The sequence below is a fragment of the Lissotriton vulgaris genome, unplaced genomic scaffold (assembly GCF_964263255.1).
Source record: "Lissotriton vulgaris unplaced genomic scaffold, aLisVul1.2 SCAFFOLD_1089, whole genome shotgun sequence".
Taxonomy (NCBI): Eukaryota; Metazoa; Chordata; class Amphibia; order Caudata; family Salamandridae; genus Lissotriton; species Lissotriton vulgaris.
In genome coordinates this window covers 2,501-128,341 of record NW_028255123.1, presented here as the reverse complement: position 1 = coordinate 128,341, position 125,841 = coordinate 2,501, and the positions used below count along the sequence as shown (strand labels likewise).

Below are 125,841 nucleotides of genomic sequence, written 5' to 3'. Positions count from 1 at the left end.
TGGAGCGAAATTGGAAAGTGATCATCAACAAAAAGAGAAAGCCCTTGACATAGGCCTGGACGACAATGCATGCACAGCAGACCAAGGGGCCAAAGAGCATACAATCAACCTCAAAAGCATCAGATGCACAACAGAGTCTTTCCCAGGGCTGGTACTTGAAGATAAACAACTAATGGCATCTACTTTTACAGTGAGGGAAGACTCTTTGACTCTGGCTGATGAAGTTTCACCAAAAATATTTCAATCCAACATGCCAAGCCTGTCTAGATCAAGACCACTAAATGGGTGTCCCTCTATGGTGGAGAACAATTACTCAATAGGAAGGGCCAATAGGAGGGCAAATTATTTACAGAGAGCACTCATAAGGCCACCAATGGACTCCACAATATTACACAACCTACATAAGGTGAGACACAAAATCAAAGACAAACAACTCCGCAAACGTCTGGCAAATTGGAAACTGAGTTGGCAGGTATGTCCCAAATGCGGCTTCTTCCAACATCGCAGTGTCAACCTGGTATCAATTCCTGCTTGAACACATCAACCCGGTGCACAGCTGAATTATTCTAATGCTGAGGCTGACGATGCAGAGCCGTTACTAACCCAGCCAAAGCAACCAATCTGAAGTGACCAAAACCAACTTGGTGCACTGGCACCACAAATGCAGCCCAGAACAAATTGCAAAGGGGCGCAGAGAGGGGTGCCAGGCCCAAGCGGAATTCCACCTACCATCTACGAGAATGACCCAACATGCTGGGCTGCGCAGCTAACACCTCTTTTCTCTACCATTTTGCTGCTTAATCGTACCCCTCATTCAGGCAAAGGCGGTGAAAAGGGGGTCCCTGGGAACAATTGCTTAGTAACTCTAATTGACAGCGACACCAAACATTTTGCAGGGTTGTTATTGGAGTTGCTCCGCAAACACAAGGAAATGATGGACGGAGCGCTGAAACTTTTCAGACACTCACCCCTAATCACAGATCTGGGTTGAATCCATCATCATTCTTTAGGTCACTACGCCACCTCAGTTCAGACCCAGCCATATGCAAAAAATGTATTACATCAAATAAGGGCATTAAGAAGAAATGCGGGGTGTTAGGGTTTTAGGTGTTCAGGAATGGGTAGGGGTAGGGGGTAGTAAGAAGTACTGAAGGGTCTTTAAGATACATGGGTGGGTAGGACTCCTGGGTAGTAAGGAGTTTTAGGGTTCTAGGATGGATAAGGGAAGGGGTTGTACAGGTTTTAGGGCTCAGAGATGGGTAAGGTATGGAGTATTGAAGGGTTTTAAGGTTGGATGGATGGGTAAGGGGAAGCAGGTAGTAAAGAATATTTGAGGTTTTAAGGGTTGTCATCAATGGCGTCATTGAACTGGACCTGAGTGTAATATGTGATGCCAAAAGCAGCGCATGGCAGGGGCGCAAGTTACAGTTAGCTGAGTAAGCTATAACTGGTGAATTTCAGTGGTTTTTTGGATCTAAATTGTTGTAAATACCTATTGTTTTCATCTATCCATAACGTTTATTATTTTTTACAGTTTTATAAAGCGCAAACTAGACCCAAAGGTGTTGGAGCACTTATATGTGCGAGAATTACATTACACAAGTTCACATTTATTTTTTGTAGGCACAGGGAGACTCAGGGCCAGATGCAGGTCGCCAAATACTGGTCGGTAACGGCCGAAATTACCGAATTTCGGCTGTTACCGACCGGTATTGGGCTTTTTAGATGTAGGTGGCATTTTTTTTAGGATTCGGTATTTTACTGAATCGGTAATTTAAGGATTCAGTAAAATACCGAATTCTTAACATACTGATTCGGTAAATTACTGAATCCAGGATGTAGGGAGCACTCAAGTTGGTGCATTCCTCAGTTAAGGATTCATTATTTACCACCAACTACAAGTTGGTGGTAAATAATGAAAACCTTTGAAAAAACATTTTTTTTTGCTTTTCCAACAGTGCGATGTGGCAGACATACATGCCCTTATGGCATGTATGTGTGCCACATGTGTACCCATACACAATTGAGGGGTGCAACAGGGTGTCAAAGTGACACCCTGCCACCCTTCAATGTTTTCTCCCTTTTACCGAATCAGTATTTACCGATTCGGTAATTGCCATTCAGTCCCATAGGCCTCCAGGTCCATAGGAATGAATGGCAATTACCGAATCAATAAATACTGATTCGGTAATTACCGAAACTTATCGATTCAGTAATTTTTAACGAAAAATTACCTACATCCCATTTACCTTTTTTTAAATACCGAATCGGTATGATTCGGTATTTAAGAATAGGTAAATTGAGATTACCTACATCTGGCCCTTAGTGTTTTGCCCAGAATCAAAGATGCTGAGCAAACGCCAAGATTTAAACCTGGTTCCTCAATTCTAAAGTCAAATCAAATCAAATCAAAAACAACTTTATTCGGTTTTAAGATAAAAAAATAAAAGTTACACGTTTCCATGTTACAAATCAAACATGCAGTTCCAATAAAATATGTGCTCACAGTACAGTAATAATAGAAGAAGAGAGAACAGAATACCCGATGGCTAAAAATCATCTACATAGGGGGGTGATGACGGAGGGTGACTACCATCATCAAGGGGGAGCTAGCTGTCCATAGCAGTCCTGAGCTTCAATGTAGATTTCAGGAAACTTAGTAAGCAAGGTATACAATCTGGTTTTAAAAGCTGCAAGTACAAAAGGGCAGGACGAATCTGGTTGAAATTCAACCTTTTTAAAAGTGGTGTTAAAAATGTCTACGAGATACTTCATAAAATGTACAAAAAAACTTAAAGTGTAGCAAATCCTGTGGAGACAGGCCGTCACAGCCACAGGATGCTAACACCTGACCTCTACAGCTCCCTTTTGGAACAGCAAGTAATAAATGGAAGAGATCCAATCGGAACCTGGACAGTAAAAAAACGCTGTAGGTCGACAGTGGCCCCAGAAGATATGGCTCTGTAAAAGGGGCTGTATTAAGCATCACAAATTTACAGACACTCGATTTTCCAATTTCTGTCTCATCTCTTTCAAACTTTTATTAAGCTGATAAAAGTTTTCTTTAAAACTCCACGTCTTTCTGAGTAATTGAATCAGGCTTTGAGAAGAGATGCGGGCGCCCCAACTCTTGAAAACACCCCTTGATGTCCTTCAGCCATGGTATACGTAGCATGTGATCAAGATTCAAACACTCCCTTAAAATCTGATGGCTAAGAGCTAAGTCATTATTTAACCAACATTTGAGTCAAAACACCAATGGGTGCAAAGCCAGTGTGTCACATTAGTACGGCATCCCCGTTTCTTCATGAACCACCAAATTTGATGCACCGCTAGGCTCCCCTAAGAGTCGTTTTGAAAAACTGTTCTCCACCACCTGTAGTGTATCTGTAGCTTTATACCCCCAGATTTCACTCCCATAGCTGGCTGTAGCAATGCTTTTAGCCTGATATATTTTCAACATCGCTGCTATTGGGCACTTACCCATTTTGGCAGCGAAGTTAAAATTAGAGGCATTCACCCTTGTAATCTCCCCCTTTTTCTTCTGTAAGAGGGGCCCCCAATTCAAGCGATCATCCACTAAAACCCCCAAATAAGAAAAAATTGATGTCATTGGCACATTCTCCTTGCCCACTTTAAAAGGGTACTGTATCTTAGAACCGAGTCCCGACCTGCAGAATATATGATTTGAAGTTGTTAATTGCCAAATCACGTGCATTCATAAAACTCAGGAAGGTATCAAGCAGAGACTGGAGTCCCCTTGCAGTTCTCACAATGAGGATGACATCATCAGCATAAAGCAGGACGGGTAGCCCTCTTCGCCCCACACATGGGAAGTCGTCCCCAGATTTTACCAAAGTTTCATCCAAGTCATTAATAAAAAAGGGGCCATAATACATCCCTGCTGAACCCCTCTCTCAATTTTAAAATCCCTTGACATACGGAGGTCCTGGGCATATCTGATGTTAGCCTTGGTTGCCCTATACACATCCTTCAAGAAATTGACCAAATTATCCTCTACCCCCATGGCCCTCATGGGTTGCCACAGCTTCTCCCGATTGACACAGTCGAAGGCAGAAGAAAGATCCATGAAGGCAATGTAGATCGTGCCTGGACGGGCAATTGTGTACTTCCCCAAGATCAGATATAAATTAAAGCATTGGCCAGGGTCAAACGTCCTGGGCGGAACCCATATTGAATGTCGGTGATTGTCTTAAACTCCTCTGCCCAGGAAGATAATCTTTCCGATAACACCCCCCCACCACCACCTTTACCACGGAATCAAGAAGGGAGATCGGTCTATAGCACAAAGTGCAATTACGATCGCCCTATTTGAAGACCGGAACAATGTTTGAGGTGGCCCAAGAAGCCTTCCTTGGCCGGCGCGTTAAGCACGGCCAACAGCACCGAAGCCCAGACAGATGGGTTTGATTTAAAAAGGTCTGGTGAAATGCCATCTGGGCCAGGGGCCTTGTTACATGTCAACCCTAAAATACCTGCCTCAACCTCCTTCTGCTCAAAAATCACAGGGGTGGTGATGTTGGCCCTACCTTGATGATATGATTGATCATTAGGGCACATGACGATGGATTTAAAGTGTGCCACCCATTCGTCCTCAGTTATATGGACACCTAAGTCTCCATCCATGTCATTCTCAAACAATGTGCGATTAACAATACCCCAGAATCTCGAGCTGTTCCCTAGGGTGCTGGACTCCAATAGTTCTCTCCAAATCTCCTCCTTCAGTTTACCCTTGCGGGTGGCCAGTGCTGTTTATACTCAATTCGACGGGCACGAATTAGGGGTTGGTTTCTTGGGGTAGCTTTTAAGGCTTCCTTCAAATTTCTCGCAACCCTAGAGCGGGAGGGGTCGAACCATGTAGGAACAGAAGACACTGTCCTATGTGAGGAGACACTTAAAAGGTCCCCAATCTTGGTAATGATGATATCAAAAGCACTTAAAACATCCCCCGAAGAAGAGCCAGATAAAACACAAAGTGCTAATTCAGTTGCACAAGAAACTACTACATTACCACAGAAAGTGTCCGGGGATATCTGTGACCATTTTAGGCGACGCTTTCCATCCGTAGGTCTTACCAGGCCAGGTACTACCACCCTATCTTGTGCTAACAGTAACCTGCCTCCCAGGTGCACAGAAAGGGGGTTGTGGTCACTAAAAGCACTATCCACACTTGAGAAACCGCGAAATTCAGACTGGGAGCAGGAAAAAATCTAAATATAACCAATAAAGGATCCCACACCTCACCCTTTGAAAGGAGGGACAGAATGTGCCCAAAGTCATCAGCTCAGGTAGTTACGCCACATACTCTCCCATCCTTTAACCTTTAGGATTAGTTCAGTGAATTTCCCTACGTTTTAAAAAAAAAAAAAATTTAATGAGGGTTATTGTCTTTATTGTTTAACTAATTAGAACACCACTTTAACCTTTGGTTTTTCAGTGAATTGCAAGGTTGCAAGGTTTATAACATAAAGTAAAATATTATTTTCTAAATTAATAATAATGTTAATCTTTAATTTGATTTTTACGAATATTTTATAATGGTATTCAAAAGTAATGTATGTTTTGGTGTATATTTACCTTTTTCCTCTTTCCATAGTATCACAGTACTCTCGCAGAATTTCCACATATGACGGCAAGACTTCTGATTGGTTGAAAGGAATGTCTTTCATTGTTCAGAAATTAATTGTTTTTTCCGGAAACGCGAATAACACTAACCGTGCTTCACTGGGAAGCAGGGAGGACAGCATTGCGTAATCGGTACTTCCAAGCTCCACGAGTCTAGTCTAGTAGGTAAGAAGCAGTTTCATTTGTATGTGACCGAAAACAGCGAGTCAGTCCTGACTATTGTTTTTGTTTGTCCAGCGTTTCTCGTCTCGGAGCCCAGTTTAAAAGAGGGATCTTGAAGAATCAGTTGAGAATTTGCTGTTTGGTGGCCGTAGCTATAGTAGGTAAGGACTAGAGTGTAGCGAGCGTTCTAGTGTTGCACGTCACGTAGGTTACGTGACGTGCTGGCGGCCATGTTTGGGCTGCGCGCGCAGCGAGTGCAGAAGCGCGAGAGCCGGCAATAGAAAGACGTGCTCGGCGCTCTTTAGGGATCTAAGTTAAATAAACAGCAACGATCATCACTGTGGCTCCAGCGCTTTATTTGGGGGGAACCTCAACATTACAATGGCGACGAGGGTGGGATAGCAGACCCCCCAACCCTCTCACAGCACCGAAGGAACAGCAGTGCCTGCAGAGCCAGACAGAGACACAGTGCCAGTCCACCAGAAGAACAAGGGGCCAGAAGAAGTCGACGTGACCCCACACGATCACCCTAAAGAGCGTGGCAGAGCCCCTAGGAGCTCAGAAGAGCAAGAAGAATAACCTACAGTGAGCAGACCGGCTGGAACCGCGGCAGAAAGCGAACCAAAGCGAGCCACGACCCACAGGTCAAGGGGGACCGCGCTGGATACCTCACAAAAGCGGGAAGGGGCTGAGGCAGACAGTCCCCAACCCCAAGTGAACGAGGAAGAGCGAGACAACACGCCAGGAAGCCGGAGAGGTCAAGAAAGCGTGCAGCCAACGGTCAAGAGCGAGAAGATGAGCGCGCAAGCTGGATTCGCAATGGCGCCGGTTCAGTTCCTACCCAGGCCCGGAGAACCGCTTATGAAGTGGGAGGACTGGAAGGAATACATCGATAATTTCATTGGAGTCCTAGAGGACGAAAACGAAGACAAATTTAAACCCCCGAGGAAGAAACGCATCTTGCTATTGAATCTAGGCCCAGAAGGCCTGAGGATCTACAAAAGCCTGGTTCCAAAACAGAGAGCAACCACCGACGATGATTTATACGCCCATGCGATTGAAGACTTAGAGGAACATTTCAGACCAACGGTATGCGTCTCAGTGGACAGATTCAACTTCCAACAGAGGAAGCAACAGCCAGGAGAGACGGTAGAGGAATACGTGGCGGCACTGAGGAAGCTGGCATCCTCGTGCAGATACACCAACTGGGAAGATGAGTTCATAAAAGACCAGGTGGTGATACACACCATGTGCACGACCGTGCAGGACAAATTATGGACTAGTGGTGACACTACGCTTAAAGAAGTGCTAGTCATCGTCAAAAGGGCCGAACTAGCGCGCCGATGTGCAGTGGCGACTCGAAAAGAAACAGCGCCCAGTGTCATGGTGAACAAGGTGGACAATGAGGAGCACCGAAGAGACCACCAGAACAGGAAATCGTCAGAGAAGGGTCCAGGCAAATGGGAAGGCAACTCAGGCCCCCCAGGAAAACAAGCGGGAAACAACAGAAGGCCATGTTATAGATGCGGAAGCTGGTCGCATGAGGCGCACAACAGGAGGTGCCCAGCGTTTCGGGCCAAATGTATGTTTTGCGGAATAATCGGCCATTACGAGAAAGTATGTCGGAAAAAGGCCTCCAAGGGAACCGTGAAGTTCGTTGGTCAAGAAGGTGAAGAACAAGAAGATGGTGCCGAGGAGGAGGTTGTAACGGTACTCTGCATCTATGACGAGATATTGAGTGTGGAAGGCCAAGTTCTGGGGGTCGACGGCAAAAGGACAATGAAGCCGGTCCTGGAGATGTCGATAGGAGGAGTTACGATCCAAGTGGTGGCAGACACCGGCTCACCTTACACCATCGTCCAGAGAGCGGTGTGGGAGGAGAAGTTTGCACCGCAGCTGGGCCCCGAACTTGAGAAACTTGACATCCGCCCAGTCACTTACAATGGGGACGCATACCAATGGCTGGATTCAGACCGTTAAACTTTGAATTCAGAGGACGATCCGCCTATTGCAAGCTCTACGTGTCAGAGAAAGGCCCCTCAGTCCTAGGATGGCTCGACCAAGGCGACTTAGGCATCAAGTTGGACCCGGGAGGTAAGGAGCAAATCCTACTGACAGAACTGGACGCATGGCCAGACCTCAATAAATGGATGAGCGATTTTCCAAAGGTCTTCGGAGGCACGGTGGGAAAATTGGAGAAATTTGCACACAAAATCATTCTTAAAGAGGGCGCGGTCCCGGTGGCCCACAAAGTGAGAAACATTCCGTTGGCGGTAAGGGAAGAAGTGAAGATCGAACTGCAGGAATTAGAGAAGAAAGGGATCATCGAGCCCATCACGTGCGCCAAGTGGCTGGCGCCACTGGTGGTGGTTAAGAAACCCAGCGGCAAGGTCCGGCTGTGCGTCGACCTGCGCGAATTGAACAAGAACATAGTGGTAGAGAGATTCCCCCTACCCAGAATAGAGGAGATGTTGGCCAGCACCAGGGGGATCAAATGGTACTCCACCATAGACTTGACTTCCGCCTACCACCAGATCGCCCTACACCCTGAGAGCCGCAAACTCACCTCATTCATCACCCCATGTGGGTGTTATCAGTTCCGCCGCATGCCGTTCGGGCTGGCCTCAGCGGCAGCCGTGTTCCAAAAACTGATGCACCAATTGTTTAAGGACACACCCGGCGTCCAATACTTCCAGGACGACATACTGGTGATGGGGCGAGACAGACCCGACCACGACAAGAAACTCGGAGATGTACTAGGGATCCTGGAAAAGAAGGGCCTCACAGCAGAATGGGCCAAATGCCGAATTGGAATGGAGTCGGTGACCTACCTCGGACACGAAATAGGGGTGCCGAGGAGTAACTCCGAAGGCAGAAAACGTGAAGGCGATCTGTGAGGCACACCCGCCATCCAACAAGGAAGAAGTAAGATCATTCATTGGAATGGCAGAGTACTACGGAAAATTTGTACAGCACTTCGCCTCCAAGACTCACCACATGAGGTTACTCACGAGAGAAAACACAGAATTTCACTGGTAGAAGGAAGCACAAGAAGAGTTTGATATCATCAAGAAGGAAGTGGCAGGAGCAATACCGCTGCAAGGGTACGACCCCAACGGAAGAACAGTGCTGACCACCGACGCCAGTGATAAGGGGCTTGGAGCAGTTCTCATGCAAGACCGAGGCCAAGGAAGATTGGAAACACTAAGCTTCGCATCCCGTACACTGAGTGACACAGAAAAGAAGTACAGCGTGATCGAAAAGGAGATGCTGGCAGAAGTGTGGGCCACGACTCGGTTCAGACAGTTCCTATAGGGCACAAGGTTCCGATTGAGGACGGACCACAAGCCCCTGCTGAAAGTGCTTACGTCGAGTGGACATGCCGACGCAACGCCACGGATCTCAAAAATTACGCTGAAACTGCTGGAGTTCAGGTACGATGTGGAGTACATTCCAGGGAGCAAGAACAGAGTGGCAGACTATTTAAGCAGGGCAGCAGCCATGGAGCCTAGCGAGGAAGACAGATCCGGGGCAGAAGAATGGGTAGCACTCACAGAAGACCAAGAGACGGCCGTTAGTCACCAGGAGTGGAAACAGGCGTACGAGGAAGACCTGGTGCTAGAAGAAGTGAAATCACACGTCACTAGAGGATGGCCTGACAAGAAGCAGACCCGAGGGGAACTCAACCCATATTTCGAGGTCAGAGAAGAACTGTCCATAGACGACCAAGGCGTATTTGTGTTTAGGGGAGAGAAAGTCATACCCCCAACCAACATCATCCCCAAATTATTGGACATACTGCATGAGGGACACCTGGGGATCGGCAAGCTTAAATTGAGAGCCAAGCAAAATTACTGGTGGCCGGGAATGGATATAAGGGCCGAGAGGCATGTCAGGAAGTGCACACGGTGTCAAGGCGCAGACAAAACACTCAAACCACTGCGTCCGGCACTGGGTAAATTTGACCCCCCGAGGAATCCATGGGAGGAACTGTCCGTAGACATCCTAGGCCCGATCCTAGACGCATATGGAGTCCAGAAATACATCTGTGTCATAGTGGATCGATATTCCAAGTGGCCGGAGTTGAGGATAGATGAAGCGATGGACACAGAGACTATTGTAAAGTTCCTAGCCGACACGTTTGTAAGGGAAGGCATCCCAAAATGCATCCTCAGCGACAATGGCCCCCAATTCAGGTCAGAAAAATGGTCCCAATTCATGCAAAGGAATGGCATCATAGCGAATCACACTTCCATCTACCACCCGGCTGGGAACGGGTTGGTGGAACGTTTTAACAGAGTGGTGATGGGGTCGGTTCAAGCTGCCATCTCGGACAACAAAGACTGGGAAAAGGAGATATGGCACATGGTGTGGGCGTACCGGATCACCCCCACAGGGACTGGTTACAGCCCATTCCAGATACTGAGAGGTCGCGAACCATTCACCCAAGACAACAGGGTATGGAAGGAGAAAATAATCCAGAGCGAGTGGTCACCAGCAGTGGTGCGAGCCAACTTGGAGAAAGCCCAAACCGTGTACACCAGACACTACGACACACGAAGAAACGTGAAGCACACAGGATTAGAAAAAGGAGAATGGGTGCGAGTAAAACTGGCCACGCTACAAAGGAAAGGAGAGAGCAAATACAGCAAGCCCATGCAGGTGAAGGAAGTAATAGGCAGAGCGGCCTTGCTGAGCGACGGAAACGTGTGGCCAGGTGCAATAAGGTTCTATGCTGGAACAATGATGGAACAGAAGGAGGAGATAAAGTAGGAGGAAATGCCCCACAAGAACAGTGGGGGGAAGAACCTGATACAAGAGGAGAACAACAAAAAGCAAAGACTGGTGAAGCCAACCAGGAGCAGTTGATCAAAGAGGACCGGAGTGACGGAGAAGCTAGCGCGGCTGCGCTAGAGAGTAGAGACAGAAGCGAAGGATCGACCACCACAACCCCGGTGAGACTGACCAGGAGGGGCAGAGCGGTGGTCAAGCCAGCGAGATTCAGAGACTATGACATGAGTGGGGAACTGTAAGTTTAATTCTTTGCATTGGGAAAAAAGGGGAGATATGTAGCGAGCATTCTAGTGTTGCACGTCACGTAGGTTACGTGACGTGCTGGCGGCCATGTTTGGGCTGCGCGCGCAGCGAGTGCAGAAGCGCGAGAGCCGGCAATAGAAAGACGTGCTCGGCGCTCTTTAGGGATCTAAGTTAAATAAACAGCAACGATCATCACTGTGGCTCCAGCGCTTTATTTGGGGGAAACCTCAACATTACATAGAGGCTTTATTATTATTTTTAGATTGCACGGTAACAACCAGCGGCACGTAGTTTACATCAGCATTTTTATTTCTTATCGTTTTCAGTGGTGTTTTAACATTAAGGCTGATCATCTTGATGGTTGATGAGCATCACACACGTTGGTAAGAATTTTGTTCACCCACCCAGCTATCAATAATGCGCCACACATTAAGGTCACATAATAAGGGTATGTGTACTTTTTCAGATTGAGGAGTTCTAATCGGCACTTAGAGACCTCAGAGTAGTTTGAGTAAGTGGACACACAGCAGTTGATTTTTGGTGGATACAGACACAGGAGTGATTTTGTTTTGGACACAGAAGTATAGTAATTGGGACTGGCACATTTGAGCACAGGGTGTGGTCTGCCTGGGCACAGGGTCACCGGTCTTAGGGCATGCGCATGGTCTTTGGCATTGGTTTAACTTAACAATTATAATGGGTGCATGAACTCAACGACGGAAGGCAAGGGGGCAGGCCATGAACGAGGTGTTGATCTAATCGAAAGGTAGTTCCCTCGGGTTGTCTATGGTGACGGCACCCGTTGAGGAGGTCAGCGTTTACACTCATAGGACCACGCTGTTGAATGTACCAGACTGGCGTTCTTTGGTACAAAATTACATTCAATATTACATTTCTTGGTCTGCCTGATTCAAGATTCACTTTTTGTGAATTGTATTTATTTCCCTATCATCCCTCTCCAGTAACAGGAAGAGCATTACATCGAGTTTTCATTTTTTGAAACCCTAGAGCACGCCATTAATTGGTGGCTACCCTCATTCGTGGGGCGCTGTCCTTCTGCAGTATAGGTTTCCCCTGCCCCCTTGCCTTCTGTCCTGGGGAAGACCCGTAGCTGAGGTGTTGAAGCTCCCGCCACAGTGCCAGGGTCGAAACGTCGACGAACCCCCCCCCCCCCCCCCCCCCATTACTTGATGCCTGCACCCCTTCCCCTGCCCTTTTTGAAAGACTATATCCAATCCGTATGATTAATATACGTGGGGCTGGCATTAATACTATGAGAACAGAACCTTGGTCCTTGTTCAGGAATCATTTGATTTTCTTTTCTTTTGACTCACTTCTTTTCTACTTTCACTTGAGCACAAAACCTTTGCACTTCTTACTGCGCCCGGCAGAATTACCCCAAACTCTTTGGTTTTTTGTAAAATTTGTATATATGATTGTGAAATAAATTACGAATTTATATCGCTACATAAAAAAGCAGTGTCATATAATCTGTTTGTTTTTTAGAATAATTACCGCAAACGCATTTGGCTTGTTGTTTTGCTTTCTTTCTTTCCAGGATTAAGTCCTACAAAGAGCAAAAAATGAAGAATTAATTTATATGTCTTTGAAAAATTGTGTCTAGGACCACTTTGTCTTTATAACATACATACCTACAAGGAGAAATGCTGGTACAACATTGGAAACACATAGAGCGTTTGTGATGTCAGACGTTTACTTAAATGGAGCATTACAGAGCCAGCGGTTTATATAAAAGAGCATTGGGTTATATCGTCGGTTTAGGTAAAAGGGAGCTGTGATGTCATCAAGACACATGGTATAGTGTTCTCAATGTGATGTCAAAGCTGTGCCAATATCAGTCCCTCTGGTGTTTTTTTTTTCTTTATGTGCATTATTACCTGTAAGAAAAGTAAGTGTTAAAGTAAAAAGAAATAGAGGTTACATCTAATTGCTTAAAAATACACGTTCTTGGTTTACATTCAAGTAAGGCTAAACATTCAAATGGACCATTCTCAAAAATCTACACACCACAGCCCTATACAACACTATTTCACCTTGAATAAAGGCACGGCCAGCTTTTCATTGAACGAAACCCATTATGATAAAACAATGTTTTCAAGCAATAACTGAAGATAATTTCAAGGTTAACGAATCGCGCCGCTTTAAACATCACTTTGTCAGTTAAAGGCCAACATCTCTGAAGATGCAGTCCTCAAAAATACACACATTAGCTTCAGGAGTAAACAACCTCGAACAAATGCAACAGCGAACAGAAGTGACTTGTGAATATATAAACTGGGGAAGGCATCCATTTACAATCCAAATTTAAATGTTTAAAATATTTGTTTACTATGTGCTAAAATAAAGTCCAGAAAAGGAGAGGAAAGGTCATACCACTCAAATCAAAAAGCTGCTCAGGCAGGATTTGCATGCAGGAAACTGCCTTTACATGGGCAGGGGCAGGCCGCATGGGCCCTTTCCCGGAAGCGCCACCATGCATGCCTTATCCATTCATATGCCTGGTTAAGGCAGTATGCGGTCAACTTGCATAGATGGTCGGGCACAGGAAGAGGAAGGATCGGGCGAGCACAAGGACAGTAAGAGGGGTTGGGGCCAGGTTTGGTGGTGGGGTAGTTTTAGGGGCATGGTTGTTATTAGGACTCAGGGGAGGGTCCGGATTGTTTATAGGGCAGGGGCCAGGGTTTTGGGTCTCAGGACGTGGATTTCGTGGTACTGTTAGGTTTGAGGGGTTGGAGTAGTTTTTAGGGTTTAAGGGGGTTGGGCTGTTTACAGGGCAGGGGCCAGGGTTTTAGGGCTCAGGGTGGAGAGGCTGGGGTGTGATCTTAACCACACTTCCCTTTACCATGAAATTGCATGGGAGGGCATGCTGGATAAAGACATGCATGGTAATGGAATGCGTCATTCAGGTGAATTCATTGTTCGGGCTGCATTGCAGAGGCACACATGGTTTATCCATGAGTTCCTCTGTCGTGCAACCTTTGTATGCAATTCTGCCACGATTTGCAGCATTCATGGAAAGAGAAAAACCAATCAAATCAAAACTGATGGATGAGAGAGGAAGTGGGAAATACTGCTGAGCGGCAAATGAACCATTTCTTCTGATGCTTTTGCTGGTCTTCTGGTGATCTGTATCTTCCTTTCTAGCTATTCTGTGCAGCTCTCACCCCTATCTATTCACCAAGCCATCACTACACAAAGACAGTCCACACCACACAATTCCACCGTACACATTTCCACAACTAACAAAGTCCAATCCAACACACATAATTCCACTCCACACATATATCTTCCATCCACTTCGAACAACACACATTGCTTGAGACCTATTGCATTGACAATGCTTGTTTCTGCTTTCTCTGTGAGCTACATTCTGCAGTAAACATGGAAAGAGGCAAATGCCTCCATTGATTGTTTTTGTGCAGGAAGGTGTCTCTTCCAGCACAAGAACAATCATTCCAACAATGCAGGCCCCCTTGCACCATAGTTCAGGGGTGCCTGCACTTGCTCAAGGCAGCCATTTGTGCACCAGCGCTGTAAAAGAGGACAGGAATGTGCCGTATCTCATCGATATGGTGCAGTCCTGCCCTTTTCTTGTGATGCAGGGCAGTGCAGAAAAGTAACTTACTGAGCTGCCCTGTTCCAAAATCTTGGAAATGAAGCCCTACGATTGGCTCATTCTTGTTCACTCTGAGTGTAACTTTTTACTGAAGTTCCAGCAAAAATGGGAAATACCTTCACACAATGAATTTCTGTTAAATTTTAGACTCTCCTTTCTCGGTAAATGAAATAGTGAGATACATCTCTCTAGCTAATAAATAATTGAAGAATGAATTCAATCATAGTCAGCTTTCGGGAATGGAGTATCTGTTTGAACAAGGGTGAAATCAACAGAAAATATGCCAAAGTATACACTGAATTGGAGTAGTGACATATCTGTGTCCTGAAATGGCAGTGGAAAGGAACAAAACCAAAGTGCAAACACAGGACTAACTTCAAGGTTCCTACTACACCCTCATGGGTTTGGGAATGCCCACATTAACCAACCACCAGCCATATTAAGCAAAGGAAAATGGACTCCCTCGAGAAGAAGTAACATCTATGAGTCCACGAAGAGAAGTAAATCGACAATATTTCCACAGCCCAGGAGAAGCTTGTAGAAAAGCTGGCCTCCTTGAATAAACAAGGGAATGCTCACAATGAACAGAAAGCAAAGGAGGGAGTAGTATAAAAAAACTTACAGGAGGAGGAAAAAGATTGCTGCAATGCACATACTCACATAGAGACCTAACAGGTACCTCAAAACCTAATCTAAAGACAACAAATTGTGCATCTGTAGGCCCAGGGCCCACTGCCCACCCTCAACACGGATTTAGAGGTTAGAGGCAGCCCTACTCGCTATGAGGGAATGAGCATTCAACCTAAGCCAAATATAGTGCAAAATTAACCCAATTCATCCTTATTAGATAAGGTTCCCTTCTGGATAAAGAAACAATCTGGCTGCTCAAGTAACTTATTTAATGAAATTATTACTGCAAGCTGCGTGTCGTGGGTCGGCCCCTTTACAAAGACATCCCAGGAAGAGTGTATTATCACTACCTTTAGAGATACAGGCTTAGTTGGAACCTTACTGAGTCAACTCCATAATACATCTTCTAATGTGGAGGGCATTAGAGCTCAGCCCTTAGGATTCCTATATAAACCAAGTTGTTTTATGCCATTAGTCCTCCAAGAAGGACACTCGCAGTTACCCCGCGAACCAGATGAAGGAACATCTCAACACCAACCACACTATCCCTGTACTTTCAATAGATTTGAGGCACTGTCCTCATTAGGAAGTCAAGACTGATATCTACAGCCACAGCCAGGAGAAGAAGCTGTACCAATTCCAAATCTCTTCGTGATCTTAACATGTACCCAAGATGTTACGAACATCCGAGCAAGTCAGGCTAAGATCTTAGGGCCCGATTCACTGAACGAACTTAAGACAAAATCCTAAACTTACTACTTTTGGTATTCACAGAAGTTAGGATTTTGTCTTAAGTTTGTCTTAAGACAGACTTAAGACAAACTCCTAACTTAAGTCTGTCTTAACACAAACTTAAGACAAAATCCTAACTTCTGTGAATACCAAAAGTATTAAGTTTAGGATTTTGTCTTAAGTTGTTAAGTGAATCTGGCCCTTAAGCTTCATCTCATGGAATGTGGTGGGGCTGCGTACCAAGTTTGGAAACCCAGACTGTAGAACACTAGTAGAAGAACACCCCCTACATTAATGGATATGCCTCTTACTCAGTCCTAGCCCTCCCCTCTAAGTCAGGCAGGGCAAAAGGAGGACGGACTACTTTTATCTCTGTATCGCTAGTAGACATATGGACACAAGAACTTATTTCAACACCTTATTATCATTTGTAGTTAATAATCCTTCCAAAGTCATATTATTTACGGCTGATTAATTTTTATTACAACATATTTGATCATACAGCAACTGAAGTGATAGAGGGTTTGGAGGATGCCATAAACGAAACACAACATGGCCATGGTAAAGAACTGCTAAATATTTGGGTGGGGGATTATAACATAGAAGTTTGTGAGTCCAATGTATCAATGGCCTGTGGAATTAATGACACAATTGATCAGCCCCCTACACAGTTTAAGCATAGCCTCTACGATGACTCCTGTTTCAGCGCGATATTCAGAATGGCTTCTTTAACGGAGTAAGTAAGAAAATTAACCAAAACTTTTCTGGGTTTTGTTCTCTGAGGGTTCTTTCGGAAAGGCTCTCTATGAATGCGTTGGATATCCCTAGCTATTTCTTGCTCAGATATGTCTAGTCTTAACGCTTCTTTTAACAGGGAGACCACAAATTGTTTAATATCAGAACCCTCTTTCTCCTCCGGTATATTCAAAATCCGTAAGTTGTTCCTCCGTGCATGGTTTTCCAAAGTCTCCATCCTATCGGACAAGCTCTGGTTTTCTTGTCTGAGGTTTATTATTTCAGCTTTTGTGGCACTTAGATTAATGTTCACTTCTGTGACGGCATCTTCAAGAGTTTCTGTCCTAGTAGTAAGAGCCCCTAACTTACTATCAAGGGATTGACAAAAACCCCGAATATCAGCTTGATTTGATGCAGAGGTCTCAAAGCCCTTTTTGATGTCTGACGCCAAGGTTGCAAACATTGCCTGAAAAGAAGCCTGCAATGTGGATACCAGATCAGTATTCAAGACTTGAGTGGTGTCATTGGCAAAGCTGGAATCTTCCCGACCCCTAGTAGCTGCTGTTGAGCCGGCTTCTTGAAAAACCGACTGCAAACTCAGCCCTGACGCTATACTCGGAGGAGCAAGAGGTAACGGTGGAGCTAAAGGGTTAAACAGGACCAAAGAAGGTGCAGACTGTTCCAGATTGATGGGGACGTGACAGTCCGCTATGTCTCCTCGACCAGTTTCTCCTAACGTAGAGGAGAACAGTTGGTCTAAATTGCCGTCGTTAACTCCCTTGCCCTTGCCCTCGTCACTGTTATTGTATATCATCAGCTTATTGACTTCGATGGGGTTGGCAGTTGCAGATGTATTAATATCATTTTGTCGTTCATTTTGCGGTTCTGGACCTTCTAGATTGAGGTCTGGAAAGAGATCAGGAGTGGGGACGCTTGCGCCTGCCGTAGCCTCCATGTCCTCGGTAGAAGATCCTACCACCTCTTCAGAAGCTTTCCGTATTTCAGAAACAGTAACTCCTTCCTGCCGCCCTCGCAGGGGGGAGGGGGGCTATTACCTAACAGCACCACTTGAGGGACCACTTTAAAATAGGAACGCAATGAGGGAGTTATTTTGGAGGTCGTGACCAAGTTCTTTGGTTTGTTTTTTGCTGACTTGGGAGTATATGAACGTTTCGCCTTAACCTGACCAGTTAGGTAGGTCGACAGTTTTTTATTGTCAGTTCTGACAGTAGTATCAGTATCAGCAAAAGTGTTATTAGTGGCGCTAGTATGAGATTTTAGCCCCTTTAAATCTGCGTCACAGCCTCCATTACTTAAGTTATTTAACTCCTCCAAATCGATTATATTAGTAGCTGTGTCTGCTTTAAGAGCGGGGGGGCTACTTTTTGGTTCAGGTTTTTGAAAAAAAGGTACTTTATTTGATTCTTTTAGTGTTTTTAGTTCTTTTCTTACTTTAGAATCATGTTTCTTCTTTAAGCGCCTTATCACCTTCCTTTTTCCTCCTTTGGTGGGTTCCACAGTACCGGCCGATGCCCCCTCAGAATACAAGCACTCTGACTCACCACCACTGCTCCCTTCCCCACTGTTACCGCTAAGACGATTTTTACTCTGCCGACGTCTATGCTGACGTCGTTGCTTGGCTTGGGGCAGCTTCCCCTCCAGTATCTCCTCCTCACAGCAGTCTGCCTGCACTCGAGACTCTAGATTGAATCCATACCGCCTTGGGATAACATTGCGTATTCGGCGGCCCCTCCTGAGCTCCAGGGCGGCTCGGAACCAGATCAATCCCCCCGTGGGCCAACGTGGGGGTTCTTTCAACTGCACCGGCTGTTCAAAATCTCCGGGAGCCTGCTCACTCGCCGGTAATGGGAGCGCTACCGAGGATCCTGTGAGCTCCGCGATCTCCGCGTATTCCGCTGCAGCTGCAGACGCTGCTATAATCTCCTCCCCCAAACACATAGGAGGCAGCGTTATGGCGGAGGGACGCCACTGTTTGTCGAAGGTAAGCTGCGGGGCTGCGAGGCACAAACGATCGGTAATCCACCGAGCACAAGTCAGCAGAGGAGCCCCAGGCTGATTCCCAAAGAAAGCATAGTAGGCGATGCAGTAAAAAGGCACAGTCTAAACCTCCTTTTCCACGGTATTGCAGGAGTCCATAGGCGGAGTACTGCCGCGGCTCAACCTGCCGCCGCCATGTTTCCCACCCATCCACCAAGCCATTCTGAATATCGCGCTGAAACAGAAGGTGGTAAATGCTAAGGGGTTCAACTTCCAGATTAGATCAGACCTGTCTAGGATTACGCTTGACAGACAGTGGGAGCTTGGCAAGAGGTTGGAAGCCTTCAGGAGTCAGGGAGCCGTTGCTCGGTTGGTCTTCCCTGCGGCACTAAGAGTTATGTATAAGAACACTATGCATAACATAAGAACAGTGCAGGCCGCTGACAAATTCCTCCTAAGTATGGGAAGGAGGACGGAGTCTCCTAAGTAATATGGCTCTATACTATCTGTTTTTTGAGCTTATACTAGTTATTTTTCTCCTTCTTCTGCCCCTGCCTGGTTTCGGGTGAGTCTACTTTTGGCTTGCTAAAGCCGATCTTGACTTCACTAAATAAATATTAAAAGGCTTAGACTTTTCGTCTATATTGATATAAAGTGATTAAAATACTCTAAATAGAACATTTATGAGTTACATAGTACGTACTGAAACGATCTTGGGCAGGCTGAGAAGAAGGAAAAAAAAAATGGGGGGGGGGGTGAAAAGGAAAAAAGGGGGGGGGGAAAGGGGGAATAAATAAATAAATAAATAAATAAATAAAAATATATAGGTGGAACACTTTTAGTATCGGTCAGCATTTTTTTGATAAAGTGGGTAATAAGATATACAGTAACTTAGGGCCTAATTTCTCACTCTCTTTCACTTAGGTCTTTCCTTCTAATTTTTGGTACATGGTTGTGGTGGCAGGGGTCCATAGCGGTGTGCTATCTCTCTGGTGAGACCAGATAGATAGAGAGGGGGTTTCCCGTGGGTGGGGAGCTTGGGGGGGAGGGGGTCTAGGGGGGGGGGAAAGTAAAAACTGTCCTCTTAAACGTCCTTTAAAGCATTTTTTGGAGGGGAAAGACATGAACCTATACAGCTCATTTACGTTTGTCTGGCAGTATTGGCCCTCGGTCCTGGTAATTTTCTTCCAATATAATGCATAACTTACGCATTTTATCCTGGAACACTAATGGTCTTCGGACTACGCCAAGAAGAAACATCATCATGCAATATCTTAGAGATTCTGCTGCGCAAGTACTAGTGCTCCAGGAGACACACTTGGCAGAAAACGAAATGCAAAATCTGTTGCGTAAGAACAAATGGATAGATTTTGGGGTCATTACATCACAAACTTCACATATTAGGGGGGTGGCAATTCTCTTTAAAAAATCTATTAGGGCAAGGCTAATCTCTAAACAGGTAGACCCTTATGGTCGATGGGCAATAGCTTCTGTTATTATCTTGGGTGCATCGTTTACGATAGTAGGATATTATGGCCCAAACCAGGACGATCCATCAGTTTTGACTACACTTTTTTCACAACTATATTTATTTCCAGAGCCCGTTATCTTAGCAGGCGACTATAACATAGTTCTGGATCCAGTATTGGACAAATCGTCCTCCAATAGGGCTAAAACTCTTTCTAAAACTAGGATGTTTTTGTTAAATAATATGAAAGCATTGAATTATATTGACATCTGGAGGGCACTTCATGGGTCTCAAAGGGGGTACACATTTAAGAACTATAAATTTCATCATCAGTCTCGGATAGACTTCATTTTGATCAGTCATATTTTGGTTAAACAGGTAAAATCAATCGCATATTTACCTTTTCACCTTTCTGACCACACAGCCATCCTTCTTGAACTTGAGGTTGCTTCTAGGCCCTCTTTAAGAAATTGGTCCTTTGATAGATCAATTCTTGCTTCACCCAATATCATAGAAGCATTAAATCAGGAAATTAAGTTTTTTTGGGAGACTAATCAGGGTTCTGCCTTACCTGGGATTACCTGGGATGCTTTCAAAGCCACACTAAGGGGTTATTTCTATCGGCATATAAAAACAAAACCTATAGGGAAGCAGTAGCCGCTCTTGAACTAGAGATCGCAGGGCTTCAAGAAGAGATTGATTCAAGCCCGCTAGCATCAGGGACTCCCTTAGTGGAGCTGCAAGACAGACTAACGGTCTTGAAAGGAGATCTCTCCTCAGTTCTGAATGCTCGGGTTTTAGAGAGATAGGAGGTTAGCAAGCTGGCCCATTTTGAATATGGGGAAAGTGCCGGAAAGCTCCTAGCCTGGAAGTCTAAAACAGATAGGGCCCGAAACAATGTTAGTTCCATCTGTAAGGATGGAGTATTATACTCTACAGATGAGGAAATAAGTGAAGCCTTTAGAAGCTTCTTCACTGAAATATATCAAGAGGATAAGAGGGTAGAATCGAGCCAAGCAAGGGACTGGTTATCTGTTATCTCTCTTCCGATCTTAAATTTAGAACAAAGGGATGCCTTAGATCGCCCCATTACACAGGAGGAAGTAAGCTCCGCCATCTCTAAAAGTAAAAAAGGTAAGGCTGCAGGACCCGATGGGCTACCCTCCGAAATTTATAAACTAATTTGCCCAACAACTCTCTCCCACTTAACGGACCTGTTTAACAGTATCCTATTGGATGGCGCCTTACCTCCAGCATCTTGGGATAGGGCCTCCATAACTTTGATTTTAAAACCGGGTAAACCTGCAACTAGCTGTGGGTCATACAGGCCAATCTCAATCCTTAGCACAGATTACAAGATCTTTGCATCAGTGCTTGCAAATAGACTGGGGGGAGTTGCAAATAACATCTTGCATGTGGACCAGAAAGGATTCGTAAAGGGAAGGCAACTTTACGAATTGACCTATGATCTTATCGGTGCAATAGACATGGCCACATTAGCATCTCTTCCCTTAGCTGTTTTTACTCTGGATGCTACAAAAGCTTTTGACAGGGTAAACTGGATATATTTAGAGGAAGTCCTGCAAAAGATCAATCTAGGTGATAATTTTAGGAGAGCAGTTAAGCTACTATACAAAAATCCTTCTGCCTCATTATTGGTTAACGGTGAACTTACTGAGTCATTTAACATCACTCGAGGAACCCGTCAAGGGTATCCTCTCTCACCACTTCTGTTTGATTTATATATTGAACCTTTTGCTCAATTAATTCGGGATAACATTAATATAAAACCTTTTATTTTCGAAGGATGGGAGAAGAAGGTTGCATTGTATGCGGATGATGTTCTTATTTTTTCATCCGAGTTGGGCTCGTCCTTTCCTACCGTTATATACCCGTACCGGTCGCAGGGGTACAGCCTAGTACTACTCTCAGGTATCTTGGGTTAAACATTTATACTGACATCAATAAGATTGCCCCCTTAAATTTTGCTCAGGTGGCTAAGGAGGCTCGAAGATCGATGAGATTATGGTCTGCTCTACCTATTTCCCTGATAGGCAGGTCTAACTTTGTCAAAATGTCTATTTTACCGAAGATTATGTTTTTGTTTAATAGTATCCCTCTTTTTTTTGATCCATCTCTGATTGCCAAACTCCAAACCGAAATAAATAGATTCATTTGGAATAGTCATACGCCTAGATTATCTTGGAAGAAGATAAGACGTTGTCGAGAAAAAGGGGGCCTCGCAGCACCAGATCTGCAATTCTATGGATGGGCCTTTCAACTTTCTCATATCAGGATGCTCTTAAAGACCCCTAATATTACTGGGTGCGGGAAATTATTTTCAGCACTTCTTAAGGGCGAAAAAATTGGGCCGACATACTTTTTGTTAAAGTTTGGCGACCCTAAATACTTTAAAAAAGTAAAGCTAAAGGTTTTGAGAGACCTTGCCAGAATATGGGCGAGTCTAAGACGAACACTCAAATTGGATTACCATCTTGGTAGGGCCCCACTATGGGACTCCCCAGGAGCGCCGTCTTGGCTTTTAGATAGCTTAGCTCTCCCAGTCAGAGAGGCCGGATTCACATCATGGGGAGAATTGTTTGTTGATGGAATCTTACTCTCATGGGAGACCCTGAGTTCAATAATAGGAACTCGTTTCTCACGATTTAAGTTCCTCCAAATCCAGAGTTGATCGCAGGCCTATAGTCAAGGCTGGGGTAGGTTTAAAATAGGCATCGATAGTAATATAGTAACCCATCTGATGGATAAACCACCTTTCAAAAAAGAGATTACATTTTGGTACAACCTTATTCTGGATGAGATTGATGGCGATTTTCTGCTACCCCTCTCGCTATGGGAATCATACATCACCAATACTGATGTGGAGGGTCTGTGGCTAAAATCATTTAAGATACTGGGAGAGACTGTCAAACCATCTTGGCTCCGCCGTAATCACTTGTTCACATTGCATAGAGTGTATTACTCTCCATTGCGTCTATCAAAGTTCCCCAATAATGATCAGGTGGCATGCCCTAGATGTGGCTTGGTAGCAGCATCAGATGTTCATATGTTTTTTGAGTGTCCGTTTATATCACTATTTTGGAATGAAATTTGTTCTTCCCTCTCGATAGCAATAGGTTCGCAAGTTAGCCCTAGCCCCATGTTAGTTTTCCTTGGTATTATACCAGAGCTTGACGGGATGTGTAAAAAATTAGTATTCTATAGCTGTTGGCCAGAAGAGAAATATGCAGACGGTGGAAAGATAAGACACCTCCTCTCTTTACTGACTGGCGTGCAGCAATGCTACAGATGTCCAAACTAGACATGGCTAGAGTAGGTAATTAACACAAGAGAAGATTTTGGCTACTTTTGAACTGGTAATCATAGACTATAATACTAAGGGTTTTTTTTTTTCCCCCCATGTCCTATGATTTTGCTACTTGCTGGGTCGTTTTTCTCGATCCTCTTTTGTTATACATACCCAACAAGGGAGATGTCGGTTACAATTTGGGTTGTATTGAGCAGTATGCTAGTCCAGTTGGTGCCACCTGACGATCATTGAGGTATGGCTGTTTGGCACTGTGGGATACTCCGGTAGGAACCACTAAAATCCCCCCCAGTAAATCTGGGTCAGTGTCTCAGTCATCTCCTCTAAATATTCGTTATTATATGGTCACCAAGGGCGAATATGAGGAAAAAAAAAATAGCCTCTACGATGACTCATTAAATACAGTTGTTACAGGTGAAGACCTGATATTTGCACAGGAGCGTGATCAAACTAGAGACTTGCAAATTCCTACTTATGTGGGCCCGCGTTCAAACTAAAAAAAATACTATATACTGATTACTATAGATCTCCTATCCCTCTGTAAAGGGTGCAAGGTGCTGATTAGATGTCTAAGCGATCAGAACCCAATTTGAATGTCACTTGACATAACTTTGTGGAAACAGCCTGGGATTAAACAACAATACAAGGCCCAATACAACAAAAATAGAAGTACAAACATCAAGTGGCGGAAAATCGACATATAGGCTTTTCTGAGAGATCTTATGATAAACAAACTTGCACAAATTGAGGTGGTCCTAAAATAAGATGCAGAACCAGAGGATATTGTACGGGTCTTCACATCTTTAAATAAATATATAGAAATTGAACAAAACCCCCAGAAAAACAACTGAAGCCCCAAGATGGTTTAATAGTGCTTGTTCTGCAGCGCATAGATCATGAAAGCACGCTTGAAGCATACGCCCGAGAGACAAAGGAGGAATGGTAAAGGCTAGGGAATTCTATAAAGAAATCAAGTCAAAAAGGAAGCAGGAATTAAGAGAAAAGGACTGGGAAGATCTAAAAAATACTTGCATGGCAAGAGGTCCACAAGCTTACTTGGAGGATGAATTGTCCAAGCTAGAAACAAACATACCAGAAGCGGACTAGGTAAACTAATATGTTGTCATGACATGCAAACTCCCAGTCCTGACAAGGAAGTTCCACTTGATATGAATGTAGCTTTGACTCCTAGCCACTCAATTGAGATAGAAGATGATGTCTCAGCCATAGAGTGCAGCCTCTCTGAGAAAGCTCTGAGACCTGGTAAAGTACCAACGGACCTTTATAAACATCTCCCACAATTCTGGGCATCAACAATAGCCAATCTCATCAGATGGGCAATAGTAGGAACCCTAATCAAGACCTGGCAGGAGGCCATTATCGTGTCAATCTTCAAAGAGGGGGACAGGAGTCAACCACACTGCTATCGCACCATCGCCCTTCCTGACAGTATAGTGAAATTATTGGGCAGGGTGATTCTGGCAAAACTGAAACTGTGGGCCAGAGATACCCAATTACTGTCAGATTTTCAATTTGGGTTTTGCCCGAGGCTAGGTAAAGTAGAACAGACCTAAAACCTGTCCTTAATAATTCATAAGTATACAAAGAGACAAAAAGGCTGTGTCCAGCTAGCATTTATGGATTTAACATATGCCTTTGATACAGTGGATCGCTCTAAACTATGGGCACTGATGTCAAAGATGGGGGTTGAAGGAGCCATTGCCACATTACTTACCAGAATTCAGGACCAAACATCAGTAAGAGTCCATTATAGCAGGACCGGCGACCTCACTGAAGTATTGTCCTCTACCGTTGGGGTTAGACAGGGTTGTGCGATGGCATCATTCGTCTTCCTGCTCTATATTAATGGGCTGGGTGAATATTTGTGCAGGAAGGGGAAGGACACGCCGAGGGCAAATTAATGCAAAATAGCGGTTCTCCTATACGCGGACGACGCTGTCCTGATGGCGAGAATAGCAAACAAACATCCCTCCTAGATGCTTTTAACGTATCCATGCCTGATTTGGGACTCACAACTAATCATTTGTCATGAAGTGTGGACCCCAAAAAGCTAAAACAAGGACGTTTATGCTTTGAGAAATTAGAAGGTCTTCCACCCCCCCACTTTTCGTGCCGTTAGTGCCTTTTGATACAAATCTTAACTGAAACAGTTTAATGAGCATCAAGGCAATGCAATTTCAGTGGTCCATATAAGCTGTTTTTAGATTTTCTAAAAGACTTGGGCACAAGCCAATTAAGGAATTGCTTCATGTGCTTAAAAGTAAATGTCTGTCTGTTGTTTCTTTCAGCGCTGGCGTCTGGAGATATATAAATTGTAAAGCATTGCAAAAAATAGAAAACAAATTTATTAGGAGACTGCTGGCAGTGCCACAATGTACATTGGTATTGATTTGTCAAAAGGAAGTCGGGCTGGGGTATTTAGAAGAATATTTAAAACTGCAAACTTTGTTGCTGTGGGCAAGAATTTGGATAAAATCCCGGAGCCCGGCTGTGTAGAGGAATTGCACACATTATAGACATCTACCTGGAGATCCCTCGGTCAGGTATATCAAATCCACCTTCTTAAAGATGGGTACCCCTGATGATTATTTTTTTTTATCCAGATACCCTTACTAATAGTGCTCTCAAAAGTATTTTTAATCTTTATTAGCACCATCAGATGCACTCTTCAGATGATGTTATCTCCGATCGGGTAGAGATATTTGGCCAACCCAAAGCACAGCCTGCACTTTATTTACAGCTAAGTTTAAATGAAAGCCAAGCATTTCTGCTGACCAGGCTACCCTTAAAACGGTACACTTTTAAGCAGCCTTTCCCATCCAAGGCACATGGTTTTCTTCATTATCACTCTGCCTGTGATGGTATAACAAATCAAAGCCCTAGGGACCTTATTTTGTTTTGCACTTTTTACACTCCCCAGAAAAGGCAATTCTTCGGCCATTACTATTAGCAGAGAAAGATAGGAATCATCACAGCTTTGGCCTATTTATTATACCCACATAACAAGGACATTATATATGCTGTTTTAAAATATGTTTTAACTGTTCTTAGGGTACAAAGCAAATACTAAGTATTTATTATGGTCATTTTCTTTTTTAATGGAAGTAGTATGTATATATTTATGAATTTTATATGGCAATGGAAGTAAATGGACTAGTTTGTGTACACTGTTATGGCTCAAATAGAGCCGAATGAAGTATTTTTGATGACGATGAATGCACAAACCTGCCAGAGAATCCCAAACACAACATTCCGCACTTACATGTCTTCAAAATAAGGCATGACAAAAACATGCTTGTCCAAGCCAATAGGTCTGTCTTCAGTTTGCTAATTCACACATAGGCATCTGATTCCACAAACCTGCCAGAGAACCCCAGACACATATTCACGTCAATTTCTTCAAAACAAGGAAAGACAAAAATCCATTGGAAAAGCCAGTAGGCCTGGCTTCAATTTGCTAGCACACACAGCACACACAGCACACACAAACAGCATTTGTGAATGTTTGCTGACATCCATTATCACATTGAGCCCAGGCATATTGGCTTCACCAATACTTGTTTGTAATTGTATAGAGAGGCCTTCCACAGAAAGCAGGAAGCGGACAACCCCAATGGAGTGAGATATTTGGGTAGAAATTCATGACTAATGACTCGTAGTGACTGGCAATGCCTTCTGATGGCCTTGGTCATGTTCTCAAAAGAAATAAAACTATAATAGAACAAGTTTTTGAAATTCTACAAAAAAGCAGTGGAAATCCTGGAATAATCTGGATGGGGAATCAAGGAAATCTTGAGCTCTATTAGAGAAACAATTGCAAGCACACCTCTAAAACTATCTAAACCAGCTCTACCAGGGAAACGTGAGCGATTGGAAGGATTTTCCAACAAACGGTATATTATTTTAATAAATGTTGTTTGAATTTCAGCAAATCAACAGTTCAGTGGTGAAGGAGGCAGATTAATTGAAGTTGGACATTACGAATTGTCAACACAAATACAGAGGATTGAGTTAACGAAAACACCTGAGAAGCTAGGTAAAATCTCAATATATAAGAAAGGCATCTAAAAAAGCAAACTTCAGAAATTTAAAAGAGATGCGTAGAATTACAAGAGTGATAAAGTGTATAATTGGTTGATATATGAGTCAAAACATTTACAAAAAATATGAGGAAACAACCATTGAGTGAAAACTCAAGCAGTACTGTGGAAAGCTAAGAAAACTTTTGAGAAACACAAGAATAAAGCGTAGAATGTCGAAAGCAGAAAAAAAGCCTGAAAGGTGTCTTTTTTTAAGAGAGAGGCCATGTAGAAACACCAGACAGGCACTTTCTTGTTGGTGTATTTGTGGCCCCACTGCCCAGGACTACAGGCCCCAGAGTGCTGCGGGGCTAAGGAAAGGGTGAAGTTCTCTATAATACAAGCGCTCTCCCACAGCTCAGGATGTGTGTGCGGGCGGTCCCTGGGCAAAGTCTGGGACAAGACAGGACTCTCTGCACTTGTCTGAGGCTGTACGACGCTGGGCCAGGGCACACCTCTTTGCCTACCTCGGGTCATCTGCTAAAGATGGGGAAATGTAAGTCTACTGACACCTTACAGAACGCAATGCCACACCTTTAACACCTGTAACACCTTTTCAGGGATATTTCCTAGAGAAAGTGGAGAACATCATCTCGGAAATAAAAAGTAATACAGTGAATGGACTTGCCCCATACCCTGACCCCCATAATCCCACTGATTGTATCATTGTGGAGTTCCCAGAGATAGATGCGCTGAGTTTGGAGCAATAGATGGGTAGAACTAAATCCGTCTCCCCAGCGGACCCGTGCCCCCCTAGTGTATCTCGAGTGACACGTCCCATTTTGGAGGAGCGTATTATCTCTCTCCTTAACAGATCACTAGAAACGGGGTACCTACCTGTTGAATTTAAGGAAGCGCGAGTTAGGCCCCAGTTGAAGAAACCCGGTGCGGACCCTGTGGTCTTGAAGAACTATAGACCAATCTCCCAGCTGCCCTTTCTTTCTAAGATTCTAGAACAGCATGCCCTGAAGTCCCTATCCCTTCACTTGGAGTCTCATTGTCTACTCCACGAGCGACAGGCAGGGTTTCGAGCACATCACAGCACCGAGTTGGTGATGCTCTCGGTGCTGGATGAATTGAGAGGCATGGCTGACACTAAGAAACCGAGCGCCCTGATTCTTTACGATCTGTCAGCGGCGTTCGATACTGTCAGCCATGCCCTGCACCTGGAAAGACTGGACGACTTTGGGGTCAAAGGCTTGGCTTTTAATTGGCTGCAATCCTTTCTTTTGGGAAGGACACAGAGGATACAACTGGGGGATTTGATATCAGATGTGGGGACTTTAGAGTGTGGGGTGCCACAGGGCTCCGCATTGTCCCCACTACTGTTTAATCTTTACCTACAACCTCTGATTGCATCCCTGGCCAATATGGGCTGCAGAGTTTTTAACTACGCTGATGACACTCAGCTTGTGCTGAGTATCGATAACACAGGGGCTGCGCAGTCCCAAGCGCAGAATATCTTGAGGTATACGGTTGGGTGGATGACTGAAAATCTGCTGAAGATAAACCCGGCCAAGCGCAAATGTAAAGAGCTTGGGGATTAAGCTGGACTGTGACTTGTCAATGGGCAGCCAAATCTCCTCTGTTGTTGGGAGCTGCACGAATATCATCAGGCAGTTACGCAAGCTAGCTCCCGTTCTTTCTCAGTCCATGCTGCGCTCAATTGTAGCGGCAACAATTATCTCAAGAATAGATTATGGGAATGCCCTTCATCTAGGTCTCCCCAAAACTCTGACTAATAGACTACAGGTCGTGATGAACAACGCGGCGCAACTGATTTTTAGACTCCCCAGAAGGACCAAGGCCTCTCCCCTACTACAGAGCCTGCACTGGCTCCCCATAAAAGAGAGGGTAGAGTTTAAGAGTCTCTGCACGGCCCATAAGGCAATTTATGGCCATGCACCTGCCTACATCAGAGACCGTCTGGAAGTGTATAGCCCAAAAAGAACACTCAGATCTTCTGATTCTCAGCTGCTGGTCTGCCCTCGGTACAAACTGGTAACCAAGGGAGGGAGAACCTTCTCAGTGTTGGTCCCTCAGCTATGGAATAAGCTGCCTGAGGGGCTATGCAGAGAAGTGAATCTCCTGCGGTTCAGAAAGTCCTTAAAAACATTGCTGTTTGGAAAGGTTCTGGGTGCAATGTAAGTTGGCTGCTGCACTACCTCTTTGTGTTGCATGAAGTTATTGTGTAAATTCCATCGATTTCCGAGCGCCTAGAGACACGTAGGTGATTTGGCGCGATATAAATCTAATATAACAATAACAAGTAAAAGCTTATCTCTGTAAACCTCTGCTATGTGCTTTTTATGTCTCTGGAGATGTGTTTAATCTGTGGGTTTCAGCCCACCCACAGCTTCCCATTTGCTCACTCGGTCTGCCTTATTTTCTATGTTACCATTTGTCCCTGGCATGCATGGTCATGCCTCCTCTTGTGCAGGGCCGGACTGGGAGCCAAAACCGGCCCCGGCAAAGTGCTCGGCCGCCCCCCTCCGTACTCGGGGACGGGGGGGGGGCGGGTTCAGACGACTTTGCTACAGGGCCGATTTTGCAGAAACGGCCCTCTGTAACAAGATCAGCCCCCAGGGGCCCAAAACCGGCCCCCACCCGTGCGGCGCATCGGGGGATTGCCCGGTGCCCGCTATGGTCAGTCCGGGCCTGCTCTTGTGGTTAGCCCTTCCCCGGAGCTTCAACCAAATATTTGTGAACATTCACTGCTTCAGTTTTTATGACCATTTTAGAACCTACTTTTTTCTTCTTTTTTAGCACTCTACATAATCTTGTGCTTTTACCAGCTCCATCTCCTCCCACCCACTCCCATGTTCCTTCCACAGATCAGCCTCTCCCCGTCACTGCTTTTCTCTTCATTTCTGCTTTCCATTTACTCCACCTCCTCCTCCTTCGCTTTGCTTGCTCCCTCACACCTCCTGGTGCTTGCCTCGTCCACAAACCACCCCCTCCCCAACCCCTTCACTGCTTTAAACCCCCACTGTAGTCTGTTTCACTCTAGCGAGTGGTGGTGTTCTGCCTTTTAATGTCCTGTTAGTTTATAGCCGACGTGTTGATTGGAGCATGAGTGCATCGCTGCTATTACTTGCCACACATGTAGTCTCTGTTTATTTTCGACACGTGTGGGTACTAGGTGTGTGTGAGTGTTTGAACCATATGTGGCCATGCTGCGATGTTGTTTATAGCTGGAAAATGAGTCCTGAAGTGAATCTGGTATGCGTTATCACGGGGCATGTCAGAGCTTCTAAACTACCTGCGTCTTCTGCTAGAATTTCACATCCATGTTTCTCCTGTTCGTAATGATTCAACTAATCATTTCTCACCTTGTTGCTTCACATTTCTTAGGGTGGGGCTCTATTTCTCCAAATTTCTCCCATCAGGACACTTTCTTATGTTTACCACATTCACCAGTGAAGTGTTTCCATGTGCCATTGTTGCTTAACTTGAATTCTTATCAAAGGATAATTCACTTAATCTTCTCATTTCTAAACAGAACAAGCATTGGCAAAGCTAGTAGGTTTCACCTCCATGAAATCTATTGTTTTTTTGTCTTGACTAGACAGCAGATGCGCTGTTCAGCAAGACAGCGCAGTCGCTGTTTTGAAGAGACACGCTGTCTCAGTAAACTTCAATGTCGCACTGATTTTCTTTGATGCCTTTCATCATGGCACGCGGTTGTGGTGCCCTCTTTTTGTGTTGGGCCCTCCCATAGTGCATGGATCAAGTACAGGTCTCCTTACAATGCTCCCGGTTTGCTCAATTATTTTTCTGTTTTCAAACAATCAATCGGAGTACTTGTATTTTGAGGCTTCTCCCTTTTACACATATATATATACATACAACTAAAATGCATGAACATGTACTTTAACAAATGCATTTCTTAAAAAGTTGTTAAAAATGAATAGCACTTGTGTATTTGTTTGCATGATCCAATGGTGTTGGAGCATTCGCTTTGTCCTCTGTCTTGCCATAGGGCGAACACGAGCAAATGGTATTGAAGCACCTTAAGTGCTCACCAGTTACATTCCACGATGACACATTAATTTTTGTAACTTATACTGCTCCAATGAAGGAATGTATTTGATCCCTTCATTGTTGCTTCCTCCTGTCTCTCTTTCGCTGCTTGCTCATCTCTCCATCCCCTCCTGCTTCCCTGCTCGACCCATCCCCCAGTACCTCCCTCGTTGCTGCTGCTTTGATTTTTATTTGTACGATCCAATGGTATTGGAGCGCCTGTTCTGTCCTCCATCTTGCCATCGTGCTACCGCAACTGATGGTATTTGAACACTTCAAGTGTTCACCCGTTACATTACACATTGACACATTCTTTGTAGTACGCAGAGATGTGTAAGTGATTTGCCCAGAATCACAAGCTGTTCATACGACCCCGAGAATCGAACCTGGTTCACCAGCTACCCTGTCGGCAGCTCTGGCCTTGACACCACATCCTTCCTTCACTTCAAAGCTCCTCAACTGTTCTCACTATCGCTTCGACATTTGTTTAGCAAGACCCCGTCAACACCAAAGAAGCATTGGCAAATCCAATAGATTGCAGCAATTCTTGAGCTATTGGCCGTGTCAATGTACATTTCTTTTAGCCATGTTGACTAGCAGCATATGGCTGTTTGGCATGGCTGAAAGTCACTGACAAAATAACTATGGTGCAGCCAGCACAGGCCACGTCCTAGCGCTTTTATGTGTTAGGAGGGGCAGAACAATAAACTTAAAATGTGGGGCAAAGGAAGAAACTCGACATCAGCTCAACATCCTGTGATTCTGGGCTTTCAGTGAGTTTAAGCTGTGCCGAACAGCAGATGGGCTACTAGGTAACATGGCTAAAAGACAGTCAGATTGACAAGGCCAATAGCTTGAACATTGCCAAGATCTATTAGCTTTGCAGATGGTTGTTCGGTGTCACGGATCACAGAAGTTCCTTAGGGACACATATTCCACCTAATATTTGGCTGAACATTTTGAATCTTGATAAATTCTTACAATAAACTACAAAATGACAAGAAATTGAAATCATAATAAAACCGCTGATTAGGGAGCAAATACCCAACGAAAATGAGTATATTTAACCAGCACTTAGAATTCAGAAAAACAATAGAAACATTTTTCCACCCCAAAATGTGACTCAAATAATTTGTTTCAGATATGTGGTCTACACAACATGATCCTATGTTAAGCGGGTGTGATTTCGGTATCTCTACTCAAGGAACTGAGGACACTGTCCACTCAAAGATAATAATCACCTTATTGGAATTCATTACAGCTGCATCTATCCTTACTCTCTCCTCAACATCCGATGCCTGAATGCAGCAAGCTTCAACATACCTAGTTTAACCACATCTTCAGACCTCATGCAGCTCATTCAACTCTCCCCACATTTGCCGGCAAGACGAGGCAACAACTGCAGTGCTGGGATGCAGTGGAAGTAGCTACAGTAGGTTCTTGGTTCAGCAAAAGCCATCTAGTGGCCGAGAAGCTGTTCAGTTGAACATTGAAGGACAGGGAGAGAAGCTTTCGTTTGCTTTTAGCCAAGTGTTTAGCGACTTAAAAACATTGATTGGTTGAGATTGGACATGAGCAGAGCAATGGTTGAACATATTTTTAGGAAGCATGGTTTTCAGCTTAGAGTGAGCTACTGGGTTTCTTTTTTGCTTACACAAAAGGCTACAGAAGTTGTCATCAAAGATTCAGTAGATAGAAAGTGGCAAAGATGGATTAGTCCCTGTGACTGGGAGAGGTGAGTAAATGTAATACTTCCGCACTTTGAGGTGTCAACTTCAGAAGTACGCAGTTACTCTTGCTGTGTCAAGTCTACCATACTCCAGTGTTCCTAAATAAATAAAAGAAATCCATGGCAATCGTCAGCGAGCCCTCGATGTGGGGAAGGAGGGCTCTTGGATGCATATGATTTGGCAATGTAATGTATTAAAGAACTATTAGCACTGGCCCCCGGTCATCAAGAGGATTTAATTTAAGACACTTATTATTGCTTTTAGAGACTTTACTCACAATGGCATTCTCTATCTAAGATCCAGATTAAAGTACTGTTTGCAAACCAGGTCCTTAAGATCAAATACGTTGAAATTGCGTCAAGTTCCATGCATCTACAAAGGAAGAAGAGGGAGGAGTTCCTTCTCTTTATCTGGCTCCCAAACTTTGGAATGCACTGCCTCTTGGTTTGTGTTCCTGCCGTTCTCAACCCTGTTTCAGACAGAGTCTCAAGACCTGATAGGCTAATTGGCCTTTTTCTGTTTTTAGACTTCCTCTGCCTGAATTTGCTGCTAGTACCGGGACGCATCCCCAGAGGCAGCTGCACACAGAAATGCAGTGAATTGTATTACATTGAATGGGCAGATGATTTTAACAATATTGCATTGCTGTATTCCTTAATTTACATCTCCTGATAGGGGTGGGGGTAAGGCACCTAGAGCTAGGATCAAAGGGGGCTAGGGAGGCTTGTTTCATTGCTAGCCTGATAGCCAGGTCCATCATTACAACCTATTGGCGATCAACCACACCCTCACATTTTCATTATTTGAAAGAGAATATGAGTTTTGTGTATAGAAAGGAGAGAATCTATGCTAAACTAGCTGGTTTGCTGAACAAATTTAGTAAAGCATGGAGCGTGTTTTGCTAAACTGGTGTAAAAGAGGCAATGCAGTGGAAAGGCTTTTGTTCTTTACCAAGTTTTTAGCTGTGGAAGTCTATGAACAATTAATTTGCCTGCATAATGATATAATTTGCTAATGAAGATATTACAATAAATTAATTGTGCCATTATTCTGAATTAGTTTTTGTATTATGCAATTTTTGAGCTGAATGAAAACATTTTTTAAGTGTTCCCAAATTGGTCCAACTACTACCAACAACAGTGCTTAATTTATGCCAGTAGTGCTAGTACTTGGCACTGTCACTTAATACTAGGACCACTGGAATTATGTGATTCTGCCGTCACCACTTTTTTTGCATAAATATGGATTGTCCGCATTTGCTACATAATCTATCATCTGCTGCATTAAAAATGTTGTTTCTACCACAAATGAATCAAAAGTTACTAAAAACATGGCAACATGTTTGCACGCGGTGGAAGCCCCCTTGCCAAGGAAAACTGGTCATCTTTCTTGTACCTTTTTTTTAAATGTAGTTGTTCAACTGACACTAATGAGGTGTAATCTTTGTCCAGACAGTATTACCATGGGTAAAACAGACAAATTAAGGGAGTTTGGCCAGACCACCTGCAAGATGGCTGCTGGCTTTACAGTCTTCTGGAGGCACAGAGAATTTTGATGAAACCTTGCATAGCAGCCCTCATTCACCACTGAGGTAAGCCAATGCGACACAGGAACATGGGAGAAGCGGGTAGATGTCTTTTCAGACCATTTCATGGTCTGTAACCCTAGATTTCTACTCTGCTCCTCATGAGGGTCCGCCGCGACTGCCATTTTAGGCAATGCCTCAACCGATACAGCACACCCAACGGTTGCGCATGCTAAATAATGAGGATGCGGTTTGAGGGCACACCAGAAGTTTTTCAAATGTTTTTTTCTCAAGGATATTATTTTATTTATTTGTCCTTGTTTATTTATGAGAAGTGAGGGAAAGGAATTCTGCTAAATGTGTATATTAGAGGTACAATTGAGGAATTTGAACTCTCCTATGTTCACATCACATTAACTGTGTATACTGCTGTCAGTAGTTCATTTTGGAGAAATTCACTGACAGACCAGACTGCAAATAAAACCTCTTTAGGATCATTTTCTGTAGAGTTTTTCAGTGGTCGCCCTAAGTTTGGTCTGCTATTTAAAATATCTGGATCACTCTTTTGAAACTTTACAAGAGCTTTTTTCCATCAAATTGTTGTGAATAGGTTCAATTTTCTTTGGTTATTTCCAGATTACCTTTAAGTTTTCAAATATGGACTCTGCTGCGTCTTACAATTTAAAGCCTTCACCCTCGCCTGCAGCAATACCTCATTCACACAAAGATCCTCCCAGTAATAATAACAAGAGGCAAAAGAAAGACCTTACCTCAATGACAAAATCTTCTTTACCCCTGACACTTGAGAACTTGATGGATGAAATAAGACACTTAAAGCCTTTTGTAATGGAAACAAACACATATCTTCAGAGGATTGAAGAGAGATAGTTAAACCTTGAATCTAGGGTAACTGAGGTGGAACAGCAAATAAGTGATGTCCGGGATATGACAAATAAGGTATAGGTGATGTCCAATGACATTTCTCTTCTCAAACAATAAACAGACAATTTAGAAAATTGCATTAGATGCTATAATATATGAATCTATAAAATTCCTGAAGATGCAGACGGTTCAGACATGCTATCTTTAAAATAAAAAACATGTCTAAAATTCTTGGGCTTAAGGATAGCGTCAATCTCAATGTACAAAGAGCTCACCACGTCGGCCCTAAGTCTTTGGCAGTATCTACGTCGACTCTACCCAGAGGAATTATAATTATTTTTCTACAATCCTCTCTCTGATCTGATGAAGGTTATGTAAGACACCAAGTAGAGAAAGCAAATGTTGTGATCAGGTAAGAAAGACTTTTTTACACAGGATGTGGCCAGTGTGACAGCTAAGAGATGAAAAAAGTTTGTTTTGCTACATCTTGCATTAAGGTCCATGAATGCCTGGTATGGCCTTGTGCATTTTTGTGTGTTTAAGTTTACATACAAAGATAACCTGTGCCCATTGAATCCCCAGATGAGCTAAGGAGATTAATCTATCTTCATAAGGAGAAGAGATGGACCTCGGGAAAACTTGATGTTTTTCGGATTTGTTACATTTGTTTTAATTGTTGTGGATATTGTTTGTATTAATGATCCTTCTGATTCACTGTCTTTTTCTCATATTCTTGTTTTTTACAGGGGCCCTTCTTTTCTCATTTGGATCCCCATCAAGGAAGATTCCCATGTCCATGTCATTTTTTACTTTGTTCCCTCCATGTTGGTAAGTGCTCCAGGTATCCTTATGGATTCATTCCAGTGACCGTTCTTTTGTTTTTTTTTCCTTTAATGTTTTTGTGCTATCGCATATATCACTCTGGGGGCATCCTCGCCAGAAGTCTATCTTCTTTGCATTTTCCCACCCAATCATTGCCTCTCTGGCTTCTCATCATCCTCCCTTCTCTTATCATGTTTTGTTCACTCTTCTACTCCTTACCTATGCTATATGATCCTCTCAACAATACTGCTACTTCCCATATTATCTTTTTCAAATGTCTCACTCTGCTATTGCTTCAATGGTTGTATTGCTGGCTTTGATTTGTTCTCCTATAAGTTGCATGCCGCTGTTTAATATATTTTCTTTTTTTCACATAGATGACAAATACCCTTCACATTGTTTCCTGGAATGTCGTAGATTTGTGTAATCTATTAAAAAGCGAAGGGTACTCATATATTTATCCAGATTAAAATTTTAAATTGCCCTATTATAAGAAACCCATCTCTCAGACAAGAATATTAGTACTCTAAGAAAGAACTAAGTGGGACATCTAGTTTGCCCACTTGCTAAAAAAACTAAGAATGGGATTGCTATTTTGTTCCACAAGTCACTTCATCTGGTAGTTGAGAAAGAAGTAAAAGATAAAGAGGGTAGATGGCTTCTTCTTCATCTTACTACACACAATTCTCGAATATCCATTCTTAATTCATGGTCCCATCAGCATAGATGTTCAATTTTGGGAGCAGGTGTCTAATACATTATTGTCAAGCTCATACACTTATTTCATTGTTGGTGTTGATTGTCATCAACTCATGGATCCCTTAATTGACAGATATTTCTGTGTCAAATATGTTCCCAATAAAACTGAAAAACACTCAGAAGTTGTATTAATTCTAGAGGGCTTGCTGATGCATAGAGGACCAACAACTCAGGTGCTTTGGCATATGCTTTTTATCCTTGTGTTCACCAATCTAAGCCAAGTATCGATTACATCTTTCTATTTTAAGAGCATGCACAAGTTCTAGTCAATCTGGATCTGTTGCCTGAAATCTCTTGGTCCAATAAATGGCATTTCAATAACAGTTTATTGAAAGATAACATTTTGTAGAACAATTTCCGCAAAGATTTCTTTGATTCTAATATCAATCTAAATACCCCTTTTCATTTTGTTTGGGATGCCTTTAAAATAATTGCTAGGTGATGTATTATTGATTATGTTGCGAAAAGAAAGAGAAAAACACTCTTAAAGAATCCTTACTTTCATTTACCTCTATTAAATTGCTCAAGCAAGAATATTATACCTCCAACAGACACACTACATTAATACATCTTATTCAGGCCAAGTTAGATTTTAATAAACGATTGGCTGAAGACCCATCTGGTGTACTTCTAAAAATAAATGTGAAATATTATGGTGGCCACAATAAATCTAAAATCGATACCATCACAGATTAAAAAAAAACTAAATATTTTAAAAACCATGAAATCCTAGCATGCTTTAAAGACTTTCATTAGACACTAGCAGCCCGTCCCGACGTCTGGGTATGAATTGCTGCCGGCCAGTAGTATATTGTTTTGTAGGATTTCGTTTTGATACCATTTCTTATCTGTGACAGGCCTGTGAAACGTTCCGATTCACAGTGCACTGCTGATGCACTTAAGAGTGCGTGTTCAGTAGTGTGTGAACTCGAGTTTCCCTACTTTATTTTTCCTTTCAATATTATATAGCACGAACTCGACAACATGGCATGAGCACAATTTACATTACAGAAGAACATATGGGCCGGATTGCCCGCCACCCCCTCCCAACACCAATTCCCCATGGGAGGAGACAGACACAGGTTTGAGGTTTTGGAAGGCGGGGGGGAGTTACCCCCCGGCCGTATTTATTAAAATATGAAACAAAATTTAAAACTTTAAATTAAACGTTTCATGAATCATGTACAATTTTATCTTCCATTACATTTTGATGAAGACAAGTTCTTTGGCTAACCTTAACAAATCTCTAATACAAAGGTTTCCTAGCCGAGTCTAGCATCCTGAAAATGCATAACATTCTAAAATAAAATTGTACATCCTAGCATTAAGGGCCAACGGCAAGGTCTTAACCGGTGTCAGATCCCTGTACCAAATTCCCGCCCTCACAGTGTGAGTGGCGCATGCGCAGAGGGCTTTATCCTTGCTGCCAACTGTAACTTCCCTTGTCGTGGGGGCCCCCTTTCACTCGACGCCATCTTAAAGGTCATCCGAGTTCTCGTGCGAGGTATCCGTAAGAAGGACAGCGTGGACTCCCCCCCTTCCCCACACTCTCTTCCGCCGGAGCGGATATCCGGCCCCCGGGAAATTCATAGGAGGGGCATATAGCCGTCACCCCCTGGGAGGGGCCTATGGCCGTCTCCCCCTGGGCGACCCATCCGTAGTGGGTGCCGCCCCCCCCGTGGGAGGGGCCAATGGCCGCATCCCCCCGGGCGCTCCCATCCGTACTGGGTGGCGCCCCCCCTAGGGACCTTGACATCACTGCTCACCGATCATGACCTTACCGCCCGACCAAAATAAATACGACAGTTGTTTTACCTACTAAGGAAAGAAAAAATACGCCTAATCTGCAACAGCTTAATAATTCACCAACTTAGACATTACTACAAAGGGAAAAAGTCCTAAAACACAAGACAATTTATTTGATCCATTCCTTTACGTTTCTACAAAGGAAAAAAAGGCCTACAAACATCTATTAAATCAAAGGCATACGTTCATGATGCAAAAAATGACTGTATCTTTTTAATACATTCGAAATAATCACCAACAATTACTTTATTCAAAAACATTGCAAAAAGGGGCTGGTGGGTGGGTCTAAATTGCCGCTTGTTCCTTCGAGGGCTCACGAGCGACGAGTGGTGCAGCCTTCAGAGCACTGGAACAAGAGGACACTTTGTTGGATTCCTTCTCTATTTATCCATCTGTGGGAGGGCGGGGGCCCACCTCGGGTACGCCCATCCGTGCGCGGACTTCCGGGCGGGTGTTTAGGACAACCCCTTCTGGGCGGGAAGGGCGTGCTCCGGCTACGCCGCTTTGGGCATACCAGCCGAGACACGCCCCCCGCCCACAACGGTTTCCCGGGGGGATCGGGGCACCCATCCATACGTTCGGGGGGACCGAGTGGTCTCCCTTTCCATATGGGCCGGGATGCCCGCCATCCCCTCCCAACACCAATTCCCCATGGCAGGAGACAGACACAGGTTTGAGCTTTTGGAAGGCGGGGGGGAGTTACCCCCCTGGCCGTATTTATTAAAATATGAAACAAAATGTAAAACTTTAAATTAAACGTTTCATGAATCATGTACAATTTTATCTTCCATTACATTTTGATGAAGACAAGTTCTTTGGCTAACCTTAACAAATCTCTAATACAAAGGTTTCCTAGCCGAGTCTAGCATCCTGAAAATGCATAACATTCTAAGATAAAATTGTACATCCTAGCATTAAGGGCCAACGGCAAGGTCTTAACCGGTGTCAGATCCCTGTACCAAATTCCCGCCCTCACGGTGTGAGTGGCGCATGCGTAGAGGGCTTTACCCTTGCTGCCAACTGTAACTTCCCTTGTCGTGGGGGCCCCCTTTCACTCGACGCCATCTTAAAGGTCGTCCGAGTTCTCGTGCGAGGTATCCGTAAGAAGGACAGCGTGGACTCCCCCCCCTTCCCCACACTCTCCTCCGCCGGAGCGGATATCCGGCCCCCGGGAAATTCATAGGAGGGGCATATAGCCGTCTCCCCCTGGGAGGGGCCTATGGCCGTCTCCCCCTGGGCAACCCATCCGTAGTGGGTGCCGCCCCCCGTGGGAGGGGCCAATGGCCTCCTCCCCCCGGCGCTCTCATCCGTACTGGGTGGCGCCCCCCTTAGGGACCTTGAAATCACTGCTCACCGATCATGACCTTACCGCCACAGGCCGGATAGTTGACCGACTATCCGGCCCCCCCACACCTCCTAAAGGTCATGTCTCCTCAATGCTCTTAGCCATGCTACGAAGTCTCCTATGAGTAATTCGTTCCCAGCCCTGGACAGGTGCACCCCATCATTCAAATAATAGTGATCACCCCGGATACACCCGTGAGGAATGCTTTGTAAGTGCGTAGAGCGAAACAGTTTCTCGATCTTGTTGTTGACCCTCTTTACCGAGTGGTTCAACGCCGACACAGACAGCCCCCCCGCCAAACTTTTCTGGGAATCATGTGGGACCAAGCAATCGTACACCCCGGAAGCCTCCTGGACAACCAACTGACTGCTGACAATATGTGCTCCAGCAATACCCTTCTTCCCAGCCTTACTAAGTCGTTGCCTCCCAGATGCACTATGATTACAGATGGCAGTGACCTCTGCCGCCCTAACAGTTCCTCCATATAACTCTGAAACTGGTCAAAATAGAGGCCTCCCTTCCCATGGAAGGACACTCTGAACCCATACTCTTCAGGTGCGTGGATCGCGTCACCTGCCTTGAATATGACCCCGGCACGCCTCACGTATGAGTGGCCCACGACCCATACCACTCGATCTCCAATCGGTGATCCTTTCCTGCTGGTCCTCTGGTGTTGGGCCGATCCCAATTTTTGCCCCGCGTTACAGGCTTGCAAAACTGTAATCCAAACAAAAAGACAACAAGCGTGAGTGCATTTCATCAGTCTTTTACAACATGTGCAGTCGCACATACCTCTTGAAACAGTTCGAGGACCAACGGCCTAACTGTTTCACTTCCTCCGTACCCAGACCCCAAGCCGTAGCCTCAGTAGCGGCCCCTATTCTGAATGAGTGGGTCCCAAAATTGCACGGGTTCAAGCCTGCCGCAGCAATTGTAATTGCCAGCAACCTCTGAAACTGAAATTTCGTCAACGGGGCACCGTCCTGGTGTCTAAGCAGGGCCCCCCCCCATGTTGTCGATCTCTGTGCCATGTAGTCCTCTAAACACCTTATGGGACAACTGGGGCTCCCTCGGGCGCGCTGCAGAACCACACTACTCCCCAAAGCTTCCTGGTCAGTTTTGGACCTGGCTATCGAGATCAACAGAGAATCACCCCGTAATTGAACATGATCCCTGCATAGACCTCCTTCCACATCCTTCTTGTTCCTTGCTACGAGTTCACTTACCCGCATGGCCCCATGGAATGCCAATGCGAACGCCGCTCGGAACAGAATTACCTCGGTGGGCGATGAGCATGTCTCATCCAGTTTAGCTAGTAGTAAGGACAATCTGTCTAGCCCAATCGGGTGTCTTTTATCTTGTTTGCGCCCTTCCAGGCGCTGCCAACCACGGAGGGCCTTCTTGATTAAGAAGGAACCCGTCGGGTCCCGTATCCCGTGGAGCTGTGCCATGAAAGATATGGCCGCCCTATATCTGTTGGCGGTTGCCGCCGATCGGCCTTCCTTATGAAGCGCCACCAAAAACCCGAGGAAGGACTCCTCCCGCCCCCAGCTATGTCCCCCTACCGGCCCTAAAAAGGCGCAGTATGAACGGAACGCTCCTTCATAAGCTTTCCTCGTCCTGGGCGCTAAACTGGCTGCCACGAGGTCTTGTAATCCGGGGCACCGATCTGCCATACTGCTTTGGGGAACGGTGCCGCCACTAGGTCCGCTGTAGGAAGATAACCCCTGAAGGCCTGCATGTGTGAACGAGAGAGTGCATCAGCTGCATTATTCAGGACACCCGGCACATGCCTTGCCCTGAATTGTACATTCAATTTCATGCATCGCAATACAATTTCTTTCAACAGTCTCAAGATCCACTTGCATCGTGCAGCCTGGTGATTAATACACTCGACCACCGTCATGTTATCTGACCAAAACACCACTGAGCGGTTCCTAAAGTCTTCCGGCCATGCCAACAGAGCCACCCAAATGAGGAATAATTCCAGGAACCCAATGTTACCTGTTAGACCACTTGAATGCCACCACGCCGGCCATGTTTGCGCCGACCATCGGTTACCAAAGATCGCCCCAAATCCCACACTCCCAGCCGAGTCGGTCCACAAGCCCAGTTCCTCAGACGATGATGGGGGTTTGTTCCACGCTACTCGACCGTTGAAATCTGCCAGGAATGCCAACCAAATGTGCATGTCCTGGCGAACCTCTGCCGACAGTCTAGTGCGGTGGTGTCCTTCTTTGAGGCCTACCATAGCTTGTGCTATGGAACGTGAGAAGGGGCGAGCCATCGGTATCACTTTTAAGGCAAAATTAAGCTGACCCACTGTCTGTTGCAACTGGTGTAGGGACACCTTGTCCTTACGGAGACATTGTATCAAGGAAGCCCTGAACTTGGCCACCTTCTCAATTGGCAGACGGAAACACCCCTCCACTGAGTCGAGCTCAATCCCCAGAAACTCCAGTGAAGTAAATGGCCCCACCGTCTTACCTGGCGCCAATGGGACCCCAAACTCCCGCATGAGTGTGCAGAAGTCCTGCAGTGTTTGTGCACATTCCGTAGTGTCCGCCGGACCTAGAAAAAGGAAGTCATCCAAATAGTGCATCACCTGTCTATGCCCTGTGGCCTCGGTGAACGCCCATTCCAAAAAGGAGCTGAACATTTCAAAATAGGCACATGAAATTGAACAACCCATGGGCATACATTTATCCATGTAATATTTTCCTTGGAACGTGAATCCCAGCAAGCGCTGGTCCTGAGGGTGTACCGGGAGCAACCTGAATGCCGATTCGATGTTTGATTTTGCCAACAGTGCACCGGGGCCCAGGCGATTCAGCAGAACGACGGCATCATCGAACGATGCGTATCAAACTGAGCTCACCTCAGGGTCAATATCCTCATTTACCGAGGCCCCCTTAGGGGCCGACAAATTGTGGATGAGTCTATACTCCCCCGGGTCCTTCTTCGGAACAACTCCTAAAGGTGAACACACAAATTTCGTAACTGGCGGGCAGGCAAATGGCCCCGCTACCCGTCCCAAGCTGACCTCTTTCGCAATTTTCTTGGTGGCCACCGCCGGGTTATGCTGAATAGACAGTTGGTTCTTACAGAAGGGGCTTCCCTGAAAATTTCCCGCCGGGATTTCGAAGCCATACAGAAAGCCATTCCTCAAAATCCCGGCGGATACATGATCTGGGTATCGGTTCAGCCAGGGGGTCAAAGCCAAGATATCAATGGGCGAAGATGTTTGCCTCCAAGGCACCACCTCAATCCTGCTTGGATCCCCCCTTTCCTCCCGCACCATTGGACTTGGATCGACAGCTAATTTCTGGGTGTGAGGAATTCCCACAGCCCGAACAAGCATGCCGGAACCTACACGTTCCCTGAGGCCTGTTACAGGTTCCCTTGTTGAAACCCCAACAAACCCCTCGCTAGCCTCCATTCCCGCCGGATCTGGGATGTGACTCCCCTCCGGCGCTCGCCCGAAAGGGTTGTGCCGGCTTCTGTTGAAATGTCCCAGAAACGCTCGTGCTTGGCACCGACGTACCAGCCGGTCCCGGCAAAAGCTGATTATGCCACGACACCGTGTCCAGACAATCCCATGTTAAAGCCTCGTTAAACTCTTTTGCTTTGTTGCATTGTTTTCCCATGTTATCAAGCCTCCCCCAGTGTATATTTTACATTTTCCAGCCTCCTCTATTTTTTTTTTTTTTTTTTTCTTTTTCCCCCTGCATTCACTGTCTTAGGATATTTATTGTGATGCCCTAGTTTATTAATCTTTTTGATGACGATGTATTTCTCTCTGCTTTTTGTATTGACAATTTTGTCTATCTTAATAAAATTTTCTTGAACTAAAACTCTTTTGCTTTTCTAAAGTTAACGTCATAACCCTTCCATTCATTTCCCCCGTACATTGCATAGAAATTCATGATCCTGTTCTGGTAACATGATAAGTCGGGCAACACTTCAGGTTTACGCTCACCCATTACTGCCGTAAAAATAGAAAAGGCCCTGACCCAGTTCACCGTGGTCTCATCGACCCTGAATTCTGCCATCTTGGCTCGCCATACGCTGGGGTGCCACAAATCTTTCTGGGTCTTTGCATATTCTACCTCACGATGGTCAGTCAACTGTGAAAACATGTTGATGTATTTGTCTCCCCATATCATTTCTTTCGTAGCCGCAGGAATGTGCTGTGACAAACTTTCCCGCCTTGAAGGTACTGAACCCTCCCCCACCAATGGCAATGGTCTCTTACCGGGTTCAGCCGCCGTGTCCGTTGTCTTCGCTCGACCATCCGTCGTGACCCCCGTCGCTACCTGTGGGGGAATATAAGGTACATTCGCTGTCCCGGCATCCCTTGACTGCCGCAACTGCTCAATAATTAGTCTGGCTTCCTCAGCCGGATCGCCCGCAGCCACTGATCCCCCTGCTCTCTTCTTTAGCCAAGGTAATACTGCAGCTAACTGAAGGGCCAGTTCCGGGGGCATTTGGTCATCCCCAACTGGCGTTATCACTATGGGGATTGGTAAACCCACATCCGGACCTGGTACCGGGCTATCTACCGGCGCGACTGGGTTGTCTGCGCCCGGGCTCGATGGAGGCACTTCTGGGACTGGGACCTCCCTGGAACCCGCCCTCCCCTTATTCCTCTTACCCTTACCCTCTGGGGCGACATCCGGCAAGGCCGGCCCTATGACTTTTTTAGGCCACCCGAGGGGGTGTTCTGGGCTGCCATCTGCTTCTTGATGGCCGCTAAGCCCTGACCGATTGCATCCACTTTACCCATTTTTCGGTCCATCACCGCTACTCGGTTCACCAAGGTGCGTAGCATCTTCTCCATCTCGGAGCTCTTTCCCGCTTTCTTGCCAGACATGCCTTCGGTTACTCCGTCCGACTTGATCCACAAGGTACTATATCTTCCACACGCCTGACACTGAAAGAGAAGCAACAAAGATTACAAGTTCTCAAAATTGCTGCTTGTTCCTTCGAGGACTCACGAGCGACGAGTGGTGCAGCCTTCAGAGCTCTGGAACAAGAGGACGCTTCGTTGGATTCCTTCTCTATTTATCCATCTGTGGGGGGGCGGGGGCCCACCTCGGGTACGCCCATCCGTGCGTGGACTTCCGGGCGGGTGTTTAGGACAACCCCTTCTGGGCGGGAAGGGCGTGCTTCGGCTACGCCGCTTTGGGCCTACCAGCCGAGACACGCCCCCCGCCCACAACGGTTTCCCGGGGGGATCGGGGCACCCATCCATACGTTCGAGGGGACCGAGTGGTCTTCCCTTTCCACATTCATTTGTGGTAGGCACGGGGAGACAAAGTGATTTGCCTGGAATCACAGGATGTTGAGCTGATGCCGAGATTCGAACGTAGCTCCCCAGCTCTAAAGTTTGCAATTCTAGAACTTGTGGCGGGAGGTGTGTCTAAAAGTGTATGTCGGTGCTGGCCATCAATGAGCGAGACCTGTGTATTTTTCACATGGGTGGTGAAAAAATATGAGTCTGTTGCTGGAGATGTGGGCCGCCGTGCCACCAATGTACTTACCGGGGGAGGGTAAACAATCATTATTCCACAACTTTCCTTCCGCATACCATCACTCCGCATACTTTCATTACGAAAGTACCATGACTACGCAATGCCATTATAACGCATGGCATTACATTTTATATGCTTTTACCAACCATACATTTACAACAAACTTCGTTGTAAATGTATGAATGGTAAACACATGTTTTTTTTAAATGTTTGGATAAGGTAAGTATGTGTATAGGGGTATATGTTTTGGGGTACTGAGGTATATGTTTTGGGGTGTTTGGGTATTTTAAGGGTTCAGGTATAGTTTTGGGTTATGGGGTACAGGGGTCGTTTTAGGGTTTAGGGAAAGGTATGGGCTTTGGGGTACAGGGCTTTTTTAAGGGTTCAGGGCTATGTTTGGGTTTTGGGGTATAGGGGTATTTTAGGGTTCAGGGGTAGGTTTGAGGGTACAGGGGTATTTTAAGTGTTCAGGGCTAGGTTTGGGTTTTGAGGTACAGGGGTATTTTTAGGGTTCAGGGCTAGGTTTGGGTTTTGGGGTACAGGGGTATTTTAGGGTTCAGGGGTAGGTTTGGGTTTTGGTGTACAGGGTTATTTTTAGGGTTCAGGGCTAGGTTTGGGTTTTGGAGTACAGGGGTTTTTTTAGGGTTCAGGGGTAGGTTAGGTTTTTGGGGTACAGGGGTATTTTAAGGGTTCAGGGCTAGGTTTGGGTTTTGGGGTACAGGGGTATTTTAGGGTTCAGGGGTAGGTTTGGGTTTTGGGGTGCAGGGTTATTTTTAGGGTTCAGGGCTAGGTTTGGGTCTTGGGGTACAGGGGTATTTTTAGGGTTCAGGGGTAGGTTTGGGTTTTGAGGTACAGGGGTATTTATAAGGTTCAGGGCTAGGTTTGGGTTTTGGGGTACAGGGGTATTTTTAGGGTTTAGGGATAGGTTTGGGTTTTGGGGTACATGGTATATTTATATGGTTAAGATGGGTTAGTGTTTAAGGGTGTTGGGGTATTTTAAGGAGTAAAGGTGGGTTATGATTAAAAGGGTGCAGGGGTATTTAATGAGACAAGGGAGGGATTCGTGTAAAGGGTAATAAAATAAAATAATAAATAAAAATAATATAAATAATGCAATTTAAAAGAATAAATGTTTTAATTAAATAAAAAAATGTGTATATATATATATATATATTCCCAACTCCTTTCTACAGAGTACGCCGTCGCCTACCAAACCAGCGGGTGTATCGTCGTGGGAGGACTTCCGTAGTCAAGTCCTTAACATCAATTTTCAAACGCGCAGCGAAACACCACGCTAGACGATACTGTGTGCTGGCCAAAATTCTTTTATTCAAGTCAGCCCCTTGGACGCGTTTCGCCTGTCCCGCAGGCTTGATCACCGAAGGCTAATGTTTTTAGCGGCCATTATAACATCAGTGCAAGTTACAAACCCGATCACGTGACAGTAAACTACAAGATAGACATAAATAAAAGACTCGTAGTTCAAACAGGCTAGTGCATTATTAGCAAAAACATTTCACAAGCAGCTCATAAATTATATGAGCTGCCCGGGTTAAATACCATATTGAAGATGCAACAATTTATATACACATTCGCGCAAGCTTTTCGGCATAATTGTAATTACAATCATATGTTTGAACTGGAAGGAGCCGGGATGCTCAACTACCATAAATCAAAGCTTTTCTGAATGCCACATTATTAAACTCGCGAGTTGTCATGTATTTTTACATATCGCCCCAGTGGGCATGTATTCATATGCACAACAAGAAAAAGTATTATTCACACTTCTGTTTTAAATTGAGCCTCTAGTGGGCTTATTAAGTCTCATGTCTATCTTTGAAAAATCTGTGAAACCCCAAATATCCCCAATTGCAAATTCAGTGTATTAAAAAAGATTAGAGGGAGCTTTACTTGTAGGACTGATTATGCCATCTACGTTCTTCAGTGCCCATGTGGCCTGAGATACGTGGGTAGCACTATCAATCCCGTCCACCTGAGAATTCTACAGCACATGAGAGCCATAAGAAGTGCTGACAAAGCATACCCTGTGGCTCGACATTTTGAGCTTGAACATAACAAAGACGACACAGGATTAACTTACTTTGTTATTGATAATGTGCCACTCAGTGCCCGAGGTGGGGATAGACTTAAAAAACTGAGACGGTTGGAATCTCGTTATATAGTTGAATTAAACACCAAGGCACCAATGGGTCTGAATGTGGAAGAGGATCTGATCACACATTTATGAATATATGAACAGTACCGCATTATTTTATATGATATGATATGAATAAAAAATTAGGAAATGAGATGTAGGAGCAGCAACCTAACCAAGCGTAACAAAAAGGTTTTAATGTATGGTTTTAATACACTGAATTTGCAATTGGGGATATTTGGGGTTTCACTGATTTTTCAGAGATAGACATGAGACTTAATAAGCCCACTAGAGGCTCAATTTAAAACAGAAGTGTGAATAATACTTTTTCTTGTTGTGCATATGAATACATGCCCACTGGGGCGATATGTAAAAATACATGACAACGCGCGAGTTTAATAATGTGGCATTCAGAAAAGCTTTGATTTATGGTAGTTGAGCATCCCGGCTCCTTCCAGTTCAAACATATGATTGTAATTAAAATTATGCCGAAAAGCTTGCGCGAATGTGTATATAAATTGTTGCATCTTCAATATGGTATTTAACCCGGGCAGCTCATATAATTTATGAGCTGCTTGTGAAATGTTTTTGCTAAACATGCACTAGCCTGTTTGAACTACGAGTCTTTTATTTATGTCTATCTTGTAGTTTACTGTCACGTGATCGGGTTTGTAACTTGCACTGATGTTATAATGGCCGCTAAAAACATTAGCCTTCGGTGATCAAGCCTGCGGGACAGGCGAAACGCGTCCGAGGGGCTGACTTGAATAAAAGAATTTTGGCCAGCACACGGTATCGTCTAGCGTGGTGTTTCGCTGCGCGTTTGAAAATTGATATATATATATATATATATATATATTTCGCTCAGTCCCCTGTTGCGAATTTTGAAATAAACAACATCGGAGAACTACCCCCGGAGTACGTGGTTTCTTGGGCAAATCTGGTGGAAACCTTGAGCTGCATTTATATATATATATATATATATATATATATATATATATATATATATATATATATATATATACACAAATATACAAACATATATTTGATGTTTTAATAATGTACTTTTACAATGTATATGACTTTACCACACATGCATTTGCGTTATAATGGCATGCGTGATAAAGTCATATGCGTTGTAAAAGTTTTAGAAATTATGTCTTTGCGGAGTAATAGTCCAGCGTTATAAAAATTGTGAAGTGATATTATGCGGGATGTTGGTTTGCGGAATATCATCACATATTCCCGGGGGAGGGATAGTCCCTTTCTTGCTATTTCCGTGGAGGCGGGCCTTGTGTCCGGATGTGCGTGGCGCGAGGCCTCCAGTGTGTGCTTCAGGCGTCACCAGAAGTTAAGGCGAGATTACATTTCCTGCACAATGGCCCCTGTTTGCGCTCCTTCTGGCCTTTGAGAATAGCGCCATTCCTGACCTCCATACAGTAAAGCAGGTGCACATCACTGGGAGCGCGGGGCAAGCACACCCGGAGCTGGAATGTACAGAACCTGGGAAGAAAAAACAATGAAATATTGGGCACAAAGCTTGCTTTTTTTCCCCGTAATCCTGCGCCCCGCACACGCCCACGCCCCCAGCACACGATATGAGACATGGCATGAAGGTCGGAACGTACCACACGCCCCCGGCATTTGTCACGCCCCCAGCACACGTCCACAGCACAACGCAGGTCCGCGCACAAGGTACTACTTTGCTGGCACGGTTCTTTTACCTTTTAAATGTATATGGTGGGCGTCTGCATAGCCTATGTCCTTCTGCTGCAACTGCCCTTTCCAACGCTGATATGGGTGTTGTGATTGGTGCTGTGGTTCCTGAGATTCCCCGCCTCAAAGGTTTGGGCTCTCCCTTTATTATATTAGTATAGATAATTTGCTCCAGAACATTCCCCATCTGATGACACTATAAACACATTATTTGACTCTTGTCCAAAACACCAGGATCAGTTAGTTGATCTTTCTTCATTAGATGATTACATCGCTATCCTTGAAATATGACCAGCCCTTAGCAGGTACAGTGGGTAGGAGGGGGGGGGTGCGTAGCGGACGGCACACCTGACACACTGACTGGTGCACAACATGAAATTGCGGAGAGGAAGCAGAAGAAATGGAGGCATGCGCGCTTAGGGGGTGAGGGTGGGACAGAATAAGAGGGGGGCGGGCCTAGGGGATGGGAATGGGGACGAATTGTACTGTATCCCGGTGACAGTGCCGCAGTTTGATGTTCCTGTTTTATTGCAAATGCTTTTTTTTGCAGTTGTGCTGCACATGTAAGACTTGTCTCTCCACACAGAAATGGGACGCATTGACTCTTTTATACTGCGGGCATGCCTGGGCGCCCAAGATTCACCTGCATGCTATTTTTGTGTAACTTCTGTAGCGCCTCATTGATATGCTGCATTGTCAACCAGGCAAGGTTGAAGAGCTGTCTTAATTATAATGATGCACCCAATGTAATGTTGAAATATATAAATGCCAATAAATAGATTTGACAAAAAGAAATATGAGCAGCCCTTGTCAAATTACCTAAAGACAAAGCCCACATTCCTGATGGTTTTTCGTAGGGCTTAATCATACTTTTTTCATATTTGGCTACCACACTAACTATCTTTATTTCATTATTTTTTTCCAATAATGAAGCTTGTGGTACTTTTTTTGTAGCTATGCTTTGCCTAATTCCCAGAAAATGAAAAGCTTAATAGCTTCATCCTTGACTTGAATGTAATAGAACAATTAGATTTTATCAAGGTAGATATATGGCAGAAAACTCCAAAGTGTTTTTGGACATTATGCATCTCGTATCAAAAGGTAACACACCTGTTGCTGCCATCACAGTGGATGCGGAAAAAACCTTTGACCATGTCAATTGGAGCTTCATGATACACGCATTCAAATGTCATGGCTTCGGTCCAGGAATATAAGGTATATGAGCCTGCTTTACTCTTCAGATAAAACATCTATTTATGTTAACGGACTCCAATCTTCATCTTTTCCACTAGTTAGGGGCACATGACAAAGTTGCCCCCTGGCACTGTCATTGTTCATAATGTCACTGGAAACGTTTCTAGAGATTTTTCATCAGTCATCTTCTTTTAATGGTTTTAAGCATAAAGAAACAGAATTAAAAATTCACTGCAAATGCAGATTATGTTATTCTTTTTGTATTGGATCCAAAAACGTCTATTCGTGTTATTGTTTATTTATTAACACATTATTAAACTCTATTTAGTTATAATCTAAATATTGATAAGTCGGAGGTTCTGCCTTTTGCTAAGTATTGTTTAAAGGAAATATTTAAAGACACTGGATTCACGTGGAAATGTAATAAATGTTTAGGAATTAAATATTCCACCTCTATTACTTAAACAATTCAGATTAATTTAGCTGATGCAAATTGCAAACTCCTTAAAATGTCAGAGAAGTGGCCACCTTTGTATTTATCTAGTGGGACATCACATAATAGATACAAACAAAATTATGAAGCTACCTGGCATTAATTTCTATTTATCAATGCTACCAGTGAATCTCCCTCAGAAGTTTTTTTAAACTCTTAATAGTTTGGTTGGAACATTTTAGTGGATTGGTCGGAAAGCACATTTCTCATTACATTCATTGTGTAAATCTAAATATTTTGCCAGGGTAAACATTCCCACATTTCAGAAGTATCCCGCTGCTTTTATTTTGAAGTAAAGTTTGCTTCATTTGGACAGGGATGAGGAAACTTCATTCACTGCATGACATTAATTGGAAGAATTAATGATTTTACCTTTCTCTTTTCATTCTGTGGACGATATTTCCCACCCTCCTAAGTCTTTTACTTCTCCCACTAGTCAGAACTCAATACATCTTACACATCCCATTGTCACCCACTCAAAGTCACCCCTGCAGGTGTTTCTAGAATCCTGTATATGGTACAATACAAATATTAAACTATTGAACTGGATAATCTTTTGGAACGATTGGATGGTGACAGATATCATCTGAATTAAACAGTTAATGCAGGGCACTGTTTTGCTCTCCTCATTTGAAATTCAATGTAGGTACGGTCTACCCACCATATCCACACATAAATATGAGGTGTTGAAGAAGGCTATTTTACAATACATGTTTACTCTTTCAAGTATGCTTTCTTCAATACCCAGTACATGTTATGCAACATTTAATTTTTCCCCTGCTGTCAAGGCTTCCTATACAGATAAACATCTTGAATACATACTTCCTACCCACTCAAAATCTAAAGTAGTACTACAGTGGGAATCAGATTTAAACTGTTCCTTTTCATTACAAACTTGGAATATAATCTGATCTAAAATTCATCACACTTCTTGTATGGCTAGTAGTCAACAAACCTTGTATTATTTCTATAACACGCTATTTTAACCCCTACTTCCCTTCACAAATACAATCACAACATAGATCATGCATGCTGAACAGAAACAGGTACTCTAAGGCATATGTATTTTCACTGTCCATCAATTAAAATTTTTTGGTTGAAAGTCTGGACTATAATTTCAAAATTGGTTCTATTACTTTTTCTTTTGATAGTCTTCCTATTTTATTGGGTTAGTTCTTCTCAAATATGGATTGGCAATTGTAAAGTGGGTACATTTGTGGACTTAGTCGATGCCATCGCTTTACAAATTATTACATCTAGTTGGAAGGATCCTGACATTGTCACTGTAACAAGATGGTGGAATTTATAATTTCACCAACACGGTCTTGAGAGAGCGAACACCGCCTCTACACAACAACTTATTATGAAGGACTTATTTTGGCTATCTCTTTCTACCTATTTGAACTGTATGCCCGTTCAGTTATTGGACATGACTACTACTTTTCAACCTTCATGAACTATGGATTTTATTTAGTATTCTGAAACTGCACATAGGATTTATCTAATTCATTATTCTGTTGATGATCAGCTATATATTTTTTCTTCAGTCAGGCTGTATACAATTTTATCACTCTTTCCTTTCCCTCTTTTTCTCTTTTGTTTATTCTCTGTGTTTTCTATTTTCTTTTCACCCAACCCACAAAATATAAAATACAAAGTGTTAAGTTATTAGGCATTGTGTTGCATATTTTTTAATCAGTTTTCTATAGCTGTTGAGTTCTAATTCACTTACTGCTCTTTACTACATTCTAAAATAGTGTTTGTTTATGTTGAATATATTGACTACATTAGATATGTTTACTATGTACTTTTGTTGAAATAATTCAAATAAAGCTTTTACAAACTGAAAAAAGAGACACAATTATGAATCCTATCAAACAATGTGCAGCATTGTGCCACATAATTTTCCTTTTCCCGTCGCATAATTTAGTCAAACCTGGTGTATAATTTGGTGTTCCTCTGCCACATGGCTCTGGATATTGCTAAACACAGATACTTGTTTATGACAGCCCGCCACGTGGAGGTGCGGTTTCTCTATTTTAGAGCAGAGCTCATCAATAAAGTTTTCAATATACTTTATATGGTTAGAATATGGCTGTCCAGAAAGGGACAATGAGTAGTCTCACCACCACATAACTTCTTGAGAAATACCTTGGGACTAGTATTAGTGAAATTTAGCAATGGCCAACACTCTTTTAGCCACAACTCAAATGGTGCCCTGGATTGTACCACAGCCTGGTCAGATGTCTGTAGTACCACAGGAATGATACACACTGAACAGTTACATATTCTTCAATCATAAATGTTCTTAGGGGCTAGCAAGTGCTAAGCATGTTTTGTTACTTATTCTTGGGTCTCTTCCTCCAGCAGCATCATGAGAGTGAAATCACCCAACACCATGATGCATCTCCAACCTATTTCTGCAGAACATGTTATCCATGCTCTCCAGCTGTAAAGCCCTGCCCAGATGGACCATCGTTTGGCTTCTCTCTACTGTTCCATCTACCAGTGACACACAGGGGTTGGTGCTGTAATACCAGTGGTACATTCACAATACAAATTCTCAATCATAGGATAGTGTAGAACACTTAGGGCCTCCTTTATGAGGCCCTATCGGCACTTTTGCGCCACCAGAATGTCACTGTTTTTATGCTATTGTGGCGCAATGTGCCGTCGCATATTTAGAAGGTCACGCAAAACAACTTTACGTGGCTTTTCATGACCTTATAAATGTGTGCCCCTTTCAAGCAGAAAACTGCGTGAAGGGGCGTTCAATGGGTGTTTCTGTGGGTTTTCCCATGCAACACCAATGGAACCTGGCACATTCCCAGATTTACGAGTCATTGTAAACCTGGGAGTTCGTCAGAACCTAATGCCACCCCAGGGGTGGCGTTAGGGAGGCGCAGCAAAGAGAACGAAAACATTTCTCCTTGTGCTTTAATTTTTCTATGTGTGCTGCATTTTGCAGCACATGTAGGCAAGGAAAATGCCTGAAATGATTGATTTTGTGCAGGAAGGATCCCTTCCTGCACAAAATCTATCATCCCTGCAACGCAGGCACCCTTGCCCCATGGTGCAAAGGTGCCAGCGTTGGCGCACAGCAACCAATTGTATGCCGGCGCAGGGAAAAAGGACAGGAACGTGCATATCATATAGACACAGCACTTTCCTGCCCTTTCCTCTTGCCGTAGGGGAGCACAGCAGGGAGGCCTGCGGCGAAGCCCTACAGCAAAATCCCACAAGTAAGGCCCTCAATGAATTAATATCCTTACGGAGTTCAATGCTGAATATTGAATCCACTGTAGACAATTCTGGACTGACAAGTGGTATAAATACATACATATCTGTACTACTATAATAAAGCAGAAACTTTCAGGCTTTGAGGCGGGTAAACTCGGGAACAACTGCGCCAATCTACACACCCGATACACCGTTGCAATCGGCAGAGTGTGTAGATGGTTATAGGCTAAATAAATTTAAAAAATAAACGTTATTTAAAATTTTAGATTAAAAAAAAAAGTAGTCCCTCAAAAGTAGCACCGGCCACGACGTGCGTGGTCACGTTAGGAGCACGAGGAGGAGCGGCGTCAGAGGAGTGGAGGACATGGCACGGGGGAGGAGCGGTGACGTCAGGAGCAGAGGACCGGCGGCGGAGGAGGAGCGGTGGACATGGCACAGGGGAGGAGCGGTGGTGCGAGCGGACAGGCGGGAGCAGCACCGGCAGAGGAAAGGGCACTCATGTAGGGGCAGGCGGGGGACGGGACAGGCCGGGCCAGGCGGGGGGCGGGACAGGCCGGGTGGGGCGGAGAACGGGACGGGACGGGCAGGGCGGGGGACGGGACAGGCGGGCGGCGGTCGGGGAAGCCTGAGGACAAGAAAGAGGACGCAAACGGTGCACTACAAATGTCACACAAACGGTGCATTACAGGAGGAAAAGGAGGAAAAAGTGACGTGTAGCCAGAGGGGTTTAACCTGCATCCCTTGGGTGGAGTGGAGGGAAGGGGGTGGATAACGTGTGCACAAGGAAAAAGAGACGTGTGCAAGTTACAAAAGTGGGGCGGGCGGGGGCCCTGAAGCAAAGTAAATTACAGGAGGAAAAAGTGACGTCCGCAGGTTACAAAAGCGGGGCGGGAGGAGGCCCTGAATCCTAATTGCTCCCGCGCAACGTCGGGACGGGCTGCTAGTTGTTTTACATGAAACAGCAAATGGTTATTTCCAAGGTGGAGCTTTAGAGATAGAAGCAGTCCTGAGCAAAGCAGTGTCTCCTCCTTGTGGATGTCCCAACGTCTTAGGCAACCAAGGAGAGGACCAGGTCTGGAACTAGGCAAGGTCTGAGCTACCAGCAGACAGACTTCAAACAAATATACATGTATGAGCCATCAGAACCAACATGATTAGGGTGTAGGCAGTAAGTGGGTGATGTGGTGCGAGCCACCACAGTTCGGCTCTCAACCTATCCAGATGCGTTTGGAATAGTGCAATTCTGTACTTGCTGCCAAGAGAGTAAGAACAGCTAATGACGTTGACCCACAGAAATTAACCAGGACACATACCTTCAAGCTAGGAATTAAAAGAATTTTGAAGGACTGACCCCCCCCCTCTTTTTTGCATGTACTTGGTGCACCTCACCACAAACTGTGCTGAACCCCAGAGTAGGGGTGAAACACTTTTAGGCATTTATCTTCTAGCAGGGAGTAATTGTCTCTCCCAATAGTGAAGAAAATTCAGTAACCTTACCTCACATCTGTGTGTAGACGTGAGCTCTACAAGAACTTATATTTGCAATGTACCATATACAACTTTCTCAGAACTGCAGACTGTACACCAGCCCAGGATGTGGGCCCTCTCCTGTTAATTGTATGTACTGTGATAACAGGGCTACAAGTATCTGGGGCCTGCTTTCTGGTAAAAGATTTCATCAACACCCCAACCACTCAGTGGCATATACCATAGGGGGTCCTGTATATTACTGAATGCATTAGCCATTGTGCTACCAGTGGCTGTTGGTGCGATTTAAAAGTGGTGAGGCATAAATGCCTGTCTGGAATGCCATGTGGAGAGCGAGTCCAATTCTGGAGTTCAAATAATGATGTTTGCAGCAGGAACAGTAACCCACTGAACTACCTTAATAAAAAGCAATAAGGCTTAAATACAAAATTTCTGAAAGGGACTATATATTTTGTACCCAGTAGACAAAAAGACAAATAACTAAGGGGCATATTATCAATAACGGCTTTAAAATTATCGCCGCTTTGGCGGCGATAATGGTCTTGATAATATGCCCTTGCGAATTCCCATAGCAGCCCAGGTTCTGGTGTTAACCTGGGCTTCTATGGGAATTCACAAGGGCATATTATCAAGCCCATTATCGCCGATTTATTGGCAGTTTCCTGCCGCTAAAGCGGCAATAATTTTAACCCTATTTCTTGATGATATGCCCCAAGGTTTTCTGTCATTGTTCAACCAATAAGAGTGGTGGATAACACAAAACTCAAACTTAACATTTTAAAAATCCAAATCTGGATTTTTTTATGTAAGGCAAAAGAGATTCTCGGATTCCAACCTTACTTCTAATTAGTGAAAGCGGAAACCTTCACTTTGACTTTATTTAGAGTTTAATGTAGTTATTGTGAAAATAAAAACATTTTGTTCAGTGTGTTTTGCCATTTCCCGTTTACAAAAGGGGGCGACAGAAAGAGAGATAATAATGTTTTGCGGGATTCGTTAGAATCATTACAATCTGTAACTCCTGAACAGGAGGGGAAGCAACACCAATAAGTAAGAATAAAAAGAATATATATATATATATATATATATATATATATATATATATATATATATATATATATATATATATATATATATATATATATATATATATATATATATATACACATATACATATATATATATAATATCACGACCCAAATTCCCTCCAGCCGAAAGGAAAAGAGCCCACACGGGTATCAGGAGCACTGCACTTGCTTTAATTTTGCTTTAATATGTATAACATTGCCTGAAAACTTAATAAAATAATGCTATACTGTAAAATCAAATGCATTGGGAGGACAATATTAATGAGTAGGTTGTTCCTCCACAAACACCCCCCCCTTCACTAGTGGCTTGAGTGAGCCGTGCTCTGCCGAGAGATCAACGTCGAGATCCTGGATGTAGAATTCCCATTCCTTGGGGGTGATGTTGGTAACAGATCTGGCCATTTAAGTTGGAGCATTTGTAGATCCATAGCCAGAATTTCCTCTGATTCTTGGATTTTATTACCTCCTGGGAGTCGATTCAACTGTGTGCTTCCTTTTACCTCCTTTGGGCAGAAAGGGCTTTTCTCTATTCTAGGGTTGCTATTTGATGTCGGCTGCAGAGCTGGTGTTCAAGGAAGACTTGCTATGTTCTAGTTCTCCAAAGTTGATTACCTTAGATGGTCATCTAGGGTCTCCCAGAGGTTTGCTATCGTAGATTCTCTGCTTGCTCTCGGAGTCGTATTCAGGAAGCTGTCCACAATCGCCCCGTCCCTGTCATGATTTTCCAAGGACCATTTTGTTTTCTTAGTGGGCTCAAGGTCTTCTTGGTTGCCAAATGGTCGTGTTTTAGGGCAGGTGGGCCATGGAGCCTGGAATTCCCAAGTTAGTATTGCGTGGTTGCTGTCCAAGGAGGGGGGCACATCATACTTGGATATGCACTGGAAAGGAGCCAGAGACACCCAGATATAATTGAGAGTGGCCATCCTGAAGCAGGAGGTATGCATGTAGGCTGCAGGTGGTGAAGCTGTGCTGTTTCATGAGCGCAGGCTTAAATTGTTTAGGAAGGAGGCTGAGATGTTGCCCTGTTTATCAGATCTTTGGAATTGCTTGTTGATAGGGGTATTCTCAATATTTGATCATCCAGGGCCACAAATGGGCTAGTCAACTCTGCGGATATAAGGTTCACATTAAAGTCTCTCGTTATCACCCACATATCATCCGGTGGTAGAGCAGATAGTTCTTTGGTCTTTCCGAGTAGGGAGCAGTGAGACCGTAGTTGCCTCTCTTCTTGTTTTTGAAGGGGGAAGACAGACTCATCCTAAGATGAGATCAGCCTGAGCCTTGTGTTACTGGTCTTCACCAGGGAAAGTTTGAGAAAGATGTAGTCATCGTTCCCTGTGCGGAGTACCATGGCAATTACCGCCAGATCTTTTTTCACATAAAGTGGCGCCCCTCCGGAGGCGTGGCCCCCAGTCCATGAGGCTGCTGCTGGTGCTCCATAAATAGGTAAAATTGAGCCAGGCAGATAAGTGGAGAGCCCAAGTTTCCTGCGATGATGTCTCATTTCTTTAATTCATTGACAGCTGCCTTCTTGGCTTGAAGGTCAACAACAGGATCCTAGAAAAACCTGGATAGATTTAATGCTCAATGAGGCCTACTGAGACATAGTAACAGACAAGCATCTGTAAATTTTAAATGGAAGGGCTGATGCTTCAAGACAAAAAGAAACAAACTGTAAAATATGTAAAAGTCAACCAAATTATGGCTTTTGATAAAGCGTCAACACAGCGGCAGCCTGTTAATCATTGTTACCTTTCATCTAGTAAAGAATATTCCGAAATTGATTTATAGATCCACAGTCAATCATGCACAGCTGCTCTGTTCACCCAGGTCCACCTGTGATCCCATTGCCCATGCTACAATGATGTGAATCTGGCTCTGAAACTTCCCCTTCTCAGAGCTCCAAGGGCCACATGTTTTTCTACCAGCCTTGTGCTGCATGTTATTTAGTTAGGTAAATTTGCTTACATCAGCCCATTGCAGCCCATCCAATCCCAAAGCTGCTATTTAAAATATTTTAGTATTAGAATTTCATTACTCTGTATGAAAGCAGTGTTGGAATTGGCTTGAGCATGGCCACTGAGCATCCCAACAGAGATCAGAGACCTGCCATCTCTGCCACCCGGGCTCTCTAACACCGTGCAGTATCAGAGGCCTTTGAAGTGCGCATGTCAGATTGGGCTCACATGAGCAGTTGTCCAGTCTGACTTGTGCACTTTAATTTATGGCAGCCCTTTGATCTATAAAAGACATTACGAGAGGAGGCCCACACCTCCTGCACTACACAGCTCTACAATTGCGGCAATGGCCACTGCCACATAACATTTTACAAATGTTTTTACTGAGAACACAATTGGAGACAACACTGTGCAGTACAGCCATCAGGCAACGAACGGTCCCTGAATGATTACGCTGCCCATTGGAGACTCCTGAAAACATTTCCTAGTTTCAGAATGAAGACCAACGACGTACAAAGCACACAGAATTAAGTGGGTCCTTTAAACATAAATGCATCTCAATTGGAATAAGTCTACGCATACGTTTTCGCAACATCAAAATTCTACTGAAGAAAAGACATTCAAGTCTGACAGATTGAGTCTTCATGTGGTCCTGGTGAGAATCCCACCATTATATGGGATTCGAAACGCGTCCCCTTCTTTTTCTTATTCTAGGCTAATCACTTGCAAGCTATTTTGATTATAAAGAACTGTATGATGGCCTATTGTTTTGAAAATTAAATATACACAAAAAATCAGTCTGTGATAGGTGCCCCACCTCATAAAAATAGAGATAACAGAGTAGGGACGTTTATACACAGCATCTTCCATTTATCTTTCTCTGTATCTTATTTCTTTGTTATATGTATGAAGTATGGCTGTTTTGAATGTGACACAGTATGCCAGTGGTTGTTGAGATTGTCACTAAATGAATGTCTGACTTTTTTTGTACAAAAACTTTATTCTCACTACTCTTGTACATACTCGCACTTAAGATTTTAGGAATAGGAGCTCCCCCTTTTTGAATATTATGGTTCTGTTTGACTAGAAATAATTGTCAAACCTTTATGATTTTTGTGAAAAACAAAAAATAAAATATATGGAAACTTACATAATAATAAAAAAAAGTTTTGAGATTAAGTCTGGACTGAAAGAGTGGTCCATGCAGATCAGCTGTTTGTTTCTGGCTCTGCTAAACCAGTGAAAATATTGAGCAGTATTGGCACTTCGTTTTGTTGAACTTCAGGCATTGGGTGGCCGCTCCTAAGTGGAGGGGCAATGCTTATTTGCCCCTATGGAGGAGGCGTGAGGCGCCGCTGTGTGTTATGGTTTCCATTCATTAGGCTTTTCCCCATGACAGTATTCCTTGGCTACAGAAAGGCACTTCATGTTTGTATTCTTATGGCTTTGATATCAGATTGACAGGTAGCTATCTAAAGTATTTACTCTTTAATCCCCATGCATGTTGTGCAGCCCAATTTCCATGTTTATTCAGAATCACAATAATATTTTAAGAAAGAAGGGAAACTCTACCCTCACCTTGTTTCAGTGAAAAATCATATGGAGTCCATATTGGTAGACTAATGTCTGCCATGGCTAAGAGGACCTTCCAGCAATTGTGTTTTATGTCACATTTGCACACGGGATTAGACAGCATGCATTAAGAACCCATAAGTTTACAGGCTGGTATATTGCTGAAGATCTCCTTTTAAGGCTTTGTACAAACATGTGCAAGTGATGTGTGCAGAGCAGTATTGTGGTGCACAAGATTTCCTGCAATTAAACAAAAGTGACGGGTGCACGCTGATGGAGAAGTAACAGACAGGGACCTTTTATGCAGCATTTGTTTCAGCTTTGTGAATATTTCCGCTACTTTGTGTGGATGATAAGGCTTTTTCCCTACACCAGTAGACAATTGCCATCAACTTTAGAGAGTCACAACTACTTGTGGCTGTTCCTGCGAGTTCCAGAAAAATGATGTGTATTGTGGTTAGTTGTAGATGGACAGTTTATATGATCTCCATTGTGAGATTCGACATTCGCAGAGTCGGCATATTGAGCCTTCCCTCAAGAATATGTTGTTTGGTGCTTGGACATTTGGCCTGCAACATCACCACTAGTTGTGAGAACCACTGTTGGTGGTCACATGTTGACACTAGGCATTTCAAAGTCATATTGAAGTTGTGTACCTTGTACTGCACTTATGGGCCATGTGCATGAGTGCGAAGGGAAAGTCAAACAGCCTCGATCAACCCGGACGCGGAACATTTCCGCATGGTCTTTTTTCAAGATTCCTAGATACACAGTTGTGGGTGGGGATCGGTCAAACTGGATATCTTAATTCAGCCTAACCACTATATAGTGCAATTATGTACAGCATAGGAATCTATAAAGTACTCTTGCCTCAAAACTCAACACAACATCAAAACCACCAATGGCAGAGAACCATGACTCAAGTAACTCTTCATTTCTTTACCACCAACAAACACAGAATTTCACAACTGATATAATTCTTCACAGCTTCACCACCATTCATGGTAGAGAACAATGACGCACCTAAGGGGCATATTTAAGGTTTGGTGGGCTTTACTCTGCTCTCCCAGATTAGAGACGGGAAATACTCTGCTGCCCTATTAGAATACACCCCATAGTTTAGAGATCTCTGTGCCTACAGAAGAGCAATTACCATGGGGCTCCGCAGAAGGTGCTGCATCTTTGTTGTGTGAGATCGCCCAAACAGAAAAGTGTTTTGTTTTCACAAACAACAAAAATAACATAACCATGATAAGGAATTCTTTTCTCAGCTTGTCAGAGGAAGGGGCATGCTTTCCATGGCAGTCCAGAACAAGAGTACAAATCTAAGTTAGAGGTAATGAGGGAAATGATACAAAGGTCCCTTGACTGACGGCCAAAGATCCAAGCGACTGTCAGTTACAAAGGCTTACACTAGCAGAACCTATGCTAGCTCTAGCATTGGCAACATGGCAATGTCCACAACAAGACAGTGGAGGGGGGAGGAGCCAAGATGGCGGACGGGACAGACGCTTGAGCTCCCGGCTCCGTAAGCCGCCTGGCTTCTTTTAGTAATCCTGATCACTTATCCTGACCTGCGCCGTCCTACCACCGTGAAATACTGGCACTGAAGTGACTGGCGTTCTCCTGGTACCTTTACCGGCTGATTTGGCGGCAGACTCGGTGTTTTCTCCGACCTCCGGCGCTTCCCCTGGACCCTGCGTTGATGGCCGCCGCTGGACGCCGAGGGACGTGGACGGGGAGACGAGCTGGGGTAACGCTGATGACCACGGGGGAGTAGAGCGCTGCCCGGGCGACCGGAGTCGGACCCTTCCATCCGGGTCGGACTCCCTCTCGTGCTGATGGTGGCGTGGACGACGCTGAAGCCCCCCACGAGTAGCTCTCCTCTGCCACTCCGAAGAGAAACGGGCGGACTCCATTTTGGTGCGTCTTTCCTGCGGTGGACGGCCGGTGTTCACAGGAAACGAGGAGGGCTCTCACCCTGTGCCGCCTCCGAGTTGTAAACAGAGTTTCCCCGGCGGCTGCACCATTGCTTCTTTGGCTACCGTGGTCACCCCCGTTTCGCCACTAATTGCTTGCTGCAGAGATGGACATGGCGCCTGTTCTTCCTGCCGAGACGCTGGCTGATCCCAGGTCTACAGTGACTGTGGGCCCATATGCCCCTGTGCCGATGACCGTATCAAGGGAGCAGCGGGATAGTGCGGACCGGCTTTTGACACGGAGTGACCCGACCTGCGGCGATATCCTGGCCGCCCTCGTGGATTTGAAAGCGGCAATGCGGAGCTCTGCCCGGGCACTGGTCCGGAAAATTGATGAGGCAATGTCTGACACGGGGCGATCCCGGCTGGATGATCCCCCGCCGCCCCTGTTTCATCCTGGAGGGGATACAATGTTGCTGAATGAAGAGACGGAGGTGAGGCGTTCTCCTGGCTACAATGTAGTGTGTTTACCCATCGACGATGCTACAGTTGCAGAGGCACCCTCTACTTCGGACGCTATGACTTTGCCTACAAGCTATCTATCGTGGCCCGGCTGCTCACTTTCCTTGTCAAATGTCCCCCTCGCTGCATCTATCACTGGAGCCCCTGTGTTATGTTACTGCTGTGTTGGGGACCCTGCGGCACAAGGAGTCTTCGTTGTTCCCTTTCCTCGTAAGCGGCCATCTTGCTTCTTTGTCCTGGTTGAAGGTGGCTCGCAGCAATGGACAGGCCTGGAGAAATTCTGTCGGTCCGGACAGGGTTGATGGATTGCCTGTTGTCGCTTTGGTTGGATCGGCTGGCGGGGACCTGGACTGAAACACATTTTATAACGCTGGCTGAGTTGTCTTTAATGTCCTGTTTTTCTGCTGCACGTCACTGTCGGTTTCTCCTGATGTCTATTTCTGCTGCTGGGGGGCAGACTTGTGCTGGACTGAGGTACTGGGTGTTCCTGATTCTGGTCTACCGGGTTTACAGTTTTTTGACACTGTGTTGTGCATGGCGCAGGGGACACTGACGGCGAGGGAGGCCGGGAGTTCGGTTGTTGGATGGGCTCCTCCCCGCTTTTCCTTTTCCTGGGAGTAGTAGAGTAGTGTATTCCTCTCTCTCTCCCTATGTTCAAACGTGATTTTATGGACTTTTTCTTTTCTTTCTTTACTTGTTTCTACATTTCGGGTTCTCTTTTTGGGGCGACAGACACACTGCTAGGGGGGGGGTAGGCCATAGCCTCGGCATGCGTGTAGGGTGGGGGGTCTTCCTCGGTTCGTTTTTTTGTTTCTATGGGCCTTCTTTTTCTCTTTTTCTGTTCTTCTTTCTTACGTGCTTTTTCCTGGGTCAGTGGGTGGGACTGGTGTTAGGAGAGTAGCGGCTGGGGGGCACACCTCGCTACGTTTCATCATCCTGTGATTCTAGCTTTGTGCCGCCATTTTAGATACGTTTACTGTTAGTGGAATCTCCTGATGGACGTTGCCCATTTATTACTTGGATGTATGTTCTGTACACTGATCCGTTCTAGCTTCTGTATCTCCTTATATAAAAAATTATTTTAAAATTAACCTTACTATCTCCTGACACTTGGTGCACGTGGATTTACTGTAACACATGTTGTATGCTTCTACGTGCTGACGTGCTACCGAGTGGACGTATAATTTGCTACCAAGCTTAAGAAGTGTCGAGGCCGGCCGGATGGTTGTAGGCCCGTATTTGTCTTATGAACAGTGCTAAATAAAGGTTTTCAAAAATTTAAAAAAAAAAAAAAAAAAAGACAGTGGAGGATCCTGAGTTTGGAGGAGCTCTTCTACACTCTTCTGCCAAACTCTATTCAAGCGCCCAATTCATCATCTGTTTAATGCCAATGGCTGCAAACAATGAGACATCAAACACTTCTCTTCGCAGCTATCAATGGCAGAAAATCATGACCCATGTAACTCTTCATTTCTTTACATCCATCTTGACCCATGGCTTTACCAACATCATCAGCAGAAAAACTCAGTGGATTTAACTCCCCATCTCTCTTCACTACCAGTGACAAAGAACAATAAACCACCTGACTGTTCTTTACAACATCAATGGCAGAGGATCATGATCCATCTAACTATTAATCTCTTTACCAAAAAAAACCATGATGCATTTCACTCTCCAACTCTGTAGCACCTGAATTGGCAGCAAACAGTGACAGAACAAACTCTTCACTAACCATGGCAGAGTACAAAGATCAATCTACCCATTAATGTCTCTACCAACATCAGTGGCTGAGAATCCTGAACCTCTAACTCTTCATCTGTGCAGTCATAAAGGAAGAGGAAAGATTTTCAAGGTACCTGGTGATGTGTCTAACATTGATGTCTGAGGACTATCTAACTCTTCATGCGTTCAGTACCAGTACTGACAGACAATCATGATCAATACAATTTTTCATGGCACATTACCAATATTAGTTAGTCATAATCCAATTACCTTTTCATCCCTTCATTTCTGGTTTTAGGTGAGACTTTGCAATGCATTAAACATTAATAATATCAAGAGGAAATAATTGACACTGTTTTTATCACTTATTTAGGTAAAAAAATCTAGTAATTTATTCTGGGAAATGCACAAACATTATTCAGCCACCAAATTACAACTGAAGTGAGGGTGGAAAAGGGTCATAATTGCATTAAAAATACAAAGAAAACATGTCCGTAAACAACTCAGCAGCCGAACATCTTGCTTTTTTGTCAGAGATTTATGGAGCTTCTGAAAGTGATTCTTCGCCTCCTGTGGGTGTGGTTGTATTGCCAGCATCTCATGCATTTGTCGGGTGTTCCACTTGTGGATCCCCCATATTGAATACATAGCATCAGTGATGGGTCTCCTTCACATGATCTAGAGAAAAAACAGGGATGTAAAGAAGGGTGAGTTTTATAATGGAGATGGTGGTCCTGTTTGTGACATATTCTATGTTTTTGGCAGTTTGTAAGTGCCAGCTACTTCTGTTTATGAGAGAAAACCATCAGCAGACTGCAGAGTGCCATGAGTTGTGTAGCATGCCTAATCTTGAATCTCTGCCACTCTGGACATATCACCACTGCACTTCATGACCTTCACTGGTTACGACTAAACAAAAACACAAACTCGGTTCTAGATCTGGGACCAGATCTCAAAACCCTTCCTAGGAGGAATCAAGCCCGCTAACCAAGATCTACAATCATCCATCGGGCAGATGCCCTGAGGGCGGCCTTTCAGAATAGGCTAGTCATCAGACCTGTCGGATATATACATTTTAGTAGAAGAGTATTGCCCTCTCATGACTCCGACATCTAGAAACCCTTCACCTCCACCTTAGCGTGCAGGAGGTCTTTACATCTATTACAAGATTAAAACCCCTTTCATAGGTACATTTTGAGTCAACTTCATTTCTCACTTTTGCTAGAGCAGTGGACACCCTGAGCATTTCTTCCCAGGCCCTCTCTAAGGGTTTCTCATCCCACAGTTTAAAGACCTCTCAATTAAAAAGCCTCTGAGGCATCATCAAGGTATTATACACTAACCAGAGCATTATGCTCTCATTGTCTATTTCAGGCTTTAACCAATGGAATACCTGTATTGCAGGGGGCGCTGTAATCCTCCACAGCAAACTCATCTGAAAGATTGAGCAAACAAAGAGAAGCAGGTCATAAAATTTAACAAAGAAGCATAGTTTTGTCTCCTGCTTTAGCGAGTTGGTCATCTGTACAAAAGATATTTTCAGCAATAGATTTAACAATCACATGCACTACTTCTAAACACCTTAGAACTGCAACAAACACGATACAGTTCTACCATTTCCTCCTACTAGTGGTTGGATAGTATATTATCTATTTCAGCATGTAAATATTATGAACTTTATAGAGTTATACATCCCACATTCCATTTAGCTTTGGTGGGCTCACACATTTACCACTAGATAGCAAATAATGCCTTATTCTTTAGTTCTATTGGATAATGACTCTGATTTATTCTACCAGCGTGCAGAAAATTAGCCTTAGCACAAAAAAATGAATTTTATGAGGTGCCACCTTTCAGGTCAGAGGGCTTTATCAAAAATCGGGGGGGGGAATCCAACAGTCCTTTAAAGCTGTAGGGTGTAGGGTAGTGCTTCCCTTGTAGCTTAGGGAGGCCCTTAACCTGCCAGGTCCTCCCAGCCTTTGAGGGGGAACCCAATTCAGCCCATGACCAATTACTATTTTTGAAATATCATCATTTTGTGTTATGTCAAAGCAGATACATTTGAGATCAGCCATCTTACCTTCCTACATATGTCTAGAAATGCTGGATATTTGGATGCTTTATTGTGTGACTGGGTTATGAAACAATCTCAGTCCTCTCAGGTGATCTTCCATAAAGATCCCCTTAGCAAATAAACAAAATACCACTCACTCCACAGTTCATCAATGAACGCTTAACAGGTACTTCATATATTTTAATGATTGAACAACAAAGGAGGGATAATTACAAAAAGAAAATCATGTTCATAGAAGATAAAAGAGGTCTCCTTTCCAGATACTGGGCTCCACACTTGAGAAAGCACCTATTACCAGAGAAGCCCTCCCAAGCAGGAGAACTCTCCACTTATCGCTATTGTGTGATGACGACTCCTGGGGTATCTGATGATCATAACTAGAGTCTTGTGAGGATATTGTAACTTGTATACAGGACAACAAGACTGTGAGTGGTGGGATTCATGGAAATGATGCCCCATGCATGCAACTGGTAACTTTGCTTGAAGTTTCTTTGAAATTAAAACATTCTTCAAACAAAATCACAACCAGCCTTCAGAAGGTTCCTAGACTAAGGGCCTTGCATTCAGGTAAACTAGCATTGTGTTTGTAAAAGTCAACCAACCCTGCATCTGGCAATATCATTCAACCTTCTGCTTGAAGTCATTAGCATAAATCAAACTTTTGATGCATTCCGCGTCTTGCTTCCCACTCAAGCAGATTAATGGCACCCTAAGGCCTGAGCCAGTGAAATAATTGAAAAATCTACCTGTTTCATAGTAATCAGTTACTGTGACCATAGCCGGTTTCCTGTGTCTCACTTCAAAGTCCTGCTCAACTGAGAACCAAAAGGAGATGGTAGCATTGGAGACCTAAAGAAGAAAAAATGGACACCAGAAAAGGATCACTGCTTTTGGATTAAGTTTGTTTCATTTTCATTTTGTAAAGCAAGGGCTACCAGTGACGCTGTTCTTGATGCTCATAAAGCCAGAATTCACTGTGGTTATTACTTACATATGTTCTGCAACTAAATGAATATGAAACTATTCTGACTCACAGAGGGTCACTCCTTTCTTGCCCGTAATAACTCTTGCATAAGATTTCAAGGGATATTTATCTTGTAATATAAAGTTTTGGTAACATCTAATTGAGTAGTGGTCTAATGATGGTATGGTAATATTTAATATATGCTTAGTTAATAAAAACCATTGCATAAAAAAGAATCATTAAAAATAAAACAAACAATATGTATTTAACGAAATAAAACAGTTCCTCACTCTGGATCTATCAGATCAAGTTTCTTATAGCAGTTCTGTGTACCTAAAAGCACAGTCTCTGGTGGCATTATTCTTCCCTTGAGCGTAATTACCAAGTATTACCATACTAATGATGGAACCTGTCCATGATAAATAGTGTGCATGTGACAGATGCACAGGAGCAGTGTGTTATGTTTTCCAAAAGTAATTTACCAGTGACAAATGAGTACATGAAAAATAAATAAAAATACCTGAAGTTCAAATTTATGAATAATACAAACTGTTAGGACATTTTTTAGAGTTTGATGACCATCCTGTAACCACCCAAAAAATGACAGATGCTCCATCTGCAAAAACATCTACTTCCCCATCCAATTTAGAGGTTCCGAAAATGTTGAGTGTTTGGTGCCAGTACCTCATGTGGCTTTGGCATTTAAAACAGGTAGGAATTAGTCATATCTGCTCCACCCTAGGAGAGCATACAGTCACTATATTGCCCTGCCTGAGTCTGCCATGTTGGAAATCTATTAATGGCCCCAATCTTTAGATACACATTTCCATGTGCATCTAGACCAATGATATATTTGTTTTGAGAAACAATCCCCCACCTTTTTGAGTGGTCAAAACAAATATGACCCTTCTTCAGCAAAGTTCTCTGCGTTCAGTGCAACTACAGTGCAACCGGCTGTACTGATGGGATTAGAGATCCCTAACGAGCAGGCCGGGATCACTAAATATGGTGACTGATCCTCCACCAGGGAAATTTAGCCATATCTATGGCGGAACTGGTGGCTCAGCGAACCGCCTGTCAGGGCCTCACGATACTGCTATTCTGTTTTTCTTCTAGTTTCATGAGTGTTGTTTACATCAATGCTTTTGTAAAATAGTATTCATAAAGATAAAGGCAACAGGGTTTGGTGGCTATCTTCTCATGTGCCTTCTTGACAGTAAAATATGAATAAATACTCTTAGTTGCCCACAGTTAAGTCACAGAACTGAAAAATGCTTACCTGTTCCAGGTAAATAATGGCGTTGTTAGGGTGGACCTCTGTCCGTCCAAAGCCATGCCGGGTGTTCAGCTAGAAGCAAATAGGACAGAAGGAACATTGGTGACAAAAATGAACTCCAAATCTGTAACAAGAAAAAACATGACTACCCATCGCATACCACAGACTTATGAGATTGTTTAGGTACTTATAATTATTATGACTAACTTTGGGGTATGCGCACTGGATTTGATTACTGATCATATGTTAAATGTAGATGGTTAGTTTTCGTTAATGTCACCCAACTTTTGAATAACTAGAATCTGAGGATCTCAGAGTCAGAAGGATGTGTCAAGATCACCACTTTTGATGAATTTGGAAATCCAGCATTCAAATTCAGATTTGGAGGTTCTATGGTCTGTAAATAATATTTCAGTGCCCACATGTATCATAGGAAAGCATAGAGAGAGACCTAAAACGATTCACCATTCCCCATGGCCCACTTTCAAATTGCATGCTTTTTAAAGGAAGATGTGACACTTGGGTCAAAGCCATTCAGCTTATATTATCTTAGGCACAGGCATAACAGCACTGTTGAAAATAAGACATCACCATCTAAAAAAGGACAAAAACATTATCATCCATATCTTACTTGCAAAACAAGAACAATTATAGAGCACATAAGCAATCAGAAAGGAATGCAAAGAAAGACATAATGTGTGACAGGGAAAGTGACACACTAATAAATTGAAGACGAGATATTGACTTATCTTGCTCTTCTAGTGCCTGCACAGCTACCTGCCTCTTAAAAGCTCCAAATGAAGAACCATCAGGCACTCTATTAAGTCTGTGTGATGCCCAGTTCATTATGGCCCTCCATGAAGATCTAAGCATCACATAGAGCATCTTCTCGACTCAGTGAAGCTGTAATGAATCAACTATGTTGTCACCCCTAGCCCTTGCCACTAAGGCTCTTAATATTTAGATGATGTGTACACTCAGGGGGTCACATATTTAATCTGTCTGCCCCGGATATGGACCACTATGTATAATGTTGTTTCTTTCTCCAGCTTACATTTTCCGATTGCTTGCTACCCCAGCGAGCCTTGTTCTACTATACTCCGAATACCTTGCAAGACAATTTTAACTCATCTTACTTTCTTACTCCAGAGTGACCCTCTTCTTGCCTTCTCTGCATTCCTTCTAATTCTGAGTCCAGCCTCCTGTCAGTCTCATGCCTGCTGCCTCAATCCTTCTTATTATAATTCTGCAACTGGCTAATACTTGATTTCATAGATCAATGACCACTCCTCTTTAAAGCCTTCTACCTTTAATCTGACATTAGAAAATCACCAATAATTTACCTGAAACCAGATTGCCCATCTAATGATCACACTTACCGGGAATTAATACATCACAAAGAAACTGGAGTAAATGCATGTAATAATTTTCTTGTGAGCCCATGACTAATTACGATAACAAACAATAACCACTAGATTAACCACTAACTTTGTGTTCTGGATCAGCGGGCTTCTCGCCATAAAGCCCTTCAATGCCTTGTCAAGGGCAATTTATAACATCCAAATACTATTACCACTGTTGTATATCTGAGGTTAGAGTACCCCCACTCAGTGGTTTAAGCATTACCTTTATATTGGATCCATATCAGTATTCTCAGGGCGTTCATCCTTAAGAGTGATGAAGTAAAAAATACTTTGCCTAAATTATGTGAAAATCAAACTCCTGAGCTTGGGTTCTGCTGTGGATCTCATCAATTTCTGCACATCCCTGCCCCGTTCAAGCGATCTTGTAATGCAACATTTTCCCCTGAACTAAGGATAAAAGAATTGGATCGATCCTCACTTGCGCGTGCCATTTCCCTGAGTCACGCATCAATTCTATGGGCCCGATTCACAGAACTAACTTAAGACAAAATCCTAAACTTACTACTTTTGGTATTCACAGAAGTTAGGATTTTGTCTTAAGTTTGTCTTAAGACAGACTTAAGTTAGGATTTTGTCTTAAGCCTGTCTTAAATTTGTCTTAAGACAAACTTAAGACAAAATTCCTAACTTCTGCGAATACCAAAAGTAGTAAGTTAAGGATTTTGTCTTAAGTAAGTTCTGTGAATCGGGCCCTGTCTTTTTATATGGAAACTTCATATTAAAGTGGTTTTGCAAGATAAAGGACCGCACTTATGATTATGATATTTGCATCATCGACCAGTCAGTCTTGATCCTAAACCATGCTCAAGATCATCAATTCTTCCCTTGTCAAGAAACTTCAAACACTTTAGAATTTTGCAGCTCAAAAGTTACGGCTGGAGTGCTGTTTACTTGTTTTGAAGGCGCTTCATTGACATACAGCCAGAGAAAGATACCAAATTAAAGTCCAGGTGTTAATCCTTAGAACATTCCACACAACCTCCAATGTACCCCTCTGAGCTCTAATTAAACTTACTGTACCCTCTGTCCTTTTCCAGCCATCTCTTCTGGTGCCCTGATGCTGTCAGCAATATTTCAGGCCCAACAAATATGCCAAATTATCTAATAAATAAACAAGATTCTCAAACGGTTGAGGAATGTTAGATTAATAACAGAGGGGGGATACAAAGCTAAATGATCAAATTAAGAACCACAAATTAATAGGAGTGACTGACACTTTCAGGTTTAAATGCAGGAACATGGAAGAACTAGAAAGTTGTTCACATAACATGAAGGGAAACAGGAACCCTTGTATAATAACGCAGCACCTTTCCAAGAAAAGTGTGGATATGTAAACACTGCATCGGCCCCTGGCACCATCAGATAATGATGCCAACTTAAAAAAGACTCCCTATCCATTCATGTGTTTGAATGCAGTGATGCTGCACTCACAACCAGAAATGACTCTACTAACCATTATTTGAAAAAGTGAACATTAAACTGGTATTGAAAGGTTACCTTTTTCACTGTCGACTTTACAGGGATGAAGCCAGAGGGCATTTTCACATCTACGACAGCCATATTTGAGGATGGACGTCTACCGATGTAACTGGAAGGAACATTGAAAGTGAGAGGGGTTTTACTGCAGAAGGGAAATCAACATCACAGCAGACAGATCAGGCATCTCATACAGTGGAAAAGAAGAGGCGTGTCTATTGCTCTGACAGCAAATAACCAAGAACTGTATTGAACAGAATCCTATCCAATCACTGACACATGTACATTTACTGGTCATGTTTTGTAAAAGACTATTGAAGCCCCTAACACTTGAACCTCAGGTTTAGTTCATTAGATTTCACAGTATGATATTGCTTCTCTCCTCTAGTGTATTTACAGTTGCTAGATACTCCAGTGTGTTATAAAACTAAATATAATCACATTTTAATATACATGGGGTAAAGAGTGAGGTCATACGCTCTGCTAAGATGTGCGAGGGGTGTCGCTCTCCTCTTTTGTCTATGACATCCTACCCTAGAGAGGAACAGAGTGGTCACACTGTGTGCAAAGCGATACCAGGGGGGTGCCTCTCTCATTCTTTGTCTATGGTATGCTACCATAGAGAGGGACACAGTGGCCACACTGTCCTCAAAGAGATGCCAGTGGTGTGTCTCTCTCATTCTGTGTCTATGACATGCTACCATAGAGAGGGACAGAGTGGCCACACTGTGTGCAAAGCGATACCAGGGGGGGTGCCTCTTTCATTCTTTGTCTATGACATGCCACCATAGAGAGGGACAGGGTGGCCACACTGTCTGTAAAGAGATGCCAGCAGGGTGCCTCTCCCAGTGGCAGAGTGGCCTCAGCGTCTGCTAGGATATTCCAGCAGAAGGTCAGACCTCAATTCTTCTGCACTCATGGGGTCTTACCATAGAAAAAGGCCACAGGTGCCATGCTCATGCTAGAAAAAGTGAATCAGAACATAACTCTCCTATGATATTAGAAGACTGGAATGTTGAGAGCTCCTTTAAAGATAATGGAGCAAGGGCAATCTATAAACACTGGTACAGGCCAACTGCTTCCCACATTACAATGTCCTAATCCACAGCCTCCAACTCTCTCTGTTCCCTGTCCCTTCAGGATGTGTGGATGGACAGGGAAAAGATGGAGGAAGAGGCTGTGTACCGGGGCACATAGGAACCTTCCCATGTCCTCTTCCCGTATCTCATGGTTCCTCTGGAGCCTTGAGGGGGGCGGGGGGGGGGGGGGGGGGAGGGGATTCTGCTAAGTGCCCGGGTCACCAAGGCTCAGCTAAACAAAGAAATACAGCATGACCGAGCCCAGGAAGCACCAAGCACTGACCGCTGCTGCCTTCCACAGCTGTTGCTGTGTTTGTTTAACAGTTAATAGAAATAGCCCTGTAAGCCACCATAATCGTTGAATGTTTACATCATTATACCTACGTCTAACCTTGGATGTAAATCTAACATACCTGCCACATTTAGAGCAGATTACGACCATAATATCTAGAGTTGTTGCATGCTTTGCACATCTGTTTGAGGGAGGAGCTACGGGCCCCACAGTAACGGTTCTAACGATGAACATGTGTCCAATTTTAGTATTTGGGGCCATAGTTTCAATTAAACAAATGATTGAGACCTTAAGTACCATTTTTATTAAAATTGTTTGGAAAACATTTAATTTAAGTTCTTTAACCCCGCATGTTTTGGTTAGACTAAAATTTGGTCTTCCTCATTTAGAAGAAAATTTGGTCTTACTCAGTTATGCAGTTTTATACTATATATTGCAGTCAATTATTTACACGGGCCATATTATTAAGAAAGAGCAATACATTATTGCCACTTTTATCGGCAGGTTAACACCAGAACCTGGGCTTCTATGGGAATTCACAAGTACATATTATCAAGCCCATTATCCCCGCTTTAGCAGCAGTTTCTCGCCGATAAAAGCGGCAATAATGTATCGCCCTTTCTTGATAATATGGCCCCACATCCCTTGAAACCAAGGACCATACCCTTCGTCTATGTTCTTCTTTACAGGACTTGAGAAACAAGTATTTTAGACCACTCTTTCGAGAAGCAGGCAGAAGCAGTTGTGGCTGCCAAAACACGAAGGTGGGGGTACGGTAAAAGGATGTGCAGACAGTTTTGGAAAAATAATAATTTAAAACTAAGTACCTTTTCCCCTGCAGCTTCTGAATGCTACCAGCAGCCGGTCCCCACCTCAGATCTGTCCCAGAAGTCTCTGGGAAGGCAGAGGCTGCTCAGCCAAGCCAGACGCTGATCTGCTGGGAGAGCAGCATCTGTATTGGTCTGAGCAGCCTGCTCTGCTGCTCAGACACTGCCTGTGAGCCTGAGGCAGTTCTACAATATGGCTGTGAACACAGCTGCGTTCACAGCTGGGTTGGAGAAATAGAAGCGTGCATGTATGTTTGGCCTCCCTAGGACAGCCGGCCAAACATACATGAGCACTTCTAAGCGCCACCACCTGCCTGTCGTGGCCCGGCCTGGCCCCGCCCTCCACATTAGTCAAATCCAGTCAAAGACAAATACACTGATATTGTTTCATTGACTGGCTCTGATGAGTGGGGCAACACTCCTCCGCCATTATGGAGCAGCCGTCCCTGGGCAAAAGTGCCATCAAAGATGCAGCTATGCATTGTTGTTCTTGGAGTTGCAATAAATTTATTGGGTGCATAATCACATTTCTTTGACTGGTGGGTATATGTCTAAAGACCAAGCAGAGATAATGTACCCTATTTAAAAGTTTTACTTATGAATTCTTAACTAATGAATTATTAGACTTTATTATCATTAGTATCTATTTGGATGTTTCTTTTTACTATTTATTGTATTGCATTTAAATTATGCAATAAACATTTGCCTTCCTACCTATCATTCACAGCAACAGCTTTAAGGCACAGAGTTTGGTCTTTGGGCTTTTCTACGCCCTATGTCTCTCGGACGGCCTTTGTTTTTAATTAAGACATTCTGTCCTCATGGGACTGAAAGTTGTAATAGCCTTATAGCCTACATAGCAGCATACAAGAGCCATTAAAGTCCTGCTCCGGCCTGTATTGGCCAGTATAGCCAGCTATTGTAGGTTATAAGGCTATTTTAATGATGTGCTATTATGAAAATCTAACAGCAAAATGTCATCTTCCATAAAATTTCTAGTGTGGAGAAAACGAAGCTCATGAATTCTGTGGATTTAGCATTTTCTTCAGAAATTGGAGGATTTTCCATTTCCACACCATTGTAAAAAAAGGTTCTCAGAATGTAACTCTGAAGGAAGGAGGTAATGTCCAGTTTTCATGATCCTCTTCTTTAATCTGCACCGCCCATTTAAAGCTGTGTGTGACATGCTCCAACATGGACTTGTGTCGAGAAACCCCCTGGAGGTCCTCAAGCTGCATCAGTATCACTAGTCATATCACCATGCTATCAAGTGGAATCAAGACCACCTGTCAGTGCCTTAAATTGCAAACTAGAGCCAGGACCATCTGCCAGATCCACAGGCAGCAAGGGGCACTCAATACCACCTGACAGGTCCACAGGCTGAAGGGGGCACTCAATACCACCTGACAGGTTCATAGGCTGAAAGGGGCACTCAATACCACCTGACAGGTCCACAGGCTGCAGGGGGCACTCAATGCCACCTGACTGGTCCACAGGCTGCAGGGGGCACTCAATACCACCTGACAGGTCCACAGGCTGCAGGGGGCACTCAATGCCACCTGACTGGTCCACAGGCTGCAGGGGGCACTCAATACCACCTGACAGGTCCACAGGTTGCAGGGGGCACTCAATACCACCTGACAGGTCCACAAGCTGCAAGTGGCACTCAATACCACCTGACAGGTCCACAGGCTGCAAGGGGCACTCAATACCACCTGACAGGTCCACAGGTTGCAGGGGCACTCAATACCACCTGACAGGTCCACGGGTTGCAGGGGGCACTCAATACCACCTGACAGGTCCACAGGTTGCAGGGGGCACTCAATACCACCTGTCAGGTCCACAGGCTGCAAGGGGCACTCAATATCACCTGACAGGTCCACAGGCTGCAAGGGGCACTCAATGCCACCTGACAGGTTCATAGGCTGCAAGTGGCACTCAATGCCACCTGACTGGTCCACAGGCTGCAGGGGGCACTCAATACCACCTGACAGGTCCACAGGTTGCAGGGGCACTCAATACCACCTGACAGGTCCACAGGTTGCAGGGGGCACTCAATACCACCTGACAGGTCCACAAGCTGCATGTGGCACTCAATACCACCTGACAGGTCCACAGGCTGCAAGGGGCACTCAATACCACCTGACAGGTCCACAGGTTGCAGGGGCACTCAATACCACCTGACAGGTCCACTGGTTGCAGGGGGCACTCAATACCACCTGACAGGTCCACAGGTTGCAGGGGGCACTCAATACCACCTGTCAGGTCCACAGGCTGCAAGGGGCACTCAATATCACCTGACAGGTCCACAGGCTGCAAGGGGAACTCAACACCACCTGTCAGGTCCGCAGGCTGCATCAGTATAACTTATCATGACTTCATGCTGTAAAGTGGAATCTGTATCACCAGTCAGTGCCTTAAACTGCAAAACGGATCCAATACTATGTCAGGTCCACAAGTTGAGAAGTGCACTCAATACTACCTGTGAGGCCCTTAATCTCCACCAAGGACTCAATAACACCTATCAACTTTTCAATTAGCAAATTGGACTCAATACTACCTGTAATCATTTTAAGCTGTAAAGTGACTAAATAACATCTGCCAGGTCCTCAAACTGTACAGTGATCACAATGCCCTCTGTAAGAACTTTAAAATGTAAAATGGACTCTGTACCACTTGTTAAGGCCTACAGCCCACAAAGTGGACTCAGTGCCACCTGCCAGGTAGCTAGGCTGCTCCCAATGTCAACTATCAGATTGCAGTCTTCAAAGTGAACTAAACACCACTTGGAACCATATCAAACTGCAAAGTTGACTCACTACCTCCCATCAGGTTCGCAGTGTGTCGGGTGGACTCAGTTCCACCAGTAAGGCCCTCCATAGCGGCAAAGAGGACTCAATGCCATCTGTCAGCTTCTCAAACTGCAACCTGGACTTAATAATAAGTGTCACCTCCATAAACTGCAAAGAGTACTCAATAGCCCCAGTCAGGTCTTCAAGCTGCAAAGTGGACCCAACTTCACCTGTCAATGCTACAATCTGCCCAGTGGACTCAGATCATCAAACTGCAAACTGGATTCAATACCACATGTCTCCTCAAACTGCAAACTGGACTCAGCAGAACGTGTCTCCTGCACTGCAAAGCCACCAGTCAGATCCTCAAACTGCAAAGTGGACTCAATGACACCCATTAGGGACTCGAACTGAAAAGTGGACTCAAAGCTTGAAGCACCATAGCACACTGAGTTTTGTTAGTAAGCTGAGATAACCCTTAGGAAACTGCCCCTGACCTTGTGATGGCATTGAAATACTTCAGAACAAGGACCACAGTCTGAGTGTTCCTGCGTCGGTCAAATTGTCACCTACCCTGAGACAAACCAACTCAAACTTACCTGATGTTTACATGGACTTCAAAGGTCTTCTGAGACTTCTGGTCACAGATATCAGGTACGGTCCAGACATGCAGATCAAATGGAGCGTCTCCTTTCGGATGAGGAACGTTGTATCGAAGGGTGGACTGAAAGACAATTACAGAAACAAGCCATGTCTTCTTGCCTCCTTTGAGTCCATCAGCTCTAGGCAAATCTTTCCCTTGGTGGAGCCTCTCCTGTCTCTGGAATCTATCATCTGGACACATGCCTCTTTCTGACTGCCCAACCCTCTGAGAAGTAAAATATTGTCTCTTGTCCCTCCTTTCACTGAATCATTACCTGTTTCCCAGTGCCCGGAGCCTCCCACAGTCAGGCACAAATTAACAAGTGCAAGCCTTAAACAAGTCAGCTTCACTTATTAAAAGAGCAAAATAAAAAGAGCAGAACCATTTTCCATGCTAGTGAGACCAATATTCTTCTTCTAGACTTCTCCTTAAACTGAACTTTAAAAATATTAATCTTTGCACAACTCTTACATCCTCATCTTCCCAAACAATACACTTCTTCATCCCACTCCTTTTTACTTAATCCCTGGTAACCTCTTTCTTATGCTATCGCCACCTCTACAAACACCCTATCACCCATCTCTACCATCACACCAGTCTTCACAAACTTCTGTCTTGTTCCCTGCTCCTTTCCGCTTTGCGACTCATTAAATCCCTCTGTCGCTTCAGGGAGCGGCACTCAGACATGCACCTCAAAAAGTGCATGAATAGACACTGCCAGATGCAAATTAGTTGGTTTTGGTGAAATCCGCTCCAACGTTATGTCAATAATTGAGAGCATCGAACACACAATTGTTTTTGAAAGAGTGGCTACTTGTCTAACACTGCTCTGTGTAGGTGGAGTCATGATGACAGCAAGAACAAATGTGTGCATTCTAACCTACCCTAAAAAAAAGTGTCAACATTGTAGCAATGGGCATTGTTGTTCCAGGACTTTTACCCATGATGCCCAGGCTTGGCTTTGCTCTCTTCCCTTTGCACACATGGGCAATGACTCACCTGTGTGTAGACGCAACCACTGCCCGTCACCTCCACAGTATAGTCTCCGGGCACATGCGGAAGCTTGGCACGCTGGAGCAGAAGCCGGTTACCATCATCTACGTGGAACTGGCTCTCGACTTTGGTTCCATGACTTACTGTCACAGAACTTTCTCCGTTCTTCACGTAGGTGGCAGCGCCATAATTTGCAAGTCCATGGAGAGCCACTACAGTGTCCTGAAGTGAACAGAGAATGTGGGAAAAGGTGGACAAGGAAGCAGTGATGAATACAACAATGTAATGGTTTATTCCTTTGTATAAATCATTTTTTTTTTGAAAGCCAAGTTTATTGAGCATAAAAGTATCAAGAATGTGGTATTTCCACCCACCAAGATCACCACAACAGTATCAGTGTAACTATGACATAGACAGTAAAGGATGAAGCAAATACCAAATTAGCTCAGTTTTAGAAATGCCCCAGCAACCTACACTAACCCCCAACTACACCCCCCCCCATACCCAACAATCCCCCCCACCACACGTGTACAAAAGAGCAGCAATAAAAAGGAAATGCACAAAGAATAAGCAGGTAGAACGCAACCAGGGCTTTGCCGCATCAGGCCAGAAATGTCACTGTGCTCAAATGTCCTCCTCCTGCTCCGCCGGGGGGTCCAAGGGCAGGCCACGGTAGTCAGCCCACCGCTTCCAAATCTTGAAATGTTTGCGCGGGCAGCCGCGCGCCTCGAAGACCGGCTTTTCCAGGCCCATAAAATAATCAAGCCTAGCCTTCCATGCAGACAGGGGGGGGGGCCCTTACTGATTTCCATGCCCGAGCCAGGTCGCGTTTGGCCACAACCAGCCCCAGGAGCAACAGGTGACGCTTATATAGGTTGCCCCCTACCCCTTCCATAATATGCAGCAGGCCCAGCCGGTGGGTACGAGGAAGATCCCAGCCCAGGACCTCAGCCAGGCAACTCCACACGCCCCTCCAAAACCCAGTCAGGCGACCACACGACCACACCGTATGCATCAGTGAGCCAGGCACTTCCCCACAGCGCAGGCATTCCGGTGACGCAATCAATCCAGCCTTCCACAGACGCTCACGCGTATAATAAGCACGGTGCAAATATTTGAATTGGATCAGGCGGAACCGAACCGCAACGGCGGTGCCGCGCGGGGATTCCAGCGCCTCCCTCCAATCGTCCTCATCAAGGGCACCCACGTCCATCTCCCACGCCTCCCGAAGGGAGTGGAGAGTGGAGGAGCAGTGGATAACAAGTGTCTGATAAATCCTAGAGACTTTCTTGTCTCCCAAGTCTCCCATAAATACCTTTGCCTCAATCGGGCTGAACTCTGGCAGGGAGTCGAGGCCGGCAATGCTCGGGGCGAGGGCATGCCGCAGCTGGAGGTAGCGGAAGAACTGGGACTGAGGCATCTGGAACTCCGCTCGGAGCTCCTCGAAGGACTTGAGGGTGGCGCCGGACATGACCTGGCCCAGTTGTGTAACTCCAATAGCCTCCCAGCCCTCAAACCCAGCCAAGGCCGCCAGTTCCGGAAGCAGGCCATTGTGCCACAGCGGCGTTTCAGCTGTTAATTTGCCCCACCAACCCATGCGGCGCAGGGATTGCCGCCACACCGTAAAGACCACTTTAGTGACCGACGGCAATCCACGGCGTATGCGAGCCGAATTAAGAATAGTGTGAAGCGTGCGATCTCCCATGAGCAGTCGTTCCAGGGCATAGGCCGGATCCCCCCTGTCTCCATACCACCATTCATTGAGGACAAGTAGGTGAGACGCTTGGTAATAGGAGAGGAGGTCCGAGGTGGCCAAGCCACCACAGTATGTGGACAGAAAGCACGTCCTCAAGGCCACCCTGGCCGCACCACCATCCCACAGGAAGCGGCCCAGCACCGAGTTAACCTGGCGGAACCACTCCATGCCAATGGGGTGTGGGAAGTTTTGGAGCTGGTACAACAGCCGCGGCAGCGCCACCATCTTAAAGATGGCCGACCTCCCAAAAATCGTGAGTGGCATTCTGGACCAAGTTTTAACGTCTGTCTGGACCCGTTCCCACACCGGCAAGACACCACGTGCCCAGGCCACAGCCCGCGAGTCCGAGAGGGAGACGCCTAGATATTTTAGGCCATCCGTCGCCACACGCAATTCGGCGGCCCATGGGTCAGCAACCACTCCGCCACCCAAGACCCACAGGGTCGATTTGTTCAGATTAAGGTGGAGCCCCGAGACCTCGCCAAACCTCCGCATGATCTCCAAAACCCGGGGACCCGAGCGCCGCAGATCAGTGAGGAATAGCAGAACATCATCTGCATACAATGCAATCCTATCCGCCAGGTCATTGTTCCAGACAAAGCCACGTAGTCGGGCATCCGTACGTATCCGCGACGCCAGGGGCTCCATGGCGAGGGCAAAAAGGTATGGGGACAGCGGGCAACCCTGTCGAGTACCACGCCCGATGCGGAAGCGCCCAGAGACAGCGCCGGCCACACGGACCGAAGCCGTAACATTAGTGTAGAGGAGACGAATATAGGACAGGAAGACAGGCCCCAGATTAAGGCGGGCTAACAAGGTGAACAGATACGCCCAACTCACTGAATCGAAGGCTCGGTCCATGTCCGCAAGAAGGAGTGCCGCCTGTTCATCTCTAGTGCCCATGGCGTCAACCGCCGCCTGCGCCCGTCGGATGTTATGCCGGGTGGCCCTGTGTGGCATGAATCCGGCCTCGTCAGGGTGGGCCAGGTCAGCAATGTGAGGCAAAAGGCGGTTCGCCAGGGCCTTCGCCAAGATCTTGGCCTCGATGTTGAGGAGGGAGATCGGCCTGTAAGAGTCGTGTCGGTCCGGCGCCCTGCCCGGCTTCAAGAATACCACTATCTCGGCATGACGCCAGTCTGGTGGCAACTCGCCCCGAGCCCGCGCCGCCTCCAGGGCACTGCGAAAGTGGGGTCCCAGCTGGACGTGGAACTTTTTGTAAAATTCACTAGGATAACCGCTCGGGCCTGGCGCCCTGCCAGTGTTCAATTGGCCTAGGGCCTCCCCGAGTTCCTCAGATGTAAGCGGGGCCTCCAAGGCGGTTCTGGTCTCGTCGGGGACTGCCTGCGGTAGCAGGTCATCCAGGTACGAGGCAATCTCATCTACCATCAAGGGATCACGGGGAGCGTATTGCGCCTCGTAATAGCGGGCAAAGCTTGCCGCCAGCAAATCTGGGTCGGTCATGACCGAGCCATCGTCCGCCGTGAGACCAGGCAGCACTAGGGGCTGGAAAGTCGCCTGGCACAGCCTATGCAACATGGTGCAGGATTTGTCGCCCCACTGGTACACCCTGCTGCGCGTGGCAAGCCACGCCAGTCGGGCCTCCTCGTACAGGACTGAGGCATACATCTGTTGGGCCTGCAAGAGCTGTCTCACGACGCCCTCATCACCCCCGAGTCGACTACGCTGCTCCAGCTCCTCAACGCGGGCCGCTGCAGTCACAATAGCCTCCCGATGTTTTCGCCGAGCTGCCACACACCAAGCTATATCAACGCCCCGGAGCGTAGGCTTCAGCGCCTCCCACACAACCAGTGCGTCGACGTCCCCCACCAAATTCTCGCGCCAGAAGTGGTCAATCGCCTCGCGTAAATGGGTCACATACTCCGGCCGCTGCAGCTGCCAGGAGGACATACGCCAGCGAAAAGGTTGTCGTTTAGAGGGAAGGGTCACGGTGGCTAGGACAGGGGAATGGTCCGAGAGGCCTCTGGGGAGTATCACGGCATCCCTGACGCGACTCAGGCAGGCACCTGGAACAAACAAATAATCCAGTCTCGAAAAGGACCCATGCACCCCCGACACATACGTGAATGCACGCACCGCAGGGTGAAAATGCCGCCAAACATCAATCCAGCCCAGACCACTCACAGTCGCACACAATCTGGTGGGAGCGGCCGCGGGGGGGGGGGTCAGACATAACAGGAGCTCGTCTCAGGCGATCTAGGCCCACATCCATAACCTCGTTCCAATCGCCCCCCACCATGGTCAGAACCTCCGGAATCTCGTCCCACAGCGCGAACAGCCTCTCGGACAAGGCCCACTGCAGGGGGGGAGGGGCGTACACACTACCAAAAACCACTGGCTCGGAACCCAGCAGGCCCTTGATAAAGACATACCGGCCCTGAGGATCAATCCATTGTTTCTCATGAACATAAGCCACCCTACGGTGTACCAGTATGGCCACCCCCCGCGACCCCCTCGTGAAGCCCGCATGATAAACCTGTTGATATCCAAACCTCTGGAGGCTAAGGGCCTTAGAACCCAGCATGTGAGTCTCCTGGAGCAGAAGCACATCCACCATCTCCCTCTTCCCCCATCGCAGCACAGCCCCACGCTTGATTTTATCCAGGATACCCCTCACATTCCATGTCACAACCCGCAGAGTCTTTTGAGGAGACATAGTCACAGTATCAGCCATTATCATCACAAAGTCTAGAATCCAGCCCTCCGTCCCACCCTGGCGCAACCCGCAAATCAACAAAAATCAAAGCCCCAGACACGTGTGGTCGCACCCCCCCAGCCCACGCACTCAGCAACCCCCCCCGACCCCGAACTCCCCCAACATTAGCAACACCCCACACCCACCACCCCAATACCTCAGAAAACTTTGAAGTATCTGTCGCGGCATGGAGAGACCCGGGTCCAAAACAGAGGACCCAGGGCCCGCCATACCAATGGATCCCAACAACCCAACCATGGCACACACACACCACCCCCCCCCAACAACGCTCACATCCGTGAGGGTCTGAGGCCCACAAAGGGTACCCCCCGAGCCCCACAGTGTCCCCATGAAAAGCAACTGGAGTCCTCACATGGGAACCGACCGGCATACAAAAGACAGAATAGAACAGTCTCACCAGCCAACGTAGGGCAACTCAACGTTCAGAAAAAAGAATCTAGTCCCAGCAATGTTCAGCTGCCCGCATCGGAGTGCTCCGAGTCCCTGGCACCACCCGACTGCGATGCACTGGCGGAGGCCGACCTCTTCTTAGAGCGAGACCTCCGATGGCGGCCCTTCCTGTTCGGGCGATCCGTCCGCTCTGGCGACGATCCCTGGGACCTGCCCGGGTCCAGTCCTGGCTGGGGGTGCGGCCGGAGTCGCACCGCTTCGTCGGTCCAGCGGAACACCTCCTCCGGTAAATCAAAGAAATGGGTCCGGGACTGATACCCCACCCGCAGGCGGGCCGGATACAGGAGAGAGTATTGGAGCTTGAGTCCTCTCAGCTTAGCCTTAGCGTCCATGAAGGATTGTCTCTGCTGCTGCACCATCTTCGTGTAGTCCGGGAAAATCATGATGGTATGATTCTCGAAGGCGAGCGAGCCCTTGTTCCTCGCCTCCCGCAGGATAACATCCCGGTCATGGTAATTGAGCAGCCGGGCGATGACAGGCCGCGGGCGCTCACCCTCCGGCGGCCGCTGGGTCAGAGCTCTGTGGGCCCTCTCGATCACGAAGCACGTAGACAGTGCCCCTTCGGGGAGCCAGCTCTCCAGCCACTGGGTCAAGAACCTCTCCGTGTTGTCCTTCTCGCACCGCTCCGGAAAGCCAATGAAGCGGAGGTTGTTTCTCCGCGCGCGCCCTTCGGCATCTTCCACACGGGCCGCCAGTGTCTTTTGAACTCCCTCCACCTCCGCCAACCGTTTCTTCAGGGCCCCAATGTCACCCTCGGTCGCTGTGATGCGGGTCTCAGCCCCGGTGATCCGCTCCACCGCGTTGCGGAGGTCCTGGCGCAGGAGCTTGACATCCGCCCCGACCGCCCCAATTTTGGCATCAAGCATGTCCCGGCACTGGGTGATGGCCGCCAGTATAGCTGCATTGTCCGGTCCAGGGCCACCGCTGCCACCGGCCGCCCCAGAACCGCCACTCGGCCCGGTGAATTTGTCGATGGGGCCATGTTTAGGCGGGCCACCTCCTCTATCCCTGGTCATGGCACACGCCGGGCAGGGCAAACAACACCCCGGGACCGTTGGGCACTGTCGCAAGTCTTGGGTGGAACGGCAGCAATGAAGTCACAAAGAAGATGGCGGGCCGGTCGGCACAGATCAGGTGTCGCGAAAATCGAGGTCCCGGCTTCACCCAGGCGGGACAGGCCTCGCCCACACTCGTCGCCACGAGCGGCCGTCTAAAGCTCAGAAATAAGCTGCGGCTCCGTGATCCGCGGGTCGCCGCAGCCAACGGGCCGAGCCGAGAGCGGTGCAGCGGATGCCACCACCGTCCGCCAGTCCGTCACCGGCCGCCTCGGAGCACAATGACCCCAGTCTCCAGCCGGCCACGGGGCCTCGCTGTGTCGTCGCCCCTCTCTGGTCACACAGGGGAAGAGTCGTCCACTCGTAGAGTAGGAGCCTGCGGCGCCGTCCTGATCTCCAGGCGATCGTAGCTGTAAAGTTGAGCCAAGGGCGGCGCAGCGGATGCCACCTACACCCGCCAGAACGCAACCGCCACCAGGCGTCGCGAAACTCGAGGACCCCGGTCTCCGTCCGGTCACCAGGCCGCACGTCGCCGTCGCCTCCCTCCGATCACAGGAAGGGAAGAAATGCAGGATCGACACACCAAAGTAGACAGGAGACTTCGCCAGATCGATGCCAACCACTGGGTATCAACAGTGGGCTCGGGGGCCAGGATAAATGATCGGATTAGGTCCGGGCCGGCGGGAGCTCTACAAGGCTGCGACCGCCATCTTCGCCCGCCAAGCCACGCCCCCGAATCACCGTATAAATCATTTTTTGATGGAGGTAGTAAAGTGAAATAGCTTCAATCAAAGGAGAGAGGGCTATCCATGCTTGGGAGTCCATTGGAAAGTCCGAGCACTACTCACTTGAGAGGTACAACAGCACATTGCCCATAACAACAACGGTTGAGATGTGTGCATCCCTCCTAAGGAACACAGACACACATTTCAATAATGGACTCAACATGCAATTGTTATGTTTAAGGATAATGTGCGACCATCATTACAGCCGTACTGCAGAGAGCTAGTGGGAAGAATTGGAGGAGAACCACAATAGAAGTACTATGAGAAGAGAGAGAAGAGAGGAGGTATTGGTAAAAAACTGAGCAGAGGGAAATTGAGAGCAGGAAGGAGAGAAAGCAATAAGGTCTCACCACTGTAGATCTCAGAGGAAATGGAAAAGAGTGGAGAGGAAAGAGAGTGTGAGGAAAGGATGAATAAAGGAGGGGTGAACAACCTTTACAACAAAACTTTTACAACGCACTACCATTACAACGCGGGCATTACAACGCAAACCATTACAACACATTGCGCTGGGGGCACTCTAGGATAGGGAATGCGCTTAATTTTCTATCCAACACCTTCCCTAGTGTCCACGGGGACTGGTGTTGCAATAGAAAATTAAACTTTTCACTATCCAGCACCTTTAAGCGCTATGCGTTTTAAAGGTTTGCGATGTAAAAAACGCGTTGTAAAGGCATGCGTGGTAAAAGTATGCGTTGTAACGTCATACATCCTAAAGGAGGATATCCACATAAAGATACCCTCTATCTACTCTATCCACATAGAGATGCCCTCCTAGGAGCAACCAATATTCAGTAGCACAGAGGGGCTTTAGACTGTTTATGTACATATATATTTATACTGACTGTGTAGATCACAGAAAACCATTGGTACACAAAAGCAATGAGTACAGTAGGTATGGAACAGCCTCCGAAGAAAAAAGCATCCTTATAGGCAAAGGACAGCTACAAGAAGCAGGTTTTATCCATTTTGAGATTCTAAATAAATTATTTTCGAATGTGAAATTGATTCAGCCTCAATTAGAGGCCAAGAGATTACTGTTCTAGATAGGGATAAGGTGAATGCTGTTCCTGTTCCACCCAGGGACATAGCTTTCACCTTCATGGTGACATGGATGTTCTCTGATTCACCCTGATCTATTCTGGTGATTGTGTGTTTTAGCATATTTTGGGGGTACTCTCGCTTCTAAGGGGCTCCTGCATTAAAAATAAGCAGCATTGATAAACCTTACGGTATTGGCAAAATAAGATTCCCAAACAATGGTTTAACTGTAAAGATGGGTGGGGCAAGAAAGGACATCTTTTTTTGCAGTGTCCTCCCCACTTTATCTGTTTAGTTCTGATGGCTTTAATACTCTGTGCTCTTTGACACTGTTGAATAGTGTCACAGCACCTGTGTTTCTCCCTCCACAATGTAGTGTTCCACATAACTCGTTTATTTTATTTACAGGGAAGATAATGGTAGATATTGCAGAAATGCTCCAGTGGTGTGGAAGGTAATTGCATATGAGGCCTGCATTGTGTATTAATACCACTCAAATTATACTCTGGCAGCTGTAAGGCTGGAGTATTGTAAACATGGGGCTCTTGGCATGGGCTAGGCATCTGGAAGGGGAAAAGAATAGTTGGCAACACAAATTGCAGCTTTCAGACTTCTTACTTTGAAAATGGAGATGCCAAATAAGGATGTGAAGAAACAAAACAATTGATGCTTAGAAACTGTCTAGACTTTCTGCCTGTGCTCCTAGCAGGAGGCAAAACCAGATCCACCATTGGCAGGAGGGAGGAAACCTCATCCCTACACGGTGGTGGTGCGAAGAAAGTGCAAATCTCCTGCTGCTTGAAGAGGTCTAGAAATATCTAGGATGAGGAAATCTGGGAAGTCCTAAAAAGTAAGCAGTAATTTTACAAGAAAGTTATTAGGATTGGTTGTAGAAAATTCTTCAATCATTGGCTAGGGCACAGAATAATAGTAATAAAGGACATTTATAAAGGGCATAGCTACCTCAGCTGAGGTGTCCGAGCGCTAAGGCAGAAGACCTCAGAGTGATACTACTGAGCTGCTAATCCCTAAGCTTGAAAAGCCAGGTTTTTCGTTGACTTTATGAACTCCAGCTCTGAGTTCAGCAAGTGTAGGTGAAGAGGCAAGTCATTCCACAGTTAGGTGGTTCCCACCACAAATGATCACCTCCTAGCCTGGCTTTGGAAAAGCAAGAGACAGTGAGGTAATGTCTGTGGTAGGATCTCAAAGACCTCTCCTACTGGTAAGAGAGGAGTCATTTCCTTAGGTAGCTAGGACCCTTGCCTTGATAGTCCCCAAATGCACTGGTAAGGGCCTTGAATTCAATTCTCTTGGAGACTGGGAGCCAATGGAGTTATTTGAGATGTGGAGAGATATGATGTTGGAGTAGAACTTTACGGACCAACCTCGCAGCAGTGTGTTGCACTATTTGCAGCATTCTGATCAGACACCTGGGCAAGCCCAGGTAAAGGCTGTTGGCATAGTCGAGGTGAGAGGTCATCAGGGCATGCACAACGGTTCTACGGCTTTCATTCAGGACAAAGTCAAGAAGTTTTCTGATTGTTCTCATCTTTCGAAAACGGGCCACCGAGGCTTGACGGACTTGGGTCGATAGGGTCAGGTCTTTGTCCCATCTGACACCAAGGTTCCTAACCGAATCCTTAGGCACTGGTGAAGAGCTGAGTTCAATAGGCCATCAGAGGTCTGCGGGAGGGGGGGTAAGCTTGGTTGAAAAATAGAACCTCCGTTTTATCGGCGTTGAGCTTTAAGAAGTTACTGTTCATCCAGGTAGCAATGTTTTTGAGATAGTCTCTAAGGGCCCGATTCACAGAACTAACTTAAGACAAAATCCTAAACTTACTACTTTTGGTATTCACAGAAGTTAAGATTTTGTCTTAAGTTTGTCTTAAGTTTGTCTTAAGACAGACTTAAGACAAAATCCTAACTTCTGTGAATACCAAAAGTAGTAAGTTTAGGATTTTGTCTTAAGTTAGTTCTGTGAATCGGGCCCTAAATGAATCCAAAGCGGATATCAATAGATCTCTAAAAGAAAACAACAGCTGGGTGTCATCTACGTAGGATATCACCTTCACCCCATTCTTAGCAACGGGGGCAGCCTGTGGCATCAAATAGATATTGAAAAGTAGTGGAATCAAGGCTGAGCCCAGAGGAACTCCACATCTGAGTTGTTTTGCGGAGGAGGTGTAGGGGTGGAGAAAGACTAGTTGGTCTCAGCCATGGAGGTAGGAGGCAATCCATTCTAATGTTGTGCCCTGGATGCCTATCTGCCCAAGTCTGTCAAGCATGATTGAGTGTGACACAGTATCGAATGCTGCCGACAGGTCGAGAAGTACCAGCATGACCGAAGAGCCTCCATCAACAGACAATCGGATGGAATCTGCTACTTCAATCAAAGGCGATTCCATGCTGTACCCAAGTGCGGAAACCGGATTGAGAATCATGTGGCAACTTATTGGCTTCCAAAAAGTTGGCCAGGTGCTGATGGGCCAGTTTCTCCAATATCTTCGCCGGAGCCGAAACTAGGGTGATTGGCCTAAAATTACTGGCTACTTCGGGGTCGGCATTGGGCTTCTTCAGGATAGGTAATAAAAAAAGCATGTTTCCATGCGGAGGAGAACATCCCTAAACTGAGTGAGGAATTCCAAATGGAACTGAGGACAGGGTTGAGCCAGTTGACTAGTAAACTATACTGCTGTGATAGCCAGGGCTCCCCTGGCAACCCAGATTTGCATTTTCGTAGATTGGTACCTCACTACCACCTCCCTAAACCTTCCTGGAACTGGAAAAAATATCTGACGAAAAGAATACTGCCAGACTATGGAAAGAAAGAACCCACAATGATTCCTGATTCCGACTAGGACACAGGGACTGGAACCACTCTACAAGGGTTAAGTGGTGAGCCTCCAGTTACTACTACAGTGACTGAAAAGGCAGAAGGGGTCCCTGATTCCCAGCAGGCACAGCTGATCACGGTAAACTGGAAACTGAGAGAGACCTGTCTAGAGCAAGGCCTGCACCTTGAAGCCCACTCTGAGGACCTGGGGCTGTAGAAGTGGCTAGAAGGATATTTCCAGCAGAAAGAAGAATCTGGGAAATGTTTTTCTACCACCATGCATGATTTCCAGGTTTGACCTGCTTGGAGCATTTTGTTCTGAAGATAAATACTTCAGTGGAACCTTGCAGCGTCGCCATTTTGGATTGTGGAGATGTGGTCAGCTTACAGTTTTACCCCCATTGGAGAAGTTGAAGAAACAAAAAAGTACCTACATTTACAGGTAAAAAACATTCATTAGGGTGAGCTGTAGCCTAGCACACTGTTTATTATTTGCTCAGTTCCTGATAGCTCCTAACATATTAGGCTTCTAGCCTTCTTTTGATAATGAGGTAAGAGTCAAACATATCTTGATGATTTTTTCATGAGTATCGTTTATGTTACTAATGGCTTCTGTGCATCAGGACTTACTTTGGCACTATTTAAACTTATGGATCTACAATGTAATCATAGAATCATACAGCAAGACACACTCAAAAAGTGTTACATAGAGCACAATGCAGCACGCGTGATAGACAGCCATCAAGCTTAAAATTCCTGGATCGCAGACACATGACTTTTAAACAGTATTTTCCCATTTTAGCTATAGTCCTTAGGGGTTCCTGTGAGATCCAGCAATGCTTCCAGGTTCATTTAAATAATCTCTGCAATTCTTCCTCCCAGGTTTCAGCAAAGCATTATGGAAGGAGACAAGGACAAGACCACCTCCACTATGGATTTTGCATGATTCAATCCATATTGTGGAGATGAGATAGGTTTGCCTCTGTTAATGTACTTTACTCAGAACCATACAGCATACTTTACCTTGCAAGGAAGTACTAGTTTCTGCACTGCTAATTAAAAAAGATACAGTGGGAGCAGAGCAAATACTGAGCCCAGAGGCAAGAGAGCAATTTCAGTGAAATAGAAAATAATCCTATGGGGCTTTTCCCATTCATCAGGGTTCAAATTCTGAAAGTTTACCCTCTCCAAAGTGAAAGGTATTGCAAATCCTTATATGCCCAGACACTTGATATACACTCACATGTAAACCAACATTTCAAATGCGTACACACACACACACGCAACACACATCTATAGACATACTAACACACAAAATCCCCACACTCTACAAAAACACCCACACCAAGGCTCACCCTACCTGCGTCGAGCTGAAACCACCAGTTGGGTTCTGTTGCTTTGCCACCCACTGCACAATCTTTGCGGACTTAGTGAGATCCTCCTGAGAAATGGGATGCTTGGCGAGGCGAGCCAACAGCACGTAGGATGTCATCTCCACCTCAGCAGAAGGCGCCCGTGGACGGAAGCGGAAATAGGGAAACGGCTCCTCTTCTTTGGTCTCTTGAGTGCGGTGCCAGTGGACAGCTCCATCTTAAGGAGTTAAAAGAGAGATGTCCATCAGAAGGTGTCTGCACATTGGGGAGGTGCTTCAGAGGGGAGAAGGGTGAGATCTACAGCATGATGCCTACAAACATAGCTTTTGGTCTCTGAGCTATTTCATTCAGTACAAGCATGTAGTGGCTACATAGTTGTACATCCTTGACACGCTTTGAAGGGAACCCCAATCAGAATGTCAAGTATTGAAGGTGCATAAGTCTGGACTTCCCCTTTATAAACCAAAGGGGACTCCTCCATAGACAGATAGAAGACAACAAAAAACAAGAAATTAAGGGGCCGATTAGGATGGCGGACGGACTCTGTCCATCCGCCATCCTGTTGTGGCAAGGGACCGTCCGCCATAAGGGCGGAGGTCCCGTGCGCCAAATTAGGATGCACCTGCCATAGTGGCGGGTGCATCCCGCATTTTTAACATTGCAGCGGGTGGTGCTAAAAATGCATGTTGTGCGTTTCAAAGCGCAACATGACAGGCACCCCACCCCCCCTTCACCCTGGGGGCCCGCAACGGGCCTCAAAAGCAAAGACCATATGCCTTTCCGTGGCAGCATTGCCTAGAGCCCATCCTAATATGGCTGGCGGTGTCTGATAGACACCGCCACTATATTAGACCTTTTCCGCCATGGTCGCAAGGCGACCATGGCGGAAAAACCGGCGGACGGTCTTCCTGTCCGCCGCGGACCCCCAAGCCATCCTAATGTGGCGGGGGGTCATTCAGTGAGGATGGCGAACGTATTGCCCCCGCCGGGCCGGTGGTGGCTACCGCCAGCCCGGCGGGGGCAATCCGTTCACCATCCTAATCAGCCCCTAAATGTTTTTTCTTCAATCATATCTACAATATGGCTACATTTTGTACATTAACACTATGTGCTGTGTCAACTGTTCATGAATAGGTAAATCTTTTGTTTTATTCTCTACCATTCGAACTCAGTTTCCAAAATTAGACTTACTTATATAGACAAGAGAAAAGAAAAGTAATTGAAAAGAGTAACTTGCATATGAGTAATGCCTGCTCGATAAGCGTTCATAAATGAAACAGGTTAGTCAACACAAAGAACAGGAACAGAAAAACATGACCCAAGAAATACCAAGGTAAACGAAGTGGAAGATGGAAAAAGAGAGAAATGGATGTTGTCCATAGATCAGGCAGTAAGAATTGGAATAAGAGCAAGAGAGAAAGAAAGAATCAAGATGGGAGAAGAATCAGAGGTAACTCCAGCTTATGAAAACAATTATAATAAAAAGAAAGAGTAAAAGGAACAAAATCAATAGTTAGAACACTGACAGGAGATTGGCAAGATAGTTAGGAATCAGAGGAGACATCGCAATAAAGCCATGAAACAGAGCAAGAACCACAACAAAGAAACACTTGTTTTGGAAGATTTTTAGGTAATCATTATAAGCGGGTGCTTGATTCCAGGTGATATGGTGATAGTGTGGCACAGTGTTGAAGAGAATTATGAGTTACCCTCTTGTAGAATCATATGGAAACTAGCCTGGTTTCTGCATGTTTTTCCACATTCTTGGACATTTGTAGGACACATATCCCACTGCTTTTTACATGGAGTATGTGGCTAGAGTTAGTTCAATTACCATTTCAGCAGAAAAGTGGATTTTTTGACTGCAATGTGAATAGCAACCAAATTAGAACGAAGGCCTCAGTCAGTAGGCAGGCAGGAGAACCGATAAAAGGATGCATGGAAAGAAGGTGTGAGCCATAAAAATGCCAAAACCCCCAAAATATGAGTTTATAAGGGATTAGATTTAGTTCATGCGAGGATAATATTCTGAAAGACTCTACCGTCTTACCCTTCTCAATGGCTTCCTTATCCAGGGACTCCAGCAGCTCTGTGCGTTTGTCGTCCTTGCCAGCCAGGCCAAAAGCGTACGCCATGAGCGACTTGGTGTAGACATCATTTGATTCCTTGTAGGCCGTTTCAAGGCAGAACAAGGCGTTGCGGACAACGGGGTGCTGCAGAGTGGTATTAAAATGTAAGCGTCAGATTTAGCCACAGCCACAAGGTTTGAATACATGGACTTTGCCTCAGATTACCAAGGTCTTAATGCACTTAAATGAAGGGAAATTAACAAAGGAAAGGTGAGGCTGAGGATGTTCCTAGGTTGCTAGAACAGAGGTGGAGAAAGAAAAGGAGAAGCACAAGAAGCTGATGTCTTCAAGGGTCTCTCAACAGTCTTCTCTTTGAGACTTTTTGGAAAGATGCTCACAGGCTTACACAAATAGAAAACAACACATATGCTGAGGGCCATACCCACAGTTTAAAGAAACTGAGGCTTTTTTAAGGGTACCAGGAGACATCTTTCAACATGGAGATCAGAGGCTCACTGTCCACTCCAATACCACAGAGGATTATAATATATCTGGTGATCAGAAAACATTCTTTCCACATGGTTGGAACAACATGTCTCTTTCTAATGTTTTAGTTTAACTCCATAGGAATTTCTTGGAAATTAGGATGGATCCTGGAGACCCACCAGTGTTTTCATTATGATTTTAGTATTCCGTCCATATCCCCAAGGCTTGTACGAGTCCTAAAGACCTCACCAACACTAGCATTGCTAAAAAGTCTCAATGTAATCTCTTCTATGTAACCGTGCAATAATTTAGGAAATGTATCTTTATCTTTTGCATACATAATCACATTTGGGAAGTGGATATTTCGAAAACACAAATTTGAATAATGTGATTCAAACAAGCTCTATACATACTGATGAAGGGAGCGGGTACTCCAGCAGGGCGATAGTGACGTAGGCTGAAAGCGTGGTTTCATCATTCACACCACCCTGTGTGTAAGAGAACGCAAAGTAAGATTAAGCTAAAAACAGGAAGCAAAATATGGTTAAATCATATTTAGCCTTCTGTATCTTATCAGTGATGCAGACAGACAAGCAGAAACATTTCCTAAAAAAGGAACAAATTGACAATTGATTGTGATGGAAATTGGGAATACATCCTACATATTCGGATCACTAGGTGAAAATATTGTTTCTTCATTAATTGCAGAATGTGATAAGGGGTGAACTCCCAGCTTGCTTGCTTTTTTTAAATAATTTTTTTTAAATACTTAAATGTAATCTAAATTATTTCAGCATTGAAAGGTAGCTAGCACAAAAATTTGGATTTGTTTAGGACATTTTTTACTATTTTATCCAGGTTTCTTTTTTAATGAAAATAAAGCCAAGGCAACATGGCAGGCCACCATATCAATTTTCTTTTAGGTCTGGCCGTACCGCATAGCTGCCTTCCCACCTACCATTACTAAATCTTTGCAATGTACATAAAGTGATGTGAATGATCGTATTGGAGGATATTTCTCTCACTTCATTCTTCTGGCAGTGTAGTGTATCACCTCATATGGAGTACATTCATTGTGATGCAGCAGTGACTTTTTACATCTCAAAGCTAAATTGAATGATATTACATTCAATTCTTTATAACTTCCATGCATCGTATGCAGTAAGCAATCCGTTTCACTTTCACTACAGCTGGCTTTTTTAAAATGCTTTTTAAATACCTGCTTGAGCGTGCCATATGCACTAACAAAAAGCAGTGGAGGTACCAATACTTCTGGTTTTAATATGCAAACACAGGCATGCACCAAGGCTGTTTACATGTGTTTGCATAATCTATCGAGCCAATAATTGTTTCTAAAGTTGTTTAGTTATGATTTATCATGAAATATCATTTTATTTTCCATGAATCTCACTGAATAGACTGTATTGGAGTAAGTTAGGCAGCCATTGAATGTGTATATCACTCTGTGTATATTACTCCTAAAGTAAAACATATGTATACATTTCAGTACAGCAGAGAAAGCCCTGCCTGGAAGTGCAATTAAAAGACTATCAGGCACATGCATCAAAGCTACTTGCAATCGCAAATGGTGTGAATTGTGAAAATCGTCCGTTTGTGATCACAAAATTAGCATTTGCGATGCATGAAACAACTTGCCACTCACACTTTAAAAAATCGCAATTATTTGTAAGTTTTCAAATTGCAATTGCATTTAAGGAATCACAATTTGAGATTCCTTAAATGCAATGCATTCTCACTTGAGAATAGCGATTTCGCTACTAGGGGGCGCAAATTACCATGACGTTGAACTTCATAGTAATTAGCGAAAACTTTGAAAAATGCACTTTTGGAAATTTTTAAAACTTTCATGTTGCGCACACACATGCCCTTAGGGCATGTGTGTGCGCAACATATGTGCACAGATCAATTTCAGGGGTGCAACAGGGTGTCCTTTTGACACCCTTGCACCCTGAATTTGCATGCACAATTTACAAGGACCTATTGGTACTCACAAATAGTTCATGCAATTTCCCATTCATTCCTATGGGCCTGTAGGCCCCTAGGAATGAATGGAAAGCCATTCGTTATTTGCGACTCGCAATTTGCAAGTCGCAAATAAGGAATGTGTAGGAATCACTATTTTTATAGAGATTCCTACATGCATAGTCTTTTGCGAGTCCTTAATTGCGGTTCCTTAAGTATCGCAATTAAGGACTCGCAAAATCCTGCCTTGATGCATGTGCCGGTGTCTGCTGACTTCACAGTTTGAAGTAACGGAGTTGCTTCTGCAAATGATGCTGTTAAATGCGAGAGATATTTGTTATATCTTTACCTTATAATTGGCTTGTAAAAGATGGTGGCATAACCTATGGTAACAGAATTCAAATATCTATAGGCTTAACAACATCACCAGTGTTAACTGATACTGTTTAAACTTTAAGGCATAGTATTGACATGTAGAGGGGTGTTGTTGCCAATGGGCTTCTGACTGAGTGCTAAGCACGGTGTGCATTGTCTGGAAGAGCCCCCTTGCAGTGTTCTTAGTTTGGGCATCCTAGGATGCCTTTGATAAGACCTGGCTTTAGAAATGGAGAATGGATTTGGTTGTGAAAAAAAAGAAATGGAGAATGGACACAAAGCAAGTTACTGACCACATACTATGTGCCAGAGATACTGGGGGGTTTTCATCACAGATCAGGGAGGTGTTTCATCTGATGCAATGATTAGTTGTATGCAGAGTCCCTGCTTCCCCTGGCTTCATTCTCCAGCTCAAACTCACTCTGACAAGTGATCTTTTCGTTGTCTGGGGAAGTATAGCTACCTGCACTCTTTTCCGCGAACATTGCAGTTCTCTATTAATTTTTTACTGCTGCTGTCTGTATTAACCAAAGAGAACTGTCTCCTCTTCCCCATGCAGACAGAGAAGCTGCAATTCATTTAAGGTTCAAACCATCCATTATCTCTCTGAAAAATGTCTAACTGAAAGTAAAAGAAATTCATTTTGAAGTGCCCTCATTCCTAGTTCTTTTAAATAATACAATTTAAGATCAGTTTATCATTCACCACTGCAGCATTACTTTTCAGAATGTAATGCTGCTTTTCCATTTTGAAGTGAGTTGAAACTCATCTGTTCCAAGGAAGTGCAGCCACTCAGCATGATCTGACATAGATTCCATATAGGTACATGACACCATAAAGCAATTTTCCAACAAACAAATCAGTGGGTTGCAGGGTGGAGGGGTGAGATGATCAAGGTTCAGGGTGGTCTATTCTCAAGAAAAACAGGGGTGCATTAGGTCAGGCTCTCTGTCTAGAGTGGCCCAGTGAACACAAAATGATGGGTGTGAATGCTATCCCGAGCGATTGCCCATGCTTAAACTATTTGCAAGCATTCAGCCCATCACTTTCTTTGGTGTTTGATTGCCAATAGTATTCTTAAAAACATGAGACTGGCATAGCTTTCTAAGTCTATTACTGAAAATATTTGTGAATTTCAAAAAGTAGTACATTTGCACCTATTCGAGGAGTACTTCTATGGATGTAAATTTACAACCTTTTTGGTAAGCGGTCAATATATATATTTAAGTTCCGAATCCAAAAAAAGGAACAAGTTAAAACCTCTTAGTGCAATTAGAACCACATGAAAAACCAACCCAGAGATAGCAACCCCAGAGCCAACTATCAAGCCAAAAAAGCACTTATTTGGGGGATGGCACACGCCAAAAACCTCCCCTGAAGTTAAACTTCTGGTTATTGGGGTAAGTAGGAGTAGCACAAAGACATATTTCTTCCGTTTATATGGACACTCCAACTAAGTTTGTTTTGACCGCAATCAGATATAGGAGCTCTGTCTGAGAAAGTAATAAGGAGTAGTCAGACCATGTCTTAGTTCAAACTTACATATGCCTGAAATCAATATTTTTATCCACTAATAGATCAGTGGCATGGCCCTTTCTGTGGATTAGCTGATTGATCTACCCATGTAAATTGAGGATTGATTTATCATTGGAAAACAGTTCCTGGCCTGTAAAAACCTCCGTTTTTTGCCTTTTTACATAAGGCGTAAAGGTGACACTGTTACCTTGACTCCTTCTGTAGCACTGGGCTGTGAGGGGATTCTTTACCTCACCATAATTCACTTTCCATTACTTCAAACATGACATCACAGGTGACATAACAAAGATGATCATTGAAAACATTTTGCTGTTCAAACACACAGGCTACAAGCATTATAGCACCAAGGCCTAAGACACTTAAGAGTTAAGAAAAAACAAAACATGCACAGTAATTCATATAGCATTATAAAAACATGGGAAACAGCATTTACTACGCTGGTAATACCACGCGGGTAGATAACAAAGCGGACGTTACATCGTCCGCATTGTTACCACGCATGACATTACATCACAATAACTTGCGCTAGATGGCGCACAACACCAGGGAATGTGTTGGATTTTAAATCCAACACCTTCCCTGCTGTTGCGCCAACTGGAGTATGAATAGTAATTTACACTATTCCTAAGTCCAGCGCACCATCTAATAAAAGTCGTTGAAACGACTTGCTATGTAATGCTATGCGTGGTAACAATGCGGACGATGTAACAACCGTTATCCTCTCGTCATCCCGCGCTTCCGAAATACCACGGAAGCGCAGAATGACAAGAGAGGAAGCGAGGACTGCACGACTTCATATGAAAGTTTCATTTTTCACCTCTCGACCCGAAGGCTCATGGGGCACTGACTCCTTATGTTTCTAGCTTATACTCAGTAATACTGACAGAGCTTTTGCAAACCTTATACTCGTACCACATAAGTATTGTATTTTAAACCACTTGTACATATTTTTCCTTCACATATTGATAGCAACATAAGTGAGTGACAGAGGGATCATACTCCGTCCTGACGAAGAAGCTTTCATAGCTTCGAAACATGTTGATACCCCAAGGAGAATCAGCACATTATTAGCATGATTCCTCCGACCCACCTTTTTAATAGTACCAGCCTATGACCAAATAAAGTTGTTTTGAATCCATAAGGCCAGGTATTTTTTAACATCACTTTTTCATTCACCCCTGACCCTACTTCACTCACAACAAATACACCTCAGATAGCACTTTCAAAAACCTAAGTGCTCCAGCATAGTCGCCGGTCGCAGCACGCCCCGTCCCACAGCGGGGTGGGAAGACCCCGATGATGAAGCATGACACCAAGGGCCCTTTTGGTGTGTGAGGGGTATTTTAACAAATTCTGTGTATGCCTTACACCTCTAGACATACAAAACACCGCTTAGAGGTGGATCTTTTTGTTTTCTAAACTCTTTGCATAGAGGAGGATGCATCCGCCTTAGTACTCTTATGAGCAGTACCTCTTCACTCACTAACCATTGATTCTTTTTTGTAACCTCAGTGAACCTTGCATGTCACTGATGATGTCATCAGTGATGTCTTCAATTATATCATTTGTGAGATAAATATACATACATCAGATGAATGGAGGATTGTGGCAAATCACCAGAGGTTCACACTTTCAAAATGCCATTCAGTGCAATACTAGCTCTCACAGTACACAGCAACGCAGATTGAAGGAGAAATTACGCCAAGAGAGAAGGTCTTCCCTGCACAGCATTATTACGGCATAGTTTAGTTAGTGGTGACCGCTCCCAGCCAGTGCAGAGATCCAGTGTGGCAGAACAATCGACAGACCACTGGCAAGCCGGTCTGTGCGCAGTTGAGTTAATACGATGGGCATGGTGCCAGTTATGTCATTTTAGGCAGCATTTTAAGCACAGCTTGAAGGACACCAACAAAACAGGTCATCTAGTGGCACCAAGCTAAAGCAGAGATACGCTTCTCCACTTAAGCAACCTGTCTTCGCCCATTTCCAAATTTCTACTAACTTTCCTCCAGTCAAATGAAATGTTGGCACCTGCTCCAAACCAATGCTCACAATCAGTTTCTTCTTCTCAAGCTCACACTACAAAGTACAAGCCCAGTCTTTCTTCATTGAAAATGGCCCTATTTAACATATATTCTCTCCTGGGGCACACAGTGGAAGTTTACAATATTCAAAAAAAATTGACCCTTTATCTTTAGAGCAAAACAGAGGCCTGGCTTAAACCCAGGTGAGAGGAACCAATTGTCACCTGAATTTATGTAATTTAGAGCCAAAAGTCAAGGTACTAAACGTGGTGGCAGGGTCGCTATTTTGATAACAAAAGGTCGCATGTTTATGCTAGTTCCGCTCCACCTCCATCGAAGTCTGGGGCACTCTCTGTAAATCTCTCACCTGCCTCGCAACAAATCTCCTTACTTACCTTCTCCAAAGAGCATGGAGTCCGGCTAGTGTCCTACTCAATGGTTTCAATGAAATGATTATTGGTTTATGTACAGTTTGGTGATTTAATATTCATGTAGACGATTTAAATGACACCTATTTTAAGAAACTGCTAGATACAATTTACACATGCTCCTTAACTTTGTTAGTTCAGCAGCTCATTACAGATTATATTGAGTTATCAGTTGCACCTCGCTTAGTAATTAAGTAGAAATTCTACTGCCAGGCTGGTCGGATCACTTGTACATAAAGGTCATAAACGTAACAACTTGTGCCGCGAAGCCAAGATGTACATTTGGAATACATCCTCTCCCAGTAGTGTTGGTTGCCAGCTAATGTGTGATCTGTATCCTCTTGGTAGCATCTCAGACCCATGTGCTAAGTGTGCATCGGACCATTTTTGCAATTGTGGAACACCTAACCCCAGGTAAGCCAAAACAATTCTAAATCATCTCTCTGGTTCAATGATAAATTAAAGGATTTAAAGAAAAAAACTGAGAGCGCTGAACGTATATGGAGACCTTATGGGCATCTCTGAAGACTCTGTGCAAAAATTCTCTTTACAAATATAAAGTGGCCATTAAAGAAACAAATAGTTTTTATTTTCGTCACCTATTGGTAATGCTAATGACAAGCAAATATTTTGTTTTTAAATAATGAATTAGCTTTCTGCTTTGGACAGTTCCCTAAATGGGTTCTTGTGCTCTCAAGCCTTTTGTGATCAACTTTTGTGCGCCTTACTGTACGACTATCCTCTACACCCCGTACCGCCAGCTTCGCTCCACCGACCTCGCCCTCGCCACCATCCCACGCATCCGCCGAACGACCACCAGCGGCAGATCGTTCTCCCACCTCGCCGCCAAGATGTGGAACCCCCTCCCCGCCCACCTACGCAGACCCAGGACCTGCTGACCTTCAGGAGACTCCTCAAGACCGGGCTGTTTGACCAGTAGCTGCTTCCCCCACCCCCAAGCACCTTGAGACCCTCACGGGTGATTGATTGATTGATTGATTGATCAACTGTCTGAGTAGTCCAAAAGATGAAGATCATCTGCTCTTCCCTAGTAAGCAACTCTGCCACATTACCTTTAAACTGGAACTGCACTGAAACCAATGACGTCATCCTGGTATAAATTCTCAGTACGCGATCTAGACATGGTCTCTCTTTAGCCGACTCTCACTCTGGTTCGCCTCCTGACCCTACTTCTGTAAAACTCCTTTCTACACTGCAGGGATATTTTGCTCCTGCATTACTTGATATTTTCAATTGCTCTCTCTCCCTCTTTGCATTGTTCCTGATGTCTTCAAAACAGACAATGCTACGCCGCATCGGCGAAAAACAGAACTTGCGCCAACATTTACTTCTATCAGCCTATTACATTACTATCCATGGTTGCAAAAATGCTAGAATCAGTTGTAAATAAAACAAATATGTTAATAACTCGAATCCAATGATGATTTTGACTATTCTCCAAAAGGCTTTCGCCCTAATCGAATCAATGAGCTAGCTTTGCTGGCAGCAGTAGAGGTTTTGCGCATGGATTCTGACAGCAGCTGCCACAATGCTACGATACAGTTGGACCTGCCACGGCATTTGATTTTGTCAACCACCAGCTCCTTTTCAGCCAATGTCTGGCTGTTGGTTTTCAGGATATAGTTCTTGACTGGTTCGCATTGATGGAGCAGGGATGCACGTGGAGAGTTTTAGCGTATAAGCGCTGCATAAGTATCATTGTTTTATGGCAGATCTGAACCGGTAGCACAATTTACTTCCCCTTATATCTGTTCATGTGGTGTCTCCCAAGGCTTGGGTTTATCCCCATTCTATTTTCAACGTCTATTTGAGACCTCTGGCTTCACTGGTTTGTTCTTTCTGCATCAACTTTTTACCTACACCAATGAATCTCAACTTTTCCTAAGACCCATCAAATCTCCAAAGGACATTTCATCCATCATTACAGAACTGCCTTATTGCCATTCACATCCGGAAATGCTCCCACTGTCTGAAACTTAACATCAGCAACACTGATACCCAGCACCTCAATCTGCCATCTTGCCTCGTGAATTTGGTCCCTGTCCCTCTTCTGTCTTTAGTTTAAAAATCCTGGGAGTTAAGATACAGATGCTTCTCCAGATAGACAATCAAGTCTCTTCAGTGATATCTTCTTGCACTATTGGTTTATGTCAGCTTTAATTACAAACCCCCTGCTCAGCTTCCTTATTACTGTAAACTGCTGTGCATGGCAGCCATTATGGGGCAACCTATGGTTCGGGTATAAAGACACAAGGGACACCCTACCCACATGGAACCAGGGAACCAGGGTAACTGTGGTAGCCTCTCCCCATGGTATCAACAATTTTATTCTTCCCAAATTTCAGACATTAATAAATGTAGAGGCAAGAATGCTGATGTACTCCGCATCTCCGCATTACTGCAACTAGTTTAATGAACTACACCATCACCAGTCTGTTCTCAAAGATCCTTCAAACCTGGCATTTCCCTTAATCCTCAGTGCTGTTTTCTTTACAGGTGGTCTGTCTAGCACCACGAGATCCCTTTACAAATCCAATTACAAATTCAGAGTTGGATTTTCTTTCAGTGTTCGGAGACATAAACTCTCACTGCTAACAAAATAGAGATTCTTTTGATGCCAGGTGGGACAAACATTTCTTCTGATTTGGAAGGTCACTGGGTGAAAATCACCCCCACTTTGTCAAAGTAACCTTCTTTGCATGTTGGCAGCATAGTTCTGTAAGTCTCATCTAGATCATAAGAATTTCATAATGAGGTCTGAGCTATTTGAGAACCATGCCCTTCCTGCTCCCTCTTTCTACCTAATTCATATGCATTTGTTTAAAGTTTTTTTGGTGGAGTACTAGGAATAAACTAGATATCAATGTTGGCAATGCCATTCGAGTAGAAAAGTTGTTTGTATGTTAAACAACATACAGACAATTTAAAGCCCAATTGATATGTTGGCCAAGAGGGAACTCCGTTGCAATAGCGATGATGTTCCTTCCCCGCCAACATAGTGGTCCTCCTACCTGATTTAAATGTGGCCCGACCATAAGTTTGTCCATGTAAGTGACTACCCTGTCACTGCCATGGGTTGGGCCTTTGGAAAATGGCTATATGCCCCATTAGGATGGGGCGACATGTAGCAGTTTTTAATGTCCCTTACCAGCAGACAAACCCTGGCGGTAAGCAGCAAGGTTACCTGTACCAAACTGCAAAAAGCATTGATGGAAACCACCTTGGTTGCAGTTCCTGGCAATGCTTTAGAAATGGCTGCCAGCTTGGAGGTCATTTTTAAATTAGGCAGGCAGCATTTCTGTCACGGCGATGAAGTAATTTTCTCCATCGCTGTGGTAGCTAAATGAACTGCCCCCCCCTCCCCCCCCCAGATATAAATCGGGCACTGAATTCCTATTTACATAAGTAGATCAGGAATATGTGCTTTGTTATCAGTATTTACTAAAAAACTGTGGATCAAGGTTGTCCCAAACTCAAGCAGACCTCCGGTTGAGTAGCGGATCCTGAACCATTTCAAAACGGAGTCCAAGAAAAAGCTTTCTGTGTCTTGTTCTCCAAAGCCGGTGGAGTTTTAACTTACTTGTTATGGTGGGAAAGATCTTTATGTGCAATAGTTAGCATCCAGACATTTCTTTGATTCCAGCATTCTTAGGAACCCCCAAACATAACAACTATTGGGTTTTTATTGAAAGAGCAGATAGTACAGCTCACAGTATCTTTACTGATCTGGATCCTGTAACCTTGCCCAGAATGACACTGGGCAAACATGGTTTGGCCTTCTTTTGGTGGAGTAATAAATGGGGCACTTATTAGATGCTTTACTTATGATTCTCTAAGTTGCATACATTGTAGGGTGCAATGTAAAATCAAAAAGGCTTCTGTAGTGTTGCTACTGATAATTGGATGCAGTGGTTAAAACATGCATTGTCACCTATTCAGTAATTGCCTATTCTTAGAATGGTGTCTCGATATAATCGAACAAGTAATGCACCGGTCTATTTCTATAGGTAAAAATAAATGTTAAAATATAGTAAAAATAAGAGATGTCACAGACTGAGACTGTAAGACATGATGCAAGAGTGAGGCTGGCCAAGGAATTTAGGGCCTGAGTAGGATCCGCCCGCCACCCTAACAGATATGGGACCGCCTGACAGGCTGTTGGTTGTCCCAACATAGGCGTTAGTATGTGACAACCACCACGGCGGTCAATATGTCTATGTGTTGCACTGCAACAGGTTGCTGCGGGCTGCAGCACATGCCGCAATGCAGAAAGGGGACACTTAACATATATCTCTGCACTACATGACAGGCAACATGCAGTGCCTGCCTGTCAGGGATATGTTGGGGGGCTCCATAGATGCCCCCCAGGTCCCCTGTCTAGGGTCCAGGGGGAAAGGGCGGCCTGCTACGGGCTTCTATAGTCCCTCTCCACCTGCCTTTTCATGGCAGATTGCGTGCCATGAAAAGGTAGGGTGAAAGGGACATCCCAATCCCTACGGCGGTGCCTGGTAGGCACTGCCACCATTCCCTACGACGGTGCCTGGTAGGCACTGACACCATATGAATCCCCTTCAACGCACCAGGGGGCTCAAGGAGCTCATCGGATGCATGTCGGCTGGTCTTTACGACCGCCACCTATCCGCTCACCATGGTAACATGGGAGATAGATATCATGGTTCCGATGGCGGTGGGACCACCACAGACAGGCTGTCTGTGACGATCCCACGATCATCATAATCAGCTCCTTAGTGCCATCCACGAATAATGTCAATAATAAAGGATTGACCATATTATAACACCTCCATTTGTGGTGTTGGAAAGGAATTTAATACATTTCAAAATGACATTCCAAACAGAGAATTGTCTTGAAAAGCCTGCTATTTAACTTGCTTGAAGAACATCCCAAATCTTTTATAAGGTTTATAGATTCCAACACCAAGGAACACATCAGACATTGATAGCTATCACTAGCAAAAGAGGTATGTCATTTTATTTTATTTTTTTAATTTGAGCTGTTTTTATAAACAAATATTAAATTAAGTTTCACTGTGACTGGAAGTTGTTTTTTAAACAAATTTCACATAAGTCTGAGTTTGCTAATTGCATTGAACAACACCAGGTGACCTATTATACATTGTGCCCCATTGGTGCAACATGATTTGCACTGCTCTGGGCGCTTTTCCTCCTCGCTAAAGATAATGTCGGTTCATGTCTAGTGAACGACCAAGCCTTCAAACAACAGCTCTGTCTTTCACTAGTAAGACCTCCTCAGTATTGGCACAATCATCATCCTTAGCGCCGGTGCTAAGACACTGCAGTTTTACTGTAATTGACCCAGTTAAGGGCACACTTTGGTGCAATCCAGGACGTGGCACACAATGGCTCCAAGTCTTCTCAGAACTGTTAAGTCACAAAGGGCTTCTAATGGGAACATTACAATTCCCAGTCGACCAATCCTCTGAAAAGCAGTGAAGAATGTACAGAAATTGACAGTGCATTAAATTACAATTTCTTTATGATTCTGGGAGTTAGATATTTATCTTCTAGGATTTAAATGGCTGCTCAGGAGGTTCAAGCCTACCAAACCTTACTCGCTCAAATGCCTTGACTGCTCCATTTTGAGCAGGCCTATGATCCATACCCTTAGACACTCACAAACACAAAGACCTCTTTCACCCCACACTAGAGCAAGATGGATAACCAGTCACCTTCAAGGCGTTGTTGAAGAGCGACCCGACACTCTGGAAGCAGCCGTTATCCTTCTGATGGGATGAGAGCCAGAGCAGGGGTTCGGATAGTTGGTTCTCTTCTATGAAAATGTGTGCCCTGGCCTGAGCGAAGGACTTGAGCACAAAGGCCGTCAGCCTGAAAGAGAGAAAGAAAGAAATACAAATTTTCTGATGAAGCATCAAGCTACGGCTGCCTGGAACGCCCTTCCCATGGAGCTTAGGGACATTCAGGGTTTCAAGCTTTTTAAAAAATCACTCAAAACTAATCTCTTTAAAATGATTAAGTAACTCTATTCTCTTTCTGCCCACATTCTCACTGTTTTTGAACGCGCCAGGACACTCTTGAGTATTTGAGCACGCTACAAAACCCTCTATAACATAACATTCTGAGTGAAAGTCTTCAAAGGCACTCCAATGAGCTCAAAAGGGGTAAAGCAAACTCCACACTCTTGGGATATTAGGCAAATACTTATCAGTGGCACCGACTATGGTGTCCGATGGTGAGACCTAAAGAGGGGTCTTTTCTACGTGTGAACAGTGCTGCTGTGGCCTCTATAGACAGGAAGGTCTTCAGAGCCAGAACAAAGATCCACCGGATGACATTGAATGATAAAGAATTAACTTTCTAAGGTTTACCATTGTAGGAACAGAGAGTCCTGCAGTCTGGATCGATCCCAGTCACATAAGGGAAGGGACCTGGGTTGTTGACCACTGCTACCTACTCACCAGGTGTTTCCCTGCCCAGGAGGGCCAAAGGCGCTGTAGCTGCCATCGTGGTGCTTGAACCGCAGCTGCTTTTGGTACCCTGGGGGGAGGAAGATAATCAACACTTAATTACATATTGTGCAAAGAAGGTAAAATAGAAGACAGGTCTAAGGACACCCTACCTCTGTCAAAATCTGATTATAGTCTAGCGCCTCAACCCTGAAGAAGGAGCTATTTTAGGCCAAATGGCACTTGTCTCCTCTGTGATGTCTTTGATATGAGCACCAATACACAATCCTTCAGTTCAAGTAATAACCGACTGGATCGATAATTTCACCACTCACCGCTTATCATGTACTCAATCGCCTTGGATTTTATTTCATCGGTCAGTTGCCCGGTTTTGTTCAAATAATCCAGGACATAGATGTTAGGGGTTAAGAGGGCTATGTTCTGCTCGCCGCAGCCAGACGGCATCTGCAGAAGATGGTGCAAGTTCTGGATGACGGTTCCCATGAGGTCCCCTGCAAGACGGAGAAGGTTTGGAGGTCTGTTAAATTATCTTTTACAGTCTAGCTCTACACAACACTACCCCATCTATGTTCCTATTGACTTTCCCTCTTACACCACTCAAAATATTTTCTGAACACATTCGCATAATCATGTGTTGTGCTTGAGAGACACACAATATTGGCACCCTTCACATGATCATCCTGTTAAGAGCTGATAGCACGTGGTGAAAACAGCCGGGTTCCAGTACATGCGTGGAGAGGCTCAGCATGGTTGTAGGCCATTACAGGTTTCCCAAAATCTCTAGGATGTAGTAGGCGCTGTCGGAACTTGTGTGTTTTTGGAAGGAAAAGTCACAGGTTGAAAACCACTCTCTGCTCATGTTGGCTCACCCAGTCCAAGGTTCCTCCAGAGCTCTTTTGGCAGACTCAAACTCCAACCCTTTCCATGACCCTGTCCTCTCCAATACCCCAACTTTGCTCTCCACAGGCTCATATGGTGAAGTGTTTTACAATGGCGACAGGCCTGGCACCACAGAAACTGGAACTGTGGTTCTTAACTTTCCCCAAGTTGCCCACTCAGCATGCTCTTTTATAAACATGGTTGAGGTGGCTTAGCTCTGTTATAAGACACTGATTGTACATTCATGGCTTTCTTTCTGAGGTTTGGACAACGACTTTGAAGGATGTCCTTCCCTAATTAGGACACTGTTGCTTTAAAATATTTGTCTCTTTTTAAATGTCTATCATTTTCACATTCTGAGATTACATTTTGTTGCAAACTTTTCGTGCTCTTGTTTTAATTTGAATTTGCTGCAAACAATATTTGACTGAAATTTACAATAATATTACCAGAATGGAGAAGACCTTTTGCTCAACCAGAAGCCATTCACCAATTACGAGCATTTTGACATTTATTTGGTAAAAGTAGGAAGAAAGCGTAACCCAGAGGATGCAGGGTTGATGGAACTGATGGGTCAATATAGGCGCCTTCAGATTCTACGACAGGGACAGGAAGGGTTTTTGGGTCTTAACGATCGCTTACCAACAACGGAGTAATAGGCCCGTGAGGATCCTTCCACCATGTTCTCAGGAACCTTAAGGTGAATCTTTTCGGAAACAGGGCTGTCAGCTGCAAGATAACATAAGACATGGTCTGAGACATAGGAAGTGTTTTCAGATCTGGTGCACCAAAGGTTGGAGAGGGTAGCTGAGCTCACCCTGATTTGTAAATCCTCATGTCCTTCCTTCTTTGTGAAGATTTGATGTAGAGCTTGAAACAATAAAGTCGAAGCTCTGTAAATATCACACATTAGTTTTGTGCAGCAATTCAAATCCTTGCCTTATAAGCTAATATATTTCTGAATGCATTTAGACTTTGTTTACTGCATAAAACATTGTTTTCCACACCTACAATTGTATGTTGAGCAGGTGCCCAACAAGGAAGGGAAGAAAGCATCAGGGATAAGGTTTAGGAGTGGGGCTCTTTGGAGGGCTGTTTGGGGCCCATTAGAGAAATAGATAAGATGCAGATCACTGTTACTACAATAATAGAGGGTAATGGAAGACAGGAACAAGGCTCATTAAAAGAGATTCATGGGTTGTGGAATGCCATAATTTCGGAGAGAGCTTAACGTAAGGGTTGAGATACTTTGAACAAGATGTATGTAGGCTTCAGAACAGAAATGGCAGAGGGTGGTGGAAAACAAGACTAAGTCACATTGAAAGACCTGTGTGTGGCCCTTAGTGGTGATATAGCATAGTTGCCATGGGTCAGAGATAAAAAGCAGCATCAGAAATGTGTCATAACAGAGGATGCTGCTGCTTAGGATTGATGGACATTACTTGAGCTGTGTGTGGGTCTCAGTACTGGAATAGCCGAGGTGCCAAAGGTCAAGACTAAATCAATTTGCAGAGCTCTGAACTTAAAGTGTCAAGTGTGTGTTTTTTGTGAAGACAAATTTAACAAGGTGATACCTTTGAGATGTGATTAACCCACCTTTTGCACAGATCAGAGCATTGACAGTCTCTTCCTTCTCTATCCCTTCAGGCTGAAAAAAACACCAGGGTAGACAATTAAGATTTGTACCAGACAGAAATGGAAAATTGAGAAAAATTGGGAAGGCAGCAGCAGGAAATGTCGGTTTATATCTGGGAGGTCACTCAGCAAGCATTTCATGCCAAATAAGGGACAATTCCCAATGAAATAAGTATCAAGAGTACACACCACCCCTACATTACCTCCACGAGAAGCGATTTGACGACTGTATCCTTCCTTTGCACATCGTGGGCAATAATTAGGTTCCCGCACAGACCTTCTCCCTTCAGTGTCTCGGCGCTAACTGTGAAATTCACCTCTCCTAAAATAGACAGCAGCAGAAAAAGGCAAATCATTGCGACAAAGAGAAGGAACCAAAAATCTAAATATCTTCCTCTAAAGCCAAGCCAAGGTTTGAGATTTATTTAGCAGAACACATGGCTCTATGGTGTTTAGATAATGGTATTAAAAGAAATTGCAGGTTATTCAAAACACTGCTGCAAGGATTGTCATGAATGTTCCACCCAGGACACCATCCTGCCCCCTACTGTCTCAGCTTCACTGGCTTCCAGTGAAGAAGCGAGTTCAGTTCAAGACCCTTTGTATCATACACAAGAGCCTAACGGGGATGGGCCCTAAGTATTTCATTGACATCTTTCAGCCTTACATCCCAGGACGCTCTTTGCGTTCCAGTAACCAGCAACTACTTAAAATCCCCAGAATTAAGAAAACCAGACAAGGTGGCCGTGCACTGGCCCACACCGGACCCACATTATGGAACTCACTGACGCTTGAACTGAGGTCAATCACCAACCATATGATGTTTAGAAAAAATCTAAAAACCTACCTGTTTCCCAGCTATTAATGTCACTTTATCCCTGGACACATTTTACTCTCACTTCCATCTGCAGTTATAGCGCGGAGATACCCCTTCGGGGGTCTAGTCTGGCGCTTTATAAGCATATAAAATAAAATAAATAAAAATATTAGGAGTTCGGACAGGTGTGGTGCAGCGGCCAGGGAAGTTGACTTTGGAGCACAGGGTTCACAGTTCAATCCCCGGCTCTGGCAGCAGCTCAGCTCAGCACCATGTGACTCTGGGCAATAGCTCATTTGGGGCCAGATGTAGGTAAATATCATTAACCGATTCTAAAATACCGAATTTTACTGATTCGGTATTTTAGAATCGGTAAATGATATGTAGATAACGATTTGGTAAATTTTACTGAATCGGTAAAATTTGGTAAATACCGAATCGGTATTTACCGAATCGGTATTCCCCATTCATTCCTATGGGCCTGAAGGCCCATAGCAATGAATGAGAATTATTGATTCGGTAAATACCGAATCGGTAATAGGGGGTAGACCTACAAGGGTGGCAGGGTGTCACATTGACACCCTGTTGCACCCCTGAATAGTGCATGGGTGCACATGTGGCACACATTTATGCCCTAAGGGCATGTATGTCTGCCACATGACACTGTTAAAAAAGCACAAAATTGCTTTTTTAACGGTTTTCGTTATTTACCACCAACTTGTAGTTGGTGGTAAATAACAAATCCTTACAAGTGAAAAGCACTCACGAATCAATATTTAGGAATTCGGTATATTACCGAATCCTTAAATTAGGCCCTTACATCGCAAAAGCCTAATACCGGTCGGTAACGACCGAAATTCGGTAATTTCGGCCGTTACCGCTCAGTATTAGGCTTCCTACATCTGGCGCTTAATTTCCACGACTGCCTCCAGCGCCTTGAGACCCGTAAGGGTGAGTAGTTTGCGCTTTAGAAATATGGATTTGTTATCTTTACAGAAACTTCTCCTTAATAGTTCTTAGAGGAGAGGCGAACATCTCTGTTCCAGCAGAAACGTCTCCATTCCATTACAAATTACCTTTACAGCAGGCAGCAGAAGGAACACTGGTGAAGATTAGGAGACCCTTCCACTAGATGAGGATTTCCTTACATCCAAAGAATCTACTCATTTGAGGCAGCACAGGTCTGAACAGGGAGACGATCTGAGCATCCCTCTCTTTTTGGGAATATAGGGCCAGATGTAGGTAGCCCTTTACCGATCGGAATCGGCCGAAAATACCGATTTTCGGCCGTTTCCGATCGGTAAAGGGCTATTGAGATGTAGGGGCACATTTTCGGTAATTTTACCGAATCGGTATCATTACCGAATCGGTAAATTTACCGATTCGGTAATATGTACCGAATCGGTAAAATAATTACCGATTCGGTAATATGTACAGAATCGGTAAAATAATTACCGATTCGGTAATATGTACCGAATCGGTAAAATAATTACCGATTCAGTAATATTTACCGATTCGGTAAAATTACCGAAAATGCAATGTAGGTAGGCAATGTACCTCCTGCACATGGCTTACAGAATCGGTATTTTACCATGGAAAACAAATCCATGGTAAAATACCGATTCCGGTGTGCATGCACATGTGTGCATGCACACCTATGCCATGTGACAGGCAGACCTGCCCTTAGGGCAGGTATGCCTGCCACATGGCACCCACGCCTGTTTAGGGGGTGCCAGGGGGTGTCAAAGTGACACCCCCTGCACCCTTGTGAAATTCGGTATTTACCGATTCGGTAAATACCGAATCGGTAAAGCCTATTGATTCCTATGGGCTTTGAAGCCCATAGGAATCAATAGGCTTTACCGATTCGGTATTTACCGAATCGGTAAATACCGAATTTTACCGATTCGGTAAAAGGGAACATCTGGATTCCCTACATACCAACCCCTCACATTTACCGAATCTTAATTACCGAATCGGTAAAATTCGGTAATTTTCGGTAATTAAGATTCGGTAAATGTTACTTACCTACATCTGGCCCATAGGGTCCAAAGAATAAATATGGCATTGAAGAAGCCTTCAATTCACAAAATGTTTGGGGCTGTGACTACAAAATACCTTTTTTCACAATGAAAAAAAAGACCTCTTGGAAAGTGATTCCAACTTGTAAAAGGGGTTTGTCTTGAATTGCTATGAGACATACCAATGGTCTGTGACCGCAGCTGTGGCCGTATACCCATGGTCAGATGCCATCCCTCAATTCACAAAGTGTATGATTGAGCTCCCACTATGTTTTCCCAGCATGCCAACTTGTTAAAAAGTAAAACATATGCGCCTTTAATGGGCACCAGCAGCTTCTAGAAAAAATGTTGACATTTTGGGAATGCAAACGCAGGGGGCTAAGGTCCACTGTCCCTCACAGGCCTCTAGATCTGCTTTTTTAGACATTCAAAGAGGAAGGTTACACCCAACTTGCCTCACTAATATTCACAAGGCCTTGAAGCCCTCTAGGAATATACATTGGGTGACTTGACTGATAAGTGCATGAGTCACGTTGCAAAAGATACAAAACTTGAGCTTCATACTTATGACCTGTCCTTTGATGGACGAGGCCCTCACGGTCAGGAGGATGCTCAGCTGATGCAGTGCAATATGATAGCAGTAGAGTGAAGATCCACATTTCTATCCAATGAGATCTTGTCTGTTGCCACCAAGAGCTCCACTAACAGAAGGCTGTAGCTTCAATGCACAGAACAGATTCAAGCATCTCTTTATTAATAGGAGTTGTTTTATCAGTCTCAAACCTTCTCTGACAAAAGGCAAGCCACACCGGGGAAAGTAAGTGACACTATGAGGGCCCGACCGAAGATCGTATTTGAAATAGTCCTTACCAAGGGCTACTAGGGTCACGTCCCAGGAGACAGTGACCCTCTCGCTGGCAGGAACGCAGTATCCCTCCTCCTCACTTGCAGTAGCTTCTGCATGGTAGTCTTCTGATTTATCCAGGTGGATGCTGACCTGTCAAGAAAAAGACAACGCAGACATGAAGGCCTCCCGATTAAAGAGAGCACACCTCAGAACCCTCCAGTTAATCCCCGACCCCAGAATTAAATTATTCCAGAAGCCAAAAACACTGATCCTGAGATCCAGAGCAGCTAGCTATCTGGTGTAAAGCACTCCAACTTCTCATTGGGGTAGTAATTACTATACAATACAATTGCAACACCATACAAATTATAACCCATAGTAAAATTAATAGTGTCGCACTCACCGGTCCGACAATTGTAGTTCATACAGGCTGAAAAATACCTTCACTCCTTGACACTTTTATACTCACATAAGACAAAGCTGATAAGGGTCATAGCCACCATCCGGCACTAAATCAGTGACACTATAGATCACCAACAAGAATCTGAACAGGCGTGGAATAATGCAGCTGACCAACGGAGGACATTCATTTAGCCCACCACTGCAGGCCCCAATGAGCTACATCCTATGACCACTTCTTGACGTCTCACAATGAGAATCACATATCAGGTGATATTTACAAAGTCCATCCCAGAAGATTTGTCCACCATTTCTCCCTTTAAACAATGCCTGTTCAGCACCATACACTTTAAACAGAATATCTCAGAATGGATATTCCAGGGTAAAATCCCTAAGAGAGGTGTGGCACTGAGAGAGGTGTGGCGCAGCGGCCAGGCGGCTGAATCCAGAGCGTGGTGCTCATGGTTCGACCCCTGGTGCCGGCGGCAGCTCAGCTCAGCACCATGTGACTCCCTGATGGCCCCCAGCGCTTTGAGACCCTTACGGCAGCCGCGGCCCGTGGAGGGAGTTCGGTGGGGCAGGGAGGCGGTGCGGGGGAGGGGCAGGGTGGGGGGTGGTAAACAACAGAATATGGATAATTGGAGGTAAGTAAACAATTTAATATATAAAACGAATTTCGTAGCGCCCGCTGCATCGCATAAGGGTGAATTGTTTGCACTTTACAAATAGCTGGTTTTTAAAATCCGGATAAGTGGAATATGAGAACTTCCACCAAAGGACCAGCAGAGTTCCTCAAAGTGACCCGTTTACTCCAAACCATAACCTGAGTGCTGGTCGCTCACGCTTCTTCATCCATTACACTGTTAAGCATTGTGATTCATAACATGGTAACTGCACCGCAATGGCCCTCCCGGATGACATGGAAGCACTTCAATGCAGTGTTGTGATTGGTATGAACGCTGTGGTTCGGTGCTCAGATGGGGAATGGGAGGCTGTGCATGTTCCTCACCAGGCTGTGCGTTGCAACCTGGTGGGGAAGTTGCAAAGTGCGCATGATTGTGTGGCGGGACCAAGAGGGCCAGCCAAGCAGTCAAACGCACTAATGGAGTACAAATACCTCCTTGCACACATCTTGCCAGCTTGAAAGCCACTGACTGCAATAAGAAAATTGAAATTATAATAATGATACGTTATTATCATGTTAGTAGTGGGGCAAAGCTCCTCCACCTTAGCGAAAGAGCTGCCACTGATGCCAAATAGTTTTGCTATCCTGCACTTTGCTTAATAAATTTTGGAGAAATTAACATAAAAATTGACTTACTCGTATGCACTTGTCGAGGTAGTTGAACACAGTGACCTTCAGTCTGAAAGCCTCACCACGAATGACGGAGTACGGAAGGGTCATATCGGTGAAGAAGGGCTGGAAGGCAGTCAGAGAAGTGGTGGGGGAGAGGCCGAAACCGGTGTCTGTAGCCAGGCAGAACACGCTGGCTTTCCATTCAGTGATGGTGTCTGGGATCGTGTACTGGAGTTCGATAGTCCCTGTGTCACTGATAAGAAATGAAAAAATAAAGATTTACCTAAATAGTATTCTCAAAAGTGCTTGTGCAATACATACTTCCAATCTGTATAGTATATATAGGGTAAGAGCAAATATATTACAGTGATAGCTACTGGAACGGCAACATAAACATCTATACCCAACTGATAAAGAAGGCAGAGGTTTTCTGTTTAAAAGTTCTACCTCGCTTCTTGCATTGCAAGCAGCACCCTATGGCCCCTTCATAAGGCATCACTAACGGGAAATGAAGCCTGGAATACAGGTTCCTCAACCAGCCTTGACATGAGCAACTAAGACTGTCTTTCTCAATCAATCATGTCAATCAATCCCGTGTTTTTTAAGGGCAACTGCTCACCATAAGGGTCTCAAGGCGCTTGGGAGGAGGGGAGGTGCTGGTTCCAGTCCATCAAGGAGTGGGTCTGTTGAAGAGCCAAGTCTTGAAGATGGGTAATGATGTAGTCTGTCTGGAGTGGAGCGGGAGGGCGTTCCAGGCTCTGGCCGCGAGGAAGGAGAAGGAGCGGCCTCCCAATCTGGTCTTTCTGGTGCGGGGGACCACAGCGTAGGAGAGCTGGGCTGATCATAGGGCTCTTTGGGGTGCTTGGAATTTGAGTCAGCTGTTGAGGTATGCTAGTCTGATGTTGTGGAGGGATTTGTGTGCATGGGTGAGGAGAGATGTGGCAGTGTCTTGGTAGGTTGAGGACCAGTCTTGCGGTGGCCTTCTGTATATTTTGTAGCTTGCGGGTGAGGGTTTTGTTTATTCCGGTCTGGAGTGCGTTGGTGCAGTCGATTCTGCTGGTGACGAGGGCTTGAGTGATGTGTCTTTCTGTGTTCGAGGGGGATCCATTTGAAGGTCTTACGTAGGAGGCGGAGGGTGTGGAAGCAGGAGAATGCGACGGAGTTGATCTGGCAGTCCATTTTGAGCTTGGAGTCTAGGATGATTCCAAGGTTGTGTGCGTGGTCCGTGGGGGTGGGTGGGTTTCCAAGGGCGGGGGGCCACCAGGTGTCATTCTAGGCGTTGGGATGTGGGCCTGTGATGAGGACTTCTGTTTTGTCAGTGTTGAGTTGTAGGCTGCTGCTTTTCATTAATTTAGCGACAGCTTCCATGCCTTCTTGGAAGTTGTGTTTGGCTGCTTTGGCTTCGTTGGATAGGGAGAGGATGAGTTGGGCGTCTTCTGCGAATGAAACAACGTTGAGTCTGTATGTTCTCTCTCACTCATCAACATTACTACAAGCTTTCCTCAAGCTGATTCTTCAAGAGCACCACAAGCTTACCCTCACTGCCTCACCAACAGAAATAGACTCTTCCCTCATACTTCATAACCGCTGGTACTGCAAGTTCCTCACACAGCCGTAAGACTTCCTTTCTATCTAAGTCACAAACAGGAGTACAGGATTTCCTAATGCAGCTTCACCAATGGAAGTATAAGATTAGCTGAGAAACAGGGGGAGAAGGAGGATAAACAAAGCTAGGTCGGACTCCAGTTGCATATATCAAAAGATCAGGAACCCATGGTGATGGGTCCAGAGAATCGCATGTGTGATCCCCTTGCTCTTAAGGAGGGGATGTTTTGCCACTAACCATATGTCATTCTCTTTTACAGAAACATCATTAAGGTACAAATCGTATGTATGTGCAAACGATATTATGTGATATGCACTCCAATTTTAACAATTTGTATCACTTTCAACAAATCGTATGTATAACACGCATGTTTTAAATTAACAGCGCATAGACAATATATCGAATTAATCCTATTTATTTAAATATAGGAGTGGTATATACAGGGCTGGACCCTGTATGGTCCTGATGAAAAGCTTGGGGAGCTTGAAACATGTCGACCAAAGAACACTGATTTACCCCAATTCAAGGTTAAATAGCAGTGTTACCCCATTTTAATATACCAAACTAGGAGCAGAATAAATTGTTGAGGCCCACTAGCACTGTATTTTTAATCACACACCCACTCCACCACCACAACACTTTACACCACACATAGCCTTTCACAAATATAGTGCTCCTGCGTAGTTCGCTAGTCGCAGCACGCCCCTTTTCGTAGAGAACTGGGATGGCCCCAATGATGAAGCATGTCACCGTGGGGAAACCCCGTGAGTGAGGGGACTCTAGAAAGAAATTTTTCTTTCTCTTTTGGTAAGCACTGACATAACTTATGCAGTAACCATAACATACAAACTAGGTCTCTGGACCCATCACCATGGGTTCCTGATCTTTTTAGTATAAGATTAGCCTCAGCCGGCAACCCCTTGAAACACTTTAGTAGGTCAAACCTGATGATAGTTTTTTGGGGAAAGCTGACAGAATATACTGGAACATGCAGAGTTTGGAGCAACAATCAGCAGGACCCTCTTAGGTCCCATTTCAGGATAAAACGTGTAATAGGCGATAATTATCACACACAATGAATTTGGTATTCTTCGCTGTTGATCTTTATTGTGTGTGATCATTATTGGACATAAAGCTATTGAACTTGTATTGGGGGCCTGGGGGCATATTTTTTTAGGTGATCCCGTGTCTGTGGACATTGATGTAGGACGGGCGGGTGTGAGTGACATTGAGAAGAGGTTAAATCAGGGGGATCATGTGTCTTACTAGAAGGGGTGTCCATGAGCAATGGGGAGAAGATGTAGCCTTACGGCTAGAGCGGTTAACCTCGAAGCAAGGGAACCAGGTTTGAGTCTCGGCAGAGATGCATAACATCCTGTGATTCTGGGTAAATCATTTAATCTCACAGAGGAAATCGCAATTTTGCAAATGCATTTAGGGAATCGCAATTTGCGATTCCTTAAATGCAATGCTTGAAACAAAAAATATTGCGACCTGGCTTTAAGGAATAGAAAATAACCACCAACTTCAAGTTGGTGGTAATTTGCAAATTCCTAGAAAAATGAACTTTTTTGCATTTTTCTCGGTATTAAGGACTCGCAAAATACAATGTTGATACATCTGGCCCTAGATGACTGGTAAAGAAGAAGGAATGTTACTTACTCAGTGGTCTTCAGATCCCAGATCCAGGTCTCAGGGAAGTAGGTCCGAACTGTCTCCGTCGCCGATTCCATAAATGCTTCATTATAAACATCCCCTTCTGAAAATGCCATCGGGCTGGCTTCTGGGAAAACAAAGAACTTTTGGCATAGAAGCATATTTGAGAAAAAAATATATTATGTGTTGTAACTTGGAACGCAACAATATTTGCACCCGGAGATGCAACTCTGTGCTTTTGATATCTTGTTACACACAATTCACTGATCAATTCAATCCTGGATTACAGACAATACCTCTATATAGTCATGACCTGTTGTGTGCCATCTTTTTATAGCTGATTCCAATGTGTCTTAATATATGGGATAAATCACCTGACAACATATGTATCATATGTATTACATGTATTCACTAATGGGATCTGTGACCATACAGAGAAACAGCTACAAACATCACCAACCCTCTATGCTGGAGTCCAGAAACTCTTTGTGTGTTGGAGTAAGGGACCTGTTTGGGGGGGGGGGGGGGGGGGTGTAAGTGGGACCTGTCAGACTCGGGTACACCTGCCCTCTGACCTTTTTGAGACATGAACTTCCTCGTGTTGCTGCCGCTTGAAAATGTTGCACTCGGTTTCGTTTGGGAGTTGTCCTCAGAGTAGGCATGGAACTGTTGTTTTGGAGTAGTTGGCCTTCCTGCATGTTGAGTGCCCAAAAATAGCCCTTTCATCTGGAAGACCTCAGTGGTTTCTGATTTCTTAGATATACACTGAAACAATGTGGTAGAGTTGTGTGTAGTATTATTTGGAAAGTTCAGCACGTAAACTGGCTCGTATCCCATACCTGGAGCTGAATCATGGCCGGCACTTAAGGCGAGGTTACCCAGCCATATGAGTGAAGACTTCTTAATTTGTGCTGGTGTTTGCTGGTGCCTAATACCAGCACAAATTTCAAAACACCTGCAGTTAGTTATCAAAGTTCCTCACACGGTGGCACTGCCTTCCCTTATTTGAGCGGTGCAAATCAGTAAAGCATTATATAAGAAGTGATGCACTATAAAATAGGATAGATATTGATCTTCCAGGCCGCCATCCAGGCAGCTTTAGGGGACTTGCAATAATCCAAAAAGTAATAACTATATGAGTGTGTTTACTAGAAGGTAATGCAGGCACTAGCATTTGTAAATAGTGGTGGGAGTTGTGGGCGGACACGGCTGCAGCTGAATCCTGAAACATATTTAGGGCTCTGATACTGATAATGTTGGAAATTGAGTACTAGGTGGGACACAGTTTAACAATCACAAAAGCCTAATAATACAGCATATCACCCCCCACACTACTGATCATCCTGCTGAGACTACCAGAAATCAGACTCAGGGGCGTGGCAGAGTGCCCGAGACACATTCAGAGAGGCCCTATTGTGAGGGCCCTACTAACGACAGAGAGTGTGCTATGGAAATGTGTATCAAATAAAAGATAACATGTCCTGACATAACATAACGTTATATAACAAATATAAAATACTCAAAATTGAATTGTATTAATATTTAGGCAGCTCTCGTAGACAAACTGCAACATGGCATGGTGGAAGGTAAGTATAGCAAGCCATAATCATAGGAGAGTGGACTCTATCAACAAAACAGATAGTTTGGGCTGAATAGTTACATCATCACCTTTCGATGATGCGCACGCCCCCTACTAGTCAGTACCATGCCCATCACACACGGGCAGGTTCTTATTGTTCCTATCGTCCCTCCTGGTCAGGTGGGGATTATCAGTCAAAATAAGGTGGGAAAAAATTTATTTAGCAGACATTTTGAAAATCCCTCCTGACCAGGTCAGAAGATTGAGCGCCTGCATGCGACTTGACATTTTGAGATGCGCTGTGTGAGCTAGGATTGCAGATGCAAAGGGTGCTGGTAGTCATAATTCAGGAGCATTGATGCCATTGTGTAAGGTCCCAGACGTGGATTGGCCACTGTAGAGACCAGGTAGTAATCGTGTTCATGAACTAAGCAAAGCCTGAAGTCCACCTGAGGTCTCACTTCTCCTGAGTTCAGATTGATCAGAACATCTAGTAATTATGGAGCTTGACCTCCTACGCGATCGAGAAACCCATCAGAGTTCACCTCTGGACATCTTGTCCTGTCCCCAAGTGTTTAAATGTGTTCATTTTTACTGTCCAGGGATTAGACAATCACAGGTTCCTAATTAAAGTTAGAGTTCAGGCGCCTCAGGAGATCAGCCTTGACCGTCCAATGACTTAAGCACAATGACTTGTAGCAGGTCGAAATGAAAGCTTGCGCGAGTGAAAGGTTTTTTTGCAACCTTCACTAAATTCTATGGCAACATTTGTAACTTTACAGGGTTCCAACATCTCCCACGTTGCTCCTTGTGCATAGAAAATTCAGAAACTTCCAGAGAAATATCTTGTGTACATTTTCAGCTGGGTTAGCAGTAGTAAATACTATATAAATACAATTACAATTATACATTTGAATTTGCATTTATCTTGCAAATGCGGAAAAAAGCTACACTTGGGTGAAGGTAAACAGGGAAAAATTGTAACCCTGCATAAGGGTTAAAATCTGCACCTTTACAAAGCATTTCCCGCAAAAAAAATAAACAAAAACACTTTGGTCTCCTCTAGTCAGTACTGAGCTTCCACATTTGAGCTAAGTATGTAGCCCTTGGGCTGAGTTACCAGCCACAATTCAGAGGTCAAGACTGAAGGTACATTGGAATAGCTAAATATGTGACGACTGCAATCATATGTTAGAGAGTTTTGCAAATGATAACTTTGGTGCCCATAAAGAGCCATGCTTAATAATCATGATGAATATACCTCTTTTTCACGCATCATTTTTCTACACAGAGAATTACAACGCAGTCATTACAAAGACCGAGTGGTAACCACACATACCATTACCCCGCAAGTAGTAACAACTACTTGTGAAGGGGGAGGGGCGCTGGATTTTGGAACAGTATAATTTACTATTCCAACTCCAGTCTGTGCGGACAATAGGGAAGGTGTTGTATTTTAAATCCAACACCTTCCGCCCCCTCCACAAGTCGTTGTTCCGACTTGCGAAGTAATGGTATGCATGGTTACAACTCGGTCGTTGTAACATCCGCGTTGTAATTCCCTGTGGGCAAAACTCTTCGTGTACCACTCCTGATCCACAATAAGTCTATATTTCACATATGAAAAATTACACTTTGATGTACATCCTACCCTGTTGAGATCTCCCAGCATTGTTAAGAAATATTTATGTTGCCTCACCTATAGAATCTGAGTCATAATCCATGGTGTCGGTGGAGCATAAATGTGGCTTTCGGAATTCACCGTTGGTCACCACCTTCAAACCCATTCCCTGAAAATAGAAGACATATCATGTAGTTACACCATCTACACTGCAGACACTACAACTGGGAGGGCCATCTTCATTGACAACATGTTCTCATGATCAAAAGCTAGCACTTAGTGACGTGAATCCGAGCTCTGCCCTCCCCTTGAATGTCATTACCTGTGGTGACATCTTTCGCTCTAGAAGGTGAGTCCATTGTTTTCGTCTTCCCTGGTGACATCATAAATTTTGCAATGAGAATCCCAGGTGGGGCCTCTCAGTGGATCTTCATGTCTCTGGGTGCCACCTTGGAGTAAGAAGGTAAATGCCATGTGTATTCCCCATGGATTCCCAGATCTCTGGCCACACACAGCGGTCAGTGACGTGGATGTAGAATGGGCAACTGAGTGTTTTGGTAAATGGATCCACTTCAGAGGAAAAAGCTGTGTCAAGTGGGATGGCACACCAATTATCTGCACTTCATGCTAATTACAAGTGATAGGTGTAACCATTAGGCAGGACCACTGGAATTATGCGATTCTGCATCTGCGGCAGTTTTCACATAATTATGCATTTGCCTTTTTTGCCACATAGTCCATCTTCTGCTGCATAATCTACAGAGTTCCAAAACATAGTTTCTAGGTCAAATTAATCAAAGTTACTAAAAATGGTACACAGTCAAAATATCGAGTTGTAAATATCGACTTACCATAATATCGAGTCTGAAATATCAAAGGTGCATAATATCGAAGGCAAGAATATCGTAGGACAGAATATCGACCCAAGGTAAGTAATATCGAAATACTTAATATCGATGTAAGTAATATCGAAGTAAGTAATATCGATAGCATATATATCGATGTTACTAATTTCGATGACACTAATATCGATATTTGTATTATTGTATAGTTTTTTATTATGTATGTGTTATATGTTTAATTTAACTATTTAAAATAATTACTATTATATGTGTATAAATTTTATTTAATAATAAATAATTTTATAAGTAACTTTTATGTTTTTGTACCGGAGCGGGTTGTGGGTTTATAGGGGAATAGGGTGGAAAGTAATTTAATTATGGTAAATTGTTTATTAATTAGTAGGATTTATTAATAAAATATAATTAATTGGTAATTATGTGAAAATAATAGGAAAATAATTTTAATTAATTTATTAATTGATATATATGTTCTGTAGCGGGTTGTGGGTTTATAGGGGAATAGGGTGGGAAGTAATTTAATTATGGTAAGTTAATTAATAATTAGTAGGATTAATTAATTAATTATAATTAATTGCTAATTAATATTGATTAATTGCGAAAAAAAAGAATTGATTAATTGATATATATTTTCTGTAGCGGGATGTGGGTTTATAGGGGAATGGGGTGGGGAGTATATTAATAATAATTAATTAATTAATATATGTTTTTATAAATGTATGTTTAATTTATTGGAAAATAATTAATATTAATTAGTTAATTAATTATTATTATTTTGTACATATTTTACATTATTAATTAATTGGTAATTAAATAATATTAATAAGTTACATTAATTAGAGTTATTTATTGATATATAATTTTTTATTACTGTTAATTAATCGGGAAAAAATAATATTAATTATTACATTATAATAATTACAGCTAATGTGATAATATATTTACTTTATTTGTCATTGTTTATTATTAATTAATTGCTAATTAAATAATAATAATTAATTTTGGGTAAAGGAGTATTTTTAGTGCTTAGGGTCAGTTTTCAGTTTTTGGGTAAGGGGGTATTTTTTGGTTTCAGGGTTAGTTTTCAGTTTTTGGGTAAAGGGGTATTTTTAGGGTTCAGGGTCAGTTTTCAGTTTATGGGTGAAGGGGTATTTTTAGGGTTCAGGGTCAGTTTTCAGTTTATGGTTAAGGGGGTCTTTTTTGGTTCAGTGTCAGTTTTCAGTTCGTGGGTAAAGGGGTATTTTTTGGGTTCAGGGTCAGTTTTCAGTTCTTGGGTAAAGGGGTATTTTTAGGGTTCAGGGTCAGTTTTCAGTTTTTGGGTAAGGGGGTATTTTTTGGTTCAGTGTCAGTTTTCAGTTCGTGGGTAAAGGGGTATTTTTTGGGTTCAGGGTCAGTTTTCAGTTCTTGGGTAAAGGGGTATTTTTTGGGTTCTGGGTCAGTTTTCAGTTCTTGGGTAAAGGGGTATTTTTAGGGTTCAGGGTCAGTTTTCAGTTCTTGGGTAAATGGGTATTTTTAGGGTTCAGGGTCAGTTTTCAGTTTTTGGGTAAGGGGGTATTTTTGGGGTTCAGGGTCAGTTTTCAGTTCTTGGGTAAAGGGGTATTTTTTGGGTTCAGGGTCAGTTTTCAGTTTTTGGGTAAAGGGGTATTTTTAGGGTTCAGGGTCAGTTTCAGTTCTTGGGTAAAGGGGTGTTTTTTGAGTTCAGGGTCAGTTTTCCCTACTGTTGTACTCTCTGGAGTAGGAATAGAAATTTTTACCCTTACGCTATGCAACGTTTTATTTAATTAATTGTTAATATATCAAATATTTATTTAATTTTTTATATTACTTACATTTTATTTATGTTACTTTTTTATGTTTGTAAATGTGTTAGTAAATTAGAATATATTTCATTAATTTATAAATTCGTAAAATAATTATTATTACTTATTGTTCAGTGTATATATATTACATATTTACTGTATATATTTAATTAATGTATTCTTAATATATGTCTTATTTATTACTTTTAAATATTATTAGATACTTTTAAATATGTTTCTTTTATTTATTAGTCTTATAGACTTAATTTTACATTTATATATTAAAAAAAAAAAACGATATATTTAACATCGATATTTTTAACATCGATATTTTTTTTTCGATATTTTTGTACTTACCATGTTGTAGATAGGATGTCGATATTTTTGCCCTCGATATTGTTGACTCGAAATTCTTGTAGGTCGATATTTTTGAAGTCGAAATTCTGTCAGTGATTCACTAAAAATACAGTAACACGTGTTCCTTCACACTAGAAAGCTTTTGCCAAGGTTGACTGGTCACCTTTCAGTTGCTTATTACTATATTTGAGTGTTACATTGGAACTAACTGGGTAAAATGTTTTTCCAGACTATGTGTAAAAATGTTGAAAGAATGAAGTAATACTATCGCAAAATGTTGACCATTACGCGGCCTAATTTGCCTTTTTTGCTGCATAATTTAGTCAACCCTGCGGCAGAATGTGGTCCTCTTCTGCTGCAAAATTACCGTGACCCTGCCCTTATACAATAGAAATGTGAGGAATGGCGTAGAAAGGCATAAAGTAGGCATACCAGGTTCAACTAATAGCTCAACGTAGCAAAAGAAAGGTCTTACACAGGCCTCATTTTGAGTACTCCTGAAGTCCATATTTGGCTGACAATTCCTATGGTTGGCGACACATTGATTGTTATAACTACTGTGGTACAATTGCACACTTGATACCCCTCCCCCAGGCCTCTAATCAGCACACCTCTGGCAATAGGTCGCTTTGGAGAATGACTCAGAGCTGGGATGGTTGCAAACACTGACTGCAGCAGTAATTCCTCATTTCTCAGGGAAAAACAATGGCGCGATATTCCTGCACATCTGAATTACAGATATGCAGGGCATCAGTAATTCTGGGTGTAATAAAGTTCATCCAGACCCCAAAGACACCCAGAATGAGGAACTTGGTGCCGTTAGATCCTGGAATACTAAAGTGTGAGAGTTGAGGAAAGCAGGAAGCAGGCTGTGCCTGACATCCTCTATTTAGCTAAGCAAAGTGCTGAGATTACAGAACGAACTATAGATATGTTAGGGGGGTGGGCAGGAGGAAGTATAACAAGGGAAAATAATAAGTTGTGTTACCCATGTACACATCACTAGTGAAGTCTGATTGAGCATTTTGACTGTTATGGTGACCACGACTCTATAAGTGAAAAGACAGATTTGATAGAATAGAGAAAAGGGTTGCCAATATGATGCTAGGTTTTGATCACAAATTGTAAAGAAGACTCATGAATTTAATCATGCCCACTTGGTGGAAAACTAAAGAGGAAGGGTGTTGTAAATAAAAGATCTTCTGTAGCCAAGTGGTATATAAGTAAGTTGTAGATTTATTGATAAAATAACAGCTTCAGATAAATACTGGAAGATGTAAAGTCCAGGTGATGCCCCACCAGGAGCAGCCTCCCTGCTGCTCAGCCTGCTCACTCCAACCGGCACTCTCAACCTCACCAGGAACCTATGCATTCCACGATATCATCAATAATCCAACATTCCAGACATCTCCAAGCACACCAACACTCATTCTGGCTGAGCAGTATGGAAGAGATAGTCAAATAGGAAGGCAACAGTAGATCATAACACACCCCCTTCCTAAGGAAACCAAAACACAATAAAAACACTTGAAAGTGCATAAAACAATCAAATTAGAAAATACATTAGATTATAAAAGATGCATGAAAAAAATTGAACAGATGAATCAAGGAGCATATCAAATACATGAAATGCATGACAATTCATTAAGCCAACAAATTCACACACCAAGATTTAAAAATGAAAGAGTTTCATGAAAAGCATCAGGCTTAGACTATATTAAAATTCAAGTCAAACATTTCAAAAGTAAAACCAGAGAAGCTTCGTAAGAAGGTGTCATCTCATAATCTAGTCTCATCAGGGAAAACCTTTAAGAGAAGCTTCGTAAGAAGGTGTCATCTCATAATCCAGTCTCATCAGGGAAAACCTTTAAGAGAAGCTTCGTAAGAAGGTGTCTTCTCCTAACACAGTCCAAACAGAGAAAACCTTTCACCCACACAGGTGACAAACTCATATAAAGGTACACACAGCAAAGCTTCATAAGAAGGTGTCTTCTCCTAACGTAGCCCAAACACGGAAAAACCTTTTACCCACACAATCCAAACAGTGCGGGAAACCGACACAATCATGTCAATAAATAACCACAAATAAGTGGTTGATAAACCAAAAGGCTACTGGAAAACTAGGGCTAAAATAGTGAGAGAGACCTTACACTCACACAGAGTATACTGACAACCACGCACACTAAGGTAACCTGGAACACTACACACTCACCTCCCCTTTTCCATACAATCATAAGCAAAGAGATTAT

General features: G+C 44.3%; 1 protein-coding gene across 1 annotated transcript; it reads right to left on the bottom strand.

Moving 5' to 3' along the window:
• Nucleotides 1-65,331: 65,331 nt before the first annotated feature.
• LOC147659228 (alpha-2-macroglobulin-like) lies at nt 65,332-120,741 on the bottom strand. The gene is made up of 20 exons (XM_086951871.1): nt 120,655-120,741; nt 117,383-117,503; nt 114,139-114,367; nt 112,442-112,568; nt 108,937-109,055; nt 108,695-108,746; nt 107,741-107,827; nt 106,534-106,710; nt 106,211-106,289; nt 105,464-105,620; nt 93,802-93,876; nt 92,884-93,046; nt 90,821-91,050; nt 78,813-79,028; nt 77,770-77,894; nt 72,202-72,292; nt 69,284-69,352; nt 67,787-67,889; nt 66,360-66,401; nt 65,332-65,644 (listed from the first exon to the last, which is right to left on the bottom strand). The coding sequence occupies exons 1-20, from the start codon at nt 120,677-120,679 to the stop codon at nt 65,619-65,621; spliced, it is 2,313 nt and encodes a 770-aa protein (XP_086807997.1). The 5' UTR covers nt 120,680-120,741; the 3' UTR covers nt 65,332-65,618.
• Nucleotides 120,742-125,841: the final 5,100 nt, after the last annotated feature.

Coding starts and splice junctions, on each gene's coding strand:
- LOC147659228 (XM_086951871.1), bottom strand. CDS start 120,679: ATGGATTATGACTCAGATTCTATAG. Junction 105,621..106,210: donor CCTGGGCAGGGAAACACCTG/GTGAGTAGGTAG, acceptor TCTCTCTTTCAG/GCTGACGGCCTTTGTGCTCA. Junction 66,402..67,786: donor AACTGATTACTATGAAACAG/GTAGATTTTTCA, acceptor TCAATCTTTCAG/ATGAGTTTGCTGTGGAGGAT.